The following is a 126,464-nucleotide window of genomic DNA, read 5'->3' as shown; positions in this document are numbered from 1 at the left end:
ACCAGGAAATTGACAATGGTATATTACCTTTAACTAGATTACAGAACTTAGTTTTTAACATTTCTTTAAGCCTGCTTTGTGTGTGTGTGTGGTGTGTGTGTATGTGTGTGCAGTCTTATTCCATGTATAGATTTGTGTAACCACCACACCAGCCAAGATCTAGAATTGTTCCATCACCGCAAAAGAACTCCCTCATGCTATCATCCAGTATTCACAAATCCATCTCCCCTATTTCATCCCTGTCCCCTAGTGACCACTAATCTATTTTTCATCTCAATAGTTTCGTCATTTTAAGGATGTTGTATGAATGGAATCATACAGCATATAACCTTTGAAAATGATGTTTTTACCTAAACATAATACCCTTGAGGACCAGCCAGACTGTTGCAGGTATCAAGCTTTCATTGCTTTCTATTGCTGACTAGTACTCTTGTTGCATGTACCGGGGTTTGTTCATTTGTGCCCCGGGTGAGGTACAGTTGGGTGGTTTCCATTTTTTTTGCCATCATAAATAAAACTGATATGAACATTTGTGTGCAGGTTTTTGTGTGAACTTAAGTTTTCACTTCCCCAGCATAAATGCCCTGAGAGTATGACTGATGGCTCATGTGGTAAGTGTGTATTTAATTTTTTAAGAAACTGCTAAACGTTCCCAGAGTAGCTGTGTCATTTTACATTCCCACTAACAGTGTATGAGCTATCCAGTTTCTCCCCATCCTCACCAGGGCTTTGTATTATCACTCTTTTTTGTTTTAACTATTTTAATAGGTATGTAGTTCTCTCTCCCCCAAACTGGTTCCTGAACAGGGTGCAAGGCATCTCTGTAAGTCCTACTTTCCCAAGTAGGCTTTTAAACAAGCTCACAGGTCCCTTTTGTTGAAGGATTTCATCACATACCACTGTAGAGAAGCACAACTCTCGTGGGTACATTATTAAATTTCTTGAAATACTAAGTTTATATAGCGTATGTCTTTTTTTTTTTAAGATTTTATTTATTTATTTATTTGACAGACAGAGATCACAAGCAGGCAGAGAGGCAGGCAGAGAGAGAGGGGGAGGCAGGCTTCCTACAAGCAGGGAGCCCAATGCAGGGCTCCATCCCAGGACCCCAGGATCATGACCTGAGCCGAAGGCAGAGGCTTTAACCCACTGAGCCACCCAGGTGCCCCTAGCGTATGTCTTTTTGACACCCTTTTTGAGGTAGCTCCAGGAAACATCCATGAAGTGGGCCTAGGAATTTCTTTTGGAAGATGATCTACATTAGACTAAGCTGCTCAGGATACCGTCCACAGGTGGCAAAATTCAATGCCCAACAAGCCAAGCAGGTAACATGAATAGAGGAAGCAGGCCAGATGCAAAGACAATTGACAGTGGGAGGGACTGTGAAGAGCCAGGGAGCTCACGCCAATCTGAAGGTCACAACCACTACTCAATTCCAGCCAATGACTTCCAAGTAAGAATGTAAAGATCAGGAAATTAAGAAAGATCTGAATTTCAGGGTGAACACTCCCAAATATCAATGTTGGCAACTACTGCCAGTTCTTTAAAACAGGAAAGCATGTCAGACAAAACATGTCTGTGGGGCAGATCCCGCATAGAGCCATCATTCTGTCTTATCTGATCTGGACTAACCCTAAGAGGCCTGGCTGCCCTGCTCTGACAGGGTATTGATTCTCAGTGCCTCCCAAGGCCTTTTTCCTTTCCTCTGGTTCTGGGATGGTCCTCTTTAGTCTTGTGCCTCTGGCTTCTTTAGTAGAGGAATGTAGCATCTCTTGTCCCCAAAGACTTCACCAGGTCTTCCAAACCCAACCATCTTCTATGTTCCCTGGACTTCTCAGGCTCAGGAGTGTGTAGAGGGACTATCTTCTCGACCCACGTGGTTGCCTGCAGCACATGCTATTTGTCAAGGCGGTTTCTACCTAAAGAGGAAACTGGACTTCTCTTTGCAAAGCTCCAAATCCATAGCCTTGTCAGAGATTTGGCCATGGGAGCCTGCTGTCTACTACATCTTGTCATTCCTACTAGATGCAGGAAAGCATGGCTTTTCCTGTTCCCATGGGCCATCTTTTCCTGAGATACCTCCCCCTGAGTTCCTGCCTCAGAACTGAAGGGCACTTCCAGATCATCGATATATCCTAAAACTAACGACCAAGATATGGAAACAAATTAAGTACCCATCAACAGATGAATAGGTAAATGTGGTGTGTATACACAATAGAAAATTTATTCAGCCTTTAAACAGAAGGAAATCCTACCATTTGTGATAACATGGATGAACCCTGAGAACATTGTATCAAATAACCCAATCACAGGAAGACAGATACTGCATGATCCCACCTATATCAGATATCTAAAATAGTCTCACTGAAGCAGAGAATACAGTAGTGGATGCCAGGGCCTTGGGAACAAGGGAAATAGGGAGTTGGTATTCAATGGGCATAAAGTCTCGGTTATACAAGATGAGTAAGTTCTAGAGATCTGCTGTACAACATCGTGCCTGTAATTAACAATAAGGTATTGTGCACTTCCAAATTTGTTTCCTTAATAAATCTCATTTTAAGTATTCTTACCACGAAAAAAAAGAGAGACAGACAAGGACATTTTGAGAGGTGTTGGGTATGTCTCCTGTCTTGACTGTGGTGATAGCACCAGGGTTTGCATATGTCCTAACTCAGCAAATTGTACTCATTAAATATGTGCAGTTCTTTTTATATCAATCATACTTTAACAAAGCTGTTTAAAAAAACACTTAAAAACATAATGAAGAGCCTCCTCTCTCTCCTACTTAGGTTATAGAGTTTAGTTAACAAATTCTTGAATTGATGAAGACAAGCAGCCCTTCCTCTCCCTGGAGCATCTGCGTTTTGAGTGGTACTAACTTTGATCAGCCAGGAAATAACTATCGTTTGGAGGGATTCGAGGGAAGACATGAGTGAAAAGTCAAGCTGCAAAAGAACACAAGAATGAATGAAAAGAAGTCCTCGTAGCAGAATCATATTGGTGGGAAAGGAAAAACACACAATACAATAAAGCAACATTAGAATGATAATATCGTAATAGGACCTAGAGGTTAGCCTGGTGTTTAAGTCCACAGTTGCAACTAAACCCTCCTGGGTTTGAATCCTGCCTCTATCATTTACTGGCTTTTCAACCTTAGTTACTTTATTTCTCTGTCCTATCAAGTGCCCCATCTAGAAAATGGGACTAATAATAATAACTTCATCTTAGGGTTGTTAAGAATAGCAAGTATTAATACAGGGACTTAGAACAATTTCTGAGACATAGTTAAATGTTCTATATGTTGGGGACACAGATGGTCCCTGACTTCCAATCATTCGGTTTGTGATTTTTCAACCTAACGGTGGTGCAGAAGCAACATGTCTTTGGTAGAAACCAAACCTCGAATTGTGCAGTTTGATCTTTCCCGGGACTAACGGTACACAGTGTGATGCTCTCTTGTGATGCTGGGCAGTGGCTCCAAGTCAGGCACAAGACCAGGAGAGTAAACAACATGTACGCTTACAACCATTCTGTATCCATACAACCATTCTGTTTTTCAATTTCACTACAGTACTCCATAAAGTACATGAGCTATTCAACATCTTATAAAATAGGCTGTTGTTGTGATACATGGTTTTGCCCAACTGCAGACTAATGGAAATGTTCTGAGCACATTTAACACAGGCTAAGCCATGGTGTTCAGTAGTTTGGGTGCATTAAAAGCATTTGTGATTTTTTATATTTTCAACTCACGAAAAATGCATCAGGACCTAATCTCATTGTAAACTGAGGAAGATCGGTGTTACTATTCCTGTTCTTGTCATTGTTATCATCACTGCTAAAAAGGACTTAAGGATGGTGCTGAACCAAATTTCCTAAAAATAAAATTTAATAGGGAAAAAAGTCAGTTACTACAAGTGGATCGAGGCAGGGGAAAAGAGAAACTATACAAGTACCCCCAAAAATGATTTAAGTGGAAAAGTATTTTACAGAATGTTTAGCATGGGGAATAAAAAGGTTATATGATAGCTAGATGGAACTAGGGGAAAAAACTAAGCAATTAAGCTGGAGAGAAAATATGCAACATTATTCAAAGAATTTATTTCTGAGCATAATCTTTGCCTGAATAATTTTATTTATAAGCCTGATGAAATTGGTCTATTGTGAAAACACTTGCTAATTTCTATTCAGTAAATACCACTAAATCAAATTCCTACCTCTTCCCTCTCAAAGTTTAAGCAGAATGAAGACAAGTTAGCTACTTCTATATATTAAAGCTGTGGATTTTCATTTAAAAAAAAAGAAAGAAAGGAAAGAAAGGAAGAAAGAAAGAAAGAAAAAGAATGGCAATTGGACATTTTTATGATTCTAGAGCTTTCAACGACTTCATAATATTAGCTTACTGCCAGATAATGCAATATAGTGCCCGGATGAATTTTTCTTTCTTGTTTTGACCATTTTCTTATAATTTAACTAAAAAGTATGTCAGAATTCTGGACTTCCCAGAAAATATTAAAGCTACCCTGTTGCTAGAGCCTGTCCCCTGGAGGGCCTGTGTTGTGGAGGTAGACCCTTGCCTGCGCTGCGCTGCTTCTGACTACTGTTAACATACTGGAATGATAACATCTCACGTGGAAACCAGAGAAAACGCTGGGTCCACAGCAAGCTGTAGTCTTTAAAAATGTTTTTAGTTAAACTTGGAGAAGAAAAAGTCTTTTCCCCCCAAAGTATGCTGTGTGAACCTACAGCCTCCTGACCCTTTCTTGCCTCCTTGATTGTATGAATAATCCTGAGATCACCTCTTAGAACAGTTTTTAGGGGCACCTGGCAGGCTCCGTTGGTTGAGCACCCAGCTCTCGGTTTTCGCCCAGGTCCTGATCTCAGGGTGGTGAGGTAGGGCTCAGCGCAGAGACAGCTTAAGGTTCTTTCCTTCTCCCTCCCCCACAGCCCCTCCTCCCGCTCTGGATGCATACAAGCCTCCTCTCTCTCCCTCTTTCAAATAAATAAATAAAATCTTAAGGAAAAAAAAGAACTTGTTTTAACCTTTAGCTGCAGCGGCTTCGCTGCCATGTGGGTGTACATGACCTTGTACACGGCACACACCCTTGGATCCCCCTAGTTTGGTCCCCCTCCCAGTTACCCCTTTATCATATGACAAGTTAACAAGCTGGTGACCCACACGAAGGGAGACACAGTCATTTAATCTCTTGCCAGACATCGCCCCTCCTGGTGCAGTGTTGTACAGGTCTCTAAAAAGTCCTTGCTGGGGCGCCTGGGTGGCTCAGTCGGTTAGGCGTCTGCCTTCAGCTGTGGTGGGTCATGATCCCAGAGTCCTGGGATGCAGCCCCGCATTGGGGCTCCTTACTTGGCGGGAAGCTTGCTTCTCCCTCTCCCTCTCCCTGCTACTCCACCTGCTTGTGCTTGCTCTCTCTCTGTGTCAAATAAATAATTAAAGATTCTTAAAAAAAAAAAAAAAGTCCTTGCTATCTCAGCAGCCAATCAACTTATAGCTTTGTTTTTGTTTTTTTTCTAGGTTTTTCTTTTCTCTTCTTTCTAAATGAAGTGTGAAAAAGCACTCGGTTCAGTTGAAGTTCCTGCTGAAAAAACACAACTGAGATTTTTTTTTTCAGTGATAAAATCTGCATATTTGTATTTCAAACAATGCAGCTAAAACTTGATGTAAAGTCATCTTTTTTCCTTTTTGGGGGGGCTTAATGAATATCATTTATTTATAAATCTTTATACTATATGTTCCATGTGTTAAGAATAAATGTACATTAAAAAAAAAACTTACTCTGTTGAAACAATTGTGGAGATGAATGCAAAGAAAGAGTTCGTTTCCCAAAAAGTGACCATTTTCCTGCCTATCAGTGTTCACTATAAACATTTATTACAAACCTACATGCAAGGTTCAACAAAAGAGGTAAAAGAGGTCTAGGGTTGCTCTAAAGTTCATCAGCTCTGAGACAACTATGGTTTGAAGGAACTTAGACATGAGACATGAGTGAAGACATGAAGACATGAGTGAAAGTCAAGGTCACAAGAACACAAGAATGAAGTACTGGGTGGAGGCTATGCTACCTTTTCGTTCACTAATTGATATTACAAAACATAAAGTCAACCATTTTACGCTTTCTGAAGAAAATTAGATAGCTACGTAAGCTTCATTCTTCCCTTATGAAAAAGGGGGAAAGGGAGAGCTCAGAAATCAGCCAATTTGGGGTTTAATTTTATTCATAAGAAAATGTTTCAATGTCACAGCTAAAGTCATTACCTGTTTAGCCTCAGGCCCAATATCAACTGAGTCTGCATGTGTGCTCCCCAGTCCTCTAGCACAGACAGATATGGCATCCGAAAACCTGGAGTCCAAAGGGAGGGGAGGGCTCCTCGTTAGCATGGGACTGTTAATATTTGGGACATTTTCTTTCAAAAGCCAGGGAAGTATGCAGCATATTGGGAAAGTTCCCCCTTTTCGTTTTTTGTTTTTTTTTTTTTAACGTTTTAGTTGTTTACAAGATGAAACACGATTTATTTGGAAGTTCCAGTTACACCAAATACCATAGTCCCGGAGATGCCCGAGAGTAATGAGAGCCATTACAGAAGAGAAAAATAAAGTCTTTGAGTAGAATTTAGTTGCTGTAAAACCTTTATTATCTATGGCACACACTGTTGTAAGAAACATTGTTACTATCGGTCTTAAACATTGCATAGGTTGTAGAATCTCAGAAGTTGGGGATAACAGCATCATTATCCGTGCTTTTTGAAAGTGCACGGTACGCCACTTCGCTTTTATGAAAGATTATATTAGTACCTATTTTCAGTGACCGAAAGAAATCCGAAGGGGATTTTCACTTTTACCAAAAAATGGCAAAGGTGAAAATAGCGTTCAGCGTTTGTTCTGCAGCAAGCTGCGGGGCTGTCCTAGAGGCAGTACGCACCCCGAGCAGTGAGAGTGGCCCCCCAAGCTCCTTCCCTGGAAACTACACCCAGCATCTCAGCATCCAGCTGCCACAGCTCCGAACCATATCTGTGACTACCTGTGATTTATCTCGACTTATCCCATGCAACCGTTAGCAAGATGTGCCCTAAGGTATCAGAAAAGCCCAAAAGAACTCATTTTTTCAGGTCTGGGAATGCTCAGAACTTTTCTCATATACATGAATGGTAATTGCTTCTTTGGTTTATGCCATTTCAGCTTACAAAAGTTTTCAAGGGAATGCTCTACTTCCAGATAGTGGGGGGACATGGTAGACAATAAAATAACATTAAATGTACTGAAAACACGCATGGAGTATGGATTTTAATATTAATTCAAAAGTTTACTATTGACTTTAGAGCTACTTCACCCCGAGTGAGAAAGCATACCAGATCTAGATTGCCTCTGTGCTGTGGCTTTCCCTCCAAACCCTGTCCTCTGTCACCAGAAGGACCAAAAGTCTCTTAGGAGACAGACAGACATTTTACCTCATTTATGACCTCTTCCGGGGCAGAGAGGAGAGAATAATGTGACCAGAATCTGAGGCCAGCTCTCAAACAGCAAAACAAAAGGTAATGTCACTAGGGCAAAGAGCAACCCTCACTGCTTTCAGTCACTCAAGGCTAGTATGTGTGAGACACTGTGCTGAGCGTTAATGACATTCGTTTCCTTGAGAAACCTGTATATTTGTTCTTCTAGTCAGTAACCAAATTGCTACTGCATGTCTGGTTCTATACTTAATACCAGAAATACTATGATAAATAAAATACTCTTCCTCCCCAAAAGGAGCTTGCAATCTTTATTTGGAGCCCAAGTATGAAGAAGCCACTTAGCTTCAGGGTGATACACTCTGGGACAGACCCAGACCCACTGCCAAGACGGCAGATCCCAGACCCACTGCCAAGACGGCTCCTCCAAGGTGCCCTCTATGCTAGACCTGGAAGGAGGGGAGGTGGGGTTTCTGGTGGAGTTCTGGACAGAGGAAGCAGATGGCCGTACAGAGTCCCAGAGCCAACGAGAGCTCAGTGCATTCAGGTGTTTCAGAATGAATGAGTGCAGGAAGTGGTAAAGAGAGAGGGAGAGATGGTGCCGGTGGAAAGCACCAGTGGGTTCCAGATCAACTCATAGGCCAAGCTGAGGCATATGACCTTTGTCCTGAGAGCAGGTTTCCCCAAAGTATGACTGGGTAGTAAGCAAGAGTTTAGATGGTACACAAAGCAACATTTTTTTTTATGTTGGCAGTGAATGGATTTAATATGCATTTGAAAAATAAATAACTCACGCATCTGACATATTACTTCTTAGATTATTGCTTAAGGTGAGGCTACGTGACAAAAATGATTCAATTAGTAGACAAATGTTCCAAATATTCTATTAGAGTTGGTACATGAGCAAAATAGATGACTGACGCTCGGGGGAAACAGCTGAAGACCAACAGAGTTCCTGTGGACGATTTCATGCAGGGAAGCGACCTGACAAGGCTTCCGAGTTGGAAAGAAGACTCAAACTTCAGTTAAAGTCCAGACTCTGAAACCAAGTTTAAAGTTGTAACTGGCAGGGGCTTTCTCAGTGAAACATAATGGGATAGAATAAATAATAGCAGACAGCATCACATATAACAACACACACAGACAAACACACTTGCAGGAGCTTTCGCTCACTCATCTAGGATGCACTGAGCACATATCATATGAAAGGAGCTGTTCCAGGCACTGAGAATACAACTGGTGAACACAATAGATAATGTCCTTGAGCTCACAAGGTTGGCACATTGGCGAGGAGAGGACACAATGAGGGAGTAACCATAAACATACATAAGACAAATTTTTTTTTTGCAGGAAATTTTTGTTAAGAGAGAGAAAGCATTAGTGAATTGGGGGAGGGGCAGAGAGAGAAGCAGATTCCCCATAGAGCAGGGAGCCCCATGCAACACAGGGGCTCAATCCCAGGACCCCAGGATCACCACCCAAGCTGAAGGCAGATGCTTAACCAACTGAGCCACCCAGACCCCCCTGGTGTACAGGAAATTTCTGCCTTCATAAGACAATTTAAAAGATGGCCAGCTTTTATTTTTTTAATTTAATTTATTTAAATTCAATTAACATATAATGTATTGTTAGATTCAGAGGTAGAGGTCAGTGATTCATCAGTGGCATGTAATACCTAGTGCTCATTACATTAAGTGACCTCCTTAATGCCCATCAACCAGTCACCCCATTTCTCCACCCAACTCGCCTCCAGCAACCCTCAGTTTACTTACTAGAGTTAAGAGTCAAAGATGGCAAGCTTTTAAAGGCAAGAAATCCAAGGGAGAAATGTCAGCTCCATGCAGGCTGTTTCTCACTGCTGTATCCCTGTTATAGCGCCTAAAACATAGTAGCGCTCAAATACTATGAGCTGAAAGAATGAACGAGAGATTTTGTTGGCTCAATTTAAGAGTGACAGTAGAAATTAAGAGAAATAGATGGGTTCAGGCTGCCTGGGTGGCTCAGTCAGTTAAGCACCCAATTCTTGAGTTCAGCTCAGGTCATGATCTCAGGGTCATAGGATCAAGCCTCACATTGGGCTCCGTGCTCAGAGGGGAGTCTGCTTGAGATTCTCTCTCTCCCTCTCCCTCTGCCCCCTCCCCTGTTCATGCCCCTTCCCCTGTTCACACTCTCTCTTAAATAAATAAATCTTTAAGAAAAAAAGAAATAGATGAGTTCAAGATATATTTGAGGGGTAAATAAAGGGCTGAGTGCACAAAATAGATTTAGGGGCTGAAAGACAAGAAGAGGAATGATTTCTTCAGTAGCCTACCCTAAACATAGTAACCAAAGTGATCATGGGATTTCTCCACACCAACCCTCCCAAGGCTCCCTATTGTACTCAGAGTAGAGCCCACATCCTTACAATGGCAGTAAGGTTACACACTGGTTGGGTACCTCCCTGATCTCGTCTCTAATCATCTCTCTCTCATTCCCTTTGGTCTAGCCACACTGGCCACCTTGCTGTTCCTCAAATCCTCAGTTAAATTCCTGGCCAAAGCCTTTGAACTAACTGTCCTCTCTTCCTGAAATGTTCTTTTCCCAAATATTCATACAGCACAATCTTCATTCCTGTAGGTGTCTCCTTCTTCGTGAGATCTATTCTGACCACCCCTTCTAGTACCACAATTCACTCTCCATGACATTCCTTGCTCTGCCTGGTCAGTTTCCCCTACTAGCATTTATGGTGGTATATATCTCATTCTAATATGGCATATAATTTATTATCTTCTCTGTCTGTCTCCCCAAAAGATTGTAAACTCTCCTAGAGCCTGTAACACTTCTTGGCACATTATAGATGGCCCATAAAATGTTTATTAAGTAAAGAAATGAAAGATGACTCTTAGTTTTCTGGTTTGAGCCACTGGGTGGATGGTGACTCACTGAGGCAGAAAACACAGGAAGACGAGGGATTTGGTGGGAAATAACAAGTTCTGTTTGGGACATGCTGAGTCTAAGTGTCTTTGAGACCAACACTGAGGTGGGAATGACATTTAAGCAGTTGCATTTATGGCCCTGCTGCTCAAAAGAGGGTCACTGGATTATAGATGGCATTTGAGCGGGTGTCACAGGCAAAATAATGTATGTAGAGAAGAAGAGAACTTTGAGAAACAGTAGAAGGTAAGAGATAGGACCATCAGAAAAGCCCAAGAAACAAAGACAGAAAGAGGAACCAGGATGTGAGGAGGAAAACCAGGAGGTGTGAAAGTCCATGGGAAAATAGTTTTAAGAAAGAAGATATTTTAGTTATCTGTCGCTGTGGAACAATTACCCCAAGACTTAGTGACTTAAAACCATGCACTTTTAATATCTCACTCTTTCTGTGGGTCACAAATCTGGGCACTGCTTAGCTGGGTCCTCTGTTTTAGGGTATCTTACCAGGCTGCAGTCAAGGTGTTAGCCAAGGCTGTGGTCTCATCTGAAGAGCTGACTGGAAAGGGATCCTTTTCCAAACAGTCAGCAAACTGTTCCAATTGTTGGCAGGATTCAGTTTTCTAAGCACTTAGGACAAGAGCTTCAGAACCTTCTCACCTACCTCCCAATCTAGAAGCTTACATCAACAGAGCAAATGAGCAAGGAGACTCAGAGAAAAATGCAAGCAAGTCTTTCATAACTCACCCTCAAAAGTGCCACATCATCCCATCTCACTTTTGTCTTACTCTCTTCATTAGAACAAAGTTCCCAGGCTCAGCCCACACACCAGGGGAGGGGATTACAAAATGGAATGAATGCGGGAGGTGGAGGTCCCTGGGATCCATTTTCCAAACTGCCTCCTACAGAAGATAAGTCAGCAGTGTTAGGTGTCAAAGAGTGATCAAGTATCCCAGAGATCTGGCAATGAGGGGAAGCCATTTGTTATTTTAGAGAGAGCTGGCTCGAGGACTATGGAAGCAAAGGCCAGACCATAACACACTGAGGAATGAGTTTGAAGGGAGGAAGTAGAGACAACAATCCTTAGCAACTTTTCAAAATGTTTAGATATGAAGAAAAGGATAGAGATAGGGTGGCTGAAGGAAGGAATGGAGTCAAAGCCTGATTATGGGTTTTTTAAAAATTGAAAGAAATTTGAACATGTTTGAATGTTGGGTAGGCATGAATACAACAGAAGAGATTGAGGTCAGTTAGAGACGAATCATTCCAGTAGTTCGATAAGGGATGCAGAAGACCAGTAATGAGTCTAGAAGACAAAGATGGCCTGAATAACCACCTTTCATTAAGCCCTTACTTGTCTAGGCTTATTGCATTAAGTGTTTTACCTGTATTATCTCATTTAATTCAACTCTCAAAGGTAAGACGTTTATCACCATTACATAGACCAAGAAACAGGCCTGAAGAAACTAAGTCACCCAAGGTCACACAGCAAATAAGAGGAGTCAAATTTTCAATCAGCCTATAAGCCAGTAGCTCCCCAAGTACAGCCCTAGACCGCCAGCAACAGCTAACAGAAACTTACTAAAAATGCAAATGATCAAGTCCCACCCCAGACCTAGTGAATCTGAAACTCTGGGGGCGGAGCAGAGTGACTAGTGTTTTAACACACTCGGTAACTGAAGTTTGAGCAACACTGCTCCAGTGCTACTGCTTCTCAGGGCCCAGACTAGGGCAGATGAGAGAACTAGTCAGAAAGTAAAGGGAGAGTAACACGGTCAAGAAACCCAGGATGCCTTCTAGGGTGCTAGCTTGGATGACTGACAAGAGAAATCACCAGATGAGAGAAGTGGTCTGGTAGAGAAAGGTGGCAAATTCAATTTTGGATAAGCTGGTTCTGAAGTTCTTGTCATCAAATAGCAGGAGCAGACTCGGAGACAAAGAAGTATGTGTGTCAGGTAGCTGAAGGACAGGCCATGACAGAGACAGGACTCCCGCCTAATATTTGCAGGGCCTGGGACAGGAGTACAAGTTACCATACAGACATAGATCTAAATAATTAAAAGTTATAAATTGCACTAACTTACTATTAAAATACTTGGACTCCTGTCACCTTCACACACATATCTTCATAATGACAAAAACATTTAAATCAGGCATAAAGCAATGGCTTTTATATGACTGAACATTGGCAAAAGAGCAAAGCCACCTTGGGAGTTCTCTTGATGGGCTGGCAGTTGGGGTGAGTCATAAAATGTACACACAATTCATGAATTGCTATTTAGCTCCTCCATGAAATTTATTTTTTCATGCCTTCATTTTAGCACTATTCTCAATAATGTTTATGATTAAGATTTTCACATAATTTATATGCAACTGATAGTGTGATTCAAAGAGTTAAAAAAAATAAATGTAAGTGTATTCAAAGTACACGCAAAAAAATTTTTTTAAAGATTTTATGTATTTGTCAGAGAGATAATACAAGCAGAGGGAACAGCAAAGGGAGAGCGAGAAGCATGCTCTCCTGCTGAGCAAGGAGCCCAATGTGGGACTCGATCCCAGGGCCCTGGGATCATGACTTGAGCCAAAGGCAGACACTTAGCCAACTGAGCCACCCAGGGGTCCCTAAAGTATACAAATTTTTATTTTTATTTTTTAAAGATTTTATTTATTTATTTGACAGACAGAGATCACAAGTAGGCAGAGAGAGAGGAAGGGAAGAAGGCTCCCTGCCGAGCAGAGAGCCCGAATGTGGGGCTTGATCCCAGGACTTGGGATCATGACCTGAGCAGAGGCTTTAAGCCACTGAGCCATGAGGCACCCCCACAAATTTTTAAATAAGTAGTCATTAGAAATGTAAATCAAAGAAATATTAGAATTTTAAAAATCATCTTTCATGTAATTTTATAAAATTCTTCTAAATTATTCAAAACCATTAAAATTAAAAAGCAAAAGACAAATTATAATTACTATCAACCATTTAAACCAAAACTACTTGAAGTTGAAGTTTTTAGTTTTCTGACAATTTAAATCTCATTGAATATTTTTATCAAGATAGAATTATTATCAACACTAGCAATAGTCATGTTTTAGTTACCTTTTGCTGTATAACAAAGCACCTCAAAACTTAGTAGCTAAAAATAATTATCTCTTAATTTCTCATCATTCTGTGGATTGGCTGACTGGTTCTTCCGCTGGTCTCTCTTGGGCTCATTCGTGAGACTGCAGTTATGGGGTGGCTCAGCTAGAGCTGGGGGCGAGGGGATGTCTAAGATGATCCCATATGTGAGGCCTTTGAGGGAATGGCTGAGAGTCTGGAACCTCTCTCTCTCTCCTTGGTGTCTCGTCATTCAATAGTCTGAATGAATGTAGCTTCCTTACATGATGGATCCCAAACAGGAAAGCAGAAGCTGCAAGAGCTAAGGCCTAGTCCCCAAACAGTTACCACCACTTCTGCCCCATTCTACTGGTCAAAGCAAGTCACAAGGTCATCCCAGATTCAAGTGGAGAGAAACAGACTCCACCTCTTTTTTTTTTTTTTTTTAAGTATTATGTGTTTCAGAGGTACAGGTCTATAATTCACCAAACTTAATACCCAGTGCTCATTACAACACATACCCTCCCCAGTGTCCATAACTCAGTTACCCCATCCCTCCACTCCCCCCTTTTTTTTTTAAGATTTACTTATTTTTTTATTTGAGAGAGAGAGAGAGTGTGAGCAGGGGGAGGACTAGAAGGAGAGATAAGCAGACTCTGCTCTGAGCTCAGAGCCTGATGCAAGCCTTGATCTCACAACCTTGAGACCTTGACCTGAGCCAAATTAAGAGCCGAATACTTAACCAACTGAGCCATCCAGGTATCCCCCTTTCTTTTCTAACTAGGCTCCATGCCCAACATGGTGCTTGAACTCAGAACCCAGCGGCCAAGAGTCACATCCTCCACTGACTGAACTCACCAGGCACCCCAGACTCCACTTCTTTTTTTCTTTTTTTTTTTCAGACTCCACTTCTTGATGGGAGAAATGACAAGAGTGGAAAAGGATGGGAAGAATTCTTGGCTGCTATCTTTGCAAACAATTTACCATAAGCTGTCTGGTTGGTTATTTACATAGCTTCACACATGTTATGCTAGACCTACAAACTACATATACACAAATTTAAAATAACCCTATTAAATAATAAGTATATGATTAATAATAATAATATTGTTTAATATTGTAAAATGTTCTTCTATCACTCTGTGCAACTATGGTGAATACCAAGAGAACCACAATTTAGAAAGTGAAGAGAAGCAAGAAAATAATTTTCAGCACTACTGAGAAACACTTTGTTATACAATAACCTTTATACTCATACTGTTGGAGAAGGATTTGAGAAATTGTCTAAATACTTACCCTGCTCAAAGCCTCTCCAAACTCAGAAGTAGCATCCATCTCCAATGTCAGAAGCATAAACTTGGAGGCAGTTGTTTTTTATTTGGGGAACACGTGGAGAAGTGTTTCACTGGGACCTGAACAGTGTTAGTCGGTAAAGGAGATGTTTAAAGATATAGGTCACACTGTACCTGGGCTGAGTGCTGGATCCTAAATGAAAACAGTGCCTAGGTAGTCCTCAATTAATTTACACTCTGTTAGCACATGAAAGGACCTCTAAAGCACATCATCTAGGGCAGGACCCTCTTTCTAAGTCAAACAGAGGTACTGGGTAGGTCCCATTAGCTAGGGGGTAACATGCCAGGGAAATAGAGAGAATCCAGGGAGGGTGTGTGGGAGTGAGAAGAGTGGTGGGCCAACACAGATGAAACTCTGGGGCATAAACACAATGTTTACAGAATAGATTGGCTGAAATAGCCATCGATAGAGGAAGTAAATATGGCCTGTTCATCCTATGAAATACTAAGGAACTCCTCTCTCTCATTCTCACTGTCCGTCTTTGTCTCATCTCTCTTTCTATGCATAGAGTCCATATATGCATGGACAATTCCTAAAGTAAAACAAAATAAAAACAACCAACAAAGTGTAGAACAATAAGCATGACTTATATTTATTTTTTTTAAGATTTTATTTATTCATTTGAGAGAGAAAAAGAGAGAGAAAGTACAAGCACACAAGGGGGTTGGGGGTGGTGGATAGAGGCAGAGGGACAGGGAGAAGCAGACTCCCCACTGAGCAGCGAGCCTAATGCAACTTGGGGCTCCATCCCAGGATCCTGAGATCATGACCTGGGTTGAAGGCAGGTGCTTAACCATCTGAGCCACCCAGGAGCCCCAACTTATATTTATATATTTATAACACACACACACACACACACACACACACACACACACGCCTGCATTGAAAAAGGACTAGAAGAAAGTACAACACCAAACTATTAAGAATTTGGAGGTGCAAAGGTCAATTTCCACATTTTATTCAGCAACTTGGAATAACTTGTTGCCTTTGAACATGAGTTTCCTTTTATGTTAAAGAGAGATCATAGTCACTTTACAGAATTCTTTTTTAAAAATTGAGATATAGGGGCACCTGGGTGGCTCAGTTGGTTAAGCGACTGCCTTCGGCTCAAGTCATGATCCTGGAGTCCCAGGATCGAGTCCCACATCGGGCTCCCTGCTTGACTGGGAGTGTGCTTCTCCCGCTGACCTCTCTCCTCTCATGCTCTCTCTCTTTCTCTCTCTCTCAAATAAATAAATAAAATCTTTTTAAAAACATTGAGATATAGTTCGCTCACCACAAAATTCACCCTTTTAAAGTATGTAATTCAGTTTCTTAATAGATTCACAAAGTTGTGCCATCATCACCCCTCTCTAATGCAGAACATTTCATCGACCCATGAGGAAACCCTACACCCACTGGCGGTCACACCCTACACCTCCTTCCAATCCCTGGAGATCACTAACCTACTTTCTGGCCCTCTGGACTTGGTTCTTCTGGACGCGTCACATAAATGGAATCACAGAATAGTTTCAGGGCTCATCTGTGTTAGACCATGTGACAGTACTTTATTCCTCTTTGTGGCTAAATAATAGTCCATGGGAGGAGGGCATCACAATGTGATCATCCGTTTATCAACTGACAGACTTTTGGACTGTTTCCATCCTTTTGCTACCATGAATACTGTTGCTATGAACATGCCTGTACAAGTTTTTGTTGTGGGCATGGGTTTTCATTTCTCTTGGATATATAACTAGGCGTCAAATTGCTGAGTCATATGGTAACTCTCTGTTTAAGTTTTTGAGGCATTGCCAAATTCTTTTCTTTTTTTTTTTAAGATTTATTTATTTATTTATTTGAGAGAGAGGGAGCAAGCACGAGCAGGTGAGAGGGCAGAGGGACAGAGAGAGAGTCTTAAGCAGACTCTGTGCTGAGCGGAGAGCCCCACACAGGGCTTGATCTCACGACCCTGAAATCAATTTCATGACCCCGAGCCACCCAGGGATCCCTTGCCAAATTCTTTTCTGCAGCCGCAACACTATTCTACACTCCCAGCAACAATGTATGAGGGTTCCAGCTGTTCCACATCTTTGTCTCCATTTGGTATTGTTGGTCTTTCTGAATCAAAGCCATCCTGGTAGGTGTGATGTGGTATTTCAGAGTGGTTTTGATTTGTAGATCTCTGACAGCTAATGACGGTGGCATCTTTTCACATGCTTATTTTCCATTCGCCTATCTTCATTGGAGAAGCGTGTATTTCCTTTGCCCATTTTAAATTCAGATTGTCTTTTTGTTGTATACTGGATATCATATATATTGTATATATGCTGGATTATAATCCCTTAGCAGATACGTGACTTGCAAATATGTTCTCCCATTCAATGGATCCTCTTCTCACATTCCTGATAGTGTCCTTTGAAGCACAAAAGATTTTCATTTTGATGAAATCCAAATTTCATCAAAATCCAATTTCTAAATTGCGTGTGCATTGGTGTCATCATTTGAAAAACAATGCCTTAATATAAGGTCACAAGGATATGCCTATGTTTTCTAAGAGTTTGAGCTCTAATATTGTATGTTTTAGCTCTTACATGTAGGATGCATTTTGATACATGTTGATGCATTTTGAGTTAATTGTTAAATGGGGTGATAGGTCACAGAGTTCTTATGATGATTCTACAAAATGAATATTGCATACCACAAGGCATAGAGTAAGCTCTCAATGACCAGCAGCTAGTAGTATTATTGTATGATATGTTTTGGAAAACCACCAAACACACAATAGTTACTGAACAAAATGCAAAGAAAGATCTTAGTTTGTGATCATATCTTCTTTTTAAGAAAAAAAAAAAAGATCACCTACACTGATTGCCCACCTTATTTACCATCTTCAGTAACTGCTAGTTGTTTCTGGAAGATGAAGACTTGCCTTAAGTAGAGATTTCCAAGTCCAGGCCATTCTCACAGGCAGCCCCAGGACCATCCTGGAAAATGGGGGGTGTCAGGCACAAGCATAACCCTTCTCAGGATGACCGCGTAATGATGATAAATGTGCATTTTGACAAATGTTTGTCGTGAAACTTTACGGTTTTGTTCTTGTGTGTCTATGTTTGTGTGCACATGTATTTCTTCACATGAGCTTCCTGTCGAATTAATTAACTTCTGAGCCTTCACCTATGGCCCAAATGCTCGAGTGAAGTCCAGCCCCCAGTTATCCAAATATGCCAGATATCTTCTCTGAATCTTCTGTATTCCCAGTGAGTCTTTCTTTGGGACAGTATCGCTGAAAGCCCAGGGCTGGGTCAGGGAAGCTTTGCCCCCAGGGTGCCTTTGGCAATGTCTGGAGACAGTGTGTGGGTTGTCCCAGCCATGAGGGTATCACTGGCATCTAATGGGTAGATACCAGTGAGACCGCAACACATTCCACAACACACAGAGCAGCCTCCCAAACAAAAACCCATCCAGCCCCAAATGTCAGTTTTCCAAGGGTGAGAAGCCCTAACTAGATACCTGAGAGCTGAATATACCTACGCCTCAGACTAGGGCAGCAAGATGTGATGGTTCTGGAATCAGACACCCCTGGGGTCAAACCTCAGCTCTCCCACGTAGCAGCTTGATGAGCCTGAACAAGTTCCTTAACCTCTTTGAGCCTTCGTTTCTTAATCTAATAATACATTTGATATATATAATGATCATGTAATATATAGTTAAAATTATCTAATATATAGAATGTATGGCATACTGATGAGCCCATATTAAATAATCAAGTATTAGCTCCTATTAACATAGGTCATAATGATCTCTCTCTCTTTTTTTTTTTTCAGTTTTTTGGTGATAATGATTTCTTAATAAAAATTATACCTTACAGTGTTTTTAAGTCAGGTTTATTGAGTTAATGTACATAGAATAAAGTCACCCTTTTGAAATGTACAGTTCAATCAGTTTTGGGAAATGTACACAACTGTGTAACCACACAGAATCAGGGTGTCAGTTTCATGCCTCAAAACTCCTCATACCCTTTAATAGAAGAAATCCCCTCCACATTGATCTACTTTCTGTCCCTGTCATTTTTTTTGGTCTCTGTCAAAATGTCCTGTAAATGGAATCACAGAGCGTGTAGCCTTTGAGTCTGACTTCTTTACTTCCGTAATGCTTCCGTGACTCCACTCTGATTTTGCATGCATCAGTAGCCTTGTTCTTTTTTCTTGCTGAGTCATATTCCATAGTTTAATTGTGCCATGGTTTATTCATTTACCTGTTAACCGCCATTTGGTTGTTTCCAGTTTTTTGGCTATCATGAATAAAGCTGTTATAAACATTAGCATAAAGGTCTTTGTGTGGACAGGTGTTTTCATTTCTCTTGGAATAAACCCATTCAACACCAGGAGTGAGATTTCTGGGCGCTGTGGTGAATGCACATTTAAATTGGTAAGAAACTGCCAAACTATTTTCCAAAGTGACTGCACCATGTTGTATCCTTTTTTTTTTTTTTTTAAGATGTTTTATTTATTTATTTGACAGAGATCACAAGTAGGAAGAGAGGCAGGCAGAGGGAGACAGGGAGAAGCAGGCTCCCTGCTGAGCAGAGAGCCCAGTGCCTGATGCCTGGCTCTGTCCTAGGACCCTGAGATCATGACCTGAGCCGAAGGCAGAGGCTCAACCCACTGAGCCACCCAGGCGCCCTTCCACATTGCATCCTTGATCTGCAACCTCCACATCCTAGCTAGCCCTTGGTGTCGTCAGTTTTTTGTTTTGTTTATAATTGAATTTTTGTCATCCTAGAAAGTTGTCCTAATAACTACTGATGTTGAGTTCCTTTGTTTTGATTTTACATGACAACATACAGATCATTTTGGATGCTTTCAATCTCATAAAAACTATGTTAGGCAGGTAGAAATAAAAGAGTGTGTTCATCCTGAGAAGAATTAAATGTATGCCTTCTCTCCACCCCACCATCTCCAAAGTGACTGCTTCCTCATTTCCCATAAGAGAAGAAATGCCTGGTTTTGGATACTCTCTAGCAACCTCGAGCTGCGGCCAATCTGCGTCATCCTCCCTGTGTAATTAGAGGCTAGGTGCCCACGTGTCTCATTTTTAGGATCCTGTGGGCTACACTTGGCCCAGATTAGGTTATACTTTAGGCATTTTGCTGCATATCTCTTCTTTCTCCCTCAGTGCTCCATTTCTCAGAAGGCGCTTCAAAGAACAAACAGATTTAGGTTGGAGTGAATGAAGAGTCCCGCTCTCTGGGGATGCTGGAGTGATAGAGACCTCCACCAAGCACGCTCTGTGAGCAGGGAAGCCAAGAAAAACAAAACCCACCAGCCCATGATGGTGCAGAATCCTGGCCTCAGACCCAGCAAGAGTGAGCTGCCTCATGTCCTAAGATCATGGGTCCGCAGGGATTCTGCTTGTTTCCTCGAGTGGACGTTGGTGTGCTCATGGTGTCTGTATTTCCCTCTCCCTCCTTCTCACGTGGAACCCATCACCCCCTTCTAGTTATGGTTTTCCAGAGAAAATACAAGATCTGTAGATAAATATGAATTTCAGATAAATAATAAATATCTTTCAGTATAAGTATATCCCATGTAGGGGCGCCTGGGTGGCTCGGTTGTTAAGCATCTGCCTTCCGCTCAGGTCATGATCCCAGGGTCCTGGGATCAAGCCCCACATCAGGCTCCCTGCTCGGCAGGAAACCTGCTTTCCCTCTCCTAGTCTGCTGCTTGTGCTTCCTCTCTTGCTATGTCACTCTCTTTCAAATAAATAAATAAAATATCTTTTTAAGAAAGTATATTTCATGTGATATACTGCCAATGTTGGAGAAGTTAGCTTATTTTTATTAAGGAAGTCGAGCTCTTACTTGGGGAGAGACACAAGAACCTACTTGGTTTCTGTTAGACCTATGCTGATTTTTGTTTTGTATTTTCTTCAGGGGCCAGGTATAGAAACAACTACTTAATTTTCCCCACTCCTACATCAGTCATGATACTTCAGAAGCAAAAACAACCAGAGCTGGGAGGCAGGGACCTACCTTTCAGTAACAAATTCTGTAAAAAAGGGAGAAAGAGCAAAGTCCCCTCCAGGCTGGCTCTGGGGATAATCAGATGAACAACGGCCCCCCTGCCTGGTGGCCTTGCACCGCTAGTGAGGGAAGCAAGCTGATCTCTGCGAGAGGGTCACTTAAATGCATTTCAGGAAATGGCCTGATATAAATTCACTGCTTTACTATTAAACTTTTTGAATTATTGCACTGCTTACACACCCACAGATAGCGAGCACCCCTACAGAGAGAGGACGAGCAAATTCAAACTCCCCGGGCTCTCACACAGGCTAACAGGAAAATAAATGCAAAATGCAAATAAAATTCAATAAGCATCACTTTTAAAATACGAGAGAAAAAACTGTATTAAGTGCCTCCTATGCCCAAGATCCCTGTGGACATCGCCCAACTGCACCCAGTTTTACCAGAACGTACTTAGGAGTTGGGTGTAACACACTCTGAATAGTTTAGTAATTCCCACAGGGCTAGTGGAGTAGCTCGGATTTGAATCAGGGTCAGTGTCATTCTCGAATTGGGTCTCCCTACTAATCTACACAAGTCTGGTGCCATAATTAACCAGGGGAAAGAAAGAGAAACTTCCCAGTAACGATGTTCAGCACTGTTGTGGGAAATAATCACAGCGGAACTGTCCTGTAGCACAAAGCCTGTGATTCCACCAAGTGAGCACAGCCCGTCCCAGCCGCTTTACAGTGACGTGAGAGACAGGTTCCAGGTGCCACGGCCACGGATTTTTGAAGAGGCAACACGGGGGCTCCAGTGAGGTGTCAGGCCTGGATGTGGGTGGCCAAAACTCTGACACCGAGGGGAAGAAAGCCATCTTACAATTTCCAGAGACCAGAGCAGGGAGGAAATGAGGAATCCAGGCAGGCAAGAAAATCCAATCATGTTTCTAGCCACTATGAGATGAGTGTAACTCTGAGGTAATGTCTGGGCTGGCCATGGCTTGGTCAGGGACCAGGACCTGTGTCCTCAGGTGTGGGTGCCAACAATAACATGCATTACCACTCCCAAAGCACTTGGCAGGTGCCAGGCTCTGCTGTCCGCCCCGAACATCTATTAACCATTTAATCCTCACAATGACCCTTTGAGGTAAGTCCTCTTATTCTCTTCCTTTTTTCTGTGAGGAAACTGAGGCAGAGAGAAGTTGAGTAACTTGTCCAAGATCCCATAGTAAGCGGTACAGCTGGGATTCCAAGAGGACAGTCTGCACTCTGAACCACCCGCCACGTTGCTGGGCACTAAGTATCCACACCTGGCCAGGGGGCAGACCAGGGCAGTTCAAGGAAGGTCTGCAGAAAGGGCTGAAATAATGAGTTGGAATCAGCTTACCAGAGGAGGGCACTGAATGTAGAGGAGAAAGTTGATGAGAATGGCTGTGGTTAAAGGAGGGATGGAGAACGGGAAGCCACTGAGAGGGACAAAGAAGAAACCATCAGAGGGGTGGGGAGGGAATCAGGATTATGCGATAGCAGGGGAGAAGAAGGAGGAAAAAGCTTCGGGAAGAAAGGGAATCTACAGCGCCCAGTGCTACAGAGAACACAAGAAGAGTAGGGTCTGAGAAATGGACACTGGAATTAGCACTTTGAAGAAGTTTGCATTGAAAAGATGTGGGTTATTCTGGAAGAATATAGATTTGGCTGCTGTAATAAAGGCCAAACCACAGTGTGAAGTGTATCTCCTCTCATATAAAAGTCCAGCCTAAACAGTTCCGGGCTAACAAAGCCATGCCTTCCTGGTGCAGACCCGTGCTCCCTCTATCTTGTTTTGTTCTGCCATCTTGAGCATGAGGTTTCTATCTCAGATCTAAAATCACTGTTTCCATCATCCCTCCACAGTCTAGCCAAGATGAAGGTAAAAAGGAAGACTGGATAGCAGATAGCATGCCCCTTCCCTTCAAGGGCTTTCAAGGGGATAATCCAGAAGTCACATACATGGGAACCTGGGAGATTCCATGTTGCCCGGGAAAGTCTGGTACTTAGCTGGAACTCATGGGTTTGGGGGTTTTTTTTAAAGATTTTATTTATTTATTTGACAGACAGAGATCACAAGTAGGCAGAGAGGCAGGCAGAGAGAGAATGGAAAGCAGGCTCCCCGCCAAGCAGAGAGCCTGATGTGGGGCTCAATCCCAGGACCCTGAGATCATGACCTGAGCCGAAGGCAGAGGTTTAACCCACCGAGCCACCCAGGTGCTCCAATGGGTTCTCTTTCTAACAGAAGAAGAAGACAGACAGCTATTGAGACACAGGTCTCTATCACAGAGGTCATTGGTCACTTCTGCAGTTGGCTTCATCTAGTGGGCTCTAGGGAGTTTGCAGGGAGAGGATGGAGTGAACCGAGAGGAGGAAGGGCTATCTGAGAAGGTTGGTGCTCACTGGAACTCGAGAAAATGACGGCAGTTTGAGGAAGATCGGAAAGAGAGGGGAGTCTGAACAAAAGTGGGAGATCTAGGTATGTTAGTGGAAAGCAGAAAAAAACCAAGAAGGAAGAAGAGAAAGAGCTGTTGCTAGAGAGGGCGAGGAGAGCTGGAAAGATCGGCCTTGGATACTGCTATCTCTGAAACCAGAGGGGAGGAGAAGACAACGAGGAAAGCTACAGAGACATTTTAGTATGGAGAAGAGGGAAGTGGGACGAGGTGAGGTTCAAGTGGCCCCAAACCCAGTCATGTGAGTGAGATCATCTGCCTCTGTGACCGTGTCTCCAAATGGGAAGGCGGCTGGGAGCTCACAAAATGTAAGGGAGATGTTCCCTTTGCCCAGCTGGTACCAGTCGGATGGGGCCACCCCTCGTTCCGGGGGGAGATTAACCAACATGGACCCTCTCTCTCCTACAAAGTTAGAACCCGATGACAGAGCTCTTTCTAACCCAGAAAGCCAAACAGACACTGCAGATGCAGGGTTGGCACTCAATAAATTACTTATGACACAAATGAAGCCATGGATACATGAATGAGTAGATGAAGGAACACCTTTCACATTCTGTGACTTTGGATAGTTACTCAGGTTTGGGCCATTTAAGTTCCTCAGTTCCTTGCAGGCTGACATTCATCTTGGCAGATTCCATTTCCAAACCTGCTTCCTTCTTCTCTAAAACATGAGAATGGTATATTCCCTGGAACATTGGAGGCATTGTGGATTTTACTGGGCAGTCGGTAGTAGGTAGGTCCTTCCTTCGAGTTATCAGAGGAGCTTGTGAGGACCCACTCAAGTTGAATGGTGACACCCTCCAGTTTAAAGAAATAGCATCAGGGGGTGCCTGGGTGGCTCAGTTGGTTAAGCGTCTGCCTTGGGCTCAGGTCATGATCCCGGGATCCTGGGATCGAGCCCCACATTGGGTTCCTGGCTCAGTGGGGAGCCTGCTTCTTCCTCTGCCCCTCCCCCCTGCTCATGTGTGTGGTCTCTCTCTCTCTCTCTCAAATAGATAAATAAAATATTTTTAAAAATAACATTAATAATAGGTGGGCTTTTTCCCCCTAAAAGAAAAATATCCATTCAGGGAAGTTCTTTGTGTGTATTTGTTTCCAAATGCCATCTGTCACAATGCTTCAGATGTCAGGCAAGCCATGACAGAGCTCAGGAATCCAGATACTTCAGACACAGAAAACCACCTCCCTGCAACCCACCCACACCCTCAGTTTATGTATTAATTGTCTCTTGTCTCTACTTTGTATTTCAGAAGATTATATCCAGGAGGATGATGAAGATAGAGGAAGACAATCAGATCGGATGTCACCTCAGCAAGCATCAAACCCCATAAAATCAGAAAGCCTTTTATTACAAAGTTATTTTATGTGCTGATGTATTCAGAACTAGACAAACAAAATGCCTGAGAGCTAGGGGTTGCTGCCTGAGCCAGTGCCGACATTAGCTTGGAGTTCCCCCTTTCCCCTGCAGGACGCTCTCGACCCTGTGATGCCTTGAGACCTTGGCCCTCCCCAGAGTCTCTTTCTGAAACAAGCCCGTTCTGCGGTCAGACGCAGAACGTCTTCACTGCGGAGAGAGCCTCTCCAGGTTCAACTCTCACAACTGCAGAAATTACAAGCAAGCAGAATGATTACATCATTTCTAATTACAATTCCTCTTCCTGGCTCCAACATGAGGAAACAGTGTGCCTGCTTTTATCCTCCCCTCCAGGCTGCCAGCTCTCCCAGCAGCAGCCTTCACCTTCTGAAGGACAGAGCCGCCTCTGGTCTCTTACCCTTGGTAAGCTCTTTGAACTTGTGTCTCTCGAAGACAAGGCCTTCTTTAAGGCATCTGCTAAGGCCCTGACTCCCTGGCACAAGACAAAAACAGGTGTGTAAGGGGGCTAAGACCCTGGTCTTCTTCCTTCTGGAAGAAGAATAACTTGATGAATATGTTTGGACCATTTCCTCTGCCTCCCTCCACCATGCTCTCCTAGAGCACGGAGCACCCCAGGGTTCTCCGCAGGGGAGCAAGGCACTTATACCAAAATCCACTATTGGTTTCCATCCCTTCCTGGCTTCCAGGTTATTCTACTAGCTTTTGGCTTGGGACCACCCAGTCATCCCATACCACTTTTGTCTGACACCAGCCAGCATCGTAGGTAGGGTTCTCACTGCCTACCACAAAGGGAGCACTGTCTTACCTTGCTCTCCATTACTCTCCATCTATGACCCCCTCTTTCCCATACCACAAAGACAATGCACAGAGCAGATCACGTGTTTCCAGGATGTTTACTAAGATAAATTGAAGGAGTAATTGTACTAAAACTACAAAGTAGTATTTAACTTGGTTACAAACGGGTGCTAAAGCTTGTCTGTCCTTCCCTGACCACACAGTTCTGCTCACCTGAGATCCTCGCCTCTCACAGGCCTAGCTCAGACCCTGCCAGAGTCCCCACACCGCCCCAGCCAGGGCTTTCTGCTTCCCCTTCGAATCACGGAGAGACCAGACTGGGTGGTTTTGTGTGCGAATCTTGCCACAGCACTTCTTGATACATCCGGGACTTCACATCCAGTATTTGGTGCTGGGAATCATGTTGCCAGAAGTACACTGACAAATTTGAGAGAATCACCAGCTGGTGAGGGGTCTGGGAACCATCTTAAGCCAACAATGTCAGAGAAACTGAGGACACGGGCTGGAGGAGAGAGGCCATGGGGAGCGGGTATGGTCATCGTCAGTGCTCCAACACAGAAAGAGTGCAGGACTGAGGCGAAGAGGCGTACCCACCATTTTCAGCCCAACCCAAAGGCACACATTTCTCACACTAACCCAGCTACAGTGGTACAGACTGTTCCAAGAACTGGTGCATGCCTCTTTAGCTAAATTGTTCTAGTGAGATTAGCTGGCCCTCCAGCAGAGATGTTCCAGACAGGATTCTTTTGTTGGGTGAGGGCTTGGCCTTCCACATCCATAATTGTTTGTTTCTACGAAGAAGATGGAGAGAGAGAGTCCGGAGGTTTTTGGTAACTATGAGCCTGTTAAACCTTGCTGCCTGCTTGGCTCTAGACATCAGTCAGCTTTTACCTATTATTATTATCCTTTGAAATTCTGACATGCTCTCCAGGAATTTAAAATATTCCTTTCCACAGGGTGACACAGTTTGCCTGCTTTAAATTTTAAACTTCAAATCAGCTTTGGAACTAAAAGTTTGCTTTTACGATTTTAAAGGTTTCTAGCCACAGGAAAAGTGACGTGAACTTTGGAAATTTGCTTTTGAAATTTAGACCTATTGACCGACTTCCTGGTGAGCTTGAAAGTCCCTCTGGCAGGTGCAAACAGCCTGTTTAACTTACCTTTGCTCTTGGACAGATCAGGCCTGCCTCCCAACTTGAGTAGTCCAAAGCAGTGGTTCCCAGTCTGCCTGCACATCAGCATCTCAGGGAGTTAAAAAAAAAAAAACAAATAAATAAAAATAAAATAAATGCCCAGCTTAGCCCCACCCCCACCACCCGCCCCTGTGAGCTACTGATTTAACTGAGCTGCAATGGACTCAGGCATTGGCAATTTTTAAAATTCTCTGGCTCATTCTAATGCATAGCCTGAGGTAAGAAGCTGTTCTCAAAGGTTCAAGGGGTGCCATTTGACCGCATGTCCCTCTCAGACATCGCTTCAGGTCAAGCTGGTTTACCTGGATTGTAGAGGCTTATCAGTTCTGTCATATTCTGAAACACCATTGAGGAATGAATGAATTCCTTAAATCTGTCGCTTTGATTCTCAGGGAACCTTGTGCCTCAAGTCCATAGACCCAAGCACAATGACAGAGTGAGAGTGGGGTGAAGGGTGAGGGATGTTTTTACATCCCTAATGACAAAAACCGGTGGGTTAGAGTCAAGCTAAACTCAGCTCCATGTGTTCTGAGAGTTTCTCTTTGGTGCCCCTTGGTCAACACAGTTTCCTGATGCCTGGATGAAAGTGGCTTTCTCTGAAGCCTCAAAGTATCAGGGAGGAGAAAGCATTCCTTTAAGGAAGCTTTTTGACATGCTGATGCACAGCTGTTTATATTCAAGAATAGCTATCCACTTGGAAAATCACATCTGTGCTGACTATTGGAATAGAACTGCCCATGGGAGTTGATGAGCCAGCAGGACCCATCCTTCTGGATGGTACTAAATCCATCTCATCCCCACACAAAAGTAAACTCCACGGACGTACAGACCTCTCAGGTCTTCCTGGCTCTGGTGGAGCAGCGTCTGACACAAAGCAGGTACTCATGATAGTTAGTCCAAGGATGAATCCGCGAATAAACAAGTCAAATCATACTCAGGGACCAGATAGAACTCCAGAAACTGTCAAGATTACTGAAAAAATAAAGTACTGATTTCCAAAGTCTGGTTTCCTCAGAGCTTCATGGAAATGCTCAGGGAGCAGCAGAGGAAGACCTGAACGACTTCACATGTGGACATGGAGAGGAGCAGGGGAACAGGACAAAGAGGGGTTGATCCATATGAAGCCCTGGGTCTACCTCTAAATGCTCAGCTTAAACTCCATCCTTGTCAGAATTCTCTAGCCTCCATACCCTTCAGCCTGACTATCATGGAAGCCCCCCACCTCCACAGCGCTGCCTCCCCCAACCTAGGGATTTCCTGCTACTAACTATACTAACTAGTCCACTCCCCTCCAGGGCGAGCCCCTCTCAAATCTACTTCCTGTGCCCCAGGTCTCGAGCCCATCCCCCCACACCCTTGCATAATTCCAGTTTTAGCAGTGATGGAACGCTCCGCCCTGCCCAGCTGGGAGATGCATCACCAAGCCCTCCTCAGAGAAAGCAGATTAGAATATCTTTTTTTTTTTTTGTACCTCAAAAAATTAGAACTAGGCTTGTCCAGCCCTGGCAGTGTTAGCAATTATGCTGGAGAAGCATACAAATTTGAGTAAAAAAAAAAAAGGCCAAGCAGCTGCATTCACCCAATCCCCAGGGCCTTAGAACACACCCCATAGAGAGAAGAGATCCTTTCTTGGAATTTGGAATGTGGTACTCAGTGAAAAGATCCCAACCTAACCATCTTTCTCCGGAGCTTTCACATCAACCACTTCGAAGAGACCTGGGTATAAAGGGATATGTTCACACCCGGTGCTTTTCAGTTTCCCTGTCAGCCTGGCCGTTGACCACATGACTTGGCAGAGGCGAATAGTTCTCCCTGAGCCTCTGACTGGTACAATAAGGAATTTTTACTTTGAGGCTCACTCAGCTTTCTGATGAAAGGAATTCGCTATATCTCCGTGTAGGTGTTGCCTGTTTTATGTACAGGTGGAAAAGTCAGATGCTTGGACCCAAAAGCTATTGAACCTCTCCTTGCATTTGTCACACTCTCTGCTTGAGATTCAAAATGAGGGATTAAATGCTGGTAACCTGGGCACTGGCGTCATTGGCTCCAGAAATGTCCCCTCCCTGACACATAACACATACCATGGAGGTTGTTTCCTATGGACCGCACCTGTAGGGATGTGCATCTTAATTGGAGAGGGAAATAGTCAAGCAACTTGATCTGTAACAATAACTTGCGATTGTTAACTACAGGTTACGGTTGAAGAAGAACAGCATTCAAATTTCTAATCAAGGGGCCATTGTCACTGATAATAATCATTTCCTCTCTGCTTATGTCTGGCTCTGAAATATGCATCCTCCATGGGCTGGAAAGTGATGCTCATTTAAGAAACCTCCCTCCAGGGGCGCCTGGGTGGCTCAGTGGGTTAAGCTTCTGCCTTTGGCTCAGGTCGTGATCCCAGGGTCCTGGGATCAAGCCCCACATGGGGCTCTCTGCTCAGCAGGGAGCCTGCTCCCCCCGCCACCTGCCGCTCTGTCTACTTGTGATCTCTCTCCCTCTGTGTCAAATAAATAAATAAAATCTTAAAAAAAAAAAGGACCCCCCCCCCGTCTGCATCACCACAACCTCTGAGAGGTTCACTTAGTGGAGATGGTGGGATTAGGGACTGAGAGAGACACTACATTTAAAGTAGCATCTAGTTAGCAGCCGCCTGATGTAGCTTTCCCCAACTCTCCCCTAAAATACACACAGGCACAGAAAAAGATTAAAACTCTAAGTCATCCAGTCATTGAAAAAATATTCGTCTGGCAAGCACTGAGTAAACAGTCACTGCTTTCAAGGAATTTCTGGTCTAGTCACTAAACCAAACTCCGTCTTACTAACTATTGCTGTGTAACAAACTACCCCAAAACATAGGGGCTTAACACAATTTCTTTTCCCGCAGTTCCAGTGGGTCAGAGTCTAGGAATGGCTTAGCTGGGTCCCCCAGCTGTAGGTCTCTCACAAAGCCATAGTCCTCTTAAGGCTTAATGAGGAACGACCAACCCACTTCCTTCCTCACTCACAGGGCTGTTGGAGGGATTTGGCTCCTAGTGGTTGTTGGACTAGGGATCCCTCCGATTCTTGAGACATCGGTCTCTCCACAGAGCATGTCACAACATGGTGGCTTTTGAGGAGTTTTAATAATAAGACACAACGGAGTAAACCTGGACACAAGCAGGAGCGCTTCCAGATTCCTCACGCATCCCCTACCTGCCGCTGAGATTTGAGGCATGTCTTAAATGTCTCATGCCTACCCCTCGGCATCTAGACTTTCTTCTTGTCCCTTCCTTCACTGATTTATCCATTCAAGTAATTCCGTGGGGTTCTATGTACCAAGAACTATTGTAGGTATTGGTAGTACAGAAGTGAGTGAACAAAACATATTTCCAATTCTTAGAGAGTTTACATTCCCATAGGGAAGACAGATCATAAATAAGAAATGTATAATATACCAGAGGATGAGTGTTCTAGAAAAAATAAAGCAGAATAAATGGGGGAGGAAGTGCTAAGAGGTTGTGTGTGTATGTGTGTGTGTGTGTGTGTGTGTGTGTGTGTGTGTTGCAAAAGGTTATAATGTGACAACTGAGCAAAGAAGCAAAGGATGATAGAGGTCTTGGGGATAGCAGAATGCTTGGCATGTTCAAGGAAGAGCAGCAAAGTCCATGGGGCTGGAGCAACATCAGTGAAACAGGTAAGAGACACAGGGTCAGAGGGGTAGTCAGGTGGTGGAAAGTAGCGGAGTTCACCATCCAATACTTTGAAAGTCTTTGTAAACCACTTTAAGACTCTGGATTTCCTCTGAGATGGGACACTATGGGCAAATTTGGAGAAGAGCAGTAACGTGATCTCTGCAAGGCCGCTCGGTTGCTAGGTTTGAGAAGAAACAGGCAGTGGGGCAAAGTGGAAGCCAAGAGAGCAGTTGCAAAATGACAGAAGTAATCCAGGTGAAAGTGGTAAGAAGTGATTGGAGTCTGGATATATTTTAAAGAAGAACAAAACGGATTTAATGAAAGATTGAATGTGGGATGTGAGAGAAAAGGGGGCATTAAGGACAACTCTTGAGCTTTTGGCCTGAGCAACTGGTGCCATTTATAGGGAAGGGGAGCACTGGAGGGGGAGGAAGATGGGAAGGATTTGGAAATCAAGAATTCTGTTTCAAATACGTTAATTTGAGATGCTTATTAGACATCCAGATGGACATGTCAAGTAGGCAATTGGATAAATTAATCTGGCATTCAGGGGAGTGATTCTGGGCTAGAGATAGAAATCTGGGAGTCATCAGTTTACAGATAGTATTTAGAGCAATAAGACTTGATGAATTCACTAGGAAGTTATGGTAGATAGAAAAGCCATCCAAGAACTGATCCCCAGGGCACTCCCACATTGAGAGCGGGGTGACAGGAAAGCAGCAAAGACTTTGCTAGGTAGGAGGAGAATCAAGAAATAGTGTTGTCCAGGAAAACAAGTGGAGAAAGTATTCCAAGTTTCTGGATCTTCCTTTTGTTTACCTCTGTGTTTTTCATTTTTTAAAAAAGATTTTATTTATTGAATAAATCTCTCTTTATTTGTCAGAGAGAAAGAGAAAAGCAGGGGGAGCGGCAGGCCGAGGGAGAAGCAGGGTCCCCACTGAACAGGGAGCCCAAAGTAGGACCCGATCCCAGGACCCTAAGATCATCAGATGAGCCAAAGGCAGACACTTAGCCAACTGAGCCACACAGGTATCCAATCTCTTGTGTTTTCTTTATTTTTTTTAAAGATTTTATTTATTTATTTGACAGACAGATTACAAGTAGGCAGAGAGAGAGAGAGGGAGAAACAGGCTCCCTGATGAGCAGAGAGTCCAGTGCGGCGCTGGATCCCAGGACCCTGGGATCATGACCTGAGCCGAAGGCAGAGGCTTTAACCCACTGAGCTAGCCAGGCGCCCCCAATCTCTGTGTTCTTCAAATCCAGCTGTAAATAAGAATCACTCTACAAGATTTATGCACAGTACCTTATTTACTTATTTCGTGAGAAAGCTAAAGGATTGTCAAGGTAAATTTTGACTTGGCTTGACCTTAGTGACAGGTGCTGACTGAAGTCTGTAACTGGGTCAGATGGCCCCCCCTGCAGGTCCCGCTCTGCTAGGAGGATTCACAAAGTATAGTAGCAGCACAGGCACTATGTATTGGAGAGTCAAGGGTTAGGAGGTTATTTCTTTGAATGTTTTTGGATTATTACAGTTCTCAAAACTTTTCATTGTAGAGAATACCAGATACGGAAAATTAGCAGAAGAGTATAACAATATAATAACCTCTGGGGTGTTCCTATCACCCAGTTCAACAATGATCAATCCGCGGCCAATCTGGTTTCTTTTATATTCCAATCTCTACCCCACCCCCAATAACTTTTGAAACAGATTCTCAACATCCTATCATTTCATCCGTAAACATTTTAGCATGTATCTTTAAAAATAGACTTTTTTCACATTAACACAGTTCTTTATCACCCCAGCAGTAAATATAATTTCTTAATACTGTAGGAAATCCTATCGGTGCTCAAATTCTCAATTGTTTGATATCATGACTTTTTAAGACAGTTTGTTTGACTCAGGATCCAAATAAGGTCCATACATTGGGGATATGTCTTTTTTAGACTCTACACCTTCTCTCTTTACCATTATATGTCCCCTAGGAAATTATATGTTGAGGGGAGCAGGTAAGAAGAGTTTCCCTCAATCTGGATTTTGGTGACTGCATCCTCATGTTGCTGGTGGTCAAATGTGCAGCATGTTTCTGATCTTCCAAATTTCTTGTTAAAAGGGAATTGAGTCTAGAGGCTTGACCAGGTTTGTTTGATTTTTTTTGTTTGTTTTTTGTTTTTGTTTTTTTTGGCAAGACTCCTTTTTAGGTGCTGCTGTTTTCTTCCACCAGGAGTCCCTTAATGTCTGTTGGCATCTCTTTTTGTGTCATGTTAGTAGCTGTTGATGATTAAAGCCTAGATCTGTTATTACATTACGGGTAGCAAAATGGTTGTAATTCTATCTTTCCTTCTTCATGTATTGACTGTAATGCTCCTATAAAAAGAAATTCCCTACAATCTGTATTTGGTTTCTCAGTGACATGGTTCATACAGGAAAGGCAACATAAATGCTTGATGTCCTACCTTGATTTAAAATAATGAGTTGGTACCTAGCACCCTCCCACAGAGACCAGTCAGGGCTTGGAGGGGGCGGTAGTATTATGAATGCATGGATTTAATTATGTGATGTGTTTTGGTCCATTGCAGTTATCCTCACTGATGTTCAAATTATCCATCACTGGCATTGAAAGACCCTTCAGATTGGTTCCTAAATCCCCCTTTCTTTTGTAGTTTTATGGTTTTATTAACACAAATATGACGTGCACAACCAGCTGTCTATTCATTTTCTTCGCTGCGCAGCCTGGCATTGGGATTGGTGACTCTGATTGCCAGCTGGGCTGTTCTTTCCACAGTAGATTTGCAGTTCTTGGAGGAGACATTGTGAGCCATCTCTGCACAGTTGGATTTGTTGCACAGCAGCAAAAATTCAAGCTCCTTGACCTTGTGGACTAGGAACTTCCTGAAGCCACTGGGCAACATGTGCTTTGTCTTCTTGTTGCTCCTGTAACCAATGTTGGGCATCAAGATCTGGCCCTTGAATCTTCTGAGCACCCTATTGTCAATGCCTTTGGGTTTCTACCAGTTGTGCTTAATTTTGACATATCAGTCTGACTGATGCTGGATGAACTTCTTGGTCCTCTTTTTAACAATCTTGGGCTTCACCAAAGGGCTGAGGGCAGCCATGATGCCCAGTAACAGATGGCCACCACCTCCGCAGGCAGCACCAAGGAAGAGAGCGATTCCTGAATCTTTTTGATGCAGAATCTTCACTATCTGGTATGACGAGATGTGATGTTCAGGTTTATTTTGTATATTTCCAACTTAGATCTGTAATCACCCTTTTCCCCTAGAAGACTTGGTTACTTTTAATGGAAAAGGAATTGAAGTTGTTAAGTACCATACGGGGTCACAGAATCAAAGGGCCAGGCAGTAGGTGTTGAAGATGTCACCTTGGTGAGCAAAGCCGTACTAGAGTCTTCTAGAACTCAGAATTTGACTGGGAACGATTCGCACCAACCTCCTCTCAAGCTGTTGATCTAAGAAAAGGATGCTATTATCTCCCAAGCAGAAGATAATTGTTTCATTCAATCCAAGTAAGTAAAAAGAGAAAAAAATGGAGCCCATGAAAAAACTGCTACTGAGTAAGAGAAAGGACATATCCTTTCCTCCCTAATGAACAAGAGGAAGGGACAAATTCCCAAAAAGGCAGGCAGCTGCAGGATAAGAGAAGAAAATATTGGGCAATTGTTTAGCATCCTTGATAGAATGGAAGAAGAGCTGTCTTTCATAAAACATGAGCAGACAGGGGCGCCTGGGTGGCTCAGTTGGTTAAGTGATCTGCCTTTGACTCAGGTCATGATCCCAGTGTCCTGCTCGGCGGGAAGCCGGCTTCTCCCTTTCCTCCCTGCTCTTGTGCTCTCTCTCACTATCTCTGTTGCTATCTCTGTCCCTCTCTCTCAAATAAATAAACAAAACCTTAAAAAAAATAACAAGAAAATATGAGCAGACAACCACAGGATGAAAACAAGCGAATAAAAATAACAAAATAATGAAAAGGGAGATGTAGAAGAGAAAGATTTCTCAGGGAAAATTAAAAACATAAGAGCAAAAACATGATCAGATTATACGGTATGTAATACTGTAATTTTCACCTAATAGATTATGAGAAACAACTTTCCATGTGTCACTGAAGATTTTTTACAATGCTATTCCTAATGATTGGACTGCATGGGTAATCCAATATATGAAGGGTCATACCTCATTGAACTTATCCCCTCATGTTAGAAAATTATGTATGTTCCAGTTGTCTGCCATTTCGAGCAACGTGAAGAGGACACATCTTTGTACATCTTCTTATGTATTCAGTAACTGTTTAGTGAACATCTAATGATAGGCACAGTGCTAAATGTGAGGGCACATGGCTGTAAAAAAGACACACATAGTTCTTGTCTTCATGAACCTTGCACTTCAACAGGGAGACAGAACAATTAAGAAATGTCAGCAGGGGCGCCTGGATGGCTCAGATGGTTAAGCATCTGCTTTTGGCTCAGGTCATGATCTCCAGGTCCTGGGATCAAGCCCCACATCAGGCTCCTAGCTCAGCAGGGAGTCTGCTTCTCCCTCTTCCTCTCTCTCTCCCCCTGCTTGTGCTCTCTCTGTCTCTTTCTTAAATGAGAAAAAATTAAAAATAAAAAAAAGAAATGTCAAAAGTTTTATAATAAATGGTAGAGAAAGCATATGGTGATAACAAAGCACAAGGCCAGGAAGCCTAAATGACTTTAGATTTTCCTGAGAAAATGACATTTAACCTGAGACCTGAAGAATGAGAGGAGGAAAGCTAAGGGGAGAATTGCAAACAGTATTTCAGAGAAAGAGAACAGCATGTGCAAAGGCCTGAGTGTGAGAAGAACAAGTCACACTCAAGACAAAAGAAATTCAGTGGCAGGTCACAAAGGGACTTCTCTCTGAAGGACGTTAAGCATGGAAGTGTCATGGTCAGTGTTTTTGTGGCAGAAGCAGCACTCTGGAGCACAGTGTACATGGGGTTGTAGGATCGTGTGACTAGAGGTAGGGAGGCCATTTTGGAGTCTGTTTACTAGGCCAAGCAGGAAAAGGCAGTGGGCCAGAAGAGGGAGTTGGCAGTGAGCTCCCAAAGAAGCAAATGGACTTTAGAAAATATTTAGAAGAGGCTGGTCCATTTGATGTGGGCGTTTAAGGGAGAGAGATTCAAAGCTGGATCCCAGGTTTCTGATCTTAGCAATCAGGTAGTGCCATTTACTAGTAACAGGAGAAAGAAATGGGAGAAATGACAAATTTAGTTGGGCAATGTTGAGTTTGAGGTTCCTACAAAATTGCTAAATAGAAATATCCACTCTGCAGTTGGATATACAAATCTGAGCTCAAGATCTCTCCTGAGACCAGGACTGGAATTCTAGATTTGGGATCCGTCAGCATGTGAGTGATAATCAAAGCTTTGGGAGTGCTTACAGGAAGAGTATATAGAGGGAAAAAGAAAATCACCTAGGGCTGACTCCCAAGGAACAGCACCAACATTTAAGGGATGGCCAAAGGAAAAAGACACTTAGAAGGGGTAGGCAGAGAGATAGGAAGAAAACCAGGAAACATACAACTTTACAGAAGTCTGTGTCAGGAGGAAGGGTGTGGCTAATAGCACCAAATAGTTCCAAGAGGTTAAGAAAGACCAGGGCTGAAGAGACTCCAGTGGGTCGAGTGACTACCTTCATGCCAGGACAAGAGCAGAGACGGGTAAGTTGGATGTGGTGGCTAGATTTCACAGGAATGAGTTGGCTGAAGGTGAGAAAGCAGTCAATCTCTCACTTGACTTTTGACCCAATTTGAGAATCACTGTCTTATACTCAAGGCCAGATTAACCCATCTACATTTGTTTTCATACCGGTTTTACTTGGGTTTGCATCTTTCATTTTGTCTTGTGTTTTCTAGTTTTTATGTCCCCTTGCTATTTCCTTCCTTTTTTTTTTTTTTCCTGAATACATCATTGTGTTTACTGTTATCTCCCAAAGCACACTTTAAATTCTATTCAGTAGTGGAATGAGAATTTGAACCCAGGCAGAACCCAATGGAACCAGAATTTGAACTCTAGAGTCCAGTCTCAGCCACAGTGTTATACTGCCTCTTTTGTGACCCCCAAACACCCTACTACATGTAGCAAATCAATTTGCCCTTGAAAATCATTATGCCATCAGGGTGATCCTTTCAATTCCAGAAATATACCTTAAAGAACTAATCAGAAAATTACGCACATAGGTATTCATTACAACATTATTTATAATAGCAAAAGAAGTGAATGTACATAGATTTTCCTTTTTAAAAAAATAATGCCCATTACCTATTCCTCTCTAGTGCCTGACTTGTCTTTTTGTCTATGTTCATAGTTTTTGGTCTTATATCTGAATATAAGATATCTGGCAATGAAACAGAAAAAAACACAATAAGTAACATAATTTTCATTGTCCAATAAGACAAAGAATTCTAACCAATTCTTCTGTGGAGGCAGCTTTTTCTGGATCTAAGATCAAGCAGGACTGGATTATGCAAATCGTGATGTGAAGGGTATCAAGGAACACTGAAGACTATCTGTGACACCGTGATTCATAACAGGAAGTATCTATTTGGTCTTCACCCCCATTTCTGGCACAGAGCTGCCCAAATCTGTGGAATTTCCTGAACTATAAGAGAAGGAAGAACATCTTTTGTTGTAATATTTGGTCTCTGGTCCTCAATTTCTGAAATCACTTCAATGAGAGCCGTGAGGTGAAATGAGCATCTTATTATTCATAACAAGTCCCTCTCAACCACAACCAACTTTATGTTAATGGGGTCACTTCTGGAAAGTACCTCAAGATGGGGGAGCTAGTTACCAAAGGAGCCAACCACAGGATTAGAGCTTTTAGTCCTACCTCCTGACCTCAAGGAGGGGAAAGGGGCTGGAAGGTGAATCGGTCACCAATGGGCAATGATTTAATCAACCATACCTATGTGACAAAGCCTCCATAAAATCCCAAAACAACAGGGTTCAGAGAGCTTCTGAGTCGGTGAACATGTGGAGGTTCAGGGAGAGCAGTGCACCCAGAGAGCATGGCAGCTCTGTGGCCCTTGCCATATCTTGTCCCATGCGTTTCTTTCTCCTGGCTGCTCCTGAGTTCTATCCTTTCATAAGAAACCAGTAATCCAGGAAATTTAGTGTTTCCATGAGTTCTGTGAGCCAATCCAGCTGATTAATTGAACCCAAGGAAGAATTACTGGAACCCCCAATGTATATAGCCTATCAGTCCAAAGCACAGGGGATAGCCTGGGCTTAACCTGGGCTGGTGACTGAAGTGGTGGGATTGGGGGTCCAGTGTGGGGGAAGGCAGCCTTGTGGGATAGTGTCAGAACTGAGCTGAATTGTAGCACGCCCAGCCAGTGTTGGAGAACATCTTACTGGTATGGGGAAACACCTCCCCTACCCTCCACCATCTTGGAATTGATGCTCAGATCTCTTACTATCTTTAAACACTTTACAAAGAAACCCGGCTAAACCCATTCACCTGAATGGCTCTCTGCAGCCCGCCATAAACACACAGGCTGAGAAAGCCGCTTCTCACGGAGGGAAGGTACTTCTGCCGACAGCCGAGAGGTGGGGTGTGGGTATTTTGTCTTCTGGTCATATTTTTGTCTTCCTCTCAAACGTGGAGCTCTACCACCAGCAAGGCCCTTTCAGATCCCCGGCTTCTTCAGCTTTGCCATGAAAGCCCCTCACGTGAACATGAGCTGGGGGTGGGTGAGAAGAGGTTGTAGCCCAAAAAGGCCAGCTGTAAGCTAAAATTTCTTTGAAGATTTGCAATTTATATTTAAAATCCATGTGAATTTTACAGTCTGTTTCATAATGTGTTATACATAAAAATGTGTTTCCCCCTTAAAAGCTCTACCAAAATTGGTGCTCTGGGAAGATGGGCTGTGTTTATCCCCTTTGAGTATTCCTTGCCATGCTCCCTGCCCCCTATTTTAATTTGATGTTGGGCCGGTTCTCCCAGAGTCTAGATTAGTAGACCGCTTCTTTCCGATATTAGAGGTCCTTAGAACAGAACACTGTATATTCTTCTAATCTACAGAGAAGGGGGTCTATGTAAGTTCTGCTTGCTGATATTTTCTTTCTCAGTTGACATTTTATTTTTTATTTATTTTTTATTTTTTTAAAGATTTTATTAATCTGACAGAGATCACAAGTAGGCAGAGAGGCAGGCAGAGAGAGGGAAGGAAGCAGGGCTACCCGCTGAGCAGAGAGCCGGATGCGGGACTCTATCCCAGGACCCTGGGATCATGACCTGAGCCGAAGGCAGAAGCTTTAACCCACTGAGCCACCTAGGGGCCCCAATTTTATTTTATTTTATTTTATTTTATTTTATTTTTTAAGATGTTATTTATTTAACAGAGAGAGACACAGTGAGAGAGGGAACACAGGCAAGGGGAGTGGGAGAGGGAGAAGCACGCTCCCCGCTGAACAGGAAGCCCAATGCAGGGCTAGATCCCAGGACTCTGGGATCATGACCTGAGGGGAAGGCAGATACTTAATGACCGAGCCACCCTGGCACCCTAAGTTGACATTTTAAAAAAACAAACGAGGAGCTCTAAAGACAGGTCTAGGCCTATGTACTAGTTGTAAATTGTTCTCTACTGTAAGGGTGGACTGTGTCCACCAAAAAGATATATTGAAGTCCCAACCTTCCCTGCATGTGATCTTATTTGGAAATAGGGCTGCTGCAGATGTATCAGTTAGGATGAGGTCACACCAGTGGACGGTGAGCTCTAATCCAATACAACCAGCGTCCTCATAAGAAAAGACGCCCATACAGGCACACATACGCACAAAGGGAAGACAGCCATGTGAGGTTGGAGGCAGACATAGCACTGATGCTGCTACAAGCCAAGGAAGAGCTGGGGCTCCCAGGAACTGGAAGAGGCAAGGAAGGATCCTCCCCTACAGACTTAAGAGTGAGAACAACCCTGCCAAGACCTTGATTTTGGACTTCCAGCCTCCAAAACTGTGAGAAAATACATTTCTATTGTTCTGAGCCATCCAGTTTGTAGTCCTTTGTTACGGCGGCCCTGGGAAATGAATCCATCAGTTATCCTCAAGTTGTCAATAAGGTTTCACTGAAAGTTCCCCTAGAAAAGAATTAACAATACCCTGTGAATATTTAGGACTTGGCGTTCCTATCTAACCAGCAGGGAAAGCCACCGTTCCACACAGGTATGAACATTAAGAGTGACCCTATTAGTCAAGAGCCAAAACTTAGGTCTTAGGAAGGATCTTTTACTCTCCAGGGCTCATGATTGACCATGACCCACCCGAAGTCCAGGGAAAGGATGTCTGGGTGGTGGACACTTGGAAGAACTGACCTCTCTAGACTAACAAAGCTCTAACGAGAGGTTGGAAATCTCCAGCTGGGCACAGGTTCTCTGTGAGAGCAGGCACACTCCGAGAACTTTGCGACTGACCCATTTTTCCTATAGGCTCTGTCCTGCTCCGTTGCCATTTCTCTGGCGAGGACTTCTGGATCTTAAAAGCCTCGGGTTAGCTAAAGCAGCTCTGGAAGGAGGGATATGGCTGTACAAGTCCTCTAGCTGGATTTAGGACTAGACCAGGCCATCATGTGTGTCTGTGGAAGGACAAGGGCCCAAGATCATTCGGGAAAGATGTGCTGTCCTGAAATGGAGGCCACAGTCTCCATGAGCACGACTCTTCGAGGGCAACCTATGCTGAGGCCAACAGGCATCTGAAAGTTCCAGCTAACAAGGAAGAAGATCCTTCCTTGTGAAAAGATATCTAAGCACGTACTATCCACTCATTCCACGGAAGAACTTCGAAACGGCCTCAGGACTACAGCTATTCTAAGAAAAATTTCCTCTCAATGAACCATTGAAATGAGTAAGCTACAAATTGCATCCCTGCAGAGCTAAAAGACTGAATTGTTGGGTACCCTTTTCAAAGGGTCACTTAAACAGGGGCAACACCATCATCCAAGACTCCACAGATTGGTCAGTGGAAAGCCCCAGCCAGAGGGAAGGTTGGGTGTTTTGCCTCCAGATCGAGTAGCTGTCTCCTCCAGCAACGCCACTCCCCCAGTTCTGGCAACTGCTCCTTCCCCTGCCATTTCAGGTTTGGGGGTGGTAATGCTGGCCTGAGAGGATTCACCACCCCCTGTTGGTTTCTGCTAAGAGTGAGCAGGAGGTTAGTCTTCCAGACGGTTCTGTCACAAAAGTCTCCTCAAGGTCTCTTCAGGCTATGTCCTCTTTCCCCTGCTGAGCCTCCGACTGACACGGTCCTCTGATGAGGCAGCCACCACCTGGAAGGCGACTAGAATAAAACCACAGAGGACTGTGCCTCATCCTTAAGGCTTCTCCCTGCGAATGGCACTTCTGTCCACTCTTCACAGACCAAAGCAAGTCACAAGATCCTAGTTACGTATTGCTGCATACCACCACCAAAACTTAGTGGAAAACAACACACGTTGGTGATCTCACACCGTGTTGGGGGGCAGGAATCCAGGAGCAGCTTAGCTGGGTGCTTCTGGCCTCAGGTGCTTCAGCCTCTCTCCCATGAGGCTGCAGTCAAAATGCCAGGGCGCAGGTGTCTGGAGGCTTGACGGGGCTGGGGTTGCTGAGGTGACTTGCGAACACGCCTGCTTGGTGGTGGCAGAGCCACTGTTCCTGGCCCCATGGGCCTCTCTAAAGTGCAGCTCGAGTGTTCTCATGACATGGCAGCCGGCTTCCCCTGGAAGGAGCAAGTCGAGAGAGAACCCAAGAAGGAAGCCCAAAAACCTTTTTTGACCTAGTCTCGGAAGTCAGATACCATCACTTCCAGAGTATTCTGTTTATTCTAAGTGAGTCATGAACTCCAGCCCATACCTTCTGGGCAAATCTAAGCCCTTCCTTCTGAAGGGGACCGTCTCAAAGAACATATGGATATTTTAAAACCATTATACATGTCTACACCTAACTTCAAAGTCTCCAGTGTGGCCAAGAGATAGAGCACAGACAGATGGTGAATAGTGCCAATGACTAGAAGCAGCCTTGGAGATTTTACTGGCAACTTAAGAGTTAAATAAATTCTGGATCCAAGATTTACTGTTATGTTTATATGAATCTTTGCTACATGAATCTTAGGGTTACGGTATTGAAACCTAATTTGAACCTGATCCAGAAATCCTCTGGAGTGGGGAGGACAGCACAACAACCCCGCTTCCTTGACATGACGTCATTCCCAGGCTAATCCCCTCTGGGAAGAAGACCTTCTTCACTTAAGAAAATGAATTCTTCAATGAGGCCCTAGGCAGGAGGAAGGGGGAATCCAGTTTTCCCCACCAGCTTCATTGTCCTGACCTTGGACTTCGCTGGCAGAGGCGGCCAACGCGGCATCCCACCCTACAGAGCCGGTGGGGTCAGAGAGGGACCTCTGGAGACAGTCACAAGTCAGCTCTGCATTGTGAGCCATATGGCTGCTTCCATATGACTCTTTGCATTCATTTCTCATTTGTATGTCCTAAGCTTTTGGTAAAACCTGTTCGTGGGCGAGTCATGTCTCAGCTATCCAGATCGTGAGAGAAGGGCGGTGTATCCACAGTTGGGACGGGGCATCGAGGGGGAAGCTGTGCGTGGGAGGCAGGGGTGTCTGGAGTGAGACTGGGGAGAGCTTAGGCTCCAGCTCCAAGCTGCCCTCCCACCAGCAAGAGAGTCTGCTCTCGTGACTAGACAGAGCCCTTCAGGCTTGTATTTTACGAATGTATCTGGCATTTCCTTACCAGCAGCCACTCCCGACCTGCTTGACTCCACAACCATAGCTGTCCACAAAGCAGCCCAGGAATCTGGGCACCACTGAGATCTTGGCCCATAGGTGCAGACACCCAAGGACGTACCTGTGAGAGATGAACACAGTCATTTCTAGACCCAAGACCCAAGGCAGAAAGACATGGAGAACACCTCCAGACCAGGGTAAAAAGTCCACAGGGCTGGACACATTTTCTCTAACCCATCGATCTGAAGCCCTGCAGAGAAACAAAAATCCTTTCTACCCTAGATGACTTCCCCAGAATGTAGATGAACTTTCTGGTGGGCCTCTCTCCTCCCCCAGCAAAGCCAGGCCATAGGAACAAGGATCCTGCACCGCACTGGGCCTGCGGGCTGCAGGGTCGTGGAAGTGTTCCCCACAGGCCTGGAGCTGGGATTTGCCACAGCGCCCCTCATGGATCACATCTGTGTGAGGAACAAGCATGGTCTGTAACAAAATACACTCATTGTTTGGTCTCCCATTACCCTTTAAAGTGTAGTCAGTGGAAAAGCTTTTCCTCTGCTACAGGATGAAAATTCAGCAGCCCTCATGATTTTCGTGTGCCCAGTCGTAGGTGATAGAATACCTTATGGTCACGTTAGTCGTGAAAGACACTATTCAGGAGTTCTACATTAGTCACTCTTCACTCTTCTTTTAACAGTCTTCTCCCCTCTCACAGCAGCTGGTGCCACCGCCTCTGGGAAACACTTCTCCAACCCACTCCCATCATGTCCCCACCTCACAGCAGCTGTTCCCATCACCACCACAGGAGGGAAAGGGCAAGAGAGGAGGTGAGGGGACTGGCCACAGGCTACGTGGCAGCTCTCCACCCTCGGGGCTGGCATAGCCTTTCTGCTATGGGTGCTCTGATGGGTTGTTCAAAGACTCCCACCCTTAGGACCCTCCTCCCAGGGTTCCTTCGACCCACATGATGCATCGGTATTCTGGGTGGCCACTTGTGAGAGCTTACTTCTCGCTTCCTACTGGGGCCCTGTAGACTTGCTCCTCTGATCCTGGCTCTGCCCCTCAAAGCCCTGAACCAGCACAACTGTCTGTCAGACTCCAGAGAAGGGGGTCAGCTGCCAGGCCCTACGCCCCCTGCAACTCCAGAGGTCCTCTGGTGTGGCCACTGTCTTCAAAGATGGCCATCCATTCCCGTCCTTTGTACACATGCCCACTTGGCTAGCAAGAAGAGGAATCTATTCCTCTACCGGCTTGAATCTGAGCTAGCCTGTGATGGCTTACCCAACAGTGTGTTCTGGAAAGGACCCTGGGACTGGCCTGGGCCCCTCCGTAAGAGGACTGGCTGCTCCCCCTTCCTCTCTGTTGGCACCCAGCCTCCATGCTGTGAGAAGCCCAGGGCCACATGGAGAAGAACCAAAGCCTCTGACCCACAATCCCAGCTGACCTCCCTGCTATCAGTCAGTGCCAACTTGCCAGCCAGATGACTGAGTCACTTTGGAGTGGATCCCGTGCAGAGCAGTCCGACTGTCCACAATGAGCCCGGCCCACATTGTGAAACTATGAATAAATCAATGGTTGTCATTTGAAGTCACTGGTTTTTGCAGTGGTTTATTTTACAGCAATAGGCAACTGAGACACCTGGTAAGCTCTCCAGGTAGCCCCATGGAAGCCTTTCCTACTGGGTGGGAGGTGAAGGAGACGGCACCCCCTTCCCCTCACTTGGGCAGGATGAAGGATTGGGCAGGACAGCAGATCACTCTGAGGAAAGCTCTCTCCCCACACACTAACCCATTTTCAGACTGAGGAGTGCAAGAGATGTGGAACGAGTTCTTCCCATTTCTTTGTAAATTCAAAATGTGAAGGAATTCTGCCTCACATTCACATGGATGGGTCCTAGCTTTCACATTAATTCCCCAGTTAAAGCTGAGGCCCCAAAGCACGTCCTGCCCAGGTTCCGGGGCGCGGGGTCTGGGGCTGCCTGGGACACGCACACACCTGAGCAGGCCGCTTCTTAGGGCAGGGATTTTGTCAACACTCTACTCAGCCGGGAAATCGGGCAGAATCTCAGAGGCCCAAACCAGTTAAAGGCTCTGCCACAGCTGAGGAGGGAGTGGGGGTCCCAGCCGGGCCTGGCTCCCTTCCTTGTCCCTCCAGGGCCCCCCAGAGTGACATAAGCAGTTTGGGTTCCATGGAGCACAGTTTGATCGCCACCACATAAGGCCACACGCCAGAGGCCTGGTGCAGCTCGAATCTGCCTGCCTCTCAGCTTCTTCCTCTGTCACACGTGTGAGATGACACAACCTAAATCCCAGGTCGTTATGAGAATTTAACGAGACCAAGTAGCATCCCAGCTGCACTGGACTTGGTAGTCCACAATGGTCCGTTCCCTTTCTCCTTTCATTCTGACTCGTGTTTTGAGAGAAGAGCCACACTGACTTTCCTCCCTGGACGCGAGGGAGGGCCTGGTTCCACATCATGTCACTGTGTGACACCCTGCAGCTCCTCTTCTAGAGGGTGTCCAGACCACCCTGGGTCCCATCCCATCGCCTGGGGAGGGCAGCGTCAGTGCAGGCACCCCTCCCCCTCAGGATGAACGCCAGGTGGGGGAAGGCCGGACACACCGCTGCTGGGGGAACAGAGGCCAGGTCGGCACCACCCCCCCACCTCCCCACACCACCACACCCCCCGCCAGCCAGGGGACTTCTCCTTCACCGCCAGCCACCGCTGTTGGGCGCTTACTGCATCTGAGACAGAGGCCAAGTGCTCCACAGGCATTCTCTTGTTTAATCCCCACAAGAACCCCACAGGAAAGATACTCTCGCCCTGTTTCACAGGCTAGAAAACTGACGGGCAGAGACGTGAAGCCAGGAATCTCCAAGTCAAGCTGACTCTCACGGTCACTCAACTCCGAAATGAAAGAAAGGCCTATTCCCAGGCTCCACCTCAGACCAATAGAAGCAGAACTCGGTTCTGTCGGGTCCAAGGCTGCCCACACATCCAGAAGGAAGACAGGGCTGGGACTAGGGCCACGGTGGGTCTCCTTCAGGGGGGATGAACTGCTCTCAAGGCCCAGAGAGGCAGGGCCCTCTTACCAGAGGTGCCTCCGGACCTCCCCCTGGTCCCACCCACCCAAAGCTGGAGCTGGGACACACGCCGCCAGTCTGGGGAAAGCCCACACGCTCAGGCACAAAGCTAGGATGGTCCCAGGAAATCTCAGGGCCAAGTCTCTTACCTCGAACGTAGCTCCGTAGCTCCGACTCACTTGGAAGGGACTGGCCCCGGCACCATACTGAGACCAGAGGCCTTAAGGGGGAAGGAGGAGCCAGCACCCTGAGCAACAGCCCCTGCCTCTAGATTTCTTCTCCACAGGTCTGTAAGGAAGCCTTCCAAGCAGCTGGGATGCCTCACACTTTCTCCCCAAGATGCCCAACCTAGAGTTAATGTTCTCATTGTCCTCCTGCTCCCAAGCCTCTGATGCCAGGCATCCTAAGCTGCTCCCAGTCTAAACAAAGAAGAGTCTCCTGGGGAGGGGGTCCTGCATGGAGAGGTGGGGCCTTACGAGCGCCTGACAGGTGTGCTCTCTGGTTTCGGCCGGCTCCCTGTGGACCCCGCCCAACAGCATGGTGGCTTCTGGGTCTGGGCCTTCTGCAACTCCACACTTCTGCAGCTGCCTGGTGGGGGAGCGGGGCGGGGAGCCTGCTTTTAAAGTTCCCAGGTTCTCACTGCTCCCTCATTGAGTAACTGTCCGGAGAGCAGTTGCAGACATTTGCACTAATGAGTTAATTTAATTTTATGTGTGCCTTGTTAGGGCCCCAAATTCAATCTACAAATTAATGGCTGCTCACATGCAAATGAGCGGAATTTGCAGTCCCCAGACTTCATGGTTTGGATTTGGGTTTGGGTTTTTAAACAGCCCCACAGCCCATAAACCTGCACTGGGTATTTCTTTTTAATCCTCAAAAAAGTGTTTCTGATTCATTAAACACCTAATTGCACAACTCTTGAGGAACTCTTAAGGGAAGTTCCTACTAAAAATGAAAACCAGCCTCCTGGGGGCCCCTCGTCACCTCCACCCTCACCCACCGCAATCTCAACCACCCACACAAGGCTCTGCGGTCCTCTGACTTAACTGACCTGCTCCTGACCTCTGACCCATGACCCTTGGCCCTTCCCTCTTCCTCGAAATTTCACCATGCTAGCCTAGGCCCCTTAGGATTTGGGGAAAGGGTTCCAAGCAGGGTGTCGTGACCTGTGGGCTCGGCACACTGCCCAGTGACGTGTAGCAGGCAGCCGCTCACCTCTCTCAGGTTTTAGCTCCCTCATCAGAACACAGAGATGGGTGGGAACACAGAGGCCACAGGATGGTAGTTTCTCCTGAAGGCAACAGGCAGGAACGATGGTGGCCCTTGGGACTGGGAGAGAAAGGACTTCCTCTGGAGTTTTAGGAAATGAACCTGGGTGTTAGGAGGGCAGGGAGCAGCTCTAATAATGAGGGTGAGCTGATCCTGGCTAGAAGGAAGGAGGTTCATAGCATCCCTGAGAGGCCCCTTTTTTTTTTTTTTTTTTTTTTGCTAGCCAGTGCTATGAGGGAAAGCCTCATGCTTCAAAGTTGAACTTCTCTCGCTGAGCTATGGGGGAAACCAGCACAGGCTGACCAGAGCCTGTATGTAGAGAAGTTCAAAGAGCTCGGGCTCTAAAACACCATCTCTGTGGGAGCCCAGGCTGGCCCCAGGCTGACCATAAGCCCTCGGAGAGAGGAGTCTTCGTCCCAGTCCCCAGCCCTGAGACACACCTGTGGCTGGGGAAGAAGCCTCAGTGATCTGGGAGCTTCCCCAGGCAGACAGGGCCTCACACCACTAGGCCACCTGCTGTCCCAGCAGCAGGCCCAAGAAGAGTGGCCGTTTTGACCTAATTGTTTCTTCTCAGAGCTCAAATGACCATGACTGGGAAGCACCCAGGCGTCTCTAGACTGGCTCCTGGTAGATATTCTGTTTTTTTAAATTAAAAAATGTATTTTGTAATTTTTTCAAAGATTTTATTTATTTATTTGACAGAAACACAGGGAGAGAGGGAACAGAAGCAGGGAGAGTGGGAGAGGGAGAAGTAGGCTTCCCACCAAGCAGGGAGCCCAATGTGGGGCTCGATCCCAGGATGCCAGGATAATGAGCCCAGCTGAAGGCAGACACTTAATGACTGAGCCACCCAGGCGCCCCTAAAAATTGTATTTTTTTCAAAAGCTTTACTGAAGCTATATTTGATAAATAGTGGGAAGACACTCTTAATAAGTAGTACATTGACTGCTTGGAATCACTTTTTCAGACCTTAAAAAATAGCTCCTAATTTTCATTTGAGCCAGTAAAGCAAGACATTTAGTTACTTGAGAAAATTTTGGTTTTTGCATAGTAAGTGCTATACCCAACCACACTTCGCCTGAGAAAGCGAGGCTCAGCAGACTCAGATAGCTTACCTGAAATCACAGAACTTGTAAAAGGCAGAGCCAGGGGTTCAAACAGGGCTCTCTGGAGCCCCTGGACTGCAGCCTACCCGCCTCTCTCCTCCCCTTCCTGCTGCCTCTCCAGGTCCAGCCCCCTTCCCCTCCTCCTCTTCCCCCCAGATCCCTAACTCCCGAGTAAGCCACTCTGCCTGCAGAGACGGGAGACCCTCCCCAAGTGTGAGGAGGTGGTCAGCTCACAACCACGCACTCAGCTCACAACCACGCACTCTGCTGGGAGCGGCTTGGAGCTCAACTCCAGACCATCCAGGCAGAACCTGTGTGTACTGGAATGTTAACAACATTCTTGTTATGTTCTGTTTCTGTTAAAATAGAGTACAGTTCGATAATATGGGCATGTATTTGTGCTCAAATAGTTTGAAAAACGCTGCTAATCAAGGGGGGTGGGGAGAGAGCAAACCCCTCATACTTGTTCAGGAACTCTAAAAAGAAAAAATAAAATCTTTTTTTTTTTTTTTTTAAGGCAGAAAATTCTCAAACTGTAACTGGAAGATTGAAGAAATCAGAGGGGTTTGTGGACTCCGAGGTCAGAAAGAGGCACGTCCCTCCTCACAAGCCGGGTGGAAGGAAGGGTGGGCGGTTGCATAGCGGTGAGCCAGGGATGCTCTCCCAAACCGGGACTATTGCAACCCTCCTGGGGTTCAACCAGAAGGCACCCCCCCAAAACCCTTGCCCCAGACTGTGATAGGCTCGCCCCATGGAGGACTGCCCAGTAGGCGGGATTAGTGCTGGGGCGCACTAGTGCGGGCGTGGAGATGCGTAGAGACAGAAAAGAGTGGGGAGATGAGTTAGGAACAGACACTTTCCCCTAAAGAATTATATTGATGAAACCCAGGGTAGAAAGGTCCAAGTTCAAAGGTCTATTTATTTTATTATCTTTTTACCCCGAGGAATGTGCCTGCTGGGTTAATGTTTATTCTATTGAATAATCTAGCTTTAGGCATGTCAATAAGAGTCAGTGCTGATTTGGGGCGAGGCGGGGGGTGATATGCAGTTTATCCCCGGCGAGGTCCCCGGGCTTTTTGGCTACACTGCCACCTGGTGGTAGATTCCTCCAGACCCGGGCTGCGGCGGTTCGGGGGCAGCCGGAACCCGAGTCCCGGGTTGGAATCCCGGCTCCGTTCACTCAGAGCAGGATGACCAGTTGGAATTCCTCTTTCTGGATTTCAATATCCACAGCTTAAAACGGAGACTATAATAGCTACTGGTGGGGGGGAGGTGCGGTGTGTGAGGATTCAATGAGTTAACGAATGTGGAGTGTCTAGTGAGTAGTAAATGTTTAATAAACTGTAACTATTAGTCTCATTGGAAAAGAACTCGATATCCCCATACGGTTCTCTTTTCATCACTTTCATCCCGACTTGAGTGAAACTACAGAAGACACAGACCCCACATTGGTGGCGGTCACCGCCAAATCAGAGGCCAGAGATACTGGCAAGTGAGAAGGGATGGGCCCATCTAACGCGGGATGTTTAGCAGAGATAATGTAAGTTCTAAATTACATATATTGTCTGCCACGTGTACATATATGGGGGATGCCTTGTTGACCAAAGAGACCAAGCCAAAGACACGGAGGGATTTTAGGAGAAAAGATAGTTCAATGAGAGTGTGCTGGATGACTCTGCACTGAAAATTCTAATTTGACCGATAGCTATGAAGAAGCAACGTACATGACAAGCCATTAAAATGTTCATATGCCCTGACTTTGTAATTCCACTACTCGGAATCTACCCAGGGGAAATAATCAGAAATAACTGTATACAAAGATGCTGATTACAGTGTGATTTATAGAAGTGAAAAACTGGAAACAATAAATGTCTAATGATAGAGGACAAGTTCGTTAAATTGTGATTTAGCCATATGTAGTACCCATATGTGTCCTTCAAAGTTTCCAAGGGAAAAATGCTCATTATATAAGTTGAGGAGGAAGGGTAAATCAGGATATAATTAGAAACAGAGGACAATAACATACTGGCAAAAGTTTCAATTAATAGACATAAAAATTAAAAAGCCTGCCTACCTAATAAGATAGCTTTCAACTTGTGTAATACATAAATTGACAAAACTATAAGGATAAATTGGCAAGTCCAACATTGAACAGGAGATTTTAATACACCTATCTCAGTAATTGATAGATCAAGCAGACAAAAAAACAAAAACAAAAACAGTAAGGAACAGGTCGGAAGCCCACAATTTAAAAGCTTAATATAGGGTAACCTGGGTGGTTCAGCCAATTAAATGTCTGCCTTCAGCTCAGGTCATACCCAAGGATCCTGGGATCAAGTTCTGCATCAGGCTCTCTCCTCAGTGGGGAGCCTGGTTCTCTCTGTTTGCCACTCCCCCTGCTTGTGCTTTTCCTCTCTGTGACAAATCAGTAAATAAAATCTTTAAATTAAAAAAAATAAAAATAAAAGTTTATCATAATGGTCCTACATGATATGTTGCACACTACAGCTGAAGAAGGAATTTTTTTTTTAAGATTTTATTTATTTATTAGAGAGAGAGAAAGAGAGCATAAGCCAGGGGAGAGACAGAGGGAGAGGGAGAAGCCAGGGAGCCCGATGAGGGACTTGATTCCAGGACCCTGGGATTCTGACTGGATCCGAAGGCAGACATTTAACCAACTGAGCCACCCATGCACCCTAGCATGTTTTCAAATACACGTGGGACATTTATAAAATTTGGTCACATACACATAGAAACCAGTAATTTCAGTACTTGGTGCTAAATTCTAAGACAGGGAGGAATAGGCAGTTTTAGGAGCCAGAGGCTTTTTGGTTAGAAGCCTAGAGAGATCTCGGGAGGTGGTTATGGCTAAGATGAGTTTATGAGGATAGTGCGATAGTGCTCCAGACAAAGGAGCTGGGGCTGGGGGCTGAGCCCACCTCAGGCAGAAGAAGCGGCAGGTCCAAGGGTGCTGAGGCAAATGAAAGCAACTGAGTTTAGAGAATGGCAAAGAACATCCCTTGCTCTCCATACTACCAAGTTCTCTTCACCTGCTTCCAAGCAGTGACCCTGTCATGAATATCCAGGGCCTCACCAAAAGCTATGGCTCAGTTTCCTTCTCTAATAGGAGACAGGGGTCTTCAGTTACCTCCCAGCAGGGGCATGTCCCCCAGAAAGGAACATGAGCTGGGCCCGAAAAGGAGCTGCCTGGAGCTCAGGTGTCAGGCAGGCTTGGTGAGCTCACAGCGGGTGGGAAGGTCACAGGACTCCCGAGGCTCTGCCAACAGCTAAAGAAACCCTCTGCCCATCCTCCGTGGGGTACCCCTAATGAGCTGTTGGAGACCTCTCTGGAGGTTGCGCCGAGCAAAGTGGGATCCAGGCCTCGCAGGCCCAGTCTAGTCAATGCCGTGTGATCCAGCTTGCACACGGCACCCCAGGGCTCCGGCCACCTGTCAAACAGAGGTATCACTGGCTTCCTGCTTGCTGTCCAAGGTGTCACGTACAGGCTCATGTTTAGGAGGGAACTCTAGAGGTGTTTGCAACTGTAACTGTCCGAAGTCCCTGGATGGTTGAAATGCAGTTTATCCCAAACCTGCTTTCCTGGGCCCATCGCCCAAAACCACTCTCATCCTTCCCCTTGATCCAGTGCAGGGACTCCCTTTATGCCCCTTTCGGTCCCCCTCCCTGGCTATAGACCAGGTGATGACATGGGATGGTCCGACAGACCCATTAGCTCAGGAGACAGATATGGAAAGAGAAAACTCACAGGAAGGAGCCCTGTTCAGAAGTCGCGAATCTGTACTCATTGGCTGTGTTACTGTAAGCAAGTCACTTCCCCTCTCTGGTCTTGTTTCCTCATTTTTAAAAGGAGAGGAAATCATCTCTAAGGTCATTTCCTTTTTTTTCTTTCTTCCTTCCTTCTTTTTTCTTTCTTTCTTTTTTCTTTCTTTCCTCCAAGCTCATTTCTAACTGAAGATTCTGGGATCCAACCACAGAAAAGAACTGGGTCTATTTTAAGTGTCAATCAAGCCCGTTTTCAATCAGAGGACATCATCCCTTCCATTGACTTTGGGCTGCTGTGAGATGGAAGGAAGCCGACGTGGGAAGCCCTGAGCCTTTGCTGAGCCGTGGACCAGAAATGAGATGTCACAAGGGCTGCCGCCAGGACCTGGAGCAATAGGACAATTCTTCAGTCACCCCCCACTAACCAACACAGCAGGATGAGGGGGACACCAGTGTTTCCTTCAAGCTGAACCAACGTTTTTGATATGCTAATAAGTCCTACTGAGAAGCCAGTCCTCAGTACCTCTGTGTGTGTGTGTGTGTCTATACCTATAGATCTACCTACAGACAGATCTAGAGGTGGAACACTGCAATCTCTCTCTTCATATGTATATTTATATGTATTTTATATAGGGGTGTGTGTGTGTGTGAGTCAAGAAAAAGCAAATTATATGATAAAATGTAGATTTGGTTCTGGGGAATTTTTAGGGGTGTAAGGGAAGCGATGAAGATCTCTGGTTCACCTAAGGGTCTTCAGCTTGCTGATGGGAGGGTGTGGTTGGTGCCTAATCACTGGCCATGAGCCGACTTCTTGTGCCCTGCTGATGCTGGGCTGACTTCCAGAGAGCCATACGTGGTTCTGGGGGCTCAGTTTCGAGAAGGATCCTTCAAACCATAAACTATGGTCTATATGGAATACCACACGGCCAAAAAGAGACTGAGGCGCGTGTACTGACATGGTGCAATCTTTGAGGTTAAACAGTAAGCTCTCATTTCTGAGTGTGGAGAGATGTATACACATGTAAAAGTCTAGTTCTAGAAGGACACACGGGAACCACAGTGGTGGTTTCCTCTGTGGAGAAAAACAGGGAGATAGAAAGGTGGGGAATGAGAGGGGAAGGACACAGTTTTTCATGTGTGGGCCTCTAGCACTATTTGGAAATTTTTTTTTTTTACCACCTTCATATTTTACTTATTTATTTATTGGTCAGAGAGAGAGCACACAAATATGGGGAGCAGCAGGCAGAGGGAGAAGCAGGCTCCCCGCTGAGCAGGGAGCCTGACGTGGGACTCGATCCCAGGACTCTAGGAACATGACCCGAGCTGAAGGCAGACACTTAACCAACGGAGCCACCCAGGTGTCCCTACCAGCTTCATATATTAATTTAAGAAATTTTTAATGCTCTTTGGAAATGTCAAGTACAGATTTCACAGTCTAAAAGAGACTCTGATATGTCTTTTACCATATATGTTTACAATACTATGGAGTCTTTGATTTTAATACTGTGACCCTTTAATTTGACCTCTTTTACTTCCCTGGGTGAGGAAGAGGGAACACTATTTGGCTTGCCTTTGCCTTTACGTGCTTGCTGTTGAAAACTACTCTCTACCTTGGGACACCTGGATGGCTTAGCTGGGTAAGCATCTCACTCCTGATTTTGGTTCAAGTCATGATCTTGGGGTCGTGGGATCGAGCCCCACTTCAGGCTCCATGCTTGGCAGGGTGTCTGCTTGAGATTCTCTCTCTTCTCCTCTCCCAGCTCACCCATGCTCTCTAAAATAAATAAATCTTAAAAAAAAAAACAACAAAAAAACCTATTCTCTACCTTTTTCTCTACTTCTGCTAAATAGTAGAAGAAGGAATTCGCTTTACATTTTTATTACACGTATTGTGACCAAGCTGTTGCCTCCTGCCTGCACCTGGCACGTTCCTGACAGGCAGGCAGTGTACCTCACTGTGGTTAGGAAAAACCACAGGTGTACGTAATTACCTACTGATCAGCGGAGTGGGGCAGGTGTGGACACTGTCCTTTCCTCCTGGCCCGCCGGAGCCACATTTTGCTGATAACCTAATTCTTAGTATTTGTTGAATCTCCTTTCTTTAGCTGCAATTGCCTTGGGAGCCACCTTTGGTGAGTTGTGTGCCCTTGGTACTTTCCTTACCCACACCTCCATTCATGTTCATTGTGTCCCACTGTCTAGTACCCGTACCAATTTTGTTAAGTTCCCGTTGGGCCATTTTGCCTGAGGTAGTGGCACCATGTTTGGATGAGCTGACTGTCATGTTTCCATTATTATAGTTAGGGAAATATATTTTCACATTTTATTTAGTTTTTTAGAGAGAGAGTGGGTGCAAGGGGGGAGGAGGGGGAGAGAGAAGGGAGGGAATCTTAAGCAGGCTCCCTGTTCAGCACAGAATCCAACACGGGGCTTGATCTCACCACCCTGAGATCATGACCTGAGCTGAAATCAAGAGTCAGATGCTTCACCGACTGAGCCACCCGTGCCCAGTATCCATTTTAAACTGCAGAGCCATGTAGTAAAGTCTGATTCTCTTCGTGCAAAACATCTCCCTTTCTCCAGAGTATTTTAATAGCCTTGTGTCTCTGTTGCTTAATTTTCTTTCTATGGCTACATCACCCTACTGCAATGGCCTCCAAGTTGACAAACGTTATTTTACAAACGTATTCCACTTTTGCGGAATCTGTACCTCAGCCTGTAATTCCAGCTTTTTTCCAGGTGATCTTCCTCCTGGAGTCCCTCAACTCTGACTCCACTCCGGACGGTCCTTTCTGGGATTCCTTTTCACCATATCCTGGGCGTACCTTTCATCTTTCACGTTAGATCTCCTCTTTTCTATATCCCATGGCTTTCTGATTTTTGGTCTATGTTCCTGTTTTAGTGAAGCACATCCCCCAGGAGCTTCTTGAGAAAGGGTGCCTAGGAAGGGAATTTTTTGAGACTGCACATTCAAAAATGCCTTTGCTCTGCCTCACACTTGATGGATAATATGGCCATCATGTTGGCTATCATTTTTCTTCAAAATTCTGAAGGTACCACTCTATTCTTTTCTGGAGTCCAATAAATTTTTCTCTTGAGAAGCCCGATGGTATTCTGATGGCCATTCTTTGTATATTAACATTACCTCAAACATTTTACTAATGTGAAATTTCACAGTAATGCACAGCGGTGGTCTCTTGAGCATATGCAGAAAGGGCTGGGACCTAAGCATATAAATGCTGTTTTATTCCATAACTGGAAGCCCATATCTCCCACTCTCCTTCACCCACCTTGCCCATCACCCCACTCACTTCTCTGACAACCATCGGTTGGCTATATATACGGGTCTGTTTCTGCTGTTTATTCGTTTGCTTTGTTTTTTAGATTCCACATATAATCGAATTGCTCCTGGTACAGACTTTCAACCAATCCTTTCCCCACCTTTTTTAACCTCACACTATTCCTTCTTACCAGTATGCTGTTTTCTCTAATTCCTGAGTCTTTGTGAGATTCAGTAGTGTAAAGTAGCTTGCTTCTCATTAATAGCCCTGGTCACTGGCGTGTAAGTTTCAGCGGCCACCGTTTTACTAAGTCATTTAGCATCTCCTCCATCTTTTTATCTTATAAAATTCTGTGCACATTTATTGTACGCAGTTGTATTTTCTTCCTTGCCTTGAAAGGTACTTTAAAACAAACAATGAAAACAAACAAAAAATTCCCGTCATTTTAGAGGAATTTTGAGAAGGCACAAAGATAAACTTGTGACTGTATTTGACATCTTCCACAATATTTGATGAAAGCCTCATTAATACTACCTTTGCTATTACCTTATTATTGAATTTTAGTCTTACATTTTTATCATAATTACCCATCTACTCATCTTTATCATTAAGGCTTCACATATTTTAAACTTGTAAACTTGGGGGTGCCTGGGTGGCTCAATCGGTTAAGTGTCTGCCTTTGGCTCAGGTCAAGATCCTGGGGTCCTGGGATAGAGGCCCTCCTTTGGCTCCCTGCTCCGTGGGGGGTCTGCTCCCCCCCCAACCGCCCCCCATCCCGCTTCTGCCCTTCCCCCTGCTTTTGCTCTCTCAAGCACTCTTTCTCAAATAAATAAAATCTTTTAAAAAATGTAAAGTAGGCGCCTGGGTGGCTCAGTGGGTTAAAGCCTCTGCCTTCAGCTCGGGTTGTGGTCCCGGGGTCCTGGGATCGAGCCCCAGGGTCCTGGGATCAAGCCCCGCATTGGGCTTTCTGCTCTGCGGGGAGCCTGTTTCCTCCCCTCTCCCTCTGCCAGCCTCTCTGCCTACTTGTGATCTCTCTCTGTGTCAAATAAATAAAATCTTTAAAAAATAATAATAAAATAAATAAATAAATGTAAAGTATCTTAAAAAGGTAATAAACTTGTAAACTTGGAACTGAACTAAGAAATCAGTGTTACTTAATTCTTTTTTTCTTTTGAGTAACTGCTAATTTTTCTGTATTTGCTAAATAATTGTTTCTCAGTGGGTCTTGGTTTGACCAGGGCATTAGCTTATAGCTAGAGATATTTCACATTTTATGCCTATATATATATATATATTTCTTTAACATCTCGCTACTCAAAGTCTGACCAGTAGCACTGGCATTAGCTGGGAGCTTGTTAGAAATGCAGACTGAGGCTCCACTCCAAACTACTGAATCAGGAATCTGCATTTTAACTAGATCCCCAGGCAGGTCACAAGCACACAATTCAAATTGGAGAACTGGTCTGGCATTTCCCCACAGACAGCCTCACTCTGTATCCTCCTCCTCTCCCATTCCTGGTAGTATCTAAGACATTTTCTTGTCAAGTATCTTGCAGTTTGAGCATCAAGAACGTTACCTTTCCCATCCCTTCCCCACCCTCATGGGTCTGTCTCCTCTAGGTATCTTAACACCTAAAGCCCCCTGCTCCTCTAAAGGGGGAGGAAAAAAACAAAAGCCTGAAAAAGTACAGGCTCTGGATCCGTGCTATTTGGGTCCAAACTCTGGCTCTACCAGTTACTAGCTGCGGGACCTTGGGCAAGTCATGTCACTGCGCTGTGCCTCAGTTTCGGCTCTAGCAGTAAGCATTTGAAGCGTGTTAATCTATAGCCTCTGAAATCAAGAACTCAGCAACTGAATATTTAGGAGTTTCTCCTTGTTTTCTGCTGAATGGTGCTTCTAGCACACAGTTACATAAAAGGAATGTTTTATTCATTTGGACTTTATGCTTCTGAATCAACTAGTTCCACCTTCATCCGGGGGTGAATTTTATAACTATCTCCTGAATCAATAGATTTCCTAAACCTTCTCCACTTGGGGGACTGCTCACCTAGTGAACATGCTCTCTGAGCTTCACTTTAGGGCATCCACGAGCTTCAGAGTTCAATGATTATTGAGAAAAAGCCTCAGCAATGAGCACAGGAATCAACAGGGGATGGGAACAGTTGCAGGAAGGTTGGGGTGAAAGCCTGCCAAATGTTAGCAATGGTGGGAGAGGGAGAAATGGGGACATATACTATCTGGTAGGCAGCTGTCCTGTGATGGATTTGACTTTCTGAATGTTATGTATGTTAGCTGTAGCTTTTCCACAGATGCCCTTTATCAGAGTACGTTTCCCTCTATTCCTAATTTGCTGAGTTTTAAATCATAAATCAATGTTGCATCTTTTTTTATATGTATCAAAATGATCATAAGGTACTTCCTTAGATTCTGCTAATATGATAGATTATAGGAATTGACTTTTAATGTTGAACCAACCTTGCATTCTGCGATAACACTACTGGATCATGACATACTATGCTCTTTACATATTGCTGGGTCCAATCATCTAATGGTTTAACAATTTCTTCATCTATGTTTATGATGTATATTGATACATCACTTTCTTTTCTTGAAAAGGTCTTTGGCCAGTTTGGGTACCTGTGGGTAATACTGTTCTCATTAAGAAAAAAAAAAAAAAGAAAAAAAAATGGGAAGGAAGTATTCCCTTTTCCCTATTTTCTGTAAGTCTGTATAGAGTTAAAGCTTTTTCTCCCTTAAATGTTTGTTTGATACAACTCATTAGTAAGGCAATCAAAATATGGGAGTTTTCTTTTGTAGGAGTATTTTTGATACTAAATTTCTTTGGTATAAGGTTACTGAGATTTTCTATTTCATCTTGTATCAGTTTTAGTAAGCTATATTTTTAACGGAATTTGTTGACTTCGTCTAATTTATTGGTTTAAAGTTGCCCATAATATTGGTTATTATTCTTGTAATGTCTATAAGATCTATAATAACATTTCTCACCTCATTCTTGATAGAAATAATTAATACTTTTTGTTTTTCCATCCAGGTTTGCTAGAGGTTTAATTTTATTAGTCTTTTTAAACAACCAACTTTTGCCTTTATAATCCTATTTTCAGTACCATTAATTTTGCTCTTCCTTTCTTCTACTTACTTTGGATTTAATTTGCTCATTTTTTCAATAGCTTATTCCTTCCTTTCAAATATATAGGTATTTAAAGCTATATAATTTAGGAAGCAAGTATAACTCTACTGATTTGATCTTTTATTATTTTATTTCTCTGGGTTACTCACCCTTGAAAGAAATTTCCAAATCTTTTTTTTTTAGGGAAAACTTTCTTTGAGAAATCAGTAAATTCTACCCAGGGGGAGAGTATGCATATAAATCTAAAGAAGGATTATAAGGATATAAAAAGCCTAGCATTCCCGTTACATAACTCTTGGTTTTTCATTCCAGTCCAAGCTGGGTGTGTGTTTATTCTAAAGACGCTTGAATTTTAAGAACCCACAGTTCCTGTTTTGGATGCTATGTTGTAATTACCAGTGACTCATTCAGACATACTCAAGTTTTGGATGTAAATGAAGGTTAAGTATGACTTCAGTTAATTTTAATGCTTTGACTATACCAACTGCATCACTAGTACACTGTCAAGATGAAATCTTCCTCTGTTACTATTTACATTAATGTAATGAGTCATTTTTCTTCAGTCATTCCTTGTATTTTTATATTTAGCTTTGCAGATTTAAACCCCACTCCTCTTTAATAATTCATTTTAGCATTCTGATTTTTAAACAGTTTTGAAAAGGGTTATTGCACTTATTTTCTTTATACTTATTCTGGATAGTACGAAAAATAATTTCCATCATAAAACGTCTTTAAGAAAGTTTTTTGTTTTGTTTTTTTGAGGGGGTGGGTGCCTGCATGCTCAGTTAGTAGAGCATGCAAACTCTTAATCTCAGGGTCATGAGTTCAAGCCCCACATTGGGCATGGAGCCTACTTAAAACAAAAAACAAGTTCAAGAGTTTGTTTTTGTTTTTTTTTTTTTAAAGGAATGATTTGAGCTACCAAGTGAAACTTTTTAAAAAGTCAACTCAAGTCAAGATATTCCTAAATATACATCTAACCAAGTGAGTATTTGCATGATTTAGAAAAATATTTTTCCTAATTAATCTTTTAAAACATAGGTAACTATGGCCTTCTCAAACTAAAACAGCTAGTAGAAAAAAAAATACTACATTTTACATTTAGTTTAAAGTTAGTTTTGGAGAGAAGGTTTTGATTTTTAAATGCCAAATGAAAAGCTATTTCTTGAGTCAAGAGATGATATAATTCAGTGGAACGAAATAAGTACCTATAAAGATGATCTTTGCTTCTAGCAATATTTTTTAAAAAAATAAAAAATTTTATCTGATTTCAGCATCTTATTTTTTGAAAAACCCAACATTTTGGTAAAATTAAACAATTAAACACTTCAAAACACAATATAGCACGTATTATTATTTTCTCACAGGGCATCAGATACTAATATGTATAGGTAACTTTGTTAAAGTAACAAAAATTATATGAAAATCAGCACAATACTTTATTTATTGTATAAGTTTGGCAAACAGCACAAAAATCCAGCAACATTTTAAACATGTAAAAAAGTCAAATGCTGAACAGTACTGGGGATTTTTTTCATGTAATTAGTAATAATGAGAACACATTTAAAATACTGCAAAGCTAGCAAAATGAGGGTGCTTGGCTTCTGAACATATACCACGAACACACAAACACACACACACGCACGGAAACAATATAATTTATCTTTACAAAAATTACAGCCAAGCAATAGAAAAGAAGGATGTTAATAATGAAGATACTAACACGTATGTTTACTACATATATCTCATACATTGAAATGCTACATCTTGTACCCTGAAATGCCATGTGTAGAGAGCCAAGCAGAGTAAATTTAGGCTCATCACTGAGGTTAAGAATTATCAGAGAAGAATTTAGTGCTTATATGTAACATATTCAATTAAAACTTTCTATATAGCAATTCCTGGATCATAACAATGTGTTCCACTATATATCGAAGAAGTTGAATCTTCTTTGTTGGCAGTATAAAATTTCTGACCAGTATCAAAATTGTGGCAAAACACAAACTGAAGGCATTTTCTAGTGTATGCAAATATTAGAGGGGGAATCAATGAATGTGGAAGAAAATCTTAAAATTTCACACTCAGTTTTTGCTGAGCTTTGTCAAACCAAACAGCTCAATATAAGGCAAGAAAAAATAACCCCCTATAACAGATTAGTGGGTCTTACCAAGTAAAGACAGGAATTTATTATAAGGAAAAAACTCCCTACATAAACAGGTTGGAAACAATTGGCATTGAAACAAACAAATTACCTAACATTTTAACATTCAGTCATTGGTTCAGAAGCCTGACAAATGATCTATTAGTATATATTATCAAATTAACTTTTTGGAATCAGCACCAGTCCCCAAAACCTTAAATTTATAATATTTAAGATTCATTAAAATACATCCTTTTTGTGCTGTATAAACACAACTACAATCAAATTAAAGAAAGTTGAATTGACTCAACTTATATATATTTTTGTGTATACTGGGTAGCAACTTAAGTTTTTTTTTTTTTATTTACTTGTGCTTCTGTTCTGGGGCACTTTGATTGAAGAGAAATTCATTTCACAAGATTACATCTTGCTAAAGCATTCCTTAGCATTGGTCCAAACTTGAATTCCCTAAAACAAAACAAAACAAAACACAAAGAAAAGAAAAGAAGACTTTAAAATGTGATTTTGGAAGGATTCTGAAAGCCAAAGTATCTGGCTTACTAGTATGCTAAATTTCACTTTCTGGAACAACTAAAAAGTCCAGCAAATATGACACTACTTCTGGCGATGGTTAATAGAAGTGAATGTCTAACACTTCTGAGAAAAGAAAAAGAATTATCTGCATAGCCTATCTTCAAGATGGGGAAAGAGCTACTACAACTTCTCTTTTTAGAAAACTGAGTTTTAGAAAACTGAGTTTTTCATAAACTCATTTACTCATATCACATGACTGCATCATTTCTATTTGTAAACCAAACAAGTTTTCAGGCAGTTTTTCTATGTAATACTTAAAACAAAAGGAAAAAAACCTTATTAGTTTAGCAACTAAATAAAAATTAACAGAATTTTTTAAAAAATTAATGGCTTATTAAATTATTAGTCTAACAACTAATGTTTTGATAAAAACCAGTAACAGGCTAAATTATCAAATTCTTCTCAGTGGTTCTAACACGCTATTTAGCACAAAGTTAATATAATATACTTAATATGCTTAAACAAAAATGCATGTATATAAAAATAAAACTTTTAAAATCTAACAAAGTGGTAGAAACAAAGGTTTTTTGCTTTCAGCAAACAAGATACGTATTCTCAAATAACTGCTAATTCATGAAGAAGCAATATTTTAATACTTAAAGCATGTCAATATTTACCAAGTTATCAAGGCTTCAAACACAAGAAAAAACCAAGAATCTTTTGTTTTTCTCCTCCTGATGAAATACGAAAAGCAAATTTTTAAAAAATCCTTTAAAATACCTCCAACTGGCTGGAAAAGTAGTATCTGATGAGAGTATTTGTTGTCAGAAAGGGTAAGAGATCTAATGCACTGCTCTAGGAAGATCTCCGTGAGACATCAAATGGGCAAATGAAAACGACACCACAGAGCATGTAACAGTCCTGTTTTTGTGGGGAAGAGGGAAGTGTGTATTTTCTAAATGACTGTAAATGTACAACAACATCTGGAAGGATACACATGAAGTCTGTAACAGTGGTGAGGTTTCAAAAGGGAGTTGGTACAGGAAAAGAATTTTTACCTAATATGCTTCTGGATTTTCATAATTTTTGCAATAAGAGTATGTTAGTTTTATAATTAATTTTTCTGCTCTGATCTTTATTCAATTCCTACCTTCTACTAATCTTGGGCTTTGTTCTTTTTCTAGTCCCTTAAATGCAAGGTTAGATTAACATTTTTCTTGTTTCCTGAGGTTTAGCCTGTTATCACTATAAATTTCCCTCTTGGAACTGCTTTTGCTGCATTTCAAAGATTTTGGACCATTGTGTTCTCATTTTCACTTGTATCCATGTTATTTTCTGATTACCTCTTTGATTTCCTCACTGACTTACTGGAGGTTTGGTAGCATGCTATTAGCATCTGCATATTTGCATTTTTCCTTTTTTTTTTTTTTTGGGTTGAAGATTTTATTTATTTCAGACAGAGAGAAAAAGTGAGAGAGAGCATGAGGGGAGAAGGTTAGAGGTAGAAGCAGACTCCCTGTGGAGCTGGGAGCCAGACGTGGGACTCAATCCCAGGACTCCAAGATCATGACCTGAGCTCAACCAACTAAGCCACCCAGGCGCCCTCCAGTTTTTTTCTTGTGACTGATTTCTAGCTCATACAATTGTGGTCAGGAAAAATGATACTATCTCAGTCTTAAATTTTTTTTAAAGGATTCTAGAGAGAGAGTGAGAGAGAGTGCGCAAGACAGCACAAGCTAGGGGGAGGAGCAGAGGGAGAGGGAGAGGGAGCAAGGAGCTCAATGTGCAGCTTGATCCCAGGATCCCGGGATCATGACCTGAACCAAAGGCGTAAGCACTGAGCCACCCAAGCATCCCAGTCTTCTTAAATTTTACTGAGACTTGTTTTGTGGCCAAATGTGTGATTATTCTGGAGGATGTTCCATGTGCGAAAAGAATGTATATTCTGTTGCTCTGGGAGGTTATATTCTATATGTATCTGTTAAGGCCATGTGGCCTAAAGTGTCACTCAAATATACTGTTTCCTTATTCATTTTCTGTCTTCATGGTCTACCCACTGATGTAAGTGGGGTGTTAAAATCCCCTACTACTGTTGTCTTACCATCAATTTCTCCCTTTGTATCTGTTAATATTACTTCACAGTGTTCCAGTGTCTGGTAAGCATTTACAAGTGTCCTATCCTCTTGTTGGACTGTTCCCTTTATCATGATGTAATGCCCTTCCTTGTCTCTTGTCACAGTCTTTGTTTTAAAGTTGGTTTTGTCTACTTTGTCTGATATAAGTATTGCCACCCTTGCTTTTTTTCCCAATTTCCATTTGCATGGAACATCTTTTTCCATATGACAATTCTTAAAATTTAAAAAGATAAAGTAGCTTAAAAATTAATCAAGTATTTCTTGATTCAACAAATTAGAAAATTCACTACCAAAAAGGTTGACCAAGAAAACACTTAAAAGTGATCCTTGATTTTTAAGTGCTAATATTAATACTTCTTATGTAAATTTTTAAAGATTTTATTTATTTTTTTATCAGAGCAAGCACAAGCAGAGGGAGCAGCAGAGACGAGACAGAAGTAGGCTCCCCACTGAGCAGGGAGCCTGATGTGGGACTTGATCCCAAGACCCAGGGATCATGACCTGAGCCAAAGGCAGACACTTAAGTAACTGAGCCACCCAGGCATCCCTGTAAGTATTTTGTTTTGGTTTACTACTGCTACAATTTAGTCATTGATTACATGCAATTGCCACTTTGGATAGCTGACATTATAACGAAGTATGGTATATTTGAAAAGTTAATACTCAAATAAAATAAACAAAATATAGATACCCATATCCATCTGAGAAAAACTAATATTAATCTTCTCTTCTCCTACTTAATTTTAAGTTCATAAAAAAAAAAAGAACATTGCAGATTTTCAAATATAAAAATCTATTCCACCTAAAGAAAAAAATACATGATGAAACTTTATAGTACTGTTCTTGGGAAACAGGGTGAATACACATCTTTTTAATCTCATGTGCGTATACTGGCTTCCTATAGTTATCATAGGACACACGAGTAGATACACAAGCTATGCAATGGTATATCCAAATACACCTACAGTGTTATCTTTTTTATTCAGAGATTAATTTTCAGCACCCTCAACCATCCCACCCTAGGTAAAATGGGGGAGAAAAGTCCTTTGAGCCATTATATAGTCTGCATTTTACTTTGTAAAAGCAGCAAACAGAAGATCGCAAGGAGTTTATGAATAAGTCTTTTACAAAAATAAAACAAAACCAACTCAAAAAATTTGTATTATCTTTCAGACCTCCCAAGATTAAAAAAAGAAAGATTAGAAAAAAGATTAAATGTGAAGCAATCTGTGAAGCAGGGAGGCAGCAGGAGTTGGCAGGAAGAGCAACAGATAAAAGCACTATCAAGCTGTAGGGCACCTGGGTGGCTCAGTCCTTGGGTGCCCTGACACCTGATCTGGGCTCAGGTCATGATCTCAGGGTCATGGGATCGAGTCCCGTGTCAGGCTCTGTGCTCAGCATGGAGTCAGGGATTCTCTATCTTCCTCTGCTCCTCCCCTTTCCACTCGGACGCTTGCTTGCTCTCTAATAAATAAATGAGTAAGTAAATAAAGTCTTAAAAAAAAACCCACACATACTATCAAGCTGCAATCATACTCAACCATGGGCATGTGCAGATGGATCACTCTAGATTTTAACGTCTCTTAAATGACCTCAGAGATCCACTATGTGAAGTAACTTACACTTGAACTCGGGCACAAATATGAATTTGCCCAATACAAAAGGAGCCCACGTGACTAATGCTAGAGTCCGGTATTTACATCTTAACATGTCTTTGCTCTCTACGCCACTGCTGGTGATACCAAGTGGAAAGAGCTAGGGAAGTGATGATGTCTAGCTAGAAAATACACATTTTGGGTGAATTAAAGCACAAGTTGTTTATATGAGTATGATATTTCCCTCTAAGAAGGTCTTTATAACTGTGAGAAATCTTCTTGTTATACGATTTACAGAGATAATGCATGTTAAATCTCTTGGTAAATGGTGATGAGCTAAACATTATGTAAAGCATTGGTACTAATGGACACATAGGTAGATCATGGGTCCTAAAAAAGAAGGAATGTTTTTGGGGCGCCTGGGTGGCTCAGTGGGTTAAAGCCTCTGCCTTCGGCTCAGGTCATGATCTCAGGGTCCTGGGATCGAGCCCCACATCAGGCTCTCTGCTTGGCAGGGAGACTGCTTCCTCCTCTCTCTGCCTGCCTCTCTGCCAACTTGTGATCTCTGTCAAATAAATAAAAAAAATCTTTAAAAAAAAAAAAAAGAAGGAATGTTTTATATTTTGTTCTTACCATAGCATTTTAAAGATTTCAGCATTGTCAAAACACTTATTTAAACAGAATAAGCTTCCATGTTCTTATCTTCTACTATGGATATCAGTCACATGAAAGACTTGTGACAACAAACCATATCATAACCACATTTCCCCCAAACAATGTTTAAGCTATCTTCCAATCACAGTACTATAGATCACTGTTAGGAATAGTATCTTACCCCCTGTCCAAGAACATCATATAATCCAAGTAACGTTGTTGGTACATATTTTCAAATACTAGATATAAAGAGGCATACAAATTTGGAACTTCAGGTGAGTGAAGACTTAATAGTTAACATTCTGGTTGTAATACTCTTTCAAAGTTAAGTAAAGAAACTGGAAAACATTCTGGAAAGGGGAGAACAATGGGCTTTAGAATAATAAACACTCTGGTCCAAATAAGAGAAACCAGTTTTAAAGAAATTTGCAAGCACTTCTGAATATACTTGAACCTTCACCTACCTTTTTGCACATACTGATCTGCATGACTGCATAGCTTATGAGGGCCTCCTTTAAATCATGGTTCTTTTGTTCTTTGAAGCGTTCAATATCAGCCCAAGCATTTTTCACAAATTCTCTGAAATAAAGTGTGTAGTCATCATTATTATTCTTATTCAAATTCAGCTCACTATATTATAAATTCTAATAACCAGTTCTCATTTGCATTGGTTTTTATCTATATGGAGGAAAAAGCTATCATCTGTATAAGATATTCTATTTTTTTCTTCCTAAAAAGCATACTAGGAGAAGCAGGAGAGATAGTCATACATTCGTCTACATTTTAATAATCAATATTCTTGCCACAAGAATCCCAGCTTTAAATTATTCCTATAAAACAGCTGTGGATGGCTCTCTGAACCAGCTCACAAGCCTAACAGAGGCCAGGTGAAGTCCTCCTGGGGTCACTAGAAAACACACACTCTTTTGACAACATATATTATTTATCACAATTATTATATACTTGCCCTTTTTTAAAATAACTTCATGTGTTTTTTTTTTTTTCCCAAGATTTTATTTATTTATTTGACACAGAGAGAGAGAGAGAGAGAGTACGTACAAGCAGGGGGAGCTATAGGCAGAAAGGAGAAGCAGGCTTCCCCCTGAGCAGGGAGCCTGATGTGGGGCTCAATCCCAGGACCCCAAGATCATGATTTGAGCCAAAGGCAGATGCTTAACTGAACCACCCAGGCGCCCCTATACACTTGCTTTAAACAACCAGAGTTTTAAAAATTCTGAGAGGCATTTGTCTCTTTAAATTCCATTCATAAAAGTTTGCTTTTACTTATTTGGTACAAACAGTTCTAACAATTAACAAAAATACCTCAACACCAATGATAGATAACACTGTTGGTCTGCCTTCATCTACTTATCATCAGATGAAAAACAACAGCAAGGAAAATAAGCGAAAAAGCGATGCCAGAACTTTGACAGCAGCATTTCCAGAAATATTTATGGAGTAATTACATGCCAAGCCCAATGCAAGATGTTAAAACATAAAGATGAAAAAGACACAGTCATTGGCTTTGAAAGGCACTTAATTTAGGCAGGGACAATCACAGAGAACTGACGACCCAAAACAAAACTGCCATGCTATCGTGGCATGAACCAAGGGCTATGAGAGCCTGTAAGGCTAGCAGTGAAAGGAAGCAGCATGACAGCTGGGAAATGAAGAACCATCAGGCTTTTGTCAAGTGATGGAGAAGAAAGGGTGAAAGGAATGTGCAAAGGACAGAAATTAGGAAAAGTGCAGGAACCTAATATTGTAAGTTGAAAGTCTTCTTACTCTTTTCCCCATAATAAAACTGTTTCTATAACATGATTTTCGATCATTCAAATTCCTTAGGAATTCAATCACTACATTTTATTTCTTTAAAGATTTATTTATTTATTTATTTGAGAGAGGGGGAAAGTGTGCATGAATAGGGGGAGGGGCAGAAGGAGGGACAGAAAATTTGAAGCAGAATCCACACCTAGCGCAGAGCCTGACGCGGGGCTCAATTCCACAACTGCAATATCACGACTTGAGCCGAAACCGAGAGACAGACACTTAACTGAGCCACCCAGGTGCCCCTCAATCTCTACAGTTTAGAAAAACCATTATGGTGGCACCTGCCTGGCTCGGTCAGAGAAGCCTGTGACTCCTGATCTCAGGGTTGTAAGTTCAAGCCCCACACTAGGTATAGAGACTACTAAAAAATAAAATCTTAAAAAATAATGCCCTGGAAGAATAGGCTATAATGCAGGAATGTTAATGAGGTAGGGACAAGGTATAAAAAAAAAATCTGCCATGTAGTACGTATGTCTAGCTTTGTTACACATCTCAGCATTTTTACCTGCCTTCCAGATTTTTAGACTTTAATTGTTGTTCTCCTTCATTTATTTGTTCTTCTAGCACCTTTATTCTGGCTTCTCTCTGTTCTGGAGTTTCTTGACCAAAGAGCTTGGTAGTCATTCCCTTCAAAGAAAACGTTCTCACAGTCTAAAAGGAAATAAAACAGGTGAGTGGATACACAAAATGTGGCACATATGTACAAAGAATTATTATTCGGCCTGAAAAAGGGAATTCTGACACATGATACTACAAGGATGAACCTGAGAACATTATGCTAAGTGGAAATAAACAAGTCACAAGAAAAATATTGTATTATTTCACTTAATGTGAAGTATCTAGAGCAGTCAAAGTCATAGAGACAGAAAGCAGAACAGTGACTGCCAAGGGCTGGAGTGAAGGGAAATTGATAGTTGATGTTTAATGGTACAGAGTTTCAATTTTCAACAGGAAGAGAGTTCTGAAGGTTGGCTGCACAACGATGTGAATGTACTTACTACTACTGAACCGTACACTTCAAAATGGTTAAGATGATCCCTAGTATAACCATTCTTTAACCCATGCTCTCGTAAAACTGCTTTTAATTCATATCAGTGTAAATTCAATAGGTGTACTAATTTTTTCCCACTATTTTGTAAGCTTGAAATCATAAGACTTTAAAAAGAAAAATACAGGGCGCCTGGGTGGCTCAGTGGGTTAAGCCGCTGCCTTTGGCTCAGGTCATGATCTCAGGGTTCTGGGATCAAGCCCTGCATCGAGCTCTCTGCTCAGTGGGGAGCCTGCTTCCCCCATTCTCTCTGCCTGCTTCTCTGCCTACTTGTGATCTGTCTGTCAAATAAATAAATAAATAAATAAATACTTAAAAAAAAAAAAAAAAACCACACACACACAGAAAGAAAAATACAGATGCCTGGGTGGCTCAGTGGGTAGAGCATGTGACTCTTGATCTCACGGTTTTGAGTTCAAGCCTCACATTAGGTGTAGAGATTACTGAAAAACAAAATCTTCCAGGGTAGGTAGATATATACATAAATAAATAGAAAAAGAAAAAGAGAAAAACCCCAGTTTAAAAAGAGAAAAAACCAGCTTAAAAAAATGGTTGAGCTGACAAATTTTGCTATGTATATTTAAACCACAATTAAACATTTTTTAAAAAAAGAGAAACAAAGGGGCGCCTGGGTGGCTCAGTGGGTTGAGCCGCTGCCCTCGGCTCGGGTCATGATCTCAGGGTCCTGGGATCGAGCTCCATATTGGGCTCTCTGTGTCAAATAAATAAATAAAATCTTTTTTTTTTTTTTTAAGATTTTATTTATTTATTTGACAAATAGAGATCACAAATAGGCAGAGGCAGGCAGAGAGAGAGGAGGAAGCAGGCTCCCTGCTGAGCAGAGAGCCCGATGTGGGGCTCCATCCCAGGACCCTGGGATCATGACCCGAGCTGAAGGCAGAGGCTTTAACCCACTGAGCCACCCAGGTGCCCAATAAATAAAATCTTTTAAAAAAAGAGAGAAACAAAAACTTTTGCCATTTTCCCCGTACCTCAGACAGAAGCCTCTTAAGTCTTATAACCAAGGGGCTCCTAATATGATTCCTAACACTGGAATAATATGGAATAGTCAAAAAGAAAAAAATTCTAACTGAACTTCTTATCGAATGGAAAACTTCTACATGAAGTATTAGGCAAGTTATTTCTTTAGATCAGAGGTCATATTTTTTATATTTCTTTAGGGCATTAAAAAATAGATAAAATTCAACAGGCAATAAAGGAAATAGACCAAACACACACAAAGAAACAAAAAAAAATTTTAATCTGTATAACACACACTGAAACTTGGGTATCTATCTATAAAATAGGATGCCTTCGCTTGGAGGGAAGCCTCAAACATCGCAGCTTCAACACCTCCTCACTCTCCAGAGTTTACTGAAACACTTTTCCCTTCACATGGAGGAGTAGAGAACCCTGCTCCCTGAAAATGGCCTGGGAAGTTCCCGAGTTTTAAAAATAAATCAAGCCTAGTGTATTCATGTTTTGTGGCCAACAGTCTTTTCCCACATACATCTGCAGCTTTTCAGACATACCGAAGTACTTGCTAACTATGAAGCGGCTGATAAATGGTGGCACTGTCACTGTTCCATTATTTCCAGGTTGTGTATTCTCACTACACTTTATTCCAAGAAAATGGCTGGACAGTGGAAAACTATAAAACAGTGGAAAATTATAAAAACGGTCTAAGGTTCATACAATAAGATATGGAATTTTCTTCACAAATATTCACTGTATACCAAAAGCTCCTTCTTAGCAAAGTTGATTTTAACTGGGTAAGGCTTTTCAAAGTAAACTAAAATTTCTCTAATATATTTTATAAAAGTAAACCTGACAAAGGTCATTATTTCATCACAAAGAATAATGTTTTTTTCATTTGGACTTACCATAAATGAAAAGATACTTACTACAAAGAGCAATGTTGGCAGAATTTTTTTTTTAAGATTTTATTTTAAGTAATCTGTACACCCCATGTCAGGCTCGAACTCACAACCCTGAGGTCAAGAGCTGCATGCCCCACTGACTGAGCCAGCCAGGTGCCCTGGCAGAATTTCTTAAAATGCCATATAAATACAATGTTTTAATGGCTTATGTCTTTTTATATCAAGATCACAACCCAAAGAATTATAAAGTTGCCCATAAATTATTCCCCTATTAAAAGCTATAGGCATCCTGAATATTATAGCTACAGCTGCTTCCTTATATGGCTTGTGGCAATGATGCAGAGACCTAAATGGAAACACTCACCCCAGTTGCCAGTTCCTCACATTGCTGCTTTTTGGATGCTAAGTCCTGAGCAGCCATCTCCAAGTCATACTGCATAAGTTCATGTTTCCTGCATACAGCCCTAGGGATGAAAAAAAGTGCTGCCATTTAATTTTTGTGGCTTCTTTTATAACATATTAAAATTTTTTTCAGGGGATGAGGGGAAGCATCCAGAATGTCTTACTAGGCTCAGAACTAGTGTAGATAGAATTTCAAGTTTAAAATGTAGTAGCCCAATATTAAAAATTAAATCTAGCAGAACCTAAGCATAAAAATTTTACATATACTTAACAAAAGAGGGCTGCTTTTTAGATATCTGCGACATTTTTTTTCAATAAACTCACCATTACTACATAAACGATAAAATCTTTTGTATAACTCAGAAACTAATGGTGGAATCTTAGAAACCAACTGAATATTCTGTGAAAAGATCTCTCAACGTTTTCTTTTTTATACAGAAATGTCTTAGTTTTGAGATGCCTAGGTGGCTAAGTTGGCTAAGTGTCCTACTCTTGACTTTGGCTCAGGTCATGATTTCAGGGTCGTGAGACTGAGCCCGGGGTCAAGCTCTGTGCTCAGCGTCTGCTTGAGAGTCTCTTCCTTCTCCTTCTGCCTGCCCTGGCTCCCTGCTTGCACACATGCCCTCTCTCTCTTTCAAATAAATAAATCCTAGAAAAAAAATGCCTTAGTTTTTATCATAAAATCCACAGCATTAAAAAAAAAAAAAATTCTACTACAGGAATGAACGAAATAAAAAAAGTTTCACGAATTCTTTCTTTTCCCTAACTTCCAAACAAAATCTATATGAACAGATGGTGCATATTCTGCCAGATCACAGGTAGGCACTTACAAATACACATATGCCTATGCCTCAAGTGATTCTACATCTCATCTTACTTAACTATGTACCATGGACATATCAATATACATTAATCTTTCCTACAGTGCTTAAGAACTATGCAGAATTCCACTGCATTCAGCAACTTTCTTTTGCTTTGTAATGTGACCTTGGACTCCTGACGACTCAAAGTCTTAGAAGGAACAGGGCTAACAATGTGTGGACATTTTCACACTAGTTACCGAAGAGCTAAAGGAAAATCGGTGCTGTGGTGTCCTAACAGAATTCTTATACTGCTTTTAAAGTGATGGGATATTTAGGGGGAAAAAAAAAAAATGATGGAAAAATAACCAAAAGTGGCTATGACCAAAAGCCACCTATTCCAGGAAAACGATTAATTTTTTAAAAATTGGACAGAAAAAGTATACTACTTTCTTCTTTATTAAATAGAACTATACACCAGAGAATTCTGTTTGGCTCTGTAAGAGATACCATAAAAACAGAAGACAGAGTGCTGATATTAAGAACTTACACAAACTTAGTAAGAAGAAAAGCAGACGTGGAAAGAATTACAGAATAAAAATGGCAACATACTGCCTAGTGACAAGGCTACATACACTCAATCTGTATTTTGCATCCAATCTACAAACTGAAAAAAGCAGAACAACATACGAAACAAACCTGAGGTTGGAGACTGACAAGTTTTATCAATATTGTTTCAAGAACAGAGCTTGTCTTAAATGTCTATGCCTATCACTCTGCAACACAATGAGACCTCATTCAATACTTGGGGGATGAATTCATTTAAAAATCACCTTACTATCTTTACTTTCTGGCAACATATGAAGAGTGGTAACCAGCCAGCCACACGGCTACATCTGGAACATTTATTATACTTACCGCAACGCTTCTGCATAAAACAGATACTCCTTTAACTGATCTGCATAATGTTCTTCATCTTCTAAAATATCATCAATAGAAGATGCATACCTGTTTAAAAAACACTGCATATAAACTTTTATCATGATACAAAGTATTAATGATCAAAAGCAATGCTATTTGCTACCCCTAACAAAAGTAAGTACACAAAATGAGAATAAGCATTCAGACATGGCAATTTTTAATTACCATGAAAATTTTACTGAATTTTACCAAAATGTTTCAACCAGCAATGGTTTGGAAATTAAAACAAACAAACAAAGGTCCTTCTTACAGGTAGCTTAAGCAGCACCGGAAGACTATAATATCTTTTGTTCAAAGATATTTTATGAAGGGGCTACAAAATCTGTGGAAAAAATAAGACTTTAGTGTAATTGGTGCTCAGATGTTCCTGGCAGCAACTACATACAGTGTCCCTAAAAGCTACAAAAGGAAAAATAGACTAAGACTACAAAAAACTTTAGAAGCCTTATTTTATACTAATTCTCAATAGCAACCTGTGCTTTGATCTGGTCAAGCTCCTCACTGTCATGCCATTCTCTTTCCTGGACCTGAGTCCTTCCTCGTACAGAAATCTGACAGCTCTCCACACTGTTTCTCCAAATCCTACAAGCATATATCTCAGCACCACTGGGAAATCTTCCCAGACTACTTCAGTCCTTAGTCATCACTCTACTTCTGATCTTTTTTTTTAAGATTTTATTTATTTATCTATTTGAAAGACAGAGAGTGTGCATGAGCAGGGGGAGGGGCAGAGGGAGAAGCAGGCTCCCTGCTGAGCAGAGACGACTCAAGGCTTGATCCCAGGACCCCAAGATCATGACCTGAGCCAAAGTCAGCCACTTAATCCACTGAGCTACAATCTAGGTGCCCCCCACTTCTGATCTTTTATCAACAATTCACAACTTATATTTTATCAAATGTGTCATGTGTTGGTTTTATTTCTTCAATCATATTACAAATTCCATAAGGACGTGGGTTATGTCATGTACTATTTCTGTATGGTGTAATAGGCGTCCTTTTTCTCAAATTAATTCTGACCTCTTGGCATGAGAAAGAAAGAAAAATATATACTATGTCTCCAGACCTGCTTTATGTAGGCAAGAAAACAAGTTACTGGAGTTGTAAAAATAAATAAATAAACCTACATTAAGAGTCACTAAAAAGCTATGTGCTTAAAGGATTTATAAAACAGGCAAAGTACATATTCTGTAATTACAAACTTGTATTTGTATGGAACTTCTTTTATGTGACTGAAGAAAGTCTTGAGAATCACTGGTAAGAGTGGGAAAAACTGCCTTTAATTCATAAATCTGTGATTCTCAAAGAGTTCATGTTAAGGAAACAAGAGAGAGGAACCACAGGGTTGGTGGCTTGAAGACAGGAAACAGTGAACAGATAAATAGCCATCCTTGGGTAGGAAAATATAAGTGCTAATGACTTTTAGATAGCAGTACTGAAATTAATTGTATTTAATGCTTTAAATAAATCAACTGAAGGGATAATCCTAAATTCCTGAAAATGCTAAATCAACAGAATACAGGAAAACTTCTTAGGGTTAAGCAAATTGGTTGGGAAGTAGCCAGTTAGCTTGAATATGGCCCAAAGAAATATTTAGCTAAAATAAGTATTTTTTGTCTCTTTATTACTGAGTTGTAAGAGTTCTTTATATACTGTGCTTGGAAATGTTTATTCCTAGTCACTGGCTTGCCTCTTCAATATTTTAATGGTATCTTGTGTGTGTGTGTGTGTGTGTGTGTGTGTGTGTTAAATAAACATAGAATTTACTTTGTAATAATTTTTACATGTAGTTAAGTGGCATTAAGTACATTCACACTGTTCTGCAAACTTTAACCACTATCACCACAACGCCTTCATCTTCTCTAACACTAACTACCCACATTCCTCCCCACCTATAATAGTATCTTCTGATAAGCAAAATATTTAATTTTGATAAAGGACAATTCACCATTTAAAAATTTTTTTCATGTTCTCTTTAAGAAATCCTTGCTAATTTGAAGTTTGCAATGATATTCTCTTTTGTATTCTACTAAAAGCTGTAATTTTAGCTTTTATACTTATGTATATGATCCAAATTACATTAGTTTTTATGTAAGGTATGAGAAATAGCTCAAGGTTAATTTTTTTCCATGTAGATAACCAGTTATTCCAGAACCACTTCTTGAAATGTACTATTTAAATGCTGGTCTATTTCTGGACTTTATTCTGTTCCACTGATCTCTTTACCTTTGTGTCAAATCCTATCTTGATAATTACTGGATCTTTATAGTAAGTCTTGAAATCAAGTAATATGGGGCGCCTGGGTGGTTCAGTTGGTTAAGCAACTGACTTCAGTTCAGGTCATGATCCCGGAGTTCCAGGATCAAGTCCCACATCGGGCTCCCAGCCCCATGGGGAGTCTGCTTCTCCCTTTGACCTTCTGCCCTCTCATGTTCTCTCTCTCTCTCTCAAATAAATAAATAAAAATCTTTTTAAAAAATCTAAAAGAGAAAGAAAGAAAGAAAGAAATCAGGTAATAAGTTCCAGGTTTGTTCATTCTCAAGACTGTTTTGGCTACTCTAGGTCCTCTGAATTTCTATGTAAGCTTTAGAATTAGTGTAACAATTTCCATTAAAAAGTTATCAGAATTTTGACTGGGACTGCAGTTTGGGAAGAATGGACATATTAACACTACTGAGTTTTCTAATCCATAAAGACATACATTAATTCTCTCCATTTATTTAGGTCTTTAACATTTTCTCTCAGCAGTGTTTATATATGAAGTCTTTATTAATCTGTAAAATTTTGTTTTGATGCTATTATAAAAAGTATTGCTTTTCAATTTGTTGCTAGTATATAAAAACGCTTTATTTTTTTTATTTTAAAGATTTTATTTATTTTTTTATTTGACAGACAGATCACAAGTAGGCAGGGAGGCAGGCAGACAGAATGGGGGAAGCAAGCTTCCTGCTGAGCAGAGCCCAATGCAGGGCTCGATGCAGGGCTCGATCCCAGGACCCTGAGATCATGACCTGAGCCAAAGGCAGCAGCTTAACCCACTGAGCCACCCAGGCGTCCCAACAGTTTTATTTTTAATACACTGATCTTATATTTGGCATCCTTGTTAAATTCAGCTGTTAGTTCTATAATATTTTTGGTTGATTCTTTATGATTTTCCATGTAAAGGATCCTGTTAACTACAAAAAAAGATAGTTTTAATTCTTCCTTTTTAAGACTAATGCCTCTTACTTGTTTTTTTCTAGCCTGAGTAGGGCTTACTAGTACACTGTTTACAGGAAGTGGTAAGAGCAGACAACCTTGCCTTATTCCTTGGAAAAAGCATCAATATTTCACTATTAAATACAGTATTATCTCTAAGTTTTCATTTTTAATATTTCACTATTAGGTACAATACTAGTTTTAAGTTTTAAACTGAAGAAATTCCTTTTATTCTTGGTTTGATGAGCATTTTTATTGTGAGTGGATGCTGAAATGTTTTTCTTCATGTACTGAACTTAACATGCAGGTGATCTTTATTCTACTAATACATGAACTGGACTGATTTGATTTTTGAATGTTTTTAAATTAACCTTCATTCCTGAAATAAACTTGTCTAAGTCAGATCTGGATCCACAGTGTATAATAGAAAAGCCAGCACAATTGATAAAAACAGAAGAATCACTAACATTTTACCACTAGACTTCACCCCAGGTTTTACCTTAACTGTTCTAGGTACTTACACATCCATATGGTGACCAGCACTCTGCAGTCCATCACCCATTTCTTTCTCTATGGCACTCCACTCACTAGGGAGAAAAAGATAAAACCAAGCACACCATGAATTAGATATGGAATATTTTCAAAAGGGGTATTTTATAAGGTTTCTTTCCTAGCTACCTTTTAAACAATAGAGCATCTGTATTTGGATTTATTTTCTGTGACTCAAATATGCTGCTTTCCCCTTAAGTTTAACAACTAAATGCAAGTGAAAGCTTTAAACTGTTAGTTTAAAACTTGCTATCAGCTGCTGCGAAGTGCAAAGTAGCTTGCATCTGCTTACAGACAACATTCTCAACTAGGGTGCCTATTTAAGTCAATTTGTCAAGTCAAAGTCAACAGGTTTGAGAAACTATGGGTGTTAGCCCTGTTCTTGATTTACTTAATCAGAATCTCTGGGGTGGAGCTGAGATATGTGTACTTTCTAAAGCTCCATGGATGATTCTGATGAACACATTTAAGCTAACAAAAAAGATGACTGTACAGAAACATTAGGTACATAGTAAAGCTTCAATAATTGTACTAAAGTTGATGAGAAAGTCTATTAGAACTATAGATCATTTTGTCATTTCGGGTTTTTTTTAAAGATTTACTTTATTATTTTTAAGTAATCTCTATACCAAACATGGGGCTTGAACTCACAACCCCAAGACTCAGAGTCACATGATCTACCGACTGAGCCAGCTAGGCACCCTTTGTTGTCATTTCTACATAAGCCTCTTCAATTGCACTGTATCATAAAAGAAAAACATTTAAACACTATTATTTTGTTACCATGTAGTTTTTATATATATTTTTATGTTGTTGAAATAGCAGATTATATGCTTACAGTATTAGAAGGAAGAAAACCTCATGATTTTTAGTATTTGTCAAAGCAAAACAAATATATAAATCACCTACGCAATACTATGGTTATGATAAAAAAACAAAATAGGTAAGGCTCCCTCTAATACTTTTCTTTCTTTATATGTCTGTAACTACTCTCAAGATAGTAATAGCAAATTAACCTTTTTTTTTTTTAAATAAAGCTACATTTATAATGCCTACAGGACAATTCTGCTTTTATACAACTCTGTCACCTCAAATTCAATATATCCAAAGCCCTGTTCTTCACATGAGAAAGGAACCTAAGGGTTTTGGCAGATGACAAATACAACTAGCCAAAAATGAAATGCAGTGATCATATTTAATGTAACTGTAGGTCATGTTACCAGAATTAATGCTATGCGGCATCTGGGTGGCTCAGGCAGTTAAGCAGCTGACTCTTGATTTCAGCTCAGGTCGTGATCTCAGGGTTGTGCGATTGAGCCCTGTGTGAGGTAAGATTCTCTATCTTCTTCTGCCCCTCTCCCTGTCCTAGCCTCTCTCTCCCCCTTTCTCTTAAAAAAAAAAAAAAAAAAAAAATCAACAGTCCAGATGAACTGTCTATTGGCTATCCCAAAAGTACTTCATTCATTTAGTTAATCTTTGAGCACCGTACTATGTACCACCAACTCAAGGCCAACATAACCAATTTAGTTTCTCTGTTTACCAAACAAGACAAAAACTAGTTCAAGGAAGTAGGACTCACGCTTTATCACCTATGTATGCCTATTAAGTAGTTTAGAGCCTGATAAATACATGGTATTTACAGCTTGCAGGTAAAATGAAAAAAATGAAACAATAAGTGAATTAATAAATGTGAGGAGGGAAACTATACTGGATTCTACCTAACAGCACAAGACCTCAAGGTACGTATAGTCTTAGCTCTCTGCTACTCAAACTGTGGTCTAGCAACAGCATGACCTAGAATTTCATTAGAAATGCAGGATCAGGGGCGCCTGGGTGGCTCAGTGGGTTGGGGCCTCTGCCTTCGGCTCGGGTCATGATCTCGGAGTCCTGGGAATGAGCCCCGCATCGGGCTCTCTGCTCCGCGGGGAGCCTGCTTCCTCCCCTCTCTCTCTGCCTGCCTCTCTGCCTACTTCTGATCTTTCTGTCAAATAAATAAATAAAATCTTTAAAAAAAAAAAAAAAATGCAGGATCACAGGGATGCCTGGGTGCCTCAGATTGTTAAGTGCCTGCCTTCAGCTCAGGTCCTGATCCCAGGGTCCTGAGATCAAGTCCCGCAACAGGTTCCTTGCTCAGCAGGAAGCCTGCTTCTCCCTCTTACTGCCACTACCCCTGCTTGTTGGTGTGCTCGCTCTCTCTGACAAATAAATAAAATCTTAAAAAATAAAAGGTAAATAAATAAATAAATGCAGGATCACAAAACCCATTCTAGATCTACTGCACCAAAATATTCATTTTCCATACCTCTGTCACCTTAAATTTGATATATATAGTTCAAATATAGTTCTCCAGGTGATCTATATGCCCATTAAAATTTAAGAAGCACTACTAAACAAAAGGTTCTAACCTGGGGTCCAAGGATATATATAGCATTGGAAATAGGAAATGTTAACCAGGTTACAGTGGAGAGGAGGAAACCATTAACATAAAAAGAACTATTAAAGGGTAGTTTTTAACATCAACATTTAGATTTAACATCAACATTAGAAGAGGAATAACTGAATCTTAAAGTACTTAATGGGTAGGGAATTGTCACAGAGGAATCAGATCAAAAAAAGCCTTGGCTCTTCTGTAGAAACTGATGAAAACTATGGACGTTTCCCTAAGAAGGAAAAAAAAAATCACAAACAAAATTTGGCATGGAATTTCAGAAACTTCTGACAACCTGAAGTCCATCTATGAACTATAGGGGAGCCTGGCGGGCTCAGTCAGTAGATCATGCAACTCTTGATCTCAGGGTTGTAAGTCCGAGCTCCACTTTAGGTGTAAAGATTACTTAATATTTTTAAGGGGTGGCTCAGTTGGTTAAGCACCCAACTGTGTTTGTATATTAATATATTTATAGAATTACATTTTACTACAGGGATGCATAAGAAAACTGTATTAGCTGTCTCAGAGGAGACCTGGGTGGTTAACAGAGAAGGGAGACTTTTCACTGTAAAAGCTTTTATACCTATTGAATTTTGTGCCATATGAATGTATTACCTATTTAAAAATATAAAATGAATCATTTTTAAATTAATCCAGTCAAAAGGACTTATAATGCAACATTAGCAAGACATTTTCTTATAAAAATATTTGGATAACTTCTAAGATGTCACAACCAAAATAATTAATACACACAAAAAAATCACAAAAGGCTCAAAAATAACCACAACATGCAAGCACTATACACAAGTAAATATTCTAAATTAACAAAAAAAACTGCCCCAAGACTGAAAAACTCTCTTGCAAAATCCTTCAAAATTTATAAAGTAACACCAAGAAAGAAAAAAAAGTGTATCACTAATTCTATAAAACAGTGATTTCCAATGGAATCTTCTTGGGCATTCTGACAACAAAATAAAGGGCACTGGTCATAGCTTCAGGGTAGTTTCATTTTCATCTGCTCAACATATTGGATTTCTTATTTTTTATTGAAAGAAATAATTTATTTTATTTTATTTTAAAATTTTTCATTAACATATAATGTATTATTTGCCTCAGGGGTACAGGTCTGTGAATCATCAGGCTTACACACTTCACAGCACTCACCATAGCACATACCCGCCCCAGTGTCCATAACCCAACCACCCTCTCCCTACCCCCCACCACCCAGCAACCCTAAGTTTGTTTTGTGAGATTAAGAGTCTCTTACAGTTTGTCTCCCTCCCCAGTCCCATCTTGTTTCATTTTTTTCCCTCCCTACCCACCACGACCCCCTACCACGACCCCCCACCCAACCTCTCAAATTCCTCATATCAGAGAGATCATATGATAATTGTCTAAGAAATACTTTAAAACAAAAACTTTGAAAACTACTATTATAGGACATCGCTTCAAAACAAAATTCTTTGAGGAGCTAGTCAAAAGATAAAATTGGTAAACCTTTGGCCAGACTCAAGAAAAAAAGAGACCCAAATAAAATCAGAAATTAAGGAAAAGAAATAAAAACCAACACCAACCAAAAAAAAAAAAAAAAACAAGCAAGAATAAATTATCTAGTATAAATCAAAATCAAAATGAAGTATCACCTTATATATATCAGTATGGCTAAAATAAAAAAAAAAAAAACACACAAGAAATAACAACAAAAAACCCCAACACCACAGATATAAAAAGAATTACAAGAGAATACTATGAAAAATTATATATGCCAACAAACTGAACAACCTAGAGGAAATGGGTAAAATTCCTAGAAACAGAGCCCTCCAGAACTGAATTAGGACGAAATAGAAAATTTGAACAGACTGATTACTTGCAATAAAAATGAAACAGTTTAAAAAACAAAACAAAACAAAAAAAACCTCCCAACAAACAAAAGTCTAAGATCAGATGACTACACAAGTAAATTCTACCAAACATTTAAGAAAGAGCTAATACTTATTCTCAAACTAAATTCATTCTACAAGGCCAGCACTGTCCTGATACCAAAACCAAACCAAACCAAACTACAGGCCGATATCTCTGATGAACGTAAATGCAAAAACTCTCAAAAAAATATTAGCAAATCAAATTCAACAATAAATACATTAAAAGGATCTTTTCCAATAGTCAAGTGGGGTTTATTCTAGTAATGCAAGGGTGGTTCAATATTCACAAATCAATCACAATATATCACATTAAAAGAGAAAGAATAAAAACCATATAATCATCCATAAATGCAGAAAAAGCATCTGATGAAGTCTAACACTCATTCTTGATAAAAACTCTCAACAAAGTGGGTTTAGAAGGAACATACCTCAACATTAATAAAGGCCATATATGAAAAATCCACAGTTAACATCATACTCAATGCTGAAAAACTGAAACCTTTTCCTCTAAGATCAGTAAAGGAATAAGGATGTCAATGCTCACCACTGTTAACAGGACTCAAGTCCTAGCCACAGCAAGCAGACAAGAAAAAGAAATACAAGTCATCCAAATTGGTAAGGAAGAAGTAAAAAGTTCACTATTTGCAAATGACATGATACTAGATACAGAAAACCCTAAAGATTCCACCATAAAACTACTAGAACCAATAAAGAATTCAGTAAAGTTGCAGGACACAAAATTGATATACAGAAAACTACTACATTTCTGTACACTAATAATGCAACAGAAAGAAAAATTAAGAACCACTTATAACTATCACTAAAAATAAAAATACCAAAGAGGTGAAAGACCTGTCATCTCTGAAAACTATAAAAACTGATGAAAGAAATTGAAGAGGACACAAATATTCATGGACTCAAAGAACCAATATTGTTAAAACGTGTCACACTATCCAAAGCAATCTAGAGATTTAAATGCAATCCCTATCAAAATACCAAACAGCAGTTTTCATGGAACTAGAACAAATAATCCTAAAATCTGTGAGGAACCATAGAAGACCCCGAAAAGCCAAAGCAACCTTAAGAAAGAAAAACAAAGTTGGAGGTATCACAATACCAGATTTCAAGAAATACTACAAAGCTGTAGTAATCAAAACAATATGCTACTGGCACAAAAACAGATACATAAATCAATGGAACAGAATAGAAGCCCAGATATAAACATACACCTATGTGGTCAATCTACAATAAAGAAGGCAAGAATATACAAGGGAGGGGCGCCTGGGTGGCTCAGTGGGTTAAGCCTCTGCCTTCGGTTCAGCTCATGATCCCAGGGTCCTGGGATCGATCCCCACATCGGGCTCTCTGCTCAGTGGGGAGCCTGCTTCCCCCTCTCTCTCTGCCTGCCTCTCTCTGCCTACTTGTGATCTCTCTGTCAAATAAATAAATAAAAATCTTAAAAAAAAAAAAAGAATTACAATGGAGTCTCTTCAACAGACAGAGTCTCTTCAACAAATCTCTTCTACAAAAAAACTGGGCAGCTACATGTAAAAGAATGAAACTGGACCACTTTTTTGCACCACAAAAATAAACTCAAATGGATTAAAGTCAGAAAAGTGAGACCTGAAATCATAACTCTTAGAAGAAAACATAAGCAGTAACCTCTCTGACATCAGCCAAAGGAAACAATTTTCTAGATATGTCTCCTCAGATAAGATAAACAAAAGCCAAAATAAAAAGCATTTGTACAGTGAGGAAACAATCAACAAAATGAAAACACAACCTACTGAATGGGAAAAGGTATTTGCAAATGATGTATCTGATTAAAGGGTTAATATCAAAATATAAAGAACCTGTACAAACCAACAGCAAAACCCCACAAATAATCCAATTAAAAATAGGCAGAAGACCTAAAAAGACATTTTTTTCTAAAGAAGACATACAGGCAGACAAGAGACACATGAAAAGATTCTCAAGATCACTAATCACCAGGGAAATGCAAATCAAAACTATAATGAGGTATCACATCTGTCAAAATCGCCAGAATCAAAATGACAAGAGGTAACAAGTGTTGATGAGGATGTGGAGAAAAAGGAATCCTCCTGCACTGTCAGTAGGAATACAAACTGGTGCAACCACTCTGGAAAACAGTATGGAGCTTCCTCAAAAAATTAAAAACAGTATTACCATATGATCCAGTAATTCTAGTAGGAATTCACCCAGATTTTCTTTACCCATAGAAAACAAAAACCATAGAAAAAAAATCATCCATAGAAAAAATAAATTCTGAAAGATATATGCACCCCTATGTATGTTGCAACATTATGTATAATAGCCAAGATATGGAATCAACCCAAGTGTTTATACATAGGTGAACAGATAAAGATTTGAGCTAGAAATATATTTATATATTTATGTATATTCATACTCATATATATCTAGCTCACATCTTCTTTATCCATCGTGTGTGTACCATAAAAAAAGAATGAAATCTTGCCATTTGCAACAACATGAATGGACCTAGAGAGTATAACATTAAGTGCAGTAAGTCAGACAGAGGAAAACAAACACTATGATTTCACTCATATGTGGAATTTAGGAAACACAACAAAAAAAAGAGACAGACAAAAAAAAAAAACCTCTGGCTCTTAAATACCGAAAACAAACTGGTAGTTACCAAGGGGGTGGAGGGTATGGGGGGGGTTGGGAAATGGGTGAAATAGGTGAAGGGGATTTAAGAGTACACTTATCTTGATGAGCACTGAGAAATGTACAGAATTGTTCAATCATTACATTGTACACCTGAAACTAATATAACACTGGATGTTAAGTACACTTGAATAAAACATTAACTAATTACGCTGTAACATAAAAAAATAAATGAAAACTAAACTTCTACATTTCAGACGCATAAATGTTCAGGAATTATAGTTCTCAGGCAAAAAGCTAATTAGAGCTAATCAATTATTTTAGAAGCTTATATAATGCTCACCTGAAAACTCGCCCATAATTCCCATGTACTTTATATACACCATACAGTCGATCTGCAACTCTCTGGAACAAATTTTTAAAAGAAATTAATATTAGATCAAAGTTATACACACCTTTACTCTTTAAAAAAAAGAGAAACATTATCCTCATTTAAAAAAATGATTAGTACAATAAACTTGGAAAACATGAAAAAGAAAAAACTTTCATTTCCCAAAGTCTCATTATGGGAAGGCGGGGGAATACTGCTGCCATCATATTTATGTAACTGCTTTTATATATATATATGTGTATATGTGTGTGTGTGTGTATTATGTATACATATATTTATATATATATGTGTGTACATACATGTACACACACACACATAAAAATAAAGAACATATATAAACATGTTTTAATTATTGTTTAAAAATTTCCTATATTAAAAGTGATAGGGATGCCTGGATAGCTTGGTCGGTTAAGCAACTGCCTTCAGCTCAGGTCATGATTGCGGAGTCCCATTGTACAACTCCCTTACCAGGCTCCCCACTCAGCAGGGAGCCTGTTCTCCTTCTGATGCTCTCCCCTCTCACGCTCTCTCTCGCTCAAATAAATAAATTTTTTTTAAAGGTGATAATATTTTTATCCAGAAAGCTACTTTTACTTTTAATAAATACCACTTTAAATAGTTGCATAAAATTCCACGTAGCAGTGTATAAGATACAAAAGCACTCCTTGTTGGATATTTAGCTACCCCTAAGTTTTTTAGTGTTATACATAATGTTTTAATAAACATCTGTGAGAGTAAAGTTTTTTCTAAATTTCAATTATTTCCTTATGATAAAGTCCTCAAACTGGCATTTATCAGGGGGAAAAATAAACATTTTCAATTTTATTAACAGTTTTATACACAAATGCTAAATACATGCAACATACTTCAATGCTACTTTTTCATAACTCCTTCTAACCAACACGTTAGATATTTTAATAAAAATAGAATTAATTTAGATCGAGATGAAATATATACTGCTTAGCTAGTTACACAAATTTTACAAAAGACAAAACACCACAAACTCTCCTCCAAAGTGTTATGGACGTGAACTGTAGGCCAAAAGGTAATCCCACATAAAACCCTAAACCCTAAAAAAAAAATTCCTGGGATACCAAAAAATTCTTGGTACACAGTTCCTAAATGTAAACCCTAGGATAAATTATGTTCCTAATTTCTTACTCAAATGTGAATAATCTGAGGAATTAGGCATTAACCATACAACAAATCCTAACCCTTTCAATACCTCAGCTTAAAGTGAAGGAACCAGAATTATGAATACTTGGAGCAGGTCTAAGAGGAACATAAAATGTTTTCCATCTCTCCTTGGCTTGGCTTGAAGGAACGCATACCCACTAGACTAGGGAGCAGCACACCACAGGACTGCAACTTGTTTCTGTAAAGCCTCATTAGAACATTCATGTCAGCATGGTCTATGGCTGCTTTCACAGCAGAGCTGAACAGATCTGACAGGGATCATATGGCCCAAAAGGCTGAAAATATTTACTATCTGGCCTTCCGTAAAAGTCTGTCCATCCCTGCACTAGACTTGGGACAAAACTCATAGTCTTCATTCTGCTTGAAACACTCCACAGAGTTGTCCCCAGACCTCTCAACTAATTTCTCTAAGGATGTTATTTCCCAATTATTTTTTGAGTCCTATAGAGAGTGTCAAAGTCTATTTGCTTTTTCTTAAAGTTGTTCCATCATCAAGTAAGTTTGGGAAACATTGAGATAATAAAATTTAACACTTTTTTTTAAAGATATTTGAGAGAGAGCAAGCTTGAGGGAGGAAGGGTCAGAGGGAGCAGACCACCCCTGCCCCCAACCACGGACTTGATCCTTGGACTCCAGTATCATGACCTGAGCCAAAGTTCAACCAACTGAGGCACCCAGGCATCCCAAAATTTAACACTTTTCTTTCACGCAGGACTTTTTGGACCTTTACCACCATACATGAATCATGACTATTCAAGAGAGATATGGTTTGCACTAGAAAACACCATACAGAACTGGCAAAATGCCATTCTAGACCACTAACTCACTTAGATCTTTGTACTTTAAAGATCAAACCTCTTCTGGAAAGCTGAGCATTTTATCACCCACTAAGATATTACGTATGGAAGAGAGGGAGAGCACTTATTAACCACGTAAGAACAGAAACTACAAGCAACTTAAGTACAAAATGCAGATCCAAAATAAATGTTCAAAGACAAAGTTTGGGGGTACCTGGGTGGCTCAGTCAATTAAACATCTGCCTTTGGCTCAGGTCATGATCTCAGGGTCCTGGGATTGAGCCCCTTGCTGGGCTCCCTGCTCAGCAAGAAGTCTTCTTCCCTCTCCTTCTACCCTTCCCCTTACTCATGCTCATGCTCTTTCTCTCTCTAATAAATAAATAAAATATTTTTTAAAAAAGTTTGTAAATCCCAAGGATTAAAAGTTTATTTCTTGGGGCGCCTAGGTGGCTCAGTGGGTTAAGCCTCTGCCTTTGGCTCAGGTCATAATCTCAGGGTCCTGGGATCAAGCCCCACATTGGGTTCTCTGCTCCGCGGGAGCCTGCTTCCTCCTCTCTCTCTGCCTCTCTGCCTACTTGTGATCTCTGTCAAATAAATAAATAAAATATTTTAAAAAAAAAGTTTATTTCTTGATTCACAGACCTGTACTCCTGGGGATAAAAATACATTATATGTTTATTTAAATAAATAAATATTTTAAAAAGTCTATTTCTTTAAAGTATATCACTCCTGGAAGCTGGTACAAAAGGATCTTCTACCATAATTAGAACTCTGAAAAATAATTCGGCCCACATAGCATGCCCAAAAGAGGTAAGTCTTCCTATACCAAAAAGGTGAGCAACCACATAAGGAACAACCTACCCACGAACTAGACCACACACACACAGTAGTTGTTACGAGACCAGTGTTTCTGGTATCAGCTATTCATGGAAATAAACGGATCCAGCCAACTTAAACATGAAATGACTTGCACCTAGATAATCAAGCAGTGAGAAAGAAGATGAAACAAAGAAAAACTATAACCAAAAATTATCATTTCTAGAGAAAAGGAAAAGCAAAAAGGGCAGAAAAATAAAACGGGAATGATGAAAACCTAAAACCAAATTAATTCATGGGTCATTGGTGACAGGGAAAAGAAGCTAGACTGCCAATTCCATTTCTCTTGACAAGTCTTTCTTTTTTGAAAACTAATCATCTGACAACTGACAGGGAAAAAGTGACACCTAGCAAATTCGATGACAGCAGAAGAAATGTGACAGACTCATCCAATCATTCTACCCAGCTCAGGATCATTGGGAGCGATAAGAATGCCTTTTCTGTCCTCACTGAAGTAGTAGCTAATTAAATGTTAAAATGGACAGTTTCAGGACATTCTTTGGATGATCCTAGACACACATAGCTTTTCTTTTCTCTTGAACTATTTCCTAAGGACTCAAAGATGATAAGAGTAAACTCTTGTTACTTACTGCCACAATGGTTCCCAAACGAGCTGCACGTAGTACTTTATACTGACACCATCACTAAATAGCTCACAAACACTAGACAATTCCATCTTTAGGACTACAAATGTCAAGTAGTATCTTAATAATTATAATATGCATTTTCACAGTATTTGTGAAGTTAATCCCCCCTTGCTTTTAAATGTGATTTTTCCCTAAAGAGGCAGCATATACTACAGAGGAAATACAGGATTTATAGTCAAATGAATGAGTTCAAATTCCAGCTCCTTCTTACTTTAGGGTTTAACTTTGGAGATTTAGTAAACCAAACCAACCCTTGTTATTACACCTTTCTTCTAGAAATGTGGAAATGACCATCATATAACTTTGTAAGGATTAAATAAGATGACATTTGTAAGGGTCCTTGCAATAAGGAGGATGACTCAATGAAAGCCAGTTCTCTTCTTGCTCAGTCTACCTGAATTTATGTCCTCTGTCAATATGCCATTTATAGGTAGTTAAGAGCATGGGCTTTAGAGTCAGACAAAAGTGGAAATTTGGGGGGCATCTGGGTAGTTCAGCCGTTAAGTGGTTGCCTTCAGCTCAGGTCATGATCCCAGGGTCCTGGGGATTGAGCCCCACATCGGGCTCCCTGCTCAGCAGGGAGTCTGCTTCTCCCTCTCCCACTTCCCCTGCTGTGTTCCCTCTCTCCCTGCCTCTGTCATTTAAATAAATAAAATCTTAAAAAAAAAAAAAGAAAGCATCCTATATTGTTCACTAGCACTTCTTCATTCACTCACTCAGAATTTCAATTTGACTCACAGATCGAGTGCTGCCTTTCCTTTCAAGAGCTCAAGCTATCTTCAATGTCATAAAGTTTCTGAAGCCTTTTTCATAAAGTTTAGGATGAGGTGCCTTGCTGACTTAGTCTGCAGAGCATTCAACTCTTGATCTCAAGGTTGTAAATTACAGCCCCATGCTGGGTACAAAGACTATTTAAAAAATAAAATCTTAGGGAGGCCTAGGTCAGTTGGTTAAGCATCTGCCTTTGGCTCAGGGTCGAGTCCCACGTCGGGCTCATGCTCTGCAGGAAGCCTGCTTCTTCCTCTGCCTGCCACTCCCCCTGCTTGTGCTCCCTCTCTCTCTCGGACATATAAACACAAAAAATCTTTTAAAAAAAAACTTAAATAATTTTTTAAAAATATTTTATTTATTCACCTGAGGGAGAGAGAGAACATGAACAGGGAGGGGCAGAGGGGCAAAGGAGAGGGAGAAAGAATCTGAAGCAGACTCTACACTGAGCAGGGAGCCCACTTGGGGCTCAATCCCACAACCACGATATCATGACCTGAGCTGAAACTAAGAGTTGGACACTCAACCGACTATGCCACCCAGGTGCCCCGATTTATACATATATATTTTTTAAACAAAATCTTGGATGTTTGGGTGGCTCAACTGGTTAAAACATCTGCCTTCAGTTCAGATCATAGTCCCAGGGTTCTGGGATTGAGTGCCGAGTCGGGCTCCCTGCTCAGCGGGGAATCTGCTTCTCTCTTTGCTCTTCCCCGCCCTGCCGTGTGTGCGCACTCTCTCTCTAATAAATAAATAAATAGAATCTTGAGCAAAAACACACAAACAAAAAGTTTGGGATAAATATCTATACCTAGAATTCTCTTACTTATGTATTACAAACTCTTTGATGAAAAGGTTGTTTTCTTCAAAGGTTCTTTTCACATATACATTACTGACCAGTTCTCCTGGTTGGTTATAATTAAATTCAAGAAGCAATTTAATCTCTTTATTCTTAGATTTGATTTATTTGACAGACAGGAATCACAAGTAGGCATAGAGGCAGGCAGAGAGAGACGGGGGTGGGGAAACAAGCTCCCCGCTGAGCAGAGAGCCCGATGTGGGGCTCGATCCCAGGACCCTGAGATCATGACCTGAGCTGAAGGCAGAGGCTTTAACCCACTGAACCACCCAGGTGCCCCAAGAAGCAAAATTTATTTTAACTATAGAGTATAAACTGATGGTTACCAGAGGGGAGGTAAGTGGGCGATGGGTGAAACAGGAGATGGGGATTAAGGAGCACATTTGCTGTGATGAACACTGGGTGATGTATGAATTGTTGAATCACTATACTGTACGCCTCAAACTAATATAACACTATAGGTTAACTATACTGGAATTTAAAATAAAAGAAGCAATTTCTCTACTTTTTCAGATCTTTCTTAAACATAAAAATGTCAGCATAGGGGCGCCTGGGTGGCTCAGTGGGTTAAGCCGCTGCCTTCAGCTCAGGTCATGATCTCAGGGTCCTGGGATCGAGTCCCGCATCGGGCTCCCTGCTCAGCGGGGAGTCTGCTTCCCTCTCTCTCTCTGCCTGCTTCTCTGTCTACTTGTGATCTCTCTCTGTCAAATAAATAAATAAAATCTTTAAAAAAAAAATGTCAGCATATACATTCATTTGTTCATTCATTCAATGAATTATATATATAGCGAGTATATACTAGGAATTGGACATGATTCCAGGGATTTAGCAGTGAGAAAATAAAGCTGCTCTTGTGGAGCTCCCATATACTAGTAGAGAAGATAATTAACAAATTAAAACAGAACACAATGTCTGATAGTGTTAATATAAAGACAATAGCAATGACAGAGTATGACAGAAAATGATAGAAAATTGCATCATATTTTATATAAGATGCCCAGGAAAGATTTCTCAGAGGGAGGCATTTGAGGTGAGAAATGAATGACAAAAAAGAATAGGTCAAGAGAGGTTCTTAAAGGGGGGCATGTGGGAAAAGTGATATGGGCATGAGGAAGAACAAATAAAGTCCTAGGGCAAAAAAAAGTTTGATATGGCTAAATTTCACCATAATCTTTAAAGGTTATTAAATATTAATCGCATTTAAAAATATACTTCCAGCAGAAAACAAGATATAATCACTATGGTTTATCTTGCCCTGTGACAATTTTCTTACTGTTTTATGAAAGCCATCACATATGTATACCTTCCTTCGGGCTAAATAAACAGTCTCACAGCAATGACAATGACAATCATGTCTCCCTCCTTCAGGTCTCACTTAAATTTATTACCTATACTTCACAGCTTTTCTGAGTGTTTAGGTGTTACACTCTGTTCAATTCACCGCTCCTCTCGGAGATTTCTCATAAATCAGATTCTAGCTCGTTTTTCTGCTTTGTCCTCTAGTTTTCTTCTGGGTCTGAAAGGCTGTTTGAGAGCCTTCCAATACCTGGGGTTAGTCATGTGAGTGCACAGTAATGTACCTCTGCCTAATTGAACTCCCAAAACTGTTAACCTTCCTGCTAAAACAAGGCTTTCTACAGTGTTCCCCCTTCCCTTCCCTTTGGTTGAAGGTCTTTAAAAAGGATATAGCTTTCACAACCAGCCAGACCTCTAACTTAAATTGATTCTCCAAGGTTTCTAGTATAAAAGACAAAGCTATATGAATTATTCTTCCAGTATTCTGCAGAGTCTCTGTCCCCCCTACCCCCAACTTTCCACAAGAACTGTTGTCTAATGACCTTATCAATCCATAGCTTCCCAATACCCAGATGTTGACTCTAGCCTAAGAATTCTCACAGGTCCTTTTCTTTTATTAGGAAGTATCTCATAATTTATTTAGGGAATCTAATGGTATTCTAAATGGTTAAATAGGAGACTGGGCCAATATATTCAAAAGAATTTTTTCCCTTATTTTTTTATACTTTTTATCATAGAAATCTTCAAACATACAAAAAGTAGAGAACAGCAGAACATACTTCCACTTCCCAACACTACCTTGAACAATTATTATATGGCCAATCTAGTTCCATCTAAAACTGCCCCCACTTTCTACTCCTCACCAGTAGATGATCTCATTAAAACAAATCCCATATAATGCATTTTAAGAGGTTTCCAATCAGTGTAAGTTGTGATCCTAGACCTGGTATCCCAGTATCTTTCAAAGTCTTTTTTTTTTTTAATTTTATTTATTGGGGCGCCTGGGTGGCTCGGTGGTTTAAGCCTCTGCCTTTGGCTCAGGTCGTGATCTCAGGGTCCTGGGATCAAGCCCCGCCTCGGGCTCTCTGCTCAATAGGTAGCCTGCTTCCCCCTCTCTCTTTGCCTGCCTCTCTGCCTACTTGCCTATCTCTCTCTTTCTCTCTGTCAAATAAATAAATAAATAAATAAATAAATAAATAAATAAAAGATTTTATTTATTTATTAGAGAGAAAGAACATGAGCTGGGGGAGGAGCAGAGGGAAAGAGAGAAGCAGACTCCCCACTGAGCAGGAAGCCAATGCAGGGCTCAATTTGGGGCTTGATCCGGGACTCCAGGATCATGACCCGAGCCAAAGGCAGATGCTTAACCAACTAAGCCACCCAGGTGCCCCTTTCTAAGTCTTTAGCACAGGCAAGTTCTAAGGATTCCCTGTCTACCACAGCCAACCACATGGTTAAATTCAGTGATTGTCCCTCCATTTCTAATTTATTTTGTCATGGCAGACCATTACCCCAAATAAGTTTATATAGGAGAATTTAAGAGCACAGGCACAGGATGGCCTAACATATATAAGCTATTTCACTATTAAAGAAAAAAATAACCTTGAAAGTATAAGGATATCATTACATGTAGATCTAAACTCCCACACTTACTTAATTATATTCCAACACTGAAACGGTAGGCCTTTGACAAGATAGTCAAACAACCATACACAAACTACAGAGAAAACAACAGGCTAAAAACCTTCAAGTTGTTTATGCCATAAAACATTTCACATTTTCTTAAAAATGCAATTTAGATGATAAACAGGCCAAATCTGAAAGCAAAAATCAGCTATTCATCATAAATACCATCCATGATCTAAAAACATAATTAGGTGAGAAGCACTTCCTTATAAATGTATGTCGAAAAACTCTTGGGGACCACTTACAGCTCTAACTCGAAGAAGATGTGAGATGACAGACTGTAGTTCATCACTGTAGTGTTTTAGTTCAGTAAATCTCCTGAAACAGGAAATAAATAAAACATCATTTTTTTCTCATGAAAACAAGTCAAAAACTGAAAGACAAAACAGGAGTTCCTGAGAACAATGAAACTGATTCTATTTGACCATATGCTGGCTTTATGTACACACCAATACAAATTCAAAAAACTCTAAAACAACCATATTTTCTTTTGATATTTTTTTCTCCTTTTGATATTTTTAAAGATGTCATACTTTATAATTTTTACTGTGAAACTGAGATAGAGAAAAAAATTATCTGAAAAATTACTTGAAAAAATACAAGGTGCTAAACTCATGGTCTCTAACCTCAGTCTTTATTCTATTCAGTAATCTTTGTTTCCCTAATCTAGTGACTACCATCCTGCATAAAGATATGAAACTTCTGATACCACCACCTGTTGCTCTCCAACCAAGCTTCACACATTAAACACAGCCATCAGTAGGATCTCCTGCCAGCAAACACATCTACCTCTATTATTTCTTCCTTCCCCCGAGGATCCTTCCTCCCATCAATACTCTATATTCTACCCAAGCTATACCCCAGATTCCTATTTTCTAACTTCCACTCTCTATAAGCTCCTTCTCATTAGCATATCAACTAACTCTCCCATATTTAAAAACCTGTACACACTCCCTTGACAACACACCCAACTCTCAACACCCTCTCATACCCAGGCCTCTCAAAGGCATACTTTGACAAGGCATTCTCTCAAGTGACAACCACCTCCCATTCACTGTGCAGCCCACTGCAATCTAGTTTTGCCTACAGCACCCAAGGACAGAAATACTCCTGACAAACTCACTAATTATTCTCGTGTTGCTAAAACCCAAGGATATCCTTTAGGCCTCATCTTTCAACAATGAAACAGCTACCCTCACCCTCCTCAAAAATTTGTTCCCTTGCTATTGGTTTTATTTTCTCATGATTTTCCTTGTACTCTCTGGTTATGCCTAAAGTCTCTTTGGCAGTTCACATTTCTTTCACCCACCTGTTACACCTCCAACTTTAGTGTGCAAAGAACCCCTGAAGTATTTGTTAGAAATGCTACCGAGGGCTTCTCAGTAGGAAAGGGGTGTGAATAAGCAAACTGTGCACGGAGGCCCTAGTGGGACTCAGGAAGCTTGAATGTTTAACAAGCCTAACCTACAGGATTCAGAGGCTACTAATCCTCAGATTATGCTCTGGAAAACACCCCCAAAGTGTTGGTACTCCTTAGGGTCCCACCCTGGGTCCTCAGCCATCTTAATAATCAATCTTTCAATCTACACACTCTATGTGACTTATCATTCACAAAGCTTCACAATTATAATGTACATGCTACTGAATTCCAAACATCTACCTCCTACCCAAATATCTCTCCTAACCACCAGATCTATAATGCCTACTGACTAGCTGACATTTCTACTTGCTTACATACCCAAAACTCAATTTATCTTCCCCTATCCCTCCCAAATCTCTCTTCCCTGTATTCCCTCACACTCTGAAGACTGAAACCTGGGTGCCGTCTGTATTTTCTGCCTCATTCATTCATTCTACTAACTAACCTCTTGGTCTACCTCTTAAATATTGCCCAAATACTCTAAATCTTGCCACAAAAAGTAGAAGACTCAAGGCCCATTTTTAAACTGCTCTTTAACAGTCTAGTTTGAAGAAACATATTTTATTTAAGTTTATTATTTTTTTTTTTTAGTAATCTCTACACTGAATGTGGAGCTCCAACTCATGACCCCAAGATCAAGTCACATGCTCTTCTGACTAAGCCAGCCAGGTACCCCAGTTTGAAGAAACATAAACATGCGTGAAGCTAGTATCATTTTGGTAATCCCTCTAAAACAATGTTTTCTACATTTTAAGAAAGGAGAGAATGAAAGTATTTTAGTGATATAAACTATTTTAGTAATAGTATGAATAATTATATATTGGACCACCTAGACCCAGTATATAAAATATATACAATATATAATATATGATATAGCTAGAACAGAGATTCTCTGCATGAAGACTCTGTTTTAACAATGAATGATATAGGGGTGCCTGGATGGCTCAGTTGGAGGAACATCTGACTCTTGACCCTCGGGTCATGAGATCCCATGTTTGGTGTAGAGATTACTTAAAAATAAATAAATAGAACTTAAAAAAAAAAAAGGACAATGAATGATATAGACAATCCTCTTATCCAGAACTTAAGGCAAACAAATTCTATTACTAATTATATATTAGTTACACATTATAAGAACAGAAGCAAAAAAACTGCCTTGGTTATGTTGTTGGTCATATCAAACTGAAAATTCTATACATAATATGGATATTAAATAAAATTTTACAATCCAGAAACCTGGTTAGGTCAAAAAAGGAAAGGCCTCATTCAATTAATAAACTCTTAAGCTGAAAAACATTCAACTGACAAAATACTAAAATAATTAAAATACAGTCTCATCTACTTGCTCCTCAAATGAATGTACATCCACCAAAGTCATAAAACTAGCTTACTAGCTACTAAAATTTTAAGTCACCCTCCAAAAAACCTCAAAGCTTTTTTTGGAGGGTGACTTAAAATTTTAGTTCTTTATCTAGAGAACATCTCTTATATACCATGCATGTCATTATAACCCTCATAATGAAACCTTAGTGGAATCTTAAATGCATATTTCTAAGTAAAAAAAGCCAATCTGAGAAGACTATATACTGTATATGACATTCTAGATAAGGCAAAACTATGGAAATCACTGGTTTCCAGGGGTTGGGATGGAGGGATAAATAGGCAGACCACAGAGGATTTTTATTTAGAACAGTGAAAATACTTGGGTTTTTTTGTTTATTTTTGTTTTTATCTATTTATTTTAATTTTAAGTATGCTCCATGCCCAACGTGGGGCTTGAACTCATGACTTTGAGACTAACAGTCATGTGCTCCACAGACTGAGCCAGCCAGATGACCCACGACAGTGCAAATACTTTGTATGATATGATAGTGATGAATAAATGTCATTATAAATTTGTCAAGAGTGAATCCTAACGTAATGTCTTTGGGTGATAACAGTGTGGTCAAAAGAGATTCATCAACTGTAACAAATGTGCCATTCTGGTGGGGGACGTTAGCAGTAGGGTTGACTGTGCATGTGTGTGGGCAGAGGGTAAATATGGGACCTCTGTGCTATCCATTCAATTTTTCTGTAAAACTAAAACTCCTCTAAAAAGTCAATAAAGTGACACCTGAGTGGCTCAGTTGGTTAAGCATCTGACTTCAGCACAGGTCATGATCTCAGGGTCCTGGGATGCAGTCCCACATCAGGCTCCCTGCTCAGCGGGGAGCCTGCTTCTCCCTTTGTCCTCTCCCTCTGCCCCTATCATGCCCATGCTCATGCTCTCACTCTCCCTTTCCCAAATAAATAAATGTTTTTTAAATAAATAAATAAGTCTATTTAAAAAAAAACAACTCTAAGGGCACCTGGGCAGCTCAGTCGTTAAGTGGCTGCCTCTGGCTCAGGTCATGATCCCAAGGTCCTGGGATTGAGCCCTGTATGGGCTCTCTGCTCGTTTGCAAAGCCTGTTTCTCGCTTACCCACTCCCCCTGCTTGTGTTCCCTCTCTCATTGTGTCTCTCTGTCAAATAAATAAAATCTTATAAAAAGTAAGGTAAAATAAAATAAAAAATTTTAAAAACCCTCAATGGTTACCTGGTCACAATTTCCTGATTACCAAAACTTTAAATATTTATTTATATTTTATATTCAAAATTTATATTAAAAGCTAAAGGCATTATGCTAATGTGTTATGATTTATAAGGTCAGGCATAATACGTTATCAGACTATGCAAACCTGGCATTTGGTAAGAATTTACATCACAAAGAAATTAATGCTGAAGGCCTAACCAGAGAAATTCTAACACACCTCATGAACGTTGTAGCCAAAAATGGAAAAGTCTCATCTGCCTGAGAACCTTTCTAACTAAAAAATTTAGCTGAATCAAAGACCAGGTAAAGGTCCATATGATGAGGAGCCTAAATTATCCACCCAATTCAGAGAATGAGTAAAACCAAAATATTGAGAAAGGCCTAGGGCCCATCCTAAGGAAATTTTTTTCTGAATGCACAGGCTTCCTTTATTATAGAAATGGTCTCAAAACACCAAACTGATGTTAATGAAGTCAAGCAGCTGTCATATAAATACATCTCCATGAAATTATTATACTAGTATACATTTATCTATCAAGTTTTCTTGGTAGACAAAGTAGTTTATTATTAAATATATACTGTAACATATAATAATCTTATCTTGAACTTTGTACATATTTGACAAGCAAAGTCATTAAGAAAAACTACTTCATATGAAATTAAAATTATATCTCTTAATTTTCTAATATCTTCAACATTTTCATAAATCCTTCTAGAAAAAAGCAGTGGTTTAATTTTCTAAAACCTTAGTTACTTGCAACCTTAAACCTAATTAAGTTACCAAATCTCAAAATCAGTTTTAGACTGTAAGAGGATTTCACTAAATGTAAATTACTTTTTAAAATAGTTAGCAAATAAACTGCATACATTCAGAAATGAAAAATTAAATCATTCAAAACAACACTGTAATTGTTATTAAAACAAAACCTTACTTGTCTGGGTTTTTCACTCTGAATGTTGCATTAAGCGCTTTTAACCTGGAGTCTGCCTGGAAAAAATAATTTGTTCACTTAATACAATTACATTTCAGGTTATAAATCCAAACAGTTTTACTTTTCCTTTAGAAGATCCTCGAGTACAATTTTCTTCATATCATTTGTGTCAAACACATTAAACATATCTAAAAGAAAAAAGGCTTAGTAGTTATTTTTGAAAACACTACAAAAACAATGTTTTAATAAATTAAGTTGAATACATGGCATTCAATGGTATCAAAGTAAAACAATTACAAACATCAACACACTAACAGATATATATATATAGCTCTGCATTACCACATGTCAGAAAAGGTCATGAGAGAAAAGTAGTTTAACTTTTTCTAAATCAAGAAAAGCAATGATAAACTAAATAAAACTACCGCTCTAAAGCACATGCATTACTGCAGGTAGTTCCCAGATCAAACCCAAACCAAATACACACTGGTTTTTTCACTGTCATGATTGGTATCTTAAAAAAGAAATATGTAAATACCTGAACTAAATACTGTACACTAAAGTAAAACAAGAGGACATCAAATTAGTTTCTATCTAGCTGATAGAAAATGTCACAACACAACACAACTTTTCAACTATCTTTTTTTGCTAACTCTTTAACTATTTTTATTTATTTTAAATAACTGCTCTCAAAGGAGGAACAGAGGGATCAGCACTAAGCAATAACTGAATTCTATAAAATGTACACTTAATATATCCAAATCCTATCTAAGTTCTCACAAAAGAAAAGAAGAGAAGAGAAAAAGAAAAGGAAAAGGAAAGAAGAGGAAAAGGAAAATGAAAGGAGAGAAAAGAAAAAAACATTGAATTACGTTTCTGACCAGGCATAGAAACTATAGAATTCAAATGAGGTGGCTCAATCAAAAATTAATTTTACAATGTAGCTGGAAACTTGAAATCAGCTTGAAAATTTTACATTACTCCAATTTCCAACCAACAATTACATACACTCCCAAGTTAATAAAATAAGACAAAAACAATTCTAGGGCTCCACAAATTACTTGGCTTAGAAAATAAAAAGCAAATGCAACAAATACATTACTCCACAAGCTAAGCCTCTCTTAGAACTTCAGACTACAAGTTATTCAAAAAGTTATCATGAATATCTATAGATACTTAATTTATCACTGATTTCTGGGGATCCTCTTATTTCTAAAATCAGTATTTCACCAATTCTGGACCTTTCTCACTTCTTAGGGGCAAACAAGCTAGTGCATGTGAAAGTCCTTACATATATATGTACCTGTTAATTTAAGGCATTTATCATGCCCTTCTGTTCTTCTAATTAATTAAAATAACTAAACACCAAAGTACTGAAGACTCTATATTTACATACAAACATGATTCTTTAAATGAGGATGAAATTACATTAAAACTATGAGGAAAGAAGGATATTTTCATTTGTACTTTTCCTGGAATCTCAAATTCTTAAGAACACAAATTTATTTTTTACTTTTAATGTCAACAATTTACCAATTTAGAAGTCATACAGAATGTTAAATATCACCACTCTAAACTTTGCTTACCCAACAACCGGTCAGGTCAGTTCCATGAGAACACCCAACTCAATATGCTCACCATTTCGCAAGATTCCACAAGATTTCAGAAGTTGCCTAAAATGTCCCCAAAGCCAGATCTCATAAAAAGCATCTGGACTACTTCAAACCACACAGCTTACCAACCCTCTTTCAGAATCCCCGTTAAATATCTAAAGAAGCCCCTGACCCATCACTGTTTTATACCATCTTCTTTTATCTCCTTTAAAACAACACAACTTGTTCACTTGTCTCAACTGTCCACTAGAATATAAGAGTTATTTTAAAAAGCACATTGCGCACAGTGCCCCTGGGAACTGCACGACAGCCTCAATAATACTTTCATCTCCTGTGCTCTCTGCTGTACCCCCAGGGCCTCACAAAGCCTGCACAAGACAAACACGCTGAATGAAAAATAACCCAACCATTCTCCAGCCCCAAGTTCCTACCTTACTTCCCATGTTCTCCTTTAGTCCCCACTTCCTCCCCTTTCCCAGTTCCTATTCCATATTTTACCTTACATGTCCTGGATCTTATCTTCCCCTGGGTTACTTCATTTTCTGATTCTTCTCTTCCCCCAAATGTTGCCTAGCTACCCACCACCCCCAGCTTGGGCCTCTCTCACGTTCCTCTTCCATGGCTTCCAGCTTGACTCCACTGCAGGTTTCTTATTCCTGTCTCAGCTCTAATGTTCTCTCTTCAACCATGTGACCCAATTTATCCAGGACAGTCCTGGTTTATGCTTACTGTCCTAGACTCATTATTAATAGTGCCCCTTTTCACTCTTGAAAGTGTCCCCACTTGCTCAATAAATTTTACGGTCATCTATCTCAAAATAATCTCTGGAAAAAAATCTCTGCTGTCATACTCCTTAACAAAGATTATCTATAACTATTTTAAAGTATCTTATTTATATGTTAATGTCTCCAACTACTAAAATATAACCTCCATAAGAACATGGGAGTTTATGAAGGTTTCCAGCTCATCCGCTACTGTTTCCACAGCATCTAGCAGAGCACCTGACGCTCTCCAGGCACCCAACATTTATCACCACAATGGCTCTCTCGGCATTTCTCTGTAATACACAGATTAGCAGGGATTTTAAAAATCCAGACTGGGACACCAGCAGTCTGTACTCCAAGCAACAAACAGGGTTCTGGGTTCCTCTGAGTCAATGTAAATTCATGTAAGGTTTGGGTATATGGATGACACTTTCTTTTAAGTAACTTACTGAGTTAATAGGAGTTAGAAGAGTACTACTTTATACTAAAGTAATTAGTTTATATTTCATTACTCTAGAAAAGCTCTTTGCTCTCCTTTCACTAAATTGGTTAACACGAATATTTATATATATATTCAAGACAAAAAATGCCAATATAAAGCAGGGATGAAAAGAGTTGCTGCTCATGTTTATATTAAGTAGAGCAGTGATAAAAAAGAAACTAGATTTTTGGGGTGCCTGGGTAGCTCAGTCAGTTAAGTGATGGACTCTTGATTTTGACTCAGGTCACAATCTCAGGGTCATGAGACTCCGCCCCGCATCGGGATCCACACTCAGCAGAGTCTGCTAGAGATTCTTTCCCTCTCCCTTTATCCCACTACTATTCTATCTTTCTCAAATAAATAAATAAAATCTTAATAAAAAAAAAAGAAACAAGACATATAATTATCTTGCTGGGTATAGTAATTACTCTAAAATGATTTAAGATTATTAATCTAGTAAGCCAAAACTAAAATTAAACAAACGTGTGAAAAAAGGAAAATCAGGGGCATCTGGGTGGCTCAGTTAAGCATCTGCCTTTGGCTCAGGTCATGGTCTCAGGGTCTAAAGCCCCATGTTGGGCTTCCTGTCCGCGGGGAGTCTGCTTCTCCTTTTCCCTCTGCCCCTTCCCTGCTCTCTCTCTCTCTCTCTAAAATAAATAAAATCTTTAGTCAAAAAAAAAAAAAGGAAATTAAAAATAATGAAAATTAAAGCAAGCTGACGTTTCAGATTGACAATCCAAAAGCCAAGGGCCAAAGTCAAATACTCTCTCTTTTTTTTGAAGCAGGCTCCACACCCAGCATGGAGCCCAGTGCAGGGCCTAAACCTACAACCCGGAGATGAAGACCTGAGCTGAGATCCAGAATCAGACACTTAACTAACTAAGCCACCTAGATGCCCCATAACTTCAAATATTCTTATAAAATATAAACATTTGGCCTGATTCAGAACAATCTCATTTTCACAGACTGGTTTCCAATACTCCCTTTACCAACCATTTTTACATATAATTTATAACCAAAAGGAGAGGTAATATGGGATGGTAACGTGTATGTACATGAACCACATGTGAGATGGTCTAAAAAAGATTCCATTTCACTGATGAAAGGACTTAAAACAAGAACCAGCCACAACAAAATAAGAATACAGCAGGATACAAGGATTTCCAAACTCTCTTCATATATCTTATTTCTGTTCCATTTCATTAAAGTCTGACTTTTCCAATTATTAACATCATGCATAAAGTATTACCTTTCAAAATGAAAAGTGAAACTGAGGTTTTACCATAAAGCAACCCAAATAGAAATATTTTAACTCTTAAATAGCACCTATCAGAAGATTCAACGCACACAATACACAGCACAGTCTATATAGATGAAGAAATTCAAGGGCTTTCTCAAGGTCACCAAAGTCATGGCCAAATACTGGGTTCAAAGACAAAGAACTGCTAACTAGTTACTAAACTAATGACTAAATCTGTGACTGTTACATAAAGAGAAGTCACCAAAACAATTGTTTTACTTTTCTCTTTTTCTTAGTATTAGCTCCTAACATCGGGGACTAGTTCTCAGAAAACCTATCAAAAGAAAAACATTTTTTTTAAAGTTTTGAGTTATCTCAAATTCAACTCTAAATTAAAATTCCAATATTCTGAATGCCATAAAGTAACAAATTATAGCCAAGAAAATTCTAATTTTTTCCATGATTCATTAGAATCAGGTTATGACAGAATTAGATACTTTATTATATTTTCCATGCACAAATTTTATCTTCCTAGTTTTTTGCGCTAAATTTCAAATACCTAAGTGCCAATACAAAAATCTCTAAGAGGTGTCTTCATAACTACTATAAAGTCATTTTGTTCTTGTTGTCTAGAACTACTGGCATTTTGTTACTAAATTATCATTTGATTTGTTCATTATTCTATATATCCTATCAATCTACATTACATTTTTCTACTTACCTGTTCAGTTTACACAAGAGATAAAAACTTTCGAAAATTTGCCAACAACCTGTGTTTACCCTACTTTTGGAGCCAAGGGAGAGCAGACAGGAGTCAGGGTGGCCTCACACCATACCATGTTTTTCAATTTTTAGACAATAATTTCATCCCCAAGGACAAATTATAATGGCTAAATCTGAAAAGCTGTATCACTAACAGACACTAATTGAAAATGACTCATATGCCCACTCAAAACTGACCACCATGTCCCAGCAGACAGAAGCATGACATTTGGCTCATCTTTTAGTCTGCTATGATTAGGAATGCCAAGCTCAATTCTTCAGCAGTGTCTTTCCTATCTGATAAAAAAGAGCAAGTAAGTGGGCAAGAATGTGAGCGGCAGTGGTAAAGGCAGAGAGGGTTAAGGAAAAAAAAATAAGATACAAAGCCTATGCGCATAATGTGGGAAAAATCTACAACTTGTGTCTAAATTACAAAATGTTCTTTCCCAACAGAAATGAAATTCATAAATATGCCCACTCTAAACTCATCAGTAACTAAAATTATACAAATCCAAAGGGAATTCACAGTGTTTCTTTGAAAACCCTCCTAATGATATTAGAAGCAAAGTCTTTTTCCAACATTCACACATTCAATAAGTATCAAGTATCCACTAAGTGCATGGCATTATGCTAGGAATTGTAAAGGAACTTGTCAAACTATTTCATACAAATATTCTTACCTTCAGTTGAAATCCAGTTTCATTCACAGTCTCCTTCCAGTTACCTTCCTAAAAATTAAAGTTAATTTTAGAAATCATTGCAAAATAAAACAACCTATAAAGAATACTCCAAATTAAATAAAGTATCTATTATTCTGTTCTTCTTTCAGGGAAGATGGGAGAAAGGTTCAAAAGAATCCATTTCAAAATTAAGCATATAATCCAGAGTCCAAAAGACTACCAAAAGACAGACCCAAGATTTTATAAACCTGGGCTTCAAAAAACTAAAGACTAACTTTGATATCTATCATTTAAGTGATGCCAGAAAGTACTGTCTTTAGTATCTTTTAAGTATAAAAATGTCAACTGAATTGGGGAGGGTATGTGCTATGGTGAGTGCTGTAAAGTGTGTAAACCTGGCGATTCACAGACCTCTACCCCTGGGGCTAATAATACATTATATATTTACAAAAAAATTAAAAAATTATTTTTAAAAAATGTCAGCTGAGTGATGTAACCTAATAATTTTGAAAATCAAAATGAACTGAAAAACATGATTAAATGTATATTAAAGCTGCTGCAAAGAGATACCTAAGCCTAAGCATTCTATAGTTTAAAAGGAAAAAAAGGGGCGCCTGGGTGGCTCAGTGGGTTAAGCCTCTGCCTTCGGCTCAGGTCATGATCCCAGGGCCCCGGGATCAAGCCCCACATCGGGCTCTCTGCTCTGCAGGGAGCCTGCTTCCTCCTCTCGCTCTGCCTGCCTCTCTGCCTACTTGTGATCTCTGTCTGTCAAATAAATAAAATATTTAAATAAATAAACAAATAAATAAAAATAACAGGGAAAAAAATGAATTTTTTTTAAAGACTAATAAATAAAAGAAAAATACCTGTGTTAAAAACAAATAGAAGATTTTGTCTCTACAAAGGATGGGATGCGAGGCAACTCTCAAGAGAAAGTTTTCCAAGCCAATCCGTCGTCTTTCCACAAAATCTGGGTCCATGTTGTCAGCGGAGAGTTTATGCCAAACGAATTCTGCCTAGGTAAACAAAACAGTCATGAAGAACAGTCTCAGCACTCTATACTTCTGAGCCACACTGCTGTTTCATTTCTTACCCTTTTTTCTGGTAGAGGTGGCACAACAATATGGGGATAGTAAACTAAAAGGTAGTTTCTCAACAATTCAAATTCACTATACCGCCTCCACAGTGAGTCTGTTAGGACACTTTGACCATCAGTATGTTCAACTGACCTGAAAAGGAACAGAATAAGACCTCTATTACTTTTTTTTTTAAATACAAATTCAAGCACACAACCTCCACCAAGATTTGTGACTCCATTTACTAAATGCTTACGAACCAGGCACTCAGTGAAGAACTTTTCATGTAGCATCTTTTTTAATCCTCCTAACCAGCCTGTGAAGCACAGATTATTAACCCCATGCTATAGATGAGAAAGTAGCTACTGCTCCTACAATCACAAAGATCTCTAGATAAAGCACTCAAATCTATCTGATTCCAAAGCCCTTACTCCTAACCACTTTCCCTTCTGCTACAGAAAACCTATCTGAACTCCAGAGAAATAATTATTTTAAGCACATATTTTAAGCACATATTTAAGCACATATTTAAGCCCATATTTTAAGCCTCAATGTACAATAATTCAGTTAATATATAGTAATTGGTTTTACAATAGGGTAAAATCTGGCTTAACTGCTGTTTCATTAAATAAAAAGTATTTTTAACTACATCATTTCTGCCACAATGAGACAACATTCATGCTAAAGACCAAGACACCGCAAAGACCTCGATTCAAAGTTATAAAGAAATCAGATGCATCCATGTACCATAAAATATCTTCAAAGGCAAAATGTTAACTCTGAAAGAGTAGGGGGGAAAAAAAGATGTAAAAATTCATTTCTAGTCTTATCTTTAACATAGAGAGCTGTAAGCAATGCCATATAAAAGTTTAACTTATAGTTGGGGAGAAGTTTGGGTAAAATCACACCAAGGATATTTGAAGTTAGTTTGGTGGCGCCTGGGTGGCTCAGAAGCCTCTGCCTTCAGCTCAGGTCATGATCCCAGGGTCCTGGGATTGAGCCCCGCATAGGGCTCTCTGCTCAGCGGGGAGCTTGCTTCCCCCTCTCTCTCTCTGCCTGCCTCTCTGCCTACTTGTGGTCTCTGTCAAATAAGTAAATAAAATCTTAAAAAAAAAAAGATTTCTACTAGCATAATCATTCTTAGAGAGCATTAGTCTTCTAAACATTATCGGGACCTTCCTACTTTCTAACTGGTTGCTTAACAGTAACTTTCAGGCCCTCCAAGAAATGCACATATCACCACAATGTACATGTGTATACTAGGACATAAAGGCACAGAAGCTAAATCCGTCTTGGAATAAAGTAGTTTTAAGAAAGCATATACATCATGTCATGCTCAGCACAATAGATGTTCAGTGTTTTTATCATTTATATATTAGGTCTGCCACTAAATTTAATCATTGCATATAAGTAAAAAAGAAACAAAACAGGAAATTCAAATGTACAAACGGCACCCATGGCAAAAACATAAATTATCAAATCATAATTCATCTTAAAGAGTTAACCTTTAGCTCTTTAAGAGTTAAAGGGGACGCCTGGGTGGCTCAGTTGGTTAAGCAGCTGCCTCTGCCTAGGGTCATGATCCTGGGATTCTGGGATGGAGTTCCACATCGGGCTCCTGGCTCAGTGGGGAGCCTGCTTCTCTCTCTGCCTCTGCTTGCCACTCTGCCTGCTGTGTGCTCTCTGACAAATAAATGAAATCTTAAAATAACATAAAAAAATTTAAAAATTAAGGAGCGCCTGGGTGGTTCAGTGGGTTAAGCCTCTGCCTTCGGCTCAGGTCATGATCTCAGGGTCCTGGGATCGAGCCCCGCATTGGGCTCTCTGCTCAGCAGGGAGACTGCTTTCCCCCTCTCTCTGCCTACTACTCTGCCTACTTGTGATTTCTCTCTCTGTCAAATAAATAAATAAAATCTTTAAAAAAAATACTATTAAAATTTTTAAAAATTAAAAAAAGAGTTAACCCAAACATTAGCTATGACTAATACTATTCCAATTCAGATTCTCAGACTTTAGCTCAAAAAATATCTGGGTTAATATCAAGTTTCAAATTATTCAAAATCATTACCAACAGAACTACTTCCTGCTATCAACAGATTAATGTAGATTATTAATATAGCCTATAAGAAGTACGCCTACAAGGCTGTTAGTAGACCTGCTTATGGGGCACCCCGGTGGCTCAGTCAGTTAGGCATCTGCCTTCGGCTCAGGTCATGATCCCAGAGTCCTGGGATCAAGCCCCACATCAGGCTCCCTGCTCAGCAAGAGGCCTGTTTCTCCCTTTCCTTCTGCCCTCTGCTCCCCCTGCTCGTACACTCTCTCTCCCTCTCTCTCTCTGTCAAGTAAACAAATAAAAATCTTTAAAAAAAGAAAGAAAGAAGACCTGATTAAGTTTTTTTGTTTTTGTTTTTGTTTTTTTTAAGTCCATTTAAGGCCATTTAAGGCCATCTAGCCTTTGGAGACTGACTAAACACATAAGAGAGACTTAGGGGAGACCTAAAACTGACACATTTATTCACTCATTTAACAACTATTTAACAGCATATAAACAGTTTTACATGCAACATTTAATGCTCAGAAAGGACTGTATCATTAGCCTCATTTTATGAATCAGAAGACTTCATACTGCTCCTAAACCATCAATTCTGAAAGAGGCATATTCTTATCTACTTTAAAAGAGTTCTTATTCTATGAACGAAAAACCAAAAATCTCTAGAGAAATTAAAAACCAGTGACCCGGGGCGCCTGGGAGGCTCGGTCGTTAAGTATCTGCCTTTAGCTCAGGTAGTGGTTCTAGGGTCCTGTGATCCAGCCCTGTGTGGGAATTCCCTGCTCACAGGGGAGTCTGCTTCTCTCTCACCCTTAGCCCCTCCCCCTGCTCATGTTCTCTCTCTCAAATAAATAAATAAAACATTTTTTTAAAAAAATGAAATACAATTGTGAAAGTCAACCCGATAATCATTTTGTGTACCACACACTTACTGATGATCCACTTAAATATTCATTCAGAGTAAGGCTACATTACTCGAGTATGGTCACTCCTAACTCCCAGTTATAAATTATGATGCTCTATTCAGTTCAAAGCCAAAAGTAAACAACAATTAATTATTCTATTCAAATCAAGATTTCTCTTCCAGCAGTAAAAGTAATCAACAGCAAATTTCATTGTTTATTTGGGTGATAAAATACTCACATACTAAAAATAAAAATATCCTTTAAAATTTTATATTTAAGAACTTGAAGCATGTATAATTAATAATACTCTACTGCATATGTGGAAGTTGCTAAGAGTAAATCTTAGAAGTTCCCATTATGAGAAAAAAAAATTTGTTAACTGTATGGTGACAGATGTTAGTTTATTAGACTTGTGATCATTTTACAATCTGTACAAATACTACAAGGTAGTGTTGTGTATCTGAAACTATTATGATGTTATATGTCAATTATACCTCATAGTAAAAAAAAAAAAAAAGGATCAGGAAAAAATAATTTACTTAGAAAGCTAAAGTTAACACTAATTTCTAAAGTATGATTTTTTTTTTAAAGTAGCCAATTTAACTTAAAAATAAAGACACAGCAACAAAACCCTCTAATGGGACCGTGTTTTTTTAAATTACTTTAAAAATCTCTGTGAGGGGTGTCTGGCTGGCTCAGTCAGCAGAGCATGTGACTCTTGATCTCAGGGTTGTGAGCAAAGCCCCAGGGTTGTGAGCAAAGCTAGGTGAAGAGCCTACTTAATAAATTAATTAATTAATTTTGAAAAAATCTCTGTGGTACACATATGTAGATACATATGTCACAAAATGACCTAATTTTTGTGGGGGGAAGGATTAAACAGATGTTGTGGAGGGCACTTACTGTGATGAGCACTAGGCATTCTATGGAACTGCTGAATCCTACATGGTACACCTGAAACTAATGTAACACTATATGTTAACTGAATTAAAATAAAAAATTAAAAAAACAAAATACAAAAAACCCCAAAATGACCTAATTTTAAAAAGACCAACTTTAACTCTTTCTGTTCCTAAAGTTCCTATCGTACATAAATTTTCTCTCATTCTGGGAAGATTCTTTTTTTTCTTTTTGGTATACTTAAAAAGAAAGCTTTCAGAATTGTAAACAATGTTTTCCAAGATTCTAACTTTTATTTAGGGTAGAAACACAGACCTGGAGAATGCCTTGAAAAGTTACAGGGTGTAGCCTTAAGACAAGCTCAGTGACCTTTGGTAAACCTATGAAAATGCAGGGTTTAAAAATTTTTTACCCTAGGGGCGCCTGGGTGGCTCAGTGGGTTAAGCCACTGCCTTCGGCTCAGGTCATGATCTCAGGGTCCTGGGATCGAGTCCCACATGGGGCTCTTTGCTCAGCAGGGAGCCTGCTTCCCTCTCTCTCTCTCTCTGCCTGCCTCTCTACTTGTGATCTCTCGCTCTGTCAAATAAATAAATAAAATCTTTAAAAAAAAAAAATTGCAAAAATTTTTTCCCTTAAAAATATATTCACATTAAAACATGGTTATAACTATCAACTCGCTCTGATAGTTCTATTACTTTATTTTACTGGCCATAAAAAATCTCATATCTTTAACACAAAGCATTTCTGCTCAGTCTCACAGAGAGAAAAGAACTAGTTGGTATATAACCTTTATATAAACTGTTTGTAATTGGCAAAATAGAGTCCTGTCTTGCCTTTCTCTAGGCGAAACAGTCTAACTCCTTTAACTTTTTCCTTATGAGATAAAAGACAATGTTTTTGGTGAATTTTAATTTTTTTTTTAAGATTTTATTTATTTGATGGAGAGAGAGGCAGTGAGAGACAGAACACAAGCAGGGGGAGGGGGAGAGGCAGAAGCAGGCTTCCTGCCTAGCAGGGAGCCCAATGCAGGGTTCAGTCTCAGAACCCTGAGATCAAGACCTTAGCTGAGGGCAGACATTTAACAACTGAGCCACCCAGGCACCCTGAGTTTTGTTTTGTTTTGTTTTTTTGTTCTTTTTTTAAGATTTTATTTATTTATTTATTTGAGAGAGAGAGAGAAAGAGAGAGAACATGAGAGGGGGAAGGTCAGAATGGGAAGCAGTGGTTAATAGGCTCTCTGAACAGAGAACCCGATGCGGGGCTCAATCCCAAGACCCTGAGATCATGACCTGAGCCAAAGGCAGAGGCTTAACCCACTGAGCCACCCAGGCGCCCACCCCGAGTTTTATTTCACGATTTACTCTTTTCAATTTTATCTGAGTCTAAAGTTCTAGTCTCAATCAATTCTTTCCTGTGAGACAGCATTTAGACTGTCATTCTCTCCTCCTATACTTCTCTGCTAACCATCTTACCTACCTAAGTCCACTTCATACACACCTGGGAACCAGATCTCCTTTCCCAAAATCGCACAGGGACTATTATATCTAATGCCAAAATCTCCTCCAAAGCATGTATCAAGTAACATTTCAGATCCCAGAAGTATTCCGCTAACCTTCTCTCAACTTCCAACACAAGTGCATTAAAATATAGCTACAAAAAAAAACCACAAATTATATATATATATATAGCTACCAAGAGTATATAGAAAAAGACACAACTGTTTAACTGTTAAAAAGTAAAGAAACAGGGCGCCTGGGTGGCTCAGTCAGTTGGGCATCTGACTCTTGATTTCAGTTCAGGTCATGATCTCAGGGTTGAGACTCGGCCCATGTCAGGCTCCACACTGAGTGTGGAACCTGCTTGGCATTCTCTCGCTCCTTCTTCCTCTGCCCCTCCCCACTCAGCATGCACACACTATCTCGCTCTCTTTGAAAACAAACAAACAGGGGTGCCTGGGTGGCTCAGTGGGTTAAGGCCTCTGCCTTCAGCCCGGGTCATGATCCCAGCGTCCTGGGATCGAGCCCCGCATCAGGCTCTCTGCTCGGCGGGGAGCCTGCTTCCTCCTCTCTCTCTGTCTCTGCCTGCCTCTTTGCCTACTTGTGATCTCTATCTGTCAAATAAATAAATAAGATCTTAAAAAAAAAAAGATAAAAAAAAAAAAATGAAAACAAACAAACAAAAAAACCCAAAACCTAAAAAGACAATGACTTATAAACAATTCCATTAAGCAACATAATTTGCATCAACAGCTACCAGACAAAGCTTTTTCTATCTAATTCTCATCACCCACCTTGTTTCAATGAGGTAAGCAGTGTATGTTTCTTGCATGTTCATGGCATTTCTTCCAGTTCGCTTTTCTGCTTCTGAAACACTAATTTCTATCTTCTTCAACCAAAAATTATTTTCAGTCATCTGGACAAAAACAAATAGAAGAACAACCACAAAACTTTCAAGAAAGTATTCAAAAAGAAAAAAAAAATAACTATTATAATAGAATCCATTGTTGGTACATATTTCAAGCAAATTTCTTCTATTTCTTGAATTGCTAGGGGTTACTAAATGACAGCAGCAAATGATAAATGTCTCATTAGCAGCGTTTTGTAGCACACCAAACTTTTCCAAAAGCTATTTTAACATGTATCACACATTTAATTATTAAAACACAAACATTCTGTCTGTCTCAGTGACCAAGAAAAAAATCAATATAAAATGCCTAAGAAAAAAAAATCTAAAAACATTTTATATAAAGATGAATAATTCTCAATATTAAAATCTAATTTTTTGTTTTAATAAAGTTAAACCTCAGTCCCTCAAAAAGAAAATACTATACATATGCCAAAAGGCAAGATTTTCAGATAGGTTAAATTTAAAAAAAAAAGTTGTCTTACATTCAACTTTATTATTTTTTCTTTTTTATTATATCCAATGCAAAATTTGCCTAAACGCTTTGGCAGTGGTTAATAGGCTCGACTTGTCAGACAGCAGCAAGGTTTAACAGCAGACCCCTCTCTGTTCTTGCTAAAACATCCCCAGGTCTATGATAAAGAACAAAAAAGAACAACAACAACAACAAACCACCACAGTAATTCAAAGGCTGTATGTGAAGAAAGTGTGCCACTGAGGAAGTAACTCCAAGACTAATAAACAAGGAAGACAGTGAGACCATGTGATAACTGCTGTGCTTTGGGTTTTCCCCCCTTGCTCTCTCTCAGAGTTCGGAGGTGGTTTGTTTGTTTTTTTTAAAAGATTTTATTTATTTATTTGACAGACAGAGATCACAAGTAGGCAGAGAGGCAGGCAGAGAGAGAGAAAGGGAAGCAGCTCCCCACTGAGCAGAGAGCCTGACGCGGGGCTGGATGCCAGGACCCTGAGATCACGACCTGAACCAAAGGCAGCATCTTTAACCCACTGAGCCACCCAGGTGCCCTCGGAGGTGGATTTAATTATAAACACTGCACATTATAACTGAGGGCAGTTTGTGAAGAAGGATGTCAAAAACTGACATAAATGGAACCATTTTATTCTGTTTTATTTTTAAAGATTGTATTTACTTGACACAGAGAGAGAATACAAGTAGGAACAGCAGGCAGAGCGAGAAGCAGGCTCCCCACTGAGTAAGGAGCCCGATATGGGGCTTGATCCCAGGACCCTGGGATCATGACCTGAGCTAAAGGCAGACACTTAACCAACTGAGCCACCTAGGCGTCCCTGAATGGAGCGATTTTAAAAGGGAGCCAAGAAACCACTGCAGAGTAACTGCCTTATCTGAGTTTCTGCTCATACCAGACCAAAACCTTTGGACTAGGCAAAACAGCAAGTGTTTTAAGCAACTGCTTGAGAATTCAGGAGGAAAACAAATATCCTATCCACAAGTCCCTAGGTTATGGACTTTCTGAAGACAGAATCTGTAGTAAAACAATGTATAACTAAGGGTTTAGCCTTTCTTTCTCTTAACTCCTGTACCTGTCCCCCCCCCTTCTTTTTCCTTATAAAAACCCCTTACCTTCACCCTAGAAGCAGGTTACTATTTGGGTTTCTACCTGAATCTTAATCCCCAAATTGCAATTCTTTAATCCCAAATAAACACTTGTTTGCTTCTCACTGTGGCTCTTTATTATCATGTTTACAAGAGACAGAAGTAGAAAGATGGATGCCCCGAAAGAAAAAAGAAAAAACTACAGTAAAACCCACTGGTGATGATTTATACAGAAAATTAAACCTCGGTGCTATGAGAACAGAAAAGGCTATGTGGTATGGCAAAAAAGTAAATGATGACTAAATTTAGGAAGTACCCCCAAAATGCTGAAGAAAAATTGATAAGATAAAAATGCTAAAAGATGGTAAAAAGGACAGAGAACTAAGAGCTAACCCAATAGAATAGAATTATTAGTCATTAAAAACAGAAATCACTCAGTTGTCAAGTAAAACATTTTTATAAAGTATAGGTTGTATGTTTAGCTACTGAGAGAAAAAAATAAGGAAATACTTCAACCAAAAGAAAGTTCAAGAAATTACATAAGCACAAATCACCCAACATTAAGATTATGAAGCCCTCAGTGGTTGAGACACACACATATATATAATTCTAATTTTGGCCCATAGCCAAACACTTTGATTTACCACCATCTACCCCAGTGAAAAATTCCCCCAATACTGGAAACAAATGACTAATAGAGCAAATAAGATCCCCAGCCAAAAAGATAATGCATCTGAGTCATGAATTTACACTCACACCATCCAAAGAAGGAAAAATAAAAAAAAGAATAAAACCAGCTATCATAAAAACTAAAGAATGAAAACAGGAACACAACAATAACACCAGAAGTACTTGGAAGATGATATAAAATTGTTTATCCTCTCAGTAAAACAAAGAGTACCAAGAATAACCCAACTAGAAGCACAATTGTTAAAAGGATACATTGAGCAAATTTAGAGATGGACTGACTTGACTAGAAGATGAGCCCAGGGACATGCTTGAAAGAGAGACAGACTAGTTGACATGTATTTAAAGCCAATTTCTCATCAGAGTAAAGAGTATCATTGAAGAAAGAGCAAAGGAGTAACATCCCAAACGTAGATGCTTGATGTGTCAATCATGACTTTCTACCTGAATTAAGACTAACTACCTAGGATTAAATAAATGTAGAAGATGAACATATTTAAAAGGCTAATGAAATTATTTCCAACTCAAAGATGAATATAATCTATTATCTAAAATGAATATTTAAATCTATTTAAAGTTTTAAAAATGTTGCAAACCACTAAGAAATAGTAAAAGCACAAAAGCAGATAAAAGTGACAAAAGCAACTATTAATTCAATAAATATATCTTGAGTATCTACCATGTCAGTCATTAGGGATGGAAAGACAGATGAAACCCGGTGCCTGACACTTCAGGAGTTCACTGCTTGCATGAAGAATTCTCAGCCCGCATAGAGACGCTCTTTAAGACTAAAAACAAAATGAAAGCTAACCTTAATATAACTTTTAGGATTATAGATGAAAAGAGTTAGTGTTTATGGGATTTGACTTATTTAGTTAATCTTATTTATTAAATCAAACACTAAAGAAAATACATTACACTTATTGTTATATTGAGAATTATAGGAAAAACGGGGGGAAAAAACAGGCCAATTGAGATGAACATGGAGCTAACTGGAAAAGAAAGAATGCAAAGAAAAAAAACAAGATATATTGGGACAGTAAAACACACTGCAAGAAATCAAATCAATAAGAACACAACATAGTTACGAAGCTTCTGTAGAATGTTGAGAAAAAAAAGACCAAACAGGGTAAAAATGATGAAATATGGTTTTAAAAAAACCCAAAGAACCAACATTTAAACAATGTTAGCCCTTAAAGAAGAAATTAGAAGAAAAAGAACAGAAACAATAATCACCTGTAGAATTTATTTATTTTTAAAGATTTATTTGTCAGAGAGCACATGCGTACAACCAGGGGAAACAGCAGGCAGACCAGGTGCAGGGAAAAGCAGGCTCCCCACTGAGCAAGGAGCCTGATTTAAGACTCAATCCTAGGACCCTGGGATCATGACCTGAGCCAAAAGCACACATTTAACCAACTGAGCCACCCAGGGGTCCCTATCTGTATTATTTAAATCTCACAAAACAAACTGAGGGTTGCTGGGGGGAGGGGGGGAGGGAGAGGGGGGTTGGGTTATGGACATTGGGGAGGGTATGTGCTATGGTGAGTGCTGTGAAGTGTGTAAACCTGGCGATTCACAGACCTGTACCCCTGGGGATAAAAATACATTATATGTTTATAAAAAAATAAAGATTAAAAAAAAAAAAAAAAGAACAAGCAAACAAATCTTTCCTGGACTGGAAAAAAGTTATAACCCTTCAAACTGAAAGGCATGTGGTCCATGTATAATGAACTGGAAAAGTTAAACATTCCAACAAGATTAAGGCAGAAAAATAAGAAGTAACACCCCTACAAAAGAATAAATATCAAATCTGCTTTAGACTTCACAATAAATTTCAAATGACAAAGGAGCATCATGCATAGAACATGCTTGAAAATATTTAAACATATTAACATACTGGTCCTTCAAAAATACTTAATCCGGCAGGATTTTTTATAGAAACCAATAAGCTATTACTAAATCTTATATGGAAATACAAAGGGCCTAGAATAGCCAAAACAATTTTGAACAAGTTATAGGACCCAATTTCAAAACTTACTAAAAAGTAAAAGTAATTAAGACAGTGTTGTATTGGCAGAAAGAAGAGAGATCAATGGAACAGAACTGAGAATCCAGAGATAAACCCTTACAATTGACTTTTTTTTTTTTTAGGTCAATTGATTTAAATCAAACAAACACACCAAGGCAAGTCAATAGAGAATGGAGTCTTTTCAACATAGTGCTGAAACCACTAAATGTCCACATGACCCCCCAAAAAAGATTTAGACCCTTTACTCACACTACAGACAGAAATTAACTCAGAATGGCCCAGATATAGAGCTAAGAAAGAAATTTCTAGAAAAAACACAGGAGTAAAATCTTTGTGATCTTAGGATATGCAAAGAGTTCTTAGATATAATACTAAAAGCACAATCCAGAAAAGAAAAAAGTGATATACCAGACCTCCATCAAAATTAAAAACTTACTATTCAAGAGACACTGTAAGAGAGAGGCACCTGGGGGACTCCTGGGTAGCTCAGTCCGTTAAGCATGACTTCAGCTCAAGTCATGATCTTGAGGTTCTGGGATCGAACTGTACTCCCCACTCAGCAGGGATTTGGGGGGATGATAGAAATGTTCTAAAACTGGATTGTGTTGGGGCGCCTGGGTGGCTCAGTGGATTAAGCCTCTGCCTTCGGATCAGGTCATGATCCCAGGGTCCTCGGATGGAGCCCCACATCAGGCTCTCTGATCAGCGGGGAGCCTGCTTCCGCCTCTCTCTCTGCCTGCCTCTCTGCCTGCTTATGATCTATGTCTGACAAACAGATAAATAAAATCTTTAAAAAATAAATAAATAAATAAATAAATAAATAAAACTGGATTGTGGTGATGGGTACAAAACTCTGTAATTTTACTAAAAATTATTTAATTAGATACTTAAAAGAAGTGAATTTTATGGTATATAAATTATACCTTAATAAAGTTGTTCATGCCAAGACAATATGGAAGAAATGGATGCATTCCTAGAGATGTATAAACTACCAAAACTGAACCAGGAAGAAACTGAAAACCTGAATAGACTCATAACAAGCAAGGAAACTGAAGCAGTAATCAAGTACCTCCCAACAAACAAGAGCCCAGTGTCAGATGGCTTCCCAGGGGAATTCTACCAAACATTTAAAGAAGGATTAATACCTGTTCTTCTGAAACTCTTCCAAAAAAACAGAAATGGAAGGGGAACTTCCAAACTCATTTTACGAGGCCAGCATTACCTTGATCTCAAAACCTGACAAAGACCCCATCAAAAAGGAGAATTACAGACCAATATCCTTGATGAATATGGATGCAAAATACTAGGCAATAGGATCCAACAGTACATTAAAAGGATTATTCATCACAACCAAGTGGGATTTATTCCTGGGCTGCAAGAGTAGTTCAACATACACAAACCAATGTGATAATGCTACATTAATAAAAGAAAGAACAAGAACCATATGATCCTTTCAACAGATGCAGAAAAAGCATTTGACAAAGTACAGCATCCTTTCTTGATCAAAACTCTTCACAGTGTAGGGATATCACCAATATCATCAAAGCCATCTATGAAAAACCCACAGCAAATATCATTCTCAATGGGGAAAACCAAGAAGATCTTTTCCCCTAAGGTCAGGAACATGGCAGGGATGTTCACTATCACCACTGCTGTTCAATGTAATACCAGAAGTCCTAGCCTCAGCAATCAGACAACAAAAAGAAATAAAAGGCATCCGAATCAGGAAAGTAGTCAAACTCTCACTCTGCAGATAAAATGAAACTTTATGTGGAAAACCCAGAAACTCTACCCCAAAACTGCTAGAACTCATACAGGAATTCAGTAAAGTGTCAGGGTATAAAATCAATGCACAGAAATCAATTTCATTTCTATACATCAACAACGAGACAAAAGAAAGAGAAATTAAGGAGTTGATCCCATTTACAACTGTGCCCCAAACCGTAAGATACCTAGGAATAAATCTAGCCAAAGAGGCAAAGAATCTGTACTCAGAAAACTGTAAGTACTCATGAAAGAAATTGAGGAACACAAAAAGAAATGGAAAACATTCCATGCTCATGGATTGGAAGAACAAATATTGTTAAAATGGAAGAACAAATATTGTTAAAATGTCTATGTGACCTAGAGTGATCTACACATTCAATGCAATCCCCATCAAAATACCATCAACTTTTTTCACAGAAATGGAACAAATAATCCTACAATTTGTATGGAATCAGAAAAGACCCCAAATAGCCAGAAGAATGTTGAAACAGAAAGCCAAAGCTGGTGGCATCACAATTCCAGACTTCAAGCTCTATTACAAAACTATAATCATCAAAACAGCATGGTACTGGCACAAAAACAGACACATATATCAGTGGAACAGAATAGAGAGCCCAGAAATAGACCCTCAACTCTATGGTCAACTAATCTTTGACAAAGCAGGAAAGAATGTCCAATGGAAAAAAGTCTCTTCAACAAATGGTGTTGGGAAAATTGGACAGCCACATGCAGAAGAATGAAACTGGACCATTTCTTTACACCATGCACAAAAATAGACTCAAAATGGATGAAAGACCTCAATGTTAGACAGGAATCCATCAAAATCCTTGAGGAGACACAGGCAGCAACCTCTTCCACCTCAGCCATAGCAACTTCTTCCCAGACACCTCACCAAAGGTAAGGGAAGCAAGGGCAAAAATGAAGTATTGGGACTTCATCAAGATAAGCAAGGAAAGGAAACAGTCAACAAAACTAAAAGACAACCAACAGAATGGGAGAAGGTATTTGCAAATAACATCAGATAAAGGGCTAGGATCCAAAATTTATAAAGAACTTATCAAACTCAACACCCAAAGAACAAATAATCCAATCAAGAAATGGGCAGAAGACATGAACAGACATTTCTGCAAAAAAGACATCCAAATGGCCAACAGGCACATGACAAAATGCTCAACATCACTCGGCATTCGGGAAACAGAAATCAAAAATACAGTGAGTTATCACCTCACACCAGTCGGAATGGGTCTAATTAAAAAGTTAGGAAATGACAGATGATGCAGAGAAAGGGGAACTCTCCTACACTGTTGGTGGGAATGCAAGCTGGTATAGCCACTCTGGGAACAGTGTGGAGATTCCTCAAAAAGTTGAAAACAGAGCTACCCTACAAACCAACAACAGCACTACTGGGTATTTACCCCAAAGATACAAGTGTAGTGATCGGAAGGGGCACCTGCACCCCAATGTTATAACAGCAATATCCACAATAGCCAAATTATTGAAAGAAACCAGATGTCCATCAACAGATAAATGGATAAAGATGTGGTGTATATATATATGTGTGTGTGTGTGTGTGTGTGTGTGTGTACATGCGCGCACACACACACACACTAGAATATTATGCAGCCATTAAAAAAACTGAAGTCTTGCCATTTACATTACATGGATGGAACCAGAGGGTATTATGCTATGTGAAATAAGTCAATCAGAGAAAGACAATTATATGATCTCACTGATATGTGGAATTTGAAAAGTAAGACAGAGGATCACAGGGGAAGACAGGAAAAAATGAAACAAGATGAAACCAGAGAGGGAGACAAACCATAAGAGACTCAATCTCAGGAAACAAACTGAGGGTTGCTGGAGTGGAGGGAGGTGGGGGTACAGGATGGCTGGGTGATGGACACTAGAGAGGGTATGTATTGTGGTGAGTGCTGTGTATTGTGTAAGACTGATGAATCACAGAGCTGTACCCCTGAAACAAATAATACATTATATGTTAATAATTTTTTAAAAAGAAAAAAAATAAAGTTTTTTAAAAATAAAATCCATGAGTCCATACTGAAAAGACAAATAGAAAGTCTGATGAGGAACAAGATATTTTCAATTCCAATGTAGGTCCCACAAAATATTAATTACAAAAGGAAAAAGAGTAACTTGATATTGAAGACTGGCAGAAAATGTGATTCCAAAGTACTGGGCAAAAACAAATCATGTGTGAACTAGACCACAGGATCACTTTAGTGGCAATTTCTGCCAAAGATGCATAACCTGAACTTAATCATAAGGAAACATCAGGCAAACCTAAACTGAGGGCATTCTACAAAATAATTGCTTTCTAATCTTCAGAAGAGTCTAAGTCACCAAAGTAAAGACTGAGAAACTCTGCCAAATTGAAGGAGACTAAAGAGACAATATAATTAAATGTAACACATGCATCTGGATCATGCATGTGTTACATTTAATTATATAAATCTGGACTGGATCATTTTGTTCTGAGGAACAGTACTGGTACAACTGGCAAAATTTAAACAAACTTTGAGGATGAGATAATAGTCATTTATCAATGTTATCTTCCTGATTTTGATGGTAGTATTGTGGTTACATAGGACAATATCCTTGTTTGCCCCTAAATACAGAAGGTTTTTAAGTAATCTCTACACCCAACATGGGGCTGAAACTCATGACCCCAGAATCAAGAGCTGCAGGCTCTACTGACTGAGCCAGTCAGGCACCCCTCACACTGAAAGTTCTGGGAATGAGATGAGGGCGTATCATGATGGCAGTTCACTCTCAAATAGTTCATGGGAAAAAGGATCTTCATACTGCCCTTGCTTATAAAATTTGATATCATTTCTGTAAATGAGATTATTTCAAAAAATTCTTAAAGTAATTATACTTACATAAATAATTTTTGTTTCAGTTATGTTTGGGGGAAGAAAAAAACAAAGATACATGCCTTCCAAATCATTACAGAGGATAAAACCGAAGAAATTATTGCCCACAAAGGAAAATGCAAAAATAGAAACCAAAATAAGAAAGTTAAAACCTCACAGAAGAAAATCAACTAAAAATAAAGCCAGTTAGGATAATGCAAATGTTTTAAATTCCCTATGGTAAACAAGAGAAAGACTTAAAACATAACACAAAGCAAAAAATTACATCATGGGACAAACACAAATACAAATAAAGTAAACAAAAGTCAAAAGAAATCAGGGTAGGGGCACCTGGGTGGCTCAGTGGATTAAAGCCTCTGCTTTCAGCTCAGGTCATGATCCCAGGGTCCTAGGATGGAACCCCACATCAGGCTCTCTGCTCAGCAGGGAGCCTGCTTCCGTCTCTGTCTGTCTCTCTTTCTGCCTGCCTCTCTGCCTACTTGTGATCTCTGTCAAATAAATAAATAAAATCTTAAAAAAAAAAAAAAGAAATCAGTGTAGCATGAGGCCAAGTAAGGAAGAAAACATAACTGGAAATCAGCAAAAAATAAAAGTCTATAATTAAAATTTGTAGGATCAATTCACCCTCTTATTAAAAACCAGTTTGCCAGGGGCACCTGGGTGGCTCAGTGGGTTAAAGCCTCTGCCTTCAGCTCAGGTTAGGATCCCAGGGTCCTGGGATGGAGCCCTGCATTGGGCTCTCTGCTCAGCAAGGAGCCTGCCTCCCTTCCTCTCTCTCTGCCTGCCTCTCTCTGCCTACTTGTGATCTCTGTCAAATAAATAAATAAAATCTTTAAAAATAAAATAAAATAAAAATAAAAATAAAAATCAGTTTGCCAGAATCTGTATCCCATCTCTGCCACAGATTAGCTGTGTAACTCTGGGCAAATTTTTTAATCTCTCTGCCTCAGTTGAAAAATGAGGATTAGAGTACTTACCTCAAAATGTTATCAGAACATTTACTGAGTTAATGCAGGTAGAGTTCTAAAAGTTGGCTGGTATAGAGCAGGAGCTCAAGTACTCCCTATTCCCTATTATTTGTAGTTTTAAGATTTTTTTTATTATGAAAGTAATACATGGTTAGTATATAAAAACTGAAAACTATAGGTCAAATTAAGAAGTATAAATCACCTATATCCCACAACCCAGCACTAACCACTGTTAATATACCATTCTTGGTGTACTTCCTTAAAATCTTTTTTTCTACACTTGATGCTTATGTATAGGTCAAAGATCTGAAGTTTAAGAACTACCCAAAGAATTTATTTCCTTAGGGGGTGTGTCTACAACAGTCAACAGTTAACAGGTATTAAGTTAAAAATAATGTATTTACTGGGGCGCCTGGGTGGCTCAGTGGGTTAAAGCCCCTGCCTTCGGTTCAGGTCATGATCTCAGGGTACTGGGTTTGAGCCCTGTATCGGCCTCTCTGCTCAGCAGGGAGCCTGCTTCCCTCTCTCTCTCTCTGCCTATCTCTCTGCCTACTTGTGATCTCTGTCAAATAAATAAATAAAATCTTTAAAAAAAATAATAATAATAATGTATCTACTTAGGCCTAGGAGTGAAGCTTACTTCAGTTAAAAATAAGAAAAATACAATTCTAATACATGACCTGTTTTCTTATACTTTTTATCTATAAAAATATATATTTTAAAAATAAAACAGTGATTCAGAAAACATTTTTATTTAAAATAAAATATATAAGTTTGAACAGTTTTCCACACTGAGCCACAACATATGCATGGTTCATGAAATCAGTTTGGTGGTTTGTGATCAGTATTTCTTTTTAATAATAAATAGAAGAATGTCAGAGAGTACTACATGAAGTAATGATTAAGTATTGCCTCCTCGAACAACAGTTATGTATGGAAGGATATGTATGCTGGTTAGATTGTAGAAAATGTATTTTGTACTCTGAGTCACCTTTAAAAAACTGCGAGCTGCTGAGGCAGAAAAATGAGGAAAAAGTTCTTGAATGTGATTTAATCACCTGCTTCTAAACTGATACATTCTATAACTATGCCTATACATTTCCTTTTCCTTTTTCATGTTATTCTCACCCACATAAGCCTCAAACTTGCCCACAGCGCCAGCCTACTCCACTCAGTTCTCTGCTGCCAATCAGTGAAGGTGTCACGGGGTACACCTATTGCTAAGCAGTAAGCACCAGTTGTCCATGAACTCTTCGTCCCCACCAGTCCTCCCAGGCCTAGCGCATGCTCCCTGAAAAATCACTCCTGACTCCCGCAGGCAAGGGTTTTTCTCTGGACAAACAATTACCAACTCAGTGGGATCTTCCAGTCTAAAAAGTTCTCTTGCTTCCTTTCCCTTGCTATGTCCTCTTTCTTGGGCCGGGACTAATTGCTACTTTCTTGGAGATTGGATTCCTCTCTAATTTTTTCCATTTTCTAAATTATTTTACATAGAATTGACAATACTAAGGGGGAAAAAAAGGAATGCATTCTTCCCTACAGGTGAAAAAGTATGAAAGGAAAAAAAAAAGAGAGAGAGATTTCTTATCAAACAATGGAAACGGACTGTAGACTCACAGAAAGAAAAATAAGAGACCACAGAAGAGCTGAGAGCAGAATTTAAAGAATCCCAATTAGTGATGTTTAAAACCAAAGGAGGTTTGTGAGTCCGTGCTTGCTTTTATTACCTACTCCTGGGTGTAGGGCAAATGGTACAAATGACTCTCAGCCCAAATCTGCAGCCAAGAATAAGGCTGATGAGGCAAGTTTTCTGCATCTCTACACTCCATCTGCACAGATATTTTTGTGGTGAAAAAGTGCTTGATAAATCAACACATTTTTTATACTTTTTTCTTCTTAAAATTGCAACTTAAACTAAAAAATTTAAATACAGTATTGGAGCAATTAACAAGTCTATTTTTAACTTTTTTTTTTTTTTTGGATGGAAGCAGCATAGCTTACTGGAAAGAGCACTGATTTCAAAGCCAGGAGGACCTGGGCTCAAATCCCAGCCATTCCACTGACTAGCCTGTGACCTTGGCAAAATTACTTCTCCTGGAACCCCATCTTTATCTGTCTTTTAGGGGTAATCTACAGAATTAAATGAAAAACAGAGCTTACTGTGCATAGCACCCACAAACCACAAATCTAACTTACCTTTCTGCTCAGACTACGCTCCTATCAATACCAGTAACAACATGGTTACGGTTACTGCAATACTTCTCAATTGAAAATGGACTGGAAAAAAAGAGGGGATAGAAAGAGGGAAAGGTAGGGGTGCCTGGCTGGCTTAGTTGGTACAGTATACAACAACTCTTGAGCTCAGGGTCACGAGTTCAAGCCCCACATTAGGTGTGGAGATTACTTAAAAATAAAATCTTGAAAATAAAAGAAAAAAGAAAGAGGGAAAGGGAGTAGATGGCCCTCAAAGGATGAGCTTGGGGCTTTTGGAAGAGAACAGGCAACATACAGAGTACATGTGAATAAATATGTTTATACTCATGATTCTGAAATAATTGATACTGAAAATATTTGTCCAAATGGCTTGTGTCTCTAGAACCACAAAATTAGGAAGCTGTTTTAGGAAACCCCATAAGTTTGGTCACTGATGAATGGTACATTTACAAACATTATCCTAAAATGTCAGACTTTTACTGTATGATGGCATCTTTGGGTTTTCAAATATCTTAAACTGAATATACATAGTTTTTTTTCAACAAGGTATTTATAATCACTTTTAAATTAAGATAAATGGAGTTTATACTATAGTTGTGACTTCCTATTAGTTAATTATCTAAAGGCTTTCACAAAAAAATTACCAAAAAACAAATTTTTTAAAAGCTTTTTTTTTTAAAGATTTTTATTTATTTATTTGACAGAGAGCACAAGCAAGCAGAGAGGCAGGCAGAGAGAGAGGAAGGGAAGCAGGCTCCCTGCTGAGCAGAGAGCCCGATGCGGGGCTCGATCCCAGGACCCCGGTATCATGACTTGAGCCGAAGGCAGAGGCTTAACCCATTGAGCCACCCAGGTGCCCCTAAAAGATTTTTTTTTAAAGTAATCTCTACACCCAACATGGGGCTCAAACTTACAATCATAAGATCAAGAGTCGCATATCTAATGACAAGCCACCGAGGTGCCCACAAAAATTTTTATCATCATAATCAAATCAAAATTAAACTCATGATGTTGTCTACAAAAGATATGATCCTTGCCTTTTAAAACAATCTAAAACTGCTTTAACATATACCCAAGAGATTAGCAAATATTTTAAAGTCTGAAAATATTAAGTGTTGCTAAAGACAGAAAAAAATTATGATGGGAAAATAAATTGGTAAAATTACTTTGGAAAGCAATCTGGCACCACCCACTAGAATTGAATGTGCTAATACCCTACAATCCAGCAACCCCACACCTAAATTTGAATTAGACATTTGCACCAAGAGATATGGAAGAAGTTAATGATAGTAATTTTTTAGAAATAAGCAAGGATCTTATAATAACCCCAATGTCTGTAAATACAAGAAGAAATCAACTGTAGAATATCTATAAAATGGCAGACTATAGAGTCATGAATATAAGTGAATTAAGCCACATTTTGGATGAATCCCAAAAACATACTGAGCTAAGAGAGGAAGTCATAGTAAAATTATATCACTTATGTAAATTTCAAAATCAAGTAAAACAACATATCGTTTATAGATACATATGGTAAAATTCTAAGAAAAGCAAAAGAATTGTTAATACAAAATGCAGGACAAAGGTTACCTCTGTGGTGGAGGGAGTAAGCTATAACCCAGAACGTGTGATGGTTTCAATTATTTTGTGAGATAATTATTTATTCTTTTGTGATGACATACTTGACAATAAGGTTTTTTTTTCTTTAAAGACAGAACACAAAAACTAAGTCACAGATGGAAACCTGCATAAAGAGCAAATCATAAGAGCCAAATTTATGAACTAAGAATACACACACTTCTTCACATTTAATATGAGATCCTGGCCTTTACACAAATAATTCTACATTTCGGAAAAAATTGAATGAGAAACTTAAAACTCATCCCAAAAAGTCTTCATGCTACTTTGTGTATCTCGACATTTCCCTAAGAAGGTGATACCTTCAACGATTGTGTATGAAGTTCCCAATTATCTGGTCTCCAAACTTGAAAAAGTCTTCCTAAGTACATGCAGCAAACAATTTTAACTTTTCTATATCCATATACCATAAGAATGGGCAGTTTTATATTAGCACTAACCCCTGCTCCGGAAAAAAAAAAAAGAAGCAAAACGGATGATCAATGCACACTCTCGGGTAGAATGGTCTCATGTGGAGGGCTGGTTTTTGAAACCCTTCCTTTTACCCCGGTCTACTATCTTGCATTATGCGTGAAAACACTTTGGAATGAAAACAATTACATATCTAAAATGATGCATTCTCTCCTCTCAACAATGAAAATCACTAATTACCGGGGGCTTCACAAGGCAGGTAGGTGCATGGGATATAGCTGACAAACCTCAATGGGAAATAGGGAACTGCCTCCAAGTGAAGAAACTACAAATACGGAGTTTAAATTTTCTTTTATTTTGCCTTTTCTTGAATCCGACACTTTTCAATTTCCTGATCGTGGCACCAAGCCAACCACCCTTTTAAACCCCCAACTTGTTCCTCAAGTCCCCCATTCCCTTCCTTCTCCAGCACCGATGCCCACTCTCCACGGCGCCTCCGTTCGGCCTTCGCCTCTGCACAACCCCTCACCAGATTGCCAGGAACAACAGTGTTCCTCTTCTGGTCCAAACCTCCAGATCCCCCGACCTCTGAACACCACACCTGCTCCAGCCGGGCGGGTCCAGGGCTCCGACCTCCACGCCCATCGGACCGCACCCACACAACCCCCCGCTCCCCTCGCTGCCGCCCTCTCGGCCCTTCCCTTGGTCCCGCAGCCTCAGGGATTCGCCCCCCCCAACCCCCTTTCTCCACCGAGCTTCCCCCTCACTGCACCTGTAGCCCGGCCCTTCACCCAGCCATCCCCTCACTGCGGGGCCTTTCCGGCGGAGCCCACCGGCCCCCGCCACCCGAGCCCAACCCAACCCAGTCCGGCCCGCTAGGCCCCGACACCAGGCCCCGTGGCCTCTGCCGCCCCTTCTCCTCACCGTGCCCTCTCCGGGGCTCTCGTCTCTGGCCCCCTCCGCTTCCTCACCGACCGCAGACTGCAGCCCCGCATCGGGATGGCCCAGCGGCTCTAGGGGCGCTGGCTGCAATTGCCGCTCGGGATCCCGAGGTGCCTGCTCCATGGCTGCAGTTTGACTCCGCGGCTCCAATGCGCTTGCGCCGTCGCGCAGCGCGCCCCGCCCCGCCCCGCCCCGCCTCCCGGCCCCGCGGCGGTTTCCCGGGGACTGAGATCCACGCAGCTTCCCGCCCGGGGCGGATGCGGGTAGGCTTCCCTACTTAGGAAAAAGTTAGCTGCTAGCCCGGGAGACCCGGAAACCCGGGAGAACTGATTGAGGGAGATAAGGGGAGAAAGGCAAGGGGAAGAGCAGAGTAGACACTGAATCGTTCCGGCGGGCGAGCGCCTAGAGAAAAATTGCGTTAGAAGAAATCGGGAGACCGCGGTCTGATCTTCCCGCTCCGAGCCTCGGTCCCTCCTGCCTTGTCGGTTCCACTTTTTTACCCGGAAGGTTCATGGCGCTATAAATTAAAAAACGTTCAGCAGTTCGAGTAACACATTCAGCAAAAGCTAGCGCGTGCAGTTCTGAGAGAAGTGAAGAAGTGAAGCGTTTGGCCAAAGGGTGGCTTGAAATCGGTTGCGTTTCATAAAGCCCTGGCGATCTCTGATCGTTTTCTACGAACCTCTCATACCGAATTTTCAGAACCCGCTTCCTTGACACGCATTCACTATGGTAACCTAATGGGAAATGCTCACTCGGTGTGCCAGGCTGTGTGGTAGTTGGGGGTTCCTTCTATACAAAGTCTGGTCATCAATTTTTCAAGGAGAGAAACTGATCTTTCTGCCGAAATACTTCCAAGCTATGACACACAATTTGCTCTTCCTGGGTTGTATTCTCTGCCCCGCCCCCACCCGGCGAATTTCCCATTCATCCCTAAAATCTCAAGTGGTAATGTCCAAATGCTAATATTACTTTGTTAATTAATGTTAAGACCTTTCTCGTATTATTTTACAATTATTTGTTTATATGTCTTTCTGCCCCAACTGGACTTTGGACTTTTTTAAGGCAAGGACCCTATCTTTTTTTTTTTTTCCCCCTCTTCCTCTGACCAAACCTAGGACCTTTACTCAAATTTCAAAAGGCATTTATATCATCAGTATATCAAGGATTGTTCACGCTAGGCAAATTCTCAGGAAACGTATTTTTAACTCAGAAGATTAATTCATCACAAGAGGGATATCTTCCCAGGAACAGATTTGTAACCGTTATCCTGTGCCATTTTCCCAGTTTCAAGATACTGAAAAAACTAGGTCCAAGAGCCTTTAGGATAATCTCTCTGGGCTGGTGACTTCAGTATCTCATTCTGCAGTGTGTAAGAACGAGGAAAGGAGCTCAAGTTTTGACAAAGCATTCAACCAGGGGAAGCCATAGCGCTAGGTGCTATTTTGGTTGGGGGCGGGGGGAGGCGGGAAGGACTAAAACAGAGTAGGAACAGTCTGTTTCCTCTTCATTCTGAGGGGGAGCAGAATACATGACCCCCAAATAGACCACTTTGGCATGTGCATTATTTTGAGCTAAAAACAATCAAAACCAGAAGAGTCAAGAAAATTACTTTTACCTCTCCCTTAACTACCTAAGAAAGTTCAGGAAGGCCTGGCCCGGAAGGACCGCTATTACCAGAAATGACCCATCTGCATGGCAAAGCAAACATTTAATTATCAAACATCTGTTCTTATGGTCCTATGAATTACCCTACTCTCCTTTGAACCTCCGTCCCTTACCCCATTCCTTAGCTCAGGATGGCATAGAAGCTTCGATTGCCTGACATGTTCATGGGTCTCATAATCTTATGGGGCTCCCATACTACATAATTAAATTTATTTCTCTCCTGTTAATCTTATGTCAATTCAATTAACAGACCAGCCAAAAGAATCTAGAAGAATAGAGGGAAAGTTCCCCCCACCTAGCCCTTTTACAATTCATACCTCCTTTTCTGAGGGGAAAAAAAAAATTCCAAGACTGCCTTTGGTATCAGTTTTAAGTTAGCTCGATATAACTTTGTCTCTATATTTTCTTAAGAGATAGCCTTGGAGAAACCAAATTTGGAAAAACAAGAGGGTACTTGAAGAATCTAAAATGAGGGCAAAGGGATTAGATGGTCATTTCCCCCTCTTATATATACCTATTAAACATGTTCATTGTGGAAAAATTAGAAAATGGTTATGAATAAAAATAATATAAAAGCTCCATACTCCCACACCCAAAGATAAACACTAACATTGAACAACTATCCTTTCAAATATTATACATATATAATAAAAATAGAATCATACTATAATGTTATTTTATAATTTGTTCACTTAATACAGCAAAAACACCTTTCCAGGTGATTATATTTCTAGAGAATCTTCTTAAAGACTACACAGTTTTATTGTAAAGCATTGCTATTAATTCAGGGTGCCTGAGTGGCTCAGTTGATTGTCTGCTTTCCACTTGGTTCATGATCCCAGGGTTCTGGGATTGAGTTTGCATTGGGCTCCCTGCTCAGTGGG

At 40.4% G+C, this 126,464-nt stretch overlaps 1 protein-coding gene and 1 pseudogene across 1 annotated transcript; both read right to left on the bottom strand.

The window, feature by feature from the left end:
* Positions 1-32,989: 32,989 nt before the first annotated feature.
* Positions 32,990-33,464, bottom strand: LOC116874784 (annotated as a pseudogene).
* Positions 33,465-59,685: 26,221 nt separating this feature from the next.
* Positions 59,686-124,064, bottom strand: SNX4 (sorting nexin 4). Its single transcript, XM_032869438.1, has 14 exons — positions 123,898-124,064; positions 108,677-108,798; positions 102,549-102,684; positions 102,322-102,471; positions 101,456-101,503; positions 95,916-95,971; positions 91,236-91,308; positions 82,817-82,878; positions 75,447-75,512; positions 71,668-71,757; positions 69,912-70,011; positions 67,125-67,270; positions 65,254-65,368; positions 59,686-60,339 (listed from the first exon to the last, which is right to left on the bottom strand). Exons 1-14 carry the CDS (start codon positions 124,036-124,038, stop codon positions 60,292-60,294), a joined length of 1,353 nt encoding a protein of 450 aa, XP_032725329.1. The 5' UTR covers positions 124,039-124,064; the 3' UTR covers positions 59,686-60,291.
* Between the last annotated feature and the right edge of the window lie 2,400 nt (positions 124,065-126,464).

The sequence above is a fragment of the Lontra canadensis genome, unplaced genomic scaffold (assembly GCF_010015895.1).
Source record: "Lontra canadensis isolate GAN:19392208 unplaced genomic scaffold, GSC_riverotter_1.0 scaffold38, whole genome shotgun sequence".
Taxonomy (NCBI): Eukaryota; Metazoa; Chordata; class Mammalia; order Carnivora; family Mustelidae; genus Lontra; species Lontra canadensis.
Note: the sequence above shows the minus strand (reverse complement) of the source record. Positions and strands in the feature narration are given on the sequence as shown.

Bases quoted from the DNA above. Each gene is read 5' to 3' on its own strand.
- SNX4 (XM_032869438.1), bottom strand. From the start codon at position 124,038: ATGGAGCAGGCACCTCGGGATCCCGAGCGGCAATTGCAGCCAGCGCCC. The intron at 108,799-123,897 runs GTGAGGAGAAGG...GTTTTTGTCCAG, and splicing joins AGAGCCCCGGAGAGGGCACG to ATGACTGAAAATAATTTTTG. The intron at 102,472-102,548 runs GTAAGAAATGAA...TTGTTTACCTAG, and splicing joins CACCTCTACCAGAAAAAAGG to GCAGAATTCGTTTGGCATAA.